This window comes from Zootoca vivipara, chromosome 1, assembly GCF_963506605.1.
Source record: "Zootoca vivipara chromosome 1, rZooViv1.1, whole genome shotgun sequence".
NCBI lineage: Eukaryota > Metazoa > Chordata > Lepidosauria > Squamata > Lacertidae > Zootoca > Zootoca vivipara.
Window position 1 is genome coordinate 19,347,971 of NC_083276.1, and position 121,896 is coordinate 19,469,866.

General features: G+C 46.2%; 1 protein-coding gene across 3 annotated transcripts; it reads left to right on the forward strand.

The window, feature by feature from the left end:
- The first annotated feature begins 32,094 nt into the window (after positions 1-32,094).
- On the forward strand, positions 32,095-120,658 carry SYNE3 (spectrin repeat containing nuclear envelope family member 3). Of its 3 annotated transcripts, none has more exons than XM_035106636.2 (19): positions 32,095-32,508; positions 53,140-53,214; positions 60,713-60,870; positions 63,778-63,950; positions 65,179-65,488; positions 70,205-70,366; positions 71,585-71,929; positions 72,239-72,375; positions 75,777-75,951; positions 78,097-78,279; positions 78,452-78,595; positions 79,825-79,959; positions 82,779-82,940; positions 91,138-91,301; positions 93,626-93,749; positions 97,299-97,451; positions 101,238-101,387; positions 103,256-103,294; positions 107,582-119,299. In XM_035106636.2, exons 3-19 carry the CDS (start codon positions 60,727-60,729, stop codon positions 107,720-107,722), a joined length of 2,841 nt encoding a protein of 946 aa, XP_034962527.2. In that variant the 5' UTR covers positions 32,095-32,508; positions 53,140-53,214; positions 60,713-60,726; the 3' UTR covers positions 107,723-119,299. The 3 variants fall into 3 exon arrangements, with proteins under 3 accessions (XP_034962527.2, XP_034962498.2, XP_034962518.2); XM_035106607.2 differs by lacking the exon at positions 107,582-119,299 and adding an exon at positions 119,320-120,658 and having other exon boundaries at positions 32,096-32,508; XM_035106627.2 differs by lacking the exons at positions 32,095-32,508; positions 107,582-119,299 and adding exons at positions 50,056-50,844; positions 119,320-120,658.
- Positions 120,659-121,896: the final 1,238 nt, after the last annotated feature.

Sequence of the window (121,896 nt, forward strand, 5' to 3'; positions counted from 1 at the left end):
ATAGTTGTGGTTTTTATTTATTTATTTTATTGATGAAAGAGAAAACGAAAGAAAGAAAAGAAAGAGGGGGGGGAGTGCAAAAAGTACTTTAAGAAAGAAAGATACAGTTTGTATAGGTGTTCTGTTGTTTGGACTAAATAATGAGCTTACTCCCTTGAGGGGTTGATGGGATTACCTGCTAAGGGGTTTTTACCATACTTGCCAAGTCTCCCACTGAAAAATGCATGATCAGCAGTGGCGCAGCACCGTAAGTTGCGTAGAAGCAACTTCTGGGGCCGCTCCTCCCATGTGTGGACACCGGAAATTGGGCAGAGTGGCACCGGAAGTCGCTTCTACGCATGCCCGATGGCCATCTTGGTGGTGGCCGCACGGCGGTGGCCATCTTGGTGACGGCCGCCGCCATGCGGCCACCACCAAGATGGCCGCTGGGCATGTGTAGAAGTGACTTCCGGTGCCGCTCTGCCCGATTTCTGGTGCCCACACATGGGAAGAGCGGTACCCAGAATGGAGGCTCCCTGGCAGGTAGGAAATCCGGGGGATTTCCGGGATTTTTCTCAATACGGGAGAACAGCAGCAAACGGATTAAAATCTGGGGGTTTACCGCGAAAAACAAGATACTTGGCAGCTAAGGTTTTGACTCAGGTCAACCTTTTTTCCCCCCGCCTATCCTGTCAATTCCTGTTTTGCTGCAACATACCAGAGTAAGTAAATATGTGGCATAAGGAGTGGTTGTTCCCAGCATACCTCACTAGTTTTCCCAGTTTCCCAGTCCAGTATCCGAAAGCTAAGAACGGGCTGCCATGTTACACTATGGCCACATAAGCCAAGTATGCAGTAGGTTTTTTGTGTGAAGACAATGCCAAACCCTTTGATCCCCTCACAGCTAGTTTTTTTTATTCTTTAGAATAAAGCAAACTTTCCTTCCTCATTAGTTTGAATCACTTTTCATAATTCATGGGCCCATTCCCTCCCTGGCTCATCGCTCTTTCTTCTCCTCAGTCACAGATTTCAACCAACATCAAAGAGCCAAAACCATTTGATCAGACCCATTATTCATCTTGCTTCAGGGCTGTGAGGTCAATACCTGGAATTCTTTGCTGAGCCAAGCTTCTTTTTTTCTTCTTTTTTTATGCTGGGAGCTGATAGGAAGTAGGACACATAGTAGTAATGAGTTCAGGCTATTGTTACACCTTCTTTAAAGGTAAAGGGTAAAGGGACCCCTGACCATTGGGTCCAGTCACGGACGACTCTGGGGTTGCGGCGCTCATCTCGCTTTATTGTCCAAGGGAGCCAGTGTACAGCTTCCGGGCCATGTGGCCAGCATGACTAAGCCGCTTCTGGTGAACCAGAGCAGTGCACGGAAACGCCGCTTACTTTCCTGCCGGAGCAGTACCTATTTATCTACTTGCACTTTGATGTGCTTTCGAACTGCTAGGTTAGCAGGAGCAACCGGAGCTCACCCTGTCACGGGGATTCAAATCGCCAACCTTCTGATCGGCAAGCCCTAGGCTCTGTGGTTTAGACCACAGCACCACCCGTGTCCTTTTTGTTCTTTAGGTATGAACAAAACCCTTTTTAAAAAATCCTTTTTTTCTTTCCACGTTCCAGTCTGAATCTGCATAGGTTCCACACGCATGTCAATTATGTTACTTTATGTAAAGGTGCCAGATTTTTCACACATGCATGTGTGAAACAAGAAGTAAACACATTTCTTTTTGTTCTTATGTGTGTGTGTGTTTCCCTTGCCATCACTCTGCTTCATTGGATTTCTAGTCTTAAAAATGTGTTCTTAGATTTTACACAATTTTCAGTTGTGTAATATACAGCAGTGAAATGTTTTAGCTATACAGTGGTACCTCTGTTTAAGAACTTAATTCGTTCCGGAGGTCCGTTCTTAACCTGAAACTGCTCTTAACCTGAAGCACCACTTTAGCTAATGGGGGCTCCTGGCTGCCGCCGCGCCGCCAGAGCACGATTCCTGTTCTCATCCTGAAGCAAAGTTCTTAACCCGAGGTACTATTTCTGGGTTAGCGGAGTCTGTAACCTGAAGCATTTTATTTGAGGCATCGGTTGTGGGTGTGCCCTGCGGTGTCTTCTTGTAAGTCAGAAATTGTTCGTATTAACTTTGTTGGGGGGGGGGTTGCGGGGGGGTTGCAATGGTTACACACCTCCAAATTACATTCCTGTGATGTGGAGAGTGTCAAGGTTGAGCCGGACGAGGAGGAGTGGTGGCAAGCTCCCCCCCCCCCACGGGGAGGATGCCCCCACGGGAGATTCTGGGGAAATGGAAGACTTCATACCTGGAGAAGACTGGTGGCGGCACTCCTCAGAAGAGAAAGAAGCAGATAGGGAAGAGGGAAGACTAGAGCAGGAGGAGGAAGGAGTTGCGGCAAAATCAGGCCCTTGTGAGGAGAGGAGCCGGCAGGCCCCCTTCCCTCCTCCCTTCTCAGCTGTAGAACGTAGAGCTGAGAAACGGAGGGAACAATTGGAGGCAGCTGCAGCTCGTAAGAGGCGTGGTGATGAGTCGGCTACTTAAGGAAGGCCAACTGCTCTCTTCACCAGCACTTGCAACTGCTGTGCTGAAGCGCGTGGTTGTCCTTGTTCGTCCTGTCCCTGATTCCAGTGTTCCTGACTTCGGCTCCTGACTTTGGCTTCTCCTGACCCGGACTGTGGACCTAAGCTCCCTCTGCATCCAACTGCTACCTTCAGCGTGCCAACCTGTTGGCGCCCTAACAGAGAGCAACAGATGGACAATGAAAGAGGAACATGAGAACCCTTCTAGCAAAGAGACCTATAAGGTAAAAAAAGGTAAAGGACCCCTGGACAGTTAAGTCAAAGGTGACTATGGGATTGTGGCGCTCATCTCACTTTCAGGCCATGTGGCCAGCATGACTAAACCACTTCTGGCACAACGAAACACCATGAGAGACCAGAGCGCATGGAAACACCGTTTACCTTCCTGCCGCAGCAGTACCTATTTATCTACTTGCCCTACCCGTGTCCCTAAAAAGAGTTATAGCTCAAAACTGGAAGCATAAATGCCCATCATCCATTCTCAATGTTCTGAAAACCTTAATACCTTTCTATGTTTGACTATTACAGTTATCAATCCCATTTGGATATGCACTGCATACATATGGAAGCTAAACAGGTTTCAAATTAGATTGTTGAGTTTCCTGCATTGCAGGGAGTTGGTCTAGATGACACTTGGGTACCCTTGCAACTCCACAGTTTCTATGTTTATATTACTGGTGACTTATTCTTATTGTTCTTGTGAACTGATGTTTCTTCCATTGTTCCTGTTACATTTCCCATAAAAACAATTGACTTTTCTTTTTTTTACATGTGAAATTGTTTTGACATGTGGAACTGTTTTTAATTGCAATTTTTTAAAAAAATCAAACAAAACGGTTGGGGTTGTTTATATGCATGCAATTGTTTTTTCTTGCACCGATGTTTTTTATTGTGGGTTTCCTCTCCCCCTCCACGGGAAGTGATTCAGAAATGGGATTAAATAAATAAATGAAATGTGGACCAACCTGGAGGCTCTGCATTCTGAGTGACCCAGTTTGAGTTATCGAACGGAGAGTGCGGCTTCTCTCTGCAGCGCTGTGAAAGGCACCTTAAGGAAGTCAGAAAACAAAATGAAAAGGGCTTCCCTTCTTTAGGTTGCATGCACTGGACAAACAACTTTGTACAAGGCAGGTACAACTTTGTACAAGGCAAGGAGAAAAACAGTGACCTGTCTTGTGCCTAATTCTCACATCCCCTCCGCTGTGCAGTAGCTGCTTGCAAATGTGGCCATCCTTATATGGCAAGCCGTAGGTGTGAATCGATTCCCTGCGGATCTGGCAATTTTCAGGATGAGATTGCTAGGATACAAAGGAGAAGTTTGCAGTGGTGTGAGGGAAACTACCAGACCCTCTGTGGGAGGCCAATTTGCAGAACTGCTACCACCGATGCTTGCTGCTGCAAGATGACTGCCAGGGCCAATGCCCTTCTATAGCGCTGCGTTAATAACAAATATTGAATCAGCTTTGTCATTTTTCATACTGTGGGGACGAGTTATAAGCTGGCTACTTTTTGGGCATGTTTGCTGACATCTAACTCTGGTTCTAAAGCAGAGACATTACCTTGCCAACAAAGGTCCGTATAGTTAAAGCTATGGTTTCCCCAGTAGTGATGTATGGAAGTGAGAGCTGGACCATAAAGAAGGCTGATCGCCGAAGAATTGATGCTTTTGAATTATGGTGCTGGAGGAGACTCTTGAGAGTCCCATGGACTGCAAGAAGATCAAACCTATCCATTCTGAAGGAAATCAGCCCTGAGTGCTCACTGGAAGGACAGATCCTGAAGCTGAGGCTCCAATACTTTGGCCACCTCATGAGAAGAAAAGACTCCCTGGAAAAGACCCTGATGCTGGGAAAGATTGAGGGCACTAGGAGAAGGGGACGACAGAGGATGAGATGGCTGGACAGTGTTCTTGAAGCTACCAACATGAGTCTGAGCAAACTGCGGGAGGCAGTGGAAGACAGGAGTGCCTGCCGTGCTCTGGTCCATGGGGTCACGAAGTCGGACATGACTAAACAATTAAACAACAACAACAACTTTGGTTCCCAGCTCTCACAAGCTGGATGTAAAAGTAGGTGGTCCCGCCACCACCACCTGTTTTGCTCCTAGTATTTAGGATTCAAATACTTTAATGTACAAAGATATTCTGTCACTAATAACTGTAGAACAGCTTTCAGAGTTGCCAACATTTCGAAGCCACTTCATTGTTTCCTGAAGTTTTCAAAACTCTATTGTGTTATGATTTGTGGTGTTTTTATTTTTTTTATTTTTAAGAAAAGCCTTGAGTCAGAGTGCAAAATTCCACAGTGCAGAAATAACTTCTATTTTCAGCTACATCGAACCCTAGAGTTTTTCAGCTGTGTTTTACTGCATGGTCAGGTGGAGCAAATAGATAGCGCTATATTAAGCACAGGCTTATGTATCCCTCCCATTGGCTGACAGAGGGAGACACTTAAAATTTATAGGGGTCCAGCAAGGGCTGTTTAATCTCATGCACCAACCTAAATGTAAGTAAAGTGGCACGCCAGTCTGCTAATAAGGGGAGTAAATCAACTCTGGGAAACCAATCAGGGGCACATAACTGAAGCCACTATAATTATCTGAGCTCCCAGCCAAAAAAAATATCTCCTAGAGGGAAGGAGGATGCTGTGCCTAGCTGAGGACTGTAAACTGGTTTGGGAAAGACCAAATATTGGATGTCAATGAACATAACTACATCATGCTGGGTCAGGCCAGTGGCAGATCTAGTCCAGCATCCTTTTCACACAGGTGCCTGATCTGTGTGCAAAAGCAACTCTCCCTTCCTGAGGTTTCAAGAATTCAAGCAATTGGTACCCAGAAGAATACTTCCTCTGGCAGTGGGGGCATAGAACACGACCATCATGGCTACTTAGACACTGATAGCCTTGCCCTCCACAAACTTGTCTAATTATCTTTTAAAACCATCCAAGTCGAAAGGTTGGTATCCTCTGCAGACCCCCCCACAATCTTTTTTTTTATAAAAAAAATATTCATTATTTTCAATTTTATACATTTCAATAATTTTACAACCATTTAAACATTTCGAAACTCGACTTACTTCCCCCTCTTTCTGCAGTTCCATTAATTTGGAATACAGTATGCAGAATATATTCTGCATATTCCAAATTAACTTAACTTACTCGTTTATTCATCTACTATAAATATATACCCTTATAAAACTGCAGGTTATTGCAATAATCCTGCCCATGTTCTTATCTGGTGAAAATAACATACAAAAAAAACCCACATGTTGGGGGAAATTGCTTTGTAAAATATGTGCACGCCACACAAAAACCACACGCACCAATGGTATATGGGATGAAATTTGCACGAAAACTCTGATGAAACTTTTTTAGAAAATGCAAACTGTTGTGGACACTTAAGTTTGGAACAATGAGAAACTGAGAGAATTGGAAATGTATTATTATTATTTAGATGATACGCTGCCTTTCATCAAATGATCTCAGAGTGAGTCACAAGATAAAAACATAAGATATAAGCACAAATAAATAGTTAAAGCAACAAAGCAACAACACATTTAAATGTGGAATATTCATCAGCCAAAGGCCTGGTTGAAGAGGAATGTTTTTTGCCTGGCGCAAAATATTTACCACAATTATTTCGCCTCATGTTAAAGAACGATCAGGAGAATCATTTATCTATGGAATTACATTACATATCATATGCACCATGGCAGGGGCAGGGATAGAGTATGAAGATTTTCCTCTGGGCAGTTTCATCATTTACCCCTATAGAAGGTATCCATGAATCTTCCCTCCAAAAGATATTCTCCTTTCTGCATGCTTAGATACTCTTTTTCATACACGACAAGGCTCCTGGCTTCAGTATGGTTTGGGCATTGTTTTGGTTGGTCAAGTTATAAACTTTACAAATGCAAGACACACTGTGTGGGGAAAGAAATAAACAAGTGTGCGCTGGTAAGCTTCTCCAGGCGTTTGCATTAATATGTCAGGCATTCTTTTTCAACTTAGTAGCACCATCTTCTGGTTGCTTTCTGTCAGTATTCAACTGCAATAAAAACATCAACATGGCCTGCAAACTTACCCATTCACCTGGGATTAAGCCCCATTGAATGAGACTTGTTTCTGAGTAAACATGGTTGGAACTGCAACCCAGCAATGCACATATCTACTTAGAAGTAAGTGTCATTGAGTTCAGTGGGGCTTACTCCCAGGTAAGTAAGTAGGATTGCAGCTTACATTCCTTTCAGGCTACATCATTATTCAGTATTGTCAAGAAATTGTTTCCATTTTCATCCTAGCCATAGCTGCCAAGTTCTCCCTTTTTTTAAGGGAAATTCCCTTATGCTGAATAGGCTTCCTCGCGAGAAAAGGGAAAACTTGGCAGCTATGATCCTAGCTCTTTTGCTGATTCCACAGTTCTTCATTCTCTCTCTCTCTTTTAAGCAACTAAAACTTCCCTACTTTAGTTACAGGTAGGTAGCCGTGTTGGTCTGCTGTTGAAACAAAATAAAAATAAAATAGAAAAATTCCTTCCAGTAGCACCTTAAAGGTAAAGGTACCCCTGACCGTTAGGTCCAGTCACGGACGACTCTGGGGTTGCGGCGCTCATCTCACTTTACTGGCCAAGGGAGCCGACGTTTGTCTGCAGACAGTTTTTCCCCAGGTCATGTGGCCAGCATGACTAAGCCGCTTCTGGCAAAACCAGAGCAGTGCACAGATACCTTAGATACAACTAAGTTTGTCATTGGTATGAGCTTTCGTGCGCATGCACACTTCTTCAGATACACTGAAATAGAAGTCACCAGACCCTTATATATAGTGGGAGGGTGGGGAGGGATATTACTCGGAAGGGTGGTGGGAATGGGTGATTGGTTGATAGGTGTGGTAAACCTGTTGATGACTGTTAACGACTGTAATTGGTCTTACAGGAAAAAGCAAGGGGTGAGATGGCTAAAAATAGCTTTATCATGTATAATGAGATAAGAATCCAATGTCTCTATCAGACCAGGTCTCTCCATGGTTTTATTTTTATTTTATTTTTTAAAATAATTTTTATTGGTTTTCCATAAGACAAAAACATACAAAAAACACAAAAAAGAAAAAGACAAAAAAAGATAATAAAAAAGAAAAAGAAAAAAAGAAGAAAAACATCTTATTTATATCATTTATCATAACAATAACATTTTGGGCTTCCCCAACTCCCCCCACTCTGGGTCCCTTGTAATAACTATATAAGCAATGTTCGCAATTACTATCTTAAACCTTACTTACACTTACACTTACACTTAATTTTTCTATTTTGCGTCACACATTACAATTTTATCCTTTTTATTACTCCACTATCCAAATCTAATCTTTTCCACTTTCCCATTATTTTATCTTAATATTTTTAACACAAATGTAATTATAATTCAAATCTTAAAATTCTATTCTCCTTTCTTAACTATCGATATTTAAATCCATCCCCCCCCCCTTTTGCCGGAGCCAAATTTCCCAGACATTTCAGCGAATTTCTAATGTCAAACCAGTTTCAGACCGTTTAAGTCCATCCATTATAATATCCCCGTATAAATCACCCCATTCCCACCCTTTCCCACCAAGCCCAGCAAATTTGTTTCCACATCTTCTGCCGTCTCTTCAATACTACGCCTGTTGCCCAACCCACTTCCACTGTCTTTGCATTGTTCTTTAATTCTGTGGATCAAAACCAGTCCTTTGCATTATCAAGTTCCAGACCAACTTCATTTCCCCCCCTTTTTCTATCCAGTTCCTAGTACAGACCCTGTGGCTACAGCCATCTTGGGTATCTCAAATTTCATGTGAGTCCAGTAGATTGTACGGCCGGAAATGGCAGGGATCAAATTCCATCTTCTCTTACGCCATTTTAAAATCCAAACTGGGTACAGTGGAACCTCGGTTTATGAACACCTCGGTTTATGAATTTTCGGTTTATGAACACCGCGGACCCATCTGGAACGGATTAATTCACTTTCCATTACTTTTAATGGGAAAGTTCGCTTCAGTTTATGAACGCTTCAGTTTATGAACAGACTTCCGGAACCAATTACACCCATGTTTCAGTTTATGAACGCTTCAGTTTAAGTCCTTCACGGACCCGTCTGGAACGGATTAATCCACTTTCCATTACTTTCAATGGAAAAGTTCACTTCAGTTTATGAATGGTTACTCCGCGGACCGTCTGGAACGGATTAATCCACGTTCCATTACTTTCAATGGGAATGTTCGCTTCAATTTATGAACGCTTCAGTTTATGAACAGACTTCCGGAACCAATTGAGGTACCACTGTATATTCTTCCTTTAAAAACATTTTCCCCAAATAATTTCTAAAGTCTTAATCAGTACATTCAATACTTTTTAAACAAATTCTTTATTGTTGCCATATTCTGGACACCATTCACTGACCCGTCCGGGAACCTTTTGTAATAAGGCAGCTAAAGATAAAATCTTTTGTAATAAGACAGCTACTTTGAGATCTTGTATAGAATGTCCTGGGAGATTGAAGTGTTCTCCTACTGGTTTCTCTGTCTTGTGATTCCTGATGTCAGATTTATGTCCATTTATCCTTTGGTGTAGGGTTGGCCTGTTTGTCCAATATAGAGAGCTGAAGGGCACTGTTGGCATTTGATGGCATACACAATGTTAGAAGATGAGCAATTAAATAGTCGTGAGATGGTATGTTTGATGTTGTTGGGACCATTTCTTCTACTTCTTCTTCTTTGGCGATCACTTGTAGCCGAGTAAGATTGTCTTCCATAAACACGATTTTAACAATGGGTCCGTAAGTGACTGTGGAGGCCAATTCTGGATCCACACGTCCTTCCACAGTGGGGACATGACACCTTTGGTAAAGCTGGTATGGCTACTCTAGAGTGACGACTCCAGCATGGTCTTTTAAGGCTTTTATTAAGTGCTGATTATTTACAGTGTTCAGAGCAGTAAAAATGCATCCTTAAGGTGAGGTGTCAGAACTCCCGAATGGCGATTGGCGCGTTTTCTTCCAGCACCACAGCTTTGGCAGACCCAACCTCTTCCCCCTACGTTTGCGTCGCAATTCGGGAGTTGGGGGGATTGGCCTCCCCCCCGTGCGTCCAACTTCCTGTCCCACCTGCGGCCTGGGCTCCACAACCTTGCCTGAGCCTCGGACACCACTTCCTGACTCTCCGCTGGAGGCAGAGCTCTCCTTACTCTCTCCAGCGCTTGGGGATGGGCTGGAACTTAAGATGGGAGGGACTTCCCTGTATCCCTTGTCCCTCACATCCACCCCCTCCCAGGCTCCTCTCCCCCCCTTCCTAGTGGCTCTCTGCTTGCTGGGGACGAGTGAAACCCCAAGAAGTCTGTGGCATCCGACCCTGTGGGTGTAAAAATTTCCCCCCAATCCTGCGATCTTTCTCCTTCCCCCTGAGAAGACTGGAATCCCAAGAAGTCAGTGGCGTCAGAGCTGGTGGGAGTAAAAATGTTCTGCCAGTCCTCTCCTGCCTCTGACGTCGTCGACCTCGGTGAAACCCACACCTCTTCTTCCGTGTCCTCAAATTCCGCTTCCCATCTCCATGGAGAGCTGCTGCCTGCTATCCCTTCCTCCTGCCCCTCCCCCTCTCCCTCCCTTTCCATGTGCCAGGGCTTGGGCCTGTGGGGGAACAGGGCGTGGAACTCTTCCACTAAAAATTCCTCAGGTACTTCCGTGGCCGGTATCCACTCATTGTGGGACGGCGGAGTGTCCTCCCATGCTATCAGGTACTCCAGCCCTCTCACCCCTCTCCTTGAGTCTAAAATCTCAGTTGCCTCATTGAGCTGTCGGGCGTCTCCCGTCTCCCCCCCTCCCTCTGGAGGCTGATCGCTGTCCCTGAACCTGGTACTTTCCCTGTACGGCGACAGCAGTGATCTATGAAACACTGGGTGCACTCTCATGTCCTCCGGCAGTGCTAGCCTGAAGGCTACCGGGTTGACCTGTTGCGTGACCGTGAAGGGGCCCAGCCTCCTGGGTGCTAACTTTTTGCATCGCCCCCTGGTGGGAAGACCTTCCGAGGATAACCAAACCTTGTCCCCCACCCTGATGACCTCTCCCGGTCGCCTGTGGCGATCTGCCCCCTTCTTGTACGCTTCCTTGGCCCTCTCCAAGTGTTCTCTGAGCTGCTGGTGCACCGTCTCCAGGTCCTCTGCCCAATCCTCTGCCTGTGGGCCCTCTTCCTCCTCCTCCCCCTCCCTCTCCGGGAAAGATCTGAGGTCGCGCCCGTAGTTGGCCTTAAAGGGCGACACCCCTGTGGAGACGTGCACCGCATTGTTGTAGGCAAATTCTGCCAGTGGCAGGCGATCCACCCAGTCCGTTTGCCTCTGGCTGACGTAACATCTCAGGTACTGCTGCAGAATGGCGTTGACCCGCTCCGCCTGTCCATTGGTCTGCGGGTGCCGAGCCGTAGACAAACTGACCTCCACCTGCAGGAGGTTCATTAGCCGCCGCCAGAAACTGGAAACAAATTGGCGGCCACGATCCGAAATAACTCTTAAAGGCAATCCATGCAGTCTGAATACGTGGTCAACAAACAGTTTGGCCGTCTCTTCTGCCGAGACCGCCCTAGCACACGGTATAAAGTGGCACATTTTGGACATGAGGTCCACCACCACCAACACTGCGGTCTTGCCCCTGGACGACGGCAGGTCTGTGATGAAGTCCATGGACACTACTTCCCACGGCCTGTGCGGTGTGGCTAATGGCTCCAGCAAACCTGCTGGTGGCGCTCTGACCACCTTTGCTCGCTGGCAGGTGTCACATCCCCTTACATAATCCCGAACATCCTCCCGCACCCCTGGCCACCAGAAGTGTCTCATGACTAGGTGAGTGGTTTTGTCCCTTCCGAAATGACCCGCCGTTGGGTTGTCGTGCATCTGCTTGAGGGCCTTACCTCTCAGCTGTTTGGTTGGCAGGTACAGGGCTCCCCTGTAAAAAAGCAAACCCCTCCTTTCCTCAAAGTCTTTGGCCTGCTCCCTCCCCCCTCTCAGTTCTCTGAAGATGCGGGTGGCAAATTCATCAGCTGCTGTCAGTGCTGTGAGTTCTGCCTCGCTCACCACTGCTGCTCCGCAGGACCATGCCGACGGGGGAAACACGTGTCGGGGTGCTGGTGGCAACTCCTCCTCCATGTACTCTGGTTTTCGGGAGAGGGCATCCGCCCTGACATTCTGCTCCCCCGGGATGTAGTGGATGGAGAAGTTGAAGTTCGAGAAGAACTCTGCCCACCGTATCTGCCGCTGGTTGAGCACCCTGGCAGTTCTCCAGAACTCCAGGTTCTTGTGGTCTGTGCACACCTGGATGGGGTGCTTGGCGCCCACCAGGAAGTGTCGCCAGTGCTGGAACGCAGCGTGGATCGCGAGAAGTTCCCTATCAAACACTGTGTAGTTGCGTTCTGGCTGGGTCAGCTTCCTGGAGAAGAAGGCACAGGGTCTCCACTCTCTGTTGGCGTCCAGTTGCAACAGAATCGCTCCCAGAGCCTTGTCCGAAGCATCTGTCTCCAGGCGTAGGGGTGCATCCTGCACCACGTGGAACAGGTGCTGGTCTGAAGCGAATACCCTCTTGAGGCTTTCGAACGCTGCTTGCGCCTCTGGTGTCCACCGGAACTTCTGCTTGCCTCTCAGGCAGTCGGTGATAGGAGCCGTGACACGAGAGAAGTTCTTGATGAACTTTCTGTAGAAATTAGCGAAGCCTAGTAGGCGTTGGGCATCTTTGCGCGTCCTGGGGCTGTGCCAGTCCAGGATGGCCTGCACCTTGTCCTTGTCCATCGCCAGCCCCTTGTCTGACAGCTTGTAGCCCAGGAAGTCCACCTCTTTGGTGTGAAACTTGCACTTCTCCAGCTTCACATACAGGTGGTTGTCCTTCAGGCGCTGCAACACCTCCCTGACATCCTTCACATGCTGCACTGGGTCATTGGAATAGATAAGGGTGTCATCTAGGAAGACCAAGCAGTTCTTGAAGAGGAGGGACCCCAGGACGTGGTGCATGAAGGCCTGGAAGCATGCTGAGCCCCCTTGCAACCCGAAGGGCATCACCAGATATTCAAAAGAGCCCAGAGGCATGAACATCGTGGTTTTCCATTCATCGCCCTCCCGGATCCTGATCAAGTTGTACGCCCCTCTTAGGTCTAGCTTGGTGAAAATCTTGCCCCTGCGTGCCGCTGTCAGGAGATCATCCACTCTGGGCATGGGGAAAGCCACTGGCTCTGTCACTGAATTCAGTCGTCTAAAATCCACCACAAGACGGCGCTGTTGCGTGTCTTTCTTGTCCACCCAGAAGACCGGGCTGCCCCCTGCTGCCTTGCTTTCTCTGATGAACCCCCGCTTGAGGTTCTTGTCGATGAAAGCGCGCAGATCCTCCAGTTCCTGATCTGACATGGCGTACAGCTTGGCTGGGGGTATCGTTGCCCCTGGCACCAGGTTGATCTGGCAGTCAAAAGGCCTGTGTGGGGGTAGGTGTTCGGACTCCGCTTCGTTGAAGACCTCCTGCAGGTCCCAGTACGGCTTGGGTATCGCCTCACCCCCTTTGACATGCATGGTGGCCACCGTGGCTATCGGAGGCCCCTCCCCTGGTTGGTGCTGCATGCAATGTTCCAGACAAAAGTCCGACCCAAACGTGATGCATCTCTGGTGCCAACTTATGGAGGGGTCGTGGCGCGCCAGCCAGCTCATTCCCAAAACGATGGGGGGGGTCTGAGATGGTTGTGACGTTGAAAGCCAGTGTCTCTGAGTGCCTTCCCACCGTCATTCTCATGGGGGGGGGTTTGATGAGTGATGGCCCCTCCCAGCAACTCTCTGCCGTCAATGGTGGCCACGTGCAGGGGAAAATCCAGCTGCAGAAGTTGGATCTGGTGCTCTTCTGCAAAGTTTCTCGAGAAGAAGTTGGCTGAGGCACCACTGTCAATTAAGGCGAGGACTGTCAGGGGATAGCCATTTGGGAGCGTTAGCGTGACTTCTAGAACCACTCCTGCTCTGGGAGGGGTGGGCTGGCTCTGCTCCTCTCTGTGCGGGTGGGCGGGCTGGGGCTGTTGTCTGCTGACTGTGCCTGGCTGCTGCCCCTTGTCTCCTGCAGCCAGGCTGTCTCGTTTCCCTGCTGTGGTGCTGCGTCAGCGGGGGAAGGTACAACCGTTCCCGCCTTTCCTTGCCACTCTCTGCGATGAGGGCAGTCTCTGACGCGATGCCGGGGGGAGTTGCAGAGAAAGCAATTCCCGCCTCTTCCCTCCTTGCGTCTTGGCGCCGCCGGGGTTTGAAAAGCCCGCGCGCGCGCTCCCCCGATCTCCATCGGTTCCGGCTCTGGGCTTGGTCTGGGCGGGTCTGGGGGCGGTCCCTGGGGTGGGGTTTGGTGATGTGGTCTGTCCTGGGAGCGTGGGAACCAAGGTTTTGCTGCGCGCGTCGCTTGTTTGTCATACCATCTGGATTCCTGTCTCACCCCCACCGCAAGCGCCGCTTTGCTTAACTGATCCATAGTCTGCGGTCTAGGACCTCTTGCCAGCTCATCCTTAACGTCTGCGTGCAAACCCAGGTAGAAGGCTGATTTCACTGGCTCACTTTGCAGATCCCACCCCAGTTTGTGCACCAGCATGGTGAATCTCGCCCAGTAGTCCCTAACTGTCGATTTTCCTTGTGTTAAGTTATGAAGCTCCTGTTTAGTGGCCTCCATTTCACTGTCGCTAGCGTACATTATTTTTAAGGCTCCTAGAAATAATTTTGCGTTCTTCATGCAAGGATTTTTTTGCGCGATGAGCGGTCTTACCCATTCCCGGGCGGCCCCCGTCAAATGCTCTATGATAAAGGAGACTCTGTGCGCGTCATCTGGGAATTCTGCTGCATGCAATTCCAGCGCATAATTTATTTCTGTCTCGAATCCTAGGTACTCCCTCGGGTCGCCGCTGAACTTGGTGACTAGGCTCTGTCCCCTTCTCACTTGGACTAGCTGCGGCTGGGGCGCCCCCCCACCTCTAGCGGCTTTCTCCTCTTCCAACTTTTTCTGCAGGTCCAATACCATCACCCTTAGCTGTTTCTCAGTCTCCTCTTTTGTCCTCACCTGGTCCACCAGCTTGTTCAGCTCCTCCTGCGCCCCTCGCGCTTCCTCCTGAGTGGCATGCAATTGCTGCTGTGCGTGCGCTGTGAGGTTCTGCAGCTCCTGCTTCGCTGCTTCGGCCTCCAGCCTCCAATGCTCAGCCTCTTGAGCGCTCATCGCTGCCCTCCAAAGTAGCCAAAAAAAGATTCGGGAATTGCTGTCAGAGGGCCTGGTATGGCTACTCTAGAGTGACGACTCCAGCATGGTCTTTTAAGGCTTTTATTAAGTGCTGATTATTTACAGTGTTCAGAGCAGTAAAAATGCATCCTTAAGGTGAGGTGTCAGAACTCCCGAATGGCGATTGGCGCGTTTTCTTCCAGCACCACAGCTTTGGCAGACCCAACCTCTTCCCCCTACGTTTGCGTCGCAATTCGGGAGTTGGGGGGATTGGCCTCCCCCCCGTGCGTCCAACTTCCTGTCCCACCTGCGGCCTGGGCTCCACAACCTTGCCTGAGCCTCGGACACCACTTCCTGACTCTCCGCTGGAGGCAGAGCTCTCCTTACTCTCTCCAGCGCTTGGGGATGGGCTGGAACTTAAGATGGGAGGGACTTCCCTGTATCCCTTGTCCCTCACAGCTGTTTTCCAACTGGAGCACTCGCAGGCCAGTGTTTCCCACTTGTCAGTGTTTATACTACATTTTTTAAGATTTGCCTTGAGACAGTCTTTAAACCTCTTTTGTTGACCACCAGCATTACGCTTTCCATTTTTAAGTTCAGAATAGAGTAGTTGCTTTGGAAGACGATCATCAGGCATCCGCACAACATGACCAGTCCAATGAAGTTGATGTTGAAGAATCATTGCTTCATGATCAGGTGCAGGAAAAAAACCAAACAATGGAAAACTCTCTGAAAAACCTCTCCAAAGAAAGACGTGAAGGGAAAAAAGACCTAGATAAAATGAAAAAAGACTTGGAAGACCAAAAGGAAGCCTGGGAAGCTACGCAGGATGCTCTTGCTATGCTTCAAATGAAAATGAGAGAAAAGATTTTAAGGTTCCGGAATATTCCGGAGATTCCTAATGAGGACATTGAAAAAAGATTGATAGTGGCGCTGGTGAAATGGCTAGATTTAGAGGAATTAGATATCGAGACCCGACTGGAAGAAGCCTTCAGGATTAATTCCAAAAAGGCAAAAGCAAATAATTGGCCTGGAGATTGCTTAGCAACGTTTACCACAATGTGGCTTAGAAACAAAATTTTAAAAACCAAGGGAAAGAAAAAATTCGTGATGGATGGGACTGAAATAATCATAATGAAAGAAATTCCCCCCAGGCTGATAAACAAAAGGAAAAAGTATCAGTTCTTAGCAAAAGCCTTAAGCGCAAAAAAGGTCTTTTTTAAATGGGAGTACCCTGAAGGTATCGCCTTTGCATTTAAGGGAAGATGGAGAAGGTTTAATACACAAGAAGCGGCTGATAGATTCTTTAGAACTTACTCCCAGGAACTGGGAGGAGACAAAATGAAATTAATTAAAGACCAACATCAAACTAAGACTGATGAAGAAAGGGAGGAAGAAGATAGCAGCAAAGAAGATGAAGGAGGAGAGGAAGCGCCAGAGGAAGAAGAGAAGGAGGAAGGGGAAACAGAAGGATGAATGGAAAGAACAATTCATACAATATATATAACTCCTTCATGTAAACATTAACCCCCTCCTATTCAGTGAATGTACGGTACCAGTTGTCCTAGTTATTCAGTTATTCAATAATTTAAAAATTATGACTGTTTAAGTAATCTTTACATAACTGCACAAATGTAGAAATTAAGATTTGTTTCCTTGGTTCTGCTTAGTATAGAAATTAATTTGATTTCCTTTTAATAATTTTTTTTATTGTGCCCCCCCTTTTCTTTTCTTTTTTCTTTTTCCTTTTTGCTTTTTTTTCTCTTCCCTTTTTTTTTCTTCTTTTCTTCTTTTGTATTTCCTTTCCTACCCCCTACCCCTTCTCTCCCTCCTCCCCTCTTTCCTTTTTTCTTTTTTCTTCTTTTTCCTCCCTCCCTTTTTCTCCCTTTTCACTTATTTCCCCTCCCCCCCTTTTTTTTTCTTCTCCTCTCTTCTTTCGCCCTTTTCTTTGTCTAAAATCTAATAAAAGGAAAATGGATTTAAAAATTATATCATGGAATATAAATGGCTTAAATAACAAAAAAAACGGAATAGGGTGGGACACCTATTAAAAAAACAAAATTTTGATGTCATCTGTCTCCAAGAGACACATATAAATAAAAAACATCTGAGGGTTTTAAAGAATGAAAAATTAGGAATGGAATTTGCGACGGCAGACGCAAAAAAGAAAAGAGGTGTAGTATTCTATGTTAAGAAGAAATGGAAACCAGAAGTTTTATGGACAGACAATGATGGTAGAATAGTAATGATAAAGACAACTATTGAAGGTGAACAGTGGATCTGGGTGGGCCTTTACGCGCCAAACGGGAGTAAAACAGCATTTTTTGAAAAATTAGAATCTCAAATAATGAAATATGATGAACATAAGATTATGATAATGGGGGACCTGAATGGAATAATTGATCCGGAATATGATAAAAGCGGAAGGGGCACGAAGAAATATAAGAAAAAATTACCGAAGCAGTTTATGAATATGATTAGAAATTTAAATTTATTAGACGTTTGGAGACATAAAAACCCCATTAAAAAAGAATTCACACACATTTCGGCTAGACATCAGACCGCAAGTAGAATAGATATGATTTGGACGTCAAAAGAAACAGTGTTAAGAACTCAAAAAGTAGAAATCAATCCCCGAACATTATCAGACCACAATGCAATAAGTTTAGTAATAAAGGCAGGGCAAAAAGAAAGAAATTGGAGACTAAATGTTTTTATGTTGAAAAAAACAAACATAAAACAAGAAGCGATTAAAAAATTAAAGGAATACTTCCAATTAAACAATAATGGTGAGGTAGATCTAAGTATAGTCTGGGATGCTGGGAAAGCTTTCATGCGTGGGCACTTTATAGAACAAGCAGTTAAAATTAAGAAAGCTGAGGAATTAAGGAAAGAAAATTTACTACAAGATATAAGGAATAAAGAAAGATCCCTACATAAAAATTATGATAAAAATATTGAACAAGAATTAAAATTATTGAGGGCAGAATTTGCAAATATAATTGACCAAGAGATGGAATGGAAATTAAAATTCTGGAGATATAAATACTTCGAATGGGCAAATAAACCGAGTAAATTATTGAGTTGGCAGATTAAAAAGAGGGAAAATGAAAAAATAATAAGCAGAATTAAATCAGGGGAGAAAGTCTTTGATAAGACGGAGGAAATTATGAAAGTATTTCATAAATTTTATGAATCCTTATATCAAAAAGAAGAGACGGATAGCCAAGAGATTGATGAATTCTTTAAAAAAATACCAGCTTCCCAAAATTCCGTTAGAAAAAATGACATTTTTAAATAAAGAAATCACATCAATGGAAATAATAGAAGCAATAAAATCTATGAAAAAAGGGAAGACCCCAGGCCCAGATGGGCTACCTATAGAGTACTACAGGGAATTTCAGGAAATAATATTAACTCCACTTAGAGATTTAATGAATAAAATATTGACAAAAGGGACGGTTCCAAAATCCTGGACAGAGGCACAAATCACATTAATACCCAAAGCAGAAGCAGACCCAGATTTACCATCCAACTATAGACCGATTTCCCTCCTAAATTCGGACTATAAGATATTCACAAAAATCTTGGCAGATAGATTGAATAAAATCCTGGAAGAATTAATACACAAGGATCAAGTTGGATTTGTGAAGGGAAGGTCAACAAAAGACAACATTAGAAATATAGTAAATATTTTGGAATGCCTTGAAAATCGAAGAGACAAACGGGCAGCCCTTCTATCTATTGATGCTGAAAAGGCTTTCGATAGAGTCTCCTGGGCATTTATGATAAAAACAATCGAAAATTTAAATCTAGGAGAATATATGGAGAAAGCGATAAAAGCTATTTATAAAGTCCAAGGAGCCCAAATATTAATAAACGGGAGATTAACCAACAGAATAAACATCGAAAGAGGCACAAGGCAAGGCTGCCCTTTGTCGCCCATTCTTTTCATATTGACTTTGGAAATTTTATTAAAAAATTTAAGAGAAGAGGATACCATTAAGGGAATAGTAATTGGCAATAAAAAATTCAAAGTAAAGGCATATGCAGATGATATAATCATAACTACTGAAGATCCAGTTCAAAGTATACCCTCAGCAATAAAGAAAATCAATGAATTCGGCAGATTAGCGGGATTGAAAATAAATTATGAAAAAACTAAAATGTTGGTAAAAAATTTGGAAATCAATGAAAAACAGGAACTCCAGGAAAAAACAGGTTTAAAAATTGATAAAAGATTGAAATACTTGGGCATTCAAACAACAATAAAGGGGATAGATTTGATACAGGAAAATTACAGAGTAATGTGGAAAAAGATAAAGGCAAAGATGGAAGAGTGGAGAAAATTGAAATTATCATTACTGGGTCGAATCTCTTTAATTAAAATGTGTGTTGTCTCCAAAATGAACTATCTATTTCAAAATTTACCGATTCTAGGGAAAGATAAAATTTTCAATGAATGGAAAAAAGATATTACGAAATTCATCTGGGAGGGGAAGAGACCGAGGGTGAAATACACAATTATGATAGATCATAGAGACAGGGGAGGCTTCGGTCTCCCTGACCTCGAGATATACCATGACGCGGCCGCAATCGCATGGATAAAGGAATGGATGGAGCTTAAAAATACAGACCTTCTAGATTTGGAAGGTCAAGGATTGGCTTTCGGCTGGCACCGCTATTTAATGAAAGATAAAATAGAAAAAAAGAACATCTTTATGTTCAACATAATTAGGAAATCCCTGTATTCAGTGTGGCAGAAATATAAAAGGTTTTTTGAGCCAAAGACCCCTTGGTGGCTTTCACCCCTAGAATTAGTTGCTGTTAAAAGAACTAACATGGATGGTAATTGGCCCACTTATAGATCTCTATTAGAAGAAAGCGAGGGAATTCTAAAATTAAAAGAATACGCAGAAATAAAACACTTATTGACCACCTGGCTGCAATATTTTGAAATAAATCAAAGACTGAAAATTGACAAAAAATTGGGGTTCGATGGGGAGATGTCAAAATTAGAGGAAATATTAATAGTGAATAAGAACAAATATATAAAAAATTTATATCAGATAATTTTAAAATGGAGAACTGAAGAAGAAATGACGAAGGATTTTATGATTAAGTGGGGTCAAGACCTGGGAAAAGCTATCCCAATACAGAAATGGGAAAATTTATGGGAAAAAGATTCAAATTTCACGCCCAATTACGATCTTAAGGAAAACATTCTGAAAATGCAAAATAGATGGTACTTGACCCCACTAAAAATGTCTAAAATGTACCCAGGGACCAGCTAACTATGTTCTAGGTGTAGAAAGGAGGTCGGAACATTTATCCACATGTGGTGGAATTGCAGTGTAATCAGAGAATTCTGGGAAATGTTGTACAATGAATTAAAGAAAATGTTAAAGTATTCCTTTAGAAAAAGCCCCGAAATGTTCCTCCTTGGAATGATATCTGAGGACATCCAACCAAGCGATAGATGTACAGTCAGCTATGCGGTAGCAGCCGCCAGGTTATTGATTGCAAAAAATTGGAAAACCACGGAAATTCCAAGTAAAGAAGATTGGCAAATAAAATTATTTAATTATTACAACTTGGCGAAAAATCATGAAGAAATTAGAGGCAAAAATACAGAGGAGACCATAAAAATCTGGATACCATTTATTAATTATATTAAGAATAAATTGGAAAAACCAAACACAATCTTAGATGTCTAACAATTCTGTCATAAACAAATTACCTAGAGAATATACAATTGTGCTAATATAATATGTATATATATTTTTCTTTTGGTGTTATGGAATGAATTAAGGTATGTAATGAATAAGTGGAATACATAAGGATAAGCTAGAAACAGGATGAGAAGTGCAGGGGGTGGGACAGGGGAGGGGTGGGGGGAAAGGGACGAAGTGGGTTCAACAATGAGACGAGACAAATATTTTTATTGATTTTATTGGTTTGTATTGTTTTTTCTTTTTTGATACTAATAAAGTTTCTTTATAAAAAAAGAAAAAAAAAGAATCATTGCTTCAACACTGGTGATCTTTGCTTCTTCCAGTACACTGATATTAGTTCGCCTATCTTCCCAAGTGATGTGTAAAAATTTTCAGAGACACCGTTGATGGAATCTTTCAAGGAGTTGGAGATGCTGTTTATAAGTGGTTTCACAAGCATATAGTAAGGTTGGTAGTACAATAGCTTTGTAAACAAGCATTTTGGTTTCCCTGCGAATGTCCCGGTCCTCAAACACTCTGCACTTCAATGGGGCCAGTAATGGTGTTGTCCGGGTGTATGTGGCAGCAAAGTTGGCAGCAAAGTTTATGATATTTATAGCATGTTTTCCCCCAGGGTATAGATCCACCCTAGGTTTCAGAGGCAAGAAGACTTCACAAAGCTAGCACAGGAGGTCAAGCGGTACTGCTAGGCCACTGTTAAGGGTCGTTCTGAATGCAACTGATGCACTGGACTACTTTAGAATGCAGGGGCTCATAAACACAGAATAGAAACAAACAAACAAACAAAATGACTTGCATTGTATGGTTAAAGTTGTGCTTATCTGAACCTTGGAAGTATTAGTGCTTCAATGGCACTAATTCCAAAGCATTTGTGAGTGAGATTCATGTCACATGTTAAGGGACTCTTAAGACAGTCAGGATCACTAAACAAAGGTTATTCTCCCTGCTTTGTCACTTTTCAGTTCATAGATATAGGTAAAAGTGGAACTGATGGTAAAGACAGGTGCTGAAAGATTTTCTGTTTATTTTCCCAGGTATAGACTCTGCAAATAGCAAAAGGTCTTAAGCTGGGCCACATCACAGCAACTATCATCTTGAGTAAAAGAAAGACATTTTTCTCATCCAACAAGCTGCTTCCATTTCCCACTTGTACCCAGGCTCCACTTCAGCTATCACAGCTACTTCACAGGAGTAACACTCACTCATGTGTGGCGATGGGAGAAGATACTTGATTCGGGTCTCATTTAAAGGCAGATCTGTCAAATTCGTACTTTCCAAGACGAAAGTACAGCTATCCTTTGACATGCGCACTTCTACGGATTTTGTTATTCAATCTGCCAACCAGTGTTTACAAAAAGGCACGTATTAGAGGAGAGTTTGCATAAAAATGAAGATACCAGTGAAAACAACACACACATAATCACTAACATGCAGGCCACTTGACTTGATAAAATAACAAACCACACTTGATTTTATATTCCCTAAGAACATCGTAAAAGGCCTGCTGGATCAGGCCAGGGCCCCTCCAGTCCAGCATCCTGTTCTAACTGTGGCCAACCGGATGCCTAGAGGGAAGACTGAAACCTGCCGAATATGAGCAAAACAGCATTTTTCTCCCTCGCCATTCCTAACAACTGATATTTAGAGCCGTACTACGTGGCCAACATTGGAGACAGAATATAGCTATCACAGCTTGCCACCCATAGCCTCATGCTCTATGAATATGTCCAAAAGCTGTCCTAATATCTATAAGATGTTTTCAATTAAAATAGCTGCTGCTGTTCAAGGCTCAACCAGCAAAGAGAAACTTGGCACGTTTCCCAAAACTGCAAAGGACCTCGTTTTCTGCTAATGAAACGAGATGCAAATTGCAGAGCAAAGTGTATAGGATGCACCTAGAGAAGCAGCAATTGATTAATTTCATTTAGTGGCATTGGCCCAGTTCCCCATTTTGGCAAAGGCATTTTGAATTTTATTCTTATTTTTCCCATGATGTATCAAATCGAATCAAATCAAAGAATAAATAACCATTTGTAGTTGTTACAGGTAGGTAGCCGTGTTGGTCTGACGTAGTCGAAACAAAAAATCCTTCCAGTAGCACCTTAAAGACCAACTAAGTTTGTCATTGGTATGAGCTTTCGTGTGCATGCACACTTCTTCAGATACCTTCAGAATCTCCAGAACAAGATTATTCTTCTTTTGTAGTTGCTTTCTTCATTTGTACCGGTAGTTGCTTTCTGTAGCCGCCAGAGGCTGCTGGAGTGCAGGACATAGTAACTTTTCTGCTCTTCTGGAGAGCAGAAATGCGAAAGCTGGTGACCTGTGCACTGGAAAAATAAGCTAAAGGGGAGCCTGTATAGGGGCTACCTGATCTGTGTTCAATAGGCAATTATAGTACCAAGTAATTGGGCGACAGAAGAATGTACAGGGCCAGATCAATACATTTTGCTGCAAGATGGGGCCTTTCCCCAAGATACATACAGAAGTCAATTGGACTGACAGTTGAATCTTACTCAAATATTGGTGAAAGAAAATATATTGAGGGAACTTGAGGGCACCAGGCTAGCATAGCGGCTACAGGGCAAGCATCATGGCACTGTCCCCTCCCTGCCCGTCAGCATCTGCCACCTGAGGCAGCTGCTTCACTCTGCCTCATCACAGGACCGGCCCTGAGAGTGTACCCAATGGAAAGTGTTTCTTCAGAACTGATGTACTACTTTCTTTATTTTTTGTTTTATATATATATATATATATATATATATATATATATATATATATATATTCCACTTTAGAGTTGTCAGAGCAGCGAGAAGGTAAATGGCGTTTCCGTGCGCTCACAGAGCAGAACACCAATATAAAGTGACAAAACTCAATTCAATTTAAAAGCTGTAAGTTTAATAAAACAAGGTTGCAGCTAATAAGCAACAGATGACCGGCATGAGTAGAAGGCACCGCCGAGAAAATAATGGAAATAATGGAACAGCGGAACAGCAAAACAAGGAAGATTCAGGACAGATAAAAAGCACTTATCCACGCAGTGTATCGTTGAACAATAGAATCTGCAACTGAGGGAGATTTAAGGTAGGTTTGCCTGAGACATGACCTGCAGATGTCAGGAATTTTACTTTTTGAAACATGGCAACCCAAATTAGGGGGTTGGACTGGATGGCCCTTGTGGTCTCTTCCAACTCTATGATTGTATGAAATTTAGGGGAGTACAAACAGTTCAGTGGCACTGGGAGCAGAGCCACGAGGGCACCCCAACTATGATGTAGAATAGAAGGCAAGAAGGGGGATGTGTGCCAAATTTTGGCACCACACAGGGTGCCCCTGAAATTTGAGACCCCCAAGGTCTGCCACTGAGAAGCAGTGATGGCTACCAACCTAGAAAGCTTTACAAGAGGATTTCGACAAATCCATGGAGGACTGGGCATTCAGTAACGACCAAGCGTGAAGGCTGTGTTCCCCCTTCACTCAATGCTGACGAAGAGGGGCCTGATCCAGGACTGCTCTTCTGACATTCCAGCAAATATGCTGAGCCACCATATTAAAAATAGCAGAACTTTCTTAAGCCAATTGGACTTTATTTTGGGGGGCAGCTGTGGTGGCTGCTCAGAAATGCCACAGCAACTGTTTGCTGAAGATTTCAAACACTGGTGCCTACGGTTATAGACTAATATAGACCTGCAGCCATTTATTCGAGCAGAATCCAGTTTAGAGTTAGCTGGAATGTTCCAGCTACTTTGCGAAGTGCCTTAACATGAAACCACGTTTGAATTTATGGCGGAGTCAGCTGGCAAGTCATAAATAGTTCCTCTGTGGGGTATTGCTGTGAAAAGTGGCCTTCCCAGAGCCTGGTCAACAGCCCTCCACTTTTTAGGGGGTCAGTTCTGGGGGTTCCTGACTTTGTGTGATTTTGCCTATGCGAGTAGACCCCCCCCCAAAACTGAGCTCTCACTGTACTACTTTGGCTTTCCCACAAAGCATCCTGGGAAGGGTACATTGTTAAGGGTACCGAGAGTTGTTGACAGACCCCTATTCCCCTCACTGAGCTACAATTCCCAGAGTTCCTGGTGAAGAAGGACTGATTGCTAAGCTGCTCTGTGATTGTACAGTGGTACCTTAGTTCTCTAACTTAATCCGTTCCGGAAGCAGAGGCATAGCAAGCCCAGGTGGTACCCGGTGCGGAATTGTCACACACACACCACGCCGCTTTGCCAGGGCGCTGGCAAAGCTGTATCCTCTTAGGAGCCATGGCTCCCGTCCGTCCCCCTCCCTCCCTCCCTCCCTCCCTGGCACACTGTAAAGCGGCAAAGTAGGAGCCACTTACAGCGAACCAGGGTGGGAGGGAGGCCCCGGCTCACTGTAAGCAGCTCCCGCTTTGCCGCTTTGCAGCAAACCGGGGAGGGAGGGGAGCCATCTCCCCTCCATAGCTGCCAAGTTATCCCTTTTTTAAAGGGATTTTCCCTTATGCTTAATAGGCTTCCTCGCGAGAAAAGGGAAAACTTGGCAGCTATGCTCCCCTCCCTGGCTCGCGGTAAAGCAGCAAAGCAGGAGCCGCTTATAGCGAGCCGGGGAGGGAGGGAGGCTGGGAGAGGCGGATACTCTGCTTGCGGCTGCAGCCACGAATGGAGGATCCTCTACATGTGGCTGCAGCGGCACGATGGCTGCTTGCGCCGCTATGGCGGGGCGCCACCTTGTCACCCCCAGAGATGTGCCACCGGGAGCGCACCGCCCCCCCCCATTGCGATGCCAGTGTCCAGAAGTTCGTTCCAAAACCAAGGCATGCTTTCCCATAGAAAGTAATGCAAAATGGATTAATCCATTCCAGACTTTTAAAAACAACCCCTAAAACAGCAATTTAACATGAATTTTACTATCAGAAAAGACCATTGATCCATAAAATAAAAGCATTAAACAATGTACTGCAGTCACAAAATCAATCAATCAGTAGCTGAACTGCGTTCCACACAGTCACAAAAAAAGAAAGAAACAGAGCCGGAAAAACAGACCAACCTCGGTGTAACACTCAAATTGAAAGGGTAATGCTCAAATTGGAAGCGTAACACTCAAAAGGGGAATGTGGCACTCAAAACGGAGTACGTTTGGCTTCTGAAAAATGTTCGCAAACCGAAACATTTACTTCCGGGTTTGCAGTGTTTGGGTTCCAAGTTGTTTGAGTACCAAAGGCATTTGAGAACCAAGGTACCACTGTAGAGATTACTTACAGATTTCACATAACACTAAATATATACAAGCTGCCGCATGCTAACAAGCATCTGAAGAAAGACGGGAGAGCCTGCTGCATAAATGACATTGCTTGATTTAAAAGTTGCTGCCCTGGTTCCACCTAAAGATTACATTGTGCCAAGAATGCCCTTGCGGTTGCCTGCCAGCTATTGTTTAGTCATTCCTATCCATTCTCTTGGGCACCCTTGTCATGGGAAATGCAGGGAAATGCAACGCCCATCCCAGAGAAGCCTGCCAGCTAGAGAAGAGAAATGCATGCTGCAGAAGGCATGGGTAGCTGGAACAAAAGAAGAAAATGTACACGCACACACACACACACACACACACACACACAATTTTTTATTGAGTTTTAATTTTTCTACATTTCAAAATAAACATTTTACAGACTTTAAAACATCCAATGACTTCCCTTCTCCTCCTTCCGTGGTTCATATTACATACCTTATTTTCCTGCATATTTTACTATAAGCATTCAAATCAATTTTCCACTTTTATATCCATCAAATATTGTTTACTCTGTTGAATTTATCTTACTGCTGCCATCGTTTTCAGCTGTTTACAATTGTTTTCCATATATTCAAATAAATATTTTCCACTCTTCTTTAAATATACATTCTTCTTGCTCTCTCCTTCTGTGTGTTAAGCCTGCAAATTCTGCATATTCTAACTTCTTAAATTATCAATCCTCTTTACAAGGGACCTCGCTCACTTTCCATTTTTGGGCTAACAGAACCTGGGCTGCTGTTGTTGCATACATAAATAACTTTTTCTGGCACCTGGGGATTTCTGTCTGGGTTATTACCAACAAAAAGGACTCTGGGTTTTTTGGGGAAGGAAAAAACATTTTTTTCAACTCATTATAAATCATTTCCCAGTATTCTTTTACCTTTCTACATGTCCACCACATGGGGGGGGAGAGAGATCCTCCCATTTCTTTACATTTCCAACACATATCTGATACTGCTTTATACATCTTAGCCAGCCTACTGGGAGTTAAATACCATCTATGAATCATTTTCAAATAGTTCTCTTTCAGAGAATAATATGCGGTAAATTTCAAATCACTTTTCCAAAGTTTCTCCCAGAGGTTTAGGTCTATGTTGTGTACTGTATCTATTGCCCAGTGTGTTAATGATGCTCATCTTTTGTTTCCCATTCTAATAAGAAAAATATACATTTTAGACAGGAGTTTATCCTTATTTTGTAACAGTTCATTTTCAAATTGTCACCTTTGGTCCAGAAAACGCATTTTGGGGGGGGGTCTACTTTAAACATGTCCTAAATAATAATAATAATAATTAATAATTGTATCCCACCCTCTCCAGCCGAGGCCGGGGAACTTGGCTTCTTAAGTTCCCCATAGATTTCAGTCTGGGTTTGACCCCTGCAAACTCCAGCAATTCCCTGTAAGTTACCCATTGTCTGTCCATATTGACTCTCTTAATTGTAAATGCTTGAGTGGGGGATAACCATTGTTGTAGAAATTTAAGCATCAATCGATCCCATTCCTTAAGGGTGTAAAGGTGTTTTTCTTTCCAACAGATTTTTTTAAATTATTGTTTAGTCATTCCTATCCAGTCTCTTGGGCACTCTTATCACGGAAAATACAAGGAAATGCAACGCCCAACCCAGAGAAGCCTGCCAACTAGAGAAGAGAAATGAATGCTGAAGAAGGCATGGGTAGATAGAACAAAAGAAGAAAATGTACCTATTAATTTAAATTTACCACCCTAAATCATTGCTAGTCCTCCCAGGCTTTCTACAGATACAGCATAAAACTCAGGGATCATCTCTGCATTGTTTAGTTGGCCAGGCAAGTAGATGGTTTAACTACCATCTAGAGCCAGTGTGGTGTAGTGGTTAAGAGCGGTAGACCCGTAATCTGGGGAACCGGGTTCGCGTCTCTGCTCCTCCACATGCAGCTGCTGGGTGACCTTGGGCTAGTCACACTTCTTTAAGTCTCTCAGCCCCACTCACCTCACAGAGTGTTTGTTGTGGGGGAGGAAGGGAAAGGAGAATGTTAGCTGCTTTGAGACTCCTTCAGGTAGTGATAAAGCAGGATATCAAATCCAAACTCTCTTACTGGGCTCATTCATCATCCCAGCTGTAACTTTGTCAGTTAACCTGATGACACTGTTGAATGGAGATAGAGACGTGTAATGTGGTAGACAAGCTCAGAGTTCAATTCCACATTCCAAGTTGCAATGCCAGCTCAACACTGCAAGAATGCCTGTTCATTGGACCTTGAGCTTAGCCCAGGGACAGCGACAATCATCCCAATAAAACTTTTTAGATGGGAAGCCTGCAGTAAGTTGAAAGCAAAAAGGAAATTCATCTGGGAGAGCGAATGGACAACCACTGAGTTCATCTTTTTGAAGGGGGGGGGAGGACAAATAGTAATAATGGGTGAATCAAGAGATGGGAAACCTGTGGCCCTCCAGATGTTGCAAAACACCTGGAGCTATGTGGGTTCCCTATCCCCGGCCAGTAGGAGGGGCAGTGATGCAGTAAAGATCTTGACTAGGGGTCAGCAACCTTTTTCAGCCATGGGCCGGTCTACCATCCCTCAGACCATGCGGTGGGCCGGACTATATTTTGAGGGGGGGAAATGAGCGAATTCCTATGCCCCACAAATAACCCAGAGATGCATTTTAAATAAAAGGACACATTCTACTCATATAAAAACACCCTAATCCCCGGACCGCCCATGGGCCGGATTGAGAAGGCAATTGGGCCGCATCCAGCCCCCGGGCCTTAGGTTGCCTATCCCTGATCTTGGTAAAGAATTAGTAAAGAAATAGGTAGCATGGAAGGAGGTAGCAGGAGCCCGGTGTTCCATGGAGCTGGCTGGTTAGTCTTGGGCCAGTTGCCATCGCTCAGGCAGCGGTGGAGCTTCATGCTCCGCCACCGGGGGCGGAGCGCAGGCATGCTGCCCCCAGGGATGTGGCGTGCGTTCTGGGGGTGTGGCGGGCCACACGTTTTGGGGGCGGGGCATGCATGCGCAGGGCCGGGACATGCGTTTTGGGGCGGGGCACGCATTTTGGGGGCGGGGTGGGCAGCCGCGATGGCGCCCCTGGAATCGCGCCGCTCGGGGCACACCGCCCCTATTTTCCTACGCCCCTGTGCTCAGGGCAACATACGGTACCTCATAGGATAGTTGGAAGAGATGAAAATTTGTGGGGAAGAACCAAGCACACTGTCCCATGCTTCTTGGAAAAAGGGGGCGATAAAACTGTCATCAATTCAGCACAGCTACTGTTTGCTTCTATTAAGGGCAGAGACGAGGGAAATGATGTGCTGGCTGCTAACACAGCATGTTTCCTATGCTCACCATTCCATTTGTGACAATTAGACTATTTAAAGTCCAGACAGCTGCTATATAGGATTAAAATTGGCTGATAGTACAGGCAGAGTAAGGTCCTGTGGAAAGTCAGGTGTTGTGTGTCACTCATTGCCTTAATGTAACATGCTCCTCAAGAATCTGTCTCGCAAGTCTGGCGATTATCCAGCCACACTTAAGAGCCTTTCAGGTCCCTTTGATTTCAACACTGGGAGAGTTTTGCGCCTGGTGGCCTCTCGTTGAAATCAATGGAACATAAAAGTGCCAAGCTTCAGTTGAATATTGCCCTTAAAACAAAATTCCTCGAGGTGGCTTCACGGAGCCTCGTTTATCCCAGAACTGTAATCATAAAATACTTACTATATTTGGCTGCACAGAATGGCGCCAACTTCATCCCATAAAGAGCATTCAGATCACCGTAAACAGAGCAACAGTAAACAGAGGCGAGTTAGTACTTATCATTGCCGGTCCACCCATAGCACTGATCCACTTTGTTTTAAACCATGGCTTCATTGTGAACTTGCCACACCATCACCACCAGCATGGACTGCTTATGGTTTGTTTGAAACGAAGAAAAAACCGCATTCTGAGTTCACAACACAACAAGACGTACTGTGGCTGGCTTGTGCCATGAGCAAGCAGTTGTGAAGGGACAGGAAGCATGTTCACGATTAAGCCGTGGTCTAAAATAAACTGTGTGACATGCAAAAAAGAGCCAGTGTGAATTTTCTCTTGGTCATGAATGAGGAAAAATACTGGGCAGTGAAGCTACCCCTCATAACAGTATCATTCCAAAACCCCGCATTAACACAATGCCCTTATATTAGGCCAGCCAACCAAAATAGTGTACACACTTTAGTAAAGTTGAATGCACTAATATGCAGCTTTGTCTTCTAGATCAACATGACATCCTCTACCTTTTCTGGTGTTATAAAACAACCCTGCAGGGCTAAAGTATCCATTTTTCAGAGGGATCTTCCGAAAGCTCCATTTACATAGCCTGGGATTCATTCAACAGCTGGAGTTAAGCTGGCAGGCAGATGGTGTTTTAGTACTAATACAGTAGTTTGTCTGTATTAATCTGACTGCAACAAGATATTTTGAGCACACATTTTCATTGATTTTCTGAGTCTTTGGAATGGGGCTGTCTAGAAATTATTATTAATTAACTTAATTCAAGTCAGATGGGGACCTCAAGAAATGTTTGTATGTTTTTGTCATTTTCCTCTTCTTTCCTCTTTTATCCCACCATGAATATGAATAAAACAGAATGCTATTGAACACATAAGAGTTCTGTTTGTTTTTAATGTTACAGCTCCGCAAATGTATTCCTGCTGTATCACAAATTGAGGTTGTCCTGTGTACATTTACCTGAGAGCTTACTTCTGACTTGACACACATAGGATTGCACCAGCAAGGCATGCATCTATACTTCAAATGTATGTTACTTTTGCACCACTTTGTCACAGATTGCCCCCAAAATATTGGAAATTGTAGTTTAGTGGAGCTGTGGAATTCTAGCAGCCCCCTCCCAGAGAACCACAATTCCCTTGATTCCACGGAAAGAATGAATTATTTAGATTTAGGCTGTAAATGTTGACAGTAACTTTCCACTATTAAATTTTTAAATTCATCAGAATGACCACTTTCTGCTTGTCAACGGAGAGTTTGAAATGAAGCCCTTATTGGAGTGTCCCTTCAGTCAGAGGTTTTGCTACCTGAAAGAGTTTCTTTTCTTTTCTTGTAGGACCTCACTTGTGGAACTCCCTCAGCAAAGCTGCATTTTAGGGCACCGTTGCTTTTAAGACACCAAAATCAGTTCCATTTACCTAAACCAGTGGTTTTCAACCAGTGTGCTGTGGCACCCTGGGGTGCCTTGAATGATGGTCAGGGGTGTGTGGGCAACACTGACCTCTGTCCCTCTTTCATTCCCTTCCTCCTCTGATGCCCTCTTGAGTCTCTGCCTCCCAAAGGCTTGCACAGCTGTTTGTTGCAGCAGCCCTGGCTACAAATGCCCCAAGGAAATGGTGCCTCTGGGGCTGGCCAGGGGGTGCTTCCCAGGCCCCTGTGGGGCAGTATGAGAAGGCACCTCTCTTTGGGGCAGGGGGGGGGCAGCTAAGAGATCAGGGTAGCACTTGTGGCTGCCCAGAGGACTTCCAAGGAGAGGGGAGAAGAGGCTGAAGGAACACTCCACAAGGGAAGGTGTTTTGAAAAAGGGTGAGAGGCTGCCAGCTCTGCAAGCAAGGGGTGACATAACTGGGCTCCTGAACCCCACAGGGGTGCCGCAGAAAGAACGTAGTTGGTAAAGGGAGCCGGGCACTCAAAAGGTTGAAAACCTCTGACCTAAGCTTTTAATTCTAGTAAAGATCAACTGGCTCTTTTGAGAGGATTTGTGTTGATGTTTATATGCTGCCTATTGTTTTTTCATTCTGTGGGATAGTTTTGCTTTGTTTTACAAGAAACAAAATGACATGCTCCATGTATCAGTGGAACAAAAGCAGACACTGACTTTTTCTAGGGAAATGTTCGCTAGGGAGGGTGATTGTGGTATCTCAGAGATCATTTCAATGTACTTTGATTATTTCTACTTTTAGTTAAGTATTTTCATTTATTTTCTTGATGCGGGGGGCTGCCCCCTGTCTATGCCCTGCGTGTGTAGGGAGGGAAAGGCACCCAGTATAAAGTTACTGCGGTTCAAAGGAGTTGAGAAGCCGAGGCGATTCCAGCAAGGAAAGCCAAACCAAGCTGCAATGGGCAGGCCAACCTAACACTTACCCCTGGTGATTTTGAATGCGGTAACCTTGAACGCGCAAAACGCCATGGCTAAGAGGCCTTTGTGCCCAGAGGGGGCGGCGGCGGCGGCGTGAAGTTCAAAGGCTCCATCGTGCCATTGCAGGCCGTGTGAATTTGCTACTGTATATAAGCTCGTTCCCGCAACTGCAAGCCTCGACCCCTAGGGAGCATCAGGCCATTGCATAAGCCTCCTGAGCAGTCCCTACTGACGCGCTTACATAACACAAGCACCGAGGATGTCTCCCACGCTGCCGCCACCCACCGACCCCGAAAGATAAGCTCCGCAGCAAGCACCCCGCACCTCCGATCCCGGGGCGCGATCAGCCAAAGCGTCCCCGGACACCTGTCCCGCCGCGCCTTTGCGCAGCGCTCGGCAGAGCGGAGCGATGAGCCCAGCCGATCCCAGGCAGGGCAAGCGGCGGCGAAGGCGGAGAGAGCGAGGCCCAGAGGGAGGAGTCTCCGGCAACGCCATCGACGGCCCCGCCGCAGCTCCGGGTCCTGAAGCCCTCCGGCTGCAGGCTGCTTTTATTTTGCTGCAAGAGCCTCCTCTGCACCAGGATCCTCGCGCGCTCCCTCTCTCTCTCCATGCCTTTTAGGTGAGTGGCGCGCTCGGGCTGACTTTGGACGACCCACAGCAGGGCTTTCCCCGGCCGCGCGACCGGAGCTCGCCTTTGCGGTCACTTTGACAGCCGATGGCGCCACCCTCAGCCTCGGTTCGGGGGCACCGGCTGCTGGCAACTGGGTGCCCCCTTCTTCCTTGACTCGGCTCATCTACCCCGCTTCCTCGGAAATGGGCGGGCAAAACTTTTCATGCTCCCCCACCCCCCGGTCTGCCCTCCTCGGGATCTAGCGGTCGCCTTGCGCGCTAAAAGCGCAGACTGGGAAATGCCACCCCGAGCCGGGTGTCGCCCCCCGGTCCCCTCCCATTTCTAAGCCTGAAGCCTGGGAACTTTTCGAAGCGGCGCAGGGCAGCGTCACCACCGACTGTGTTTCCGGACGCTAATAATGTATCGATTGCTATTACTATTGCATTCCCCGCTGCCGCATAGATAGATAGATTGGCGGTGAAAGCGGTTTGCGCGCGGCGCGGATCCTAACTGCCTCTGCATGTTGGAAGGAAGTCTCAGGGTGTCATTTTAGGATTACAGGCGGAGGTGCTGCTATGGAAAGGCAAATGGAGAGGGGGGCTTTCTTGTATCCGATGGCAGCTAGTCTTTGGTTTTACAAAGTGTGTAGCAGATCTTTCTGTAAAACAGAAACTGGAAAATGCGATGAGCAGAGAAGGGGCGGGGGGAGCGAGGGGCGCTGGCAGAAAGGGGCCGGTTGTGCAATTGCCTCCTTGTATCGTACATAATGTAGCGGTTTATTTATAGTTCGTGGAAGGAGGCGCCTCTGGAAAAAGGCGCCCTTTTTTTAGAGAGAGAGAGAGAGAATATATTGTAACAGCTGGGCCGATATTTTCTCAGGGATACATTTCCTGATAGTTTTGTTGTTGTGTGTGCGGGGTTGGGGGTGTTCTCCGAAAAAAGAACTTCTCCGACGGTATTTGGCGAAATCCTCCTCCCTCGTTTTTCCGCCAGTGGAGAATTTCAGGCGTAATTGTGGGTCCAGAAGTAACTGTTTATTTTTGTTTTAATACTACAGTACCGAAAGAAGGGACGGCCTCGGTCTGAGCCCCTCCCAGCCCTCCTCTCTTAGCTCGCTGACCAATAGAAAGTAACAACAGAGTTTCATTCAGAATTAACTGACTCGAATATATTTTTCTATTCATTTTCTTCCGCTTCTTCCTCCTCCAACGCTGGGGATCGGAATGGGGCGGGGAGGGGGCTTCGCCATACAGATCACTTCCTCTACCTTTGAGCTGCGGCCCTTTGTTGCACTGTAATTCCCTATAATCCAGTAGTTCCATCATAGAATTGCAGAGTTGGAAGGGACCACGAGGGTCATCTAGTCCAACCCCTGGCAATGCAGTAATCTTTTGCCCTACGTGGGGCTCAAACCTATGACCCTGAGATTAAGAGTTTCATGTTCTACCCACAATTGTTCTGGAGAATATTTGGCAAATCCCCTCCACCTAAATTTTGCCACCCGTCTGTAGGGGTGGCGAATCTTAAGAACCATTTCCAATTCATGAAACCTTTGACTCTTTCATACCTGTAACACTTAAGGAAAGCTGGGAGGGGAGGTGGCAGAGAGAGAACTTCTGCAGTACTTCTTCATGCACCATATACCAGTAGTTAAACTAAAAAGGTAAAGGACCCCTGGATGGTTAAGTCCAGTCAAAGATGACTATGGGGTTGCAGTGCTCATCTCCTTTCAGGCCGAGGGAGCCGGTGTTTGTCCACAGACAGATTTCCGGGTCATGTAGCCAACATGACTAAACCGCTTCTGGTGCAATGGAACACCGTGACGGAAACCAGAGCACACAGAAATGCCATTTACCTTCCTGCCACAGCGGTACTGATTAATCTACTTGCACTGGTATGCTTTCAAACTGCTAGGTTGGCAGGAGCTGGGACAGAGCAACGGGAGCTCACCCCGTCGCTGGGATTCGAACCGCCGACCTTCTGATCGGCAAGCTATGGAACTCACTATCAGCTGCTACTGTAATGGTTACAAACCTAGATGGCTTTAAAAGAGGATTAGCCACATTTGTAGAGGATAAAGCTCTTCCTCCCCAGTTGGAGGTAGCAGTGTTTCTGAACGGTACTTGCTGGAAGCAACAGCGGCATCTGCTCGGCTACTGTGGGAACAGGATGCTGGACTAGATGGGCCATTGGCCTGATCCTGCAAGTTCTTCTTATGTACAATCATACCTCTTGTTGTGTTAGGTTCATGTTGCGCCTTTTCGGCTTGCGAATGCTGCAAGTGTATACTTCCGGGTTTTGCATGCGCAGATGAGTTCTGTGTGCTTCACACATGCGCAGAAGCACTCTATTGTGCTCCGTGCTTGCGCAGAAGTGCAGACTTTTCAGAGTGCAAATGGCACCCTGGAACAGATTGTGTCCGCAACCAAAGGTACCACTGTACGTATGTTCCAGTGCTGCTGCTCTTTCAGTGGATAGAAGGGTGTGATTTGGCACAGGGGTCAAATCCCTGCTTGGCCAGAGGATGAGCTATGTGCACACCATATACTTAAAGCACATACAAACACCCCAGCCCACTGTAGTCTACTCTTCACAGAGGTACAGTTTCCCACCACCCTTAGCAAATTACAGTTCCTAGGATTCCTTGGCCTGGAGGTCCCCCTACCAGCTGCCTGGGTTTGTGGCTGTCTGACAGACCCACCCAGCGCAGACAGTTGAGCAGGAACTGCAGAGCAGGTGCAGAACTGTCTGCCTAGCAGCATGTGAAGTGACTCGGGAGGAGGGGAGGCACAGGGATACACCTGTTCTGAACTAAGGATGGAGCCTTCAGCTGCTATGTACAGCCTGAGCTGCTTGACCGCTGAAGCACAGCTCTCATTCCAGCTCCATCCTTTCTGGTCTGCAGAAAAGGACAGTGGGATCAACATGCAATTGTCCTATATGTTTCTCGGGTTGCATTTAACTAGTTTTTATTCAGAGAAGACCCACCAAAAAAAAAATGGCCATGACTAATTTAGGCCCATTAATTTCAGTTTGTCTACTCTGAGTAAACGTTAGTTGAATACAACCCTTGATAATTTTTTGCTCTCGTTCTAATTTACAGCGTTCCCAAGAAAACACAATGTTTTAGCTTTATGATCCACCTTACTCTTTGAAAACATGAGGAAAACGGGCAGTTTCTAATAATGTTCTTGTTTCCTTTGTCTCCCTTTCCTAATTTGAATAATATTTGTAAGTTGCAGCATAAGCATAAACTGAAAACAAGATACTTAGGGTGTTCGTGCAAGGTGCAAGTATATAGCTGTGGGAAAACACAGGTAGATGTTGGTGGAGAAACTTCTCCAATCGTACCTGTTTGCCTTCTGTGATTGGACACCAGCATTGCTAATTGTGCCTGAGCCAAGCCAATGGGTATATGGAGCTCTTATACCATCCTTGGGCTTCCAGCCTAAAAAAGCAACAACAACAACAACAACAATTTATTATTTATACCCCACCCATCTGGCTGGATTTCCCCAGCCACCCTGGGTGTCTCCCAACAGAATACTGTATTAAAATATTAAACATGAATATCTCCTCTTAGGGACCCTGCAAAGGTAGTATGCTGCCTGGCTGCTCAGCAAAAAAAAGTGAGCCTGCTCTAGCCTTCCAATGCAATGAACACAAAGGCATTGTTGGTTTGTTTGGATGATTTAAGTACTTAATCAAAAAGCTGTCCAAAGTGAAACACAGCTAAAACCCAGAAAGCAGATTCAAAACAAATGTACAAAACAAACACATGCAAACAAAGATAAAAATCAATACAACTTTAGAATGACTATAGGTTACTAAATTACCTGTCTGGGTAAACATTTTCAGCAGGTGTCTAAAGCAATCGAGTGAGGGCAGCTTCCTAATGTCAGTTGGCAGGGAGTTCCAAAGGATGGCCGCAGTAAGGGACTGACTCGTCACAAATGCAGAACGAACATTATATGGTGGTTGTAAAAGATGCAAGTCCGCAGATTGAAACAGTCGAATAGGCACCTCAACTTAGAGGCGACTGAAGAATGGTAGGAAGTTAGTGGATTAGGCAGACCTACTGCATTCAGTGCTGCAGGTATGGGTGTGCATGGAACTGCTGCTTTAATTTTATTAAAGTGTGTTTTCATTGCAGCATTAAATGCATATGTTTATGTATTGCAGACTACTTATTTTTAGGGTTTTGCTGTTTTGCATCGATTTAATTCCCCCCCCCATTACCTGTTCATTACCTGTTCTAAAGATCATTGAGATGATATACGTACGGTAGAGCACTTTGAAATCCCCTGTTTAAATGAAACCCTGTTTAAATGAAATCCCCTGTTTAAATTCTTCTTAATGCCAAGTAGAAGCAGGCATTAATTAGTTTCAGGAGCCCTCTGCCTTTACATCTTTATTAATGGCTCCAGGTAGGACCTAAAGGGGGGGGAGAGAGAAGAAACATGTTAACATTTTGTCCATCAGATTACTGTAACACTATGGCTTATCCTCCATGTGAAACACATTCATTATTCACCCATTAGCACTGTGGACAAGTCTTGGCTTGTGCCTCTGCAGAGTTAAACCGCCAAAAGAGCTGCTCTCCGGGGTATAATTACAGCCCGGCACGTGATGACCTTTTTGCATCATAGACGTGTATTGTTGGCACACTTTGGTGCCTTCCCACTAGCGGTTGCTTGGTGGGTCTGTCTCTGCAAGGGATAAACAAAATATCTCTTTCCAGAAAGGGAGGCGCTTGCACGAAAGAGGCTGGGCATGGAAGACCCGCTGGATTCTGCAGGGAAACAAGAAGAGGGCCGAATAAATTGCTTGCCATTGGCCAGCTTTAAAGCATTCATGCCAAACCATCCAGCTCTTTCCCCTTCTCTTTGTTCAGAGGGGAAGAAGGCAGCCAGCAGCCTTTTCGATTTGTGGATTTAGAGAGGCTGCTCAGTATGCTCCTTTTATTAGGGCCAGGGTGGGGGGACATGTGTTGCTCGGACTGTTGTTGAACTGCAGCTCCCACCTTAGATAGATCAGTTGGTAGAGCATGAGACTCTTAATCTCAAGGTCTTGGGTTCAAGCACCACGTTGGGAGAACGATTCCTGCATTGCAGAGGGATGGACTAGATCAGGCATCCCCAAACTGCACCCCTCCAGATGTTTTGGTCTACAACTCCCATGATCCCTAGCTAACAGGACCAGTGGTCGGGGAAGATAGGAATTATAGTCCAAAACATCTGGAGGGCCGAAGTTTGGGGATGCCTGGACTAGATGGATGGTCCCTTCCAACTCTACAGATCTATGATCCCTGGCTATTGGCTCTGCTGTCTGCGGCTGAAATCCAGCAACACCCTTTTATTAACACACCTCTTTGTAACACAGTCCTGTTGTGTGTCATTAGCTGGAAAAGGCTACCAACTTTTGTTTAACCTGAGGACTCACCAATGGGCAGTGATCTTCAACAGATGTTTCTAGAGCTTTGCTTGATGGTTTTGGAGAGCCAGAAGAGTTTAGTGGCTGGCGACAGCTCTGTGACACATTTCACAGTAGCCGGCTAGCTATGATGGCTGGACTCTGCCTCTCTTGGGGCATCTTAAACACTAGCAGCCCTTATTATAGCATTAGTGGACAAGACTCTGCTTCATCAGTTGCATGGAGCATAACCTTTAAGTGGATTTACATATACAACAGGGAGGGTGTGTTCTAAGCAGTATGGGTTAGGAGAATGATATGGGTTAAGTGTAGAGCACGTGCTTTGTATGTAGGTCCAATCCCTGGCATTTCCAGGTGAAAAGGGCCCCTATCTGTAGCTGTGGAGCTCCACAGTCATTTAGTGGAACCATTCAGAGCCACCCAGAGTGGCTGGGGAAACCGAGCCAGATGGGTGGGCTATAAAGATGATGGTGGTGGTGATGATGATGATGATGATGATGATGATGATTAGTGCTGGCCAGCCTGTTTGGGACTACAGTTCCCATCAGCCCCGACCAGCTAATGGTTTGGCTGAGGCTGTTGGGAGTTGTGGTCCAAAACATCTGGAGGACGCCAGAGACACCAGTACTGAACTTGATGGGTAGGGACAATTGGCTGGCATACAAGCTGCATATAGGCGTGAGTTTCTCTGGTGCTCCTGCTCTTAAGAGTTTACCCTCCTGCACTAGGAGCTGAAGCACAAGCAAGAACCAGCTTCCTTACAAGCACACCCTTTATCCCTTTACCCACCCATCTTTTTCGCAATTCAATTCCCCAAACTCAAAAGCAGCACTCAGGCTTGTAGTCTCTCTCCGTGTAACACCTTACTCTTTCCTTCGAAGAGTTTTGCCGAGTCCAGTTTCGTCCCCAGCCTTTCTTCCTCTTCTTGCTTCTAAAACTCTCAATTTGAGGGATTTAATTCCCAGGGAATTAGCTGCATCCTTTCCTCTCTGCCACCGTGTGCTGCGTTCCCTTTTAAGCCATCTGCTCTTCTCTTTTATCTGCCGCCAGAGGAGAAGCCAAGCCCCGTGTTTACACAGCAGCGTGTCAGTCAGGCCTTGCCAAAAAGGCTTTCCTCGGGTTTTGGAGGTGCGGCTTGCATTCCCAGCTGAACCCCCCGGCACGTTGGATCCTCGTTTGGCCCCCTCCTTGGCTAGCCGCAGATTCCTCCCGTGATTTGACGAATTTGTGGAGGATAAAGCTATCAGTGGCTATCAACCATAGTACCCATGTTCCACCTCCGCTGCTGGGGCAACAGTGCCTCTGAATACCAGTTTCTGGGCATCGCAAGTGGGGAGAGTTGCGCTCACGTCCTTTTCACAGGCTTCTGGAGAGCCGCACTTAACAGGAGGCCACAGTCTGCTCCCCCTTCTCCCTTGGACCACTCATCATCATCATCCCAATACCAATCCCCTGGTTCTGAGCCTTCTTCCCCTGGGGGTTCCCTGGCTGGTGCCTCCCACCACTCCTTTGCATCCAGCCAGTTCTTGAGCACAAGGTGCTCAAGAACTGGTCCTTATGGTTCCTCTCTAATATAGGCCTGCTTCTAAATAGTTTACCCACATATTCAGAAGGTGTGCCGGCCTGGCCCAGGATTCCACAACAAGCCATTGTTTCTTTTTAAAGACGAAACAGCGTCACCAATTATTTTTAATGGTTTTCAGAGGAGCTTCCAATATGTAGGGAGCTAGAAGGCGCACAACAGGGAGGCAACAGCTTCGCAGCAGCTCCCCGTCATGAAGCGTTCCAGCCAATGGGCTCTTGAAAGAAACCAACTTCTCATTTCCTCCATGACTTGCATCTCGGCAGGAAACCTCAGTGTTTTTTCAGCAAGTCATAGGGAGCCTTTTAACTTGCTCATCAGAATAAACTGGTCACAGGGTGCTCGTTCTCAAAAATTCCACCCACACCCCAAAATCTAATAAAGGTGTTTCCTTTTATTGATTGGTTTGACCAATCTACCGCTGATAGTCACGCAAGAAGCGCCTCCTGCGATCTTTTGCTTTTTGCACTTTCCCCGTCAAAAATCTTTACACCTTCTTTGAGTGCTCAGCCTGAACATGCAATGGAAAGAAGTTTACAGGGTGCTTTGGGACATGTGTGTGCCCCTTCCACCACGCCTGACCTTCACATGTTTAGCACAAACATCTGTAGGGAATTCCATGCTTGGGTGCCGCCTCTTTGCAATCTGGACCCTGAAAACCCTGGAGAGCTGTGCAAAGAAATTTTTCAGATTCAGAGATTTGGGTGAGGGAACAGTAGTTTATTAACCCTAGACTCGGGACAAAGTTACTTGAGAGACTGCCTAACAGGGATCAGCAAACTTTTTCAGCAGGGGGCTGGTCCACTGTCCCTCAGAACATTGTGGGTGGCCGGACTATTTTTTTGGGGGGGGGGGGTTGAATGAATTTCTATGCCCCACAAATAACCCAGAGATGCATTTTAAATAAAAGGACACATTCTACTCATGTAAAAACATGCTGATTCCCGGACCGTCCGCGGGTCGGATTTAGAAGGCGATTGGGCCGGATCTGGCCGCCGGGCCTTAGTTTGCCTACCCATGGCCTAACACCTCATACACCTAGCAAGTCACTGCAACTGTCGGGGAAAATTTCTCCTTCATGTCCCTAAAATATCAGAAGTTCCCTCCACAGTAACTCAGAGAAAACTTTCAGTGTGGCTGCCCCAATTTTGCCAAACAGCATCTCCGTTTAGGTACCCCTGCTGTTTGTAGTTTCCAGAAACATTGGAAGATATTCTTGTTTCACCAACCTGTTCCAGTTGGACGAAAAAAGGCCTCTGCCTTAGTTGTCCATTTTGTATTGTGTTTAAATTTGTACTTATCTGTGTTTTTGTACTATTTTTGAATTTTTAGCTGTACTTAGTAGTGTGTTTGCAAATGGCCTTGAGTCACATGTGAAAGGCGATTCATAAATAGATGCATAAAATGATTTGCTTCAGGGCATGCCCTGAAAGATGGTGGTTGTCAATGTTCCAGTATCCTTGACTACGGCTCCCATCTTCTCTGACCTCTGCCTATGTTGGTTATGGCTCATGGGAGTTGTAGTCCAACAGTATCAGGAGGGCACCATGTTAGCTGGGCTGTCATTGGAAACAGATTCTGTGACTCCAATTCAAGCCCTGTCTTCAGTACTGGACACTTCTCTCTCTGGGTCTGGAATGCGGACCCTGTTGCCTCACTGATGTTGTTGGTCCCCAACTCCCATCAGCCCCAGTCAGCATGGCCAAAGGTCAAGGATGATGGGAACGGTCATCCAACAACATCTAGAGGGCCACACATTGGCCAGCCCTACATATCTGGTTGCCCAGTTCAGACAACAGATGGTTCTTCTGAACAAACCAGTTTTGCAGGGGTAGGCTGCAAGGCTGTTGCGAGGCTGACTTTCAACCCTACAGGAACAAACAGATGTCATTTATTAAGAATACTGTGCTTTGCAGAAATGAATCACCATTTTAGGAGAGTAAATCAAGGCTCTGGAGGCCTGGCCTCTTCGTCACTCACTGAAACCCACCCTGAAACCAACAAATTGAATTGAGTCCCTCCCAGGAAGCCATCAGCCTTGTTGCAAAGACAGTGACTCACAGGAGGTTGAGCTCTTCATATTAGCTATATTAAGCAGCTCGGACCCATTTTAATGATAGGGCGCACTGCTTCTGGCCTAATCTGCATCATGGAAGAATGAGATCCCTTCCCCCACCCTCTAGCCTATTGGGTTTTGCAAGGCAGATTTTTGTTCTTCTGGCTAAGTGGTGTAATTAGGGGGCTGGCTTTGCCCATGTTGTGCAAGGAAAGACTGAAGCATGTCAAATGAAGCAGTAGGCTAGAGCCCTTCATTTCTAATGGGTCAGCTTGCAAGGAATTGCCCCACAACACTGACTCTCCAGTCATTCCCATGTTGAGGTTTGCAACTGTAGACTGCATGTGCTCAGAGGGGTAGCCCAGGCAAGAAAAGGGGAAATGCCAAAAAGCTTACCCCAAAAACAGATTTTGCTGGTGAAGTCACTATCTTGTTTCACCCAGCATGAAAGTTTTCAAATCATCTCTGGAAAACGCCAGGGCGATTGCTTGTGTTATTCTGTAACGTTATGCGAGTGCAGAACTCACATGGGAAAACAATGCTCATTCAGATGACAAGTCCAATGTGAAGAAAAACAATGAAAACTGTCATATGCAAATTGGCCTGGTTTGCATAAAGTTCCCACCCCAACCTCCCTGGAAATGCTCCCAATTCAACATTTTCCCTATAAAACTCACAGCACAACAATACAACCATTTGGCTGGCAAGGGCGATTTGAGCTTTTTCATCTGAAAACCAGCCTTGTTGTTTTTTTAAAAAAAGTTACTACCCTGAAAAATATAAATCCTAGGTTGCTAGAAGATGACAGAAGAAGGGCAGAGAGCTTTGTGTCTAATTCTGCTGCCCACTGCATTCCCATAGCAGGAGGAAGTCTTTTGTGCCAGCCTGCTTACTCACTTCTGTGCGGTGCCTTCTTGCCTATGGCTGCCAAGCTCCTGCTTAAATACAAGGCTGGAATAAGTTAAGCATGGAGGCAGTGAGAGATTTTACTTTCTTGGGTTCCATGATCACTGCAGATGGTGACAGCAGTCACGAAATTATGGAAGTGAGAGCTGGACCATAAAGAAGGCTGATCGCTGAAGAATTGATGCTTTTGAATTATGGTGCTGGAGGAGACTCTTGAGAGTCCCATGGACTGCAAGAAGATCAAACCTATCCATTCTGAAGGAAATCAGCCCTGAGTGCTCACTGGAAGGACAGGTCCTGAAGCTGAGGCTCCAATACTTTGGCCACCTCATGAGAAGAGAAGACTCCCTGGAAAAGACCCTGATGTTGGGAAAGATGGAGGGCACTAGGAGAAGGGGACGACAGAGGACGAGATGTTTGGACAGTGTTTTCGAAGCTACCAACATGCGGGAGGCAGTGGAAGACAGGAGTGCCTGGCGTGCTCTGGTCAATGGGGTAACGAAGAGTCGGACACGACTAAACGACTAAACAACAATAACAACATAAGTTAAGCAGCATTGACCATAGAGGATTTAATGCATATCACCAATGATGTGAGATCAGGGGAGGCACCTAATATCCCCAATTAAGCAGCATATGTCAGTGGATAGATCACCTGCCTTACATGCAGAGAAGGTCTTTGAATCAAATAATTTCAGCTGAAAGGATCAGGGAGCTGGTGAAGTATGTTGGTGGTTGTACCGTGCATCCACATGGTTTGTGCATGGTTACGGTGCATCCTGCTGCCCACCACCGTTTCTCCAGTTTGCAAATCTGCCCCCAAGCCCCAAAGGGATTGGTAACCACTGGGATGCAGAGGTGTTTCAAAATGAAATGAATAAACAGCAGTATAAGTTGCCTTAAACAAGAACCAGATGCTGAAATACAGCCAGATAACTCTGTCCTTAACTCTCAGACCCAGTTGTTGTTTCCCCGAACCCATTAAAATTACCCCTGCTAATTAATCAACTAGCACTTAGTTGATTAATCTACTACCTAAAGCACTTAAAGTCTGCAATGCCAGTAATTACTGGAACGAATGAATGGCAAGGGGACAGTTCCGCTAAACTTTTTTTTCCCAAGTAGGCACCTGTACCTAACCAGTCAAAGGTGACTCTGCTAACCGATCCGACGGAGCTTTAATAAAGAGATTTGAGACCTGGGTGGCTGGTGTCTCTCCAGGTCAGGTCAGCGGTGACTGAGAATCATTACTATCTGATCAGTGTCTGGTGGTTTAAGAGGAGCTGGCCTCCTTCCAACTCTTTAACTGACAGCTTAACTATCTTCCTGGCAACTTCAGCGGAGAACCTGAGGAGCACAGCCCTTAAAAGAAATGAAGCACAACACACCATTCTCTCCAGGTTGAATTAGTGGCAGGTTAATGGGAGTCGCATTGCTTACATCGCACATGTGACCCGACAGGTTTCTCTTGGGCCCCTGGGAAGACACACATTTTTCACTCTCATCCCTGGCGTAATGCAGCAGAGGGTGGCAGATGACAGCCTGTGCTATGTTCTGCTTGACACAAGCTGGCAAAACCCCTGTGAAGCTTGGGAGGAGACAGCTTGGCCCGCCGCTATGTTTATTCAGCACAAAGGGCTTGGCGTGGGAGTTGTGTGTGGACTGTGCCTTCACAGCTTTGGAAATAATTTCCACAAAAGCCATTAGCCTGCACAGAAAATTGCTAGCCCACCGTGTGCTGGCAGAGGAAGAAGGTAGCTGCCAACAGCTTGGTGCATTTCTGGGCAGTGGGCTGGAGAATAAGACTTATCAGCAGCTGCTAGCTATGAGGGCTGTGCGCTGCCTCCACAGTCAAAGAAGAAGGTGATGCTTCTGGATATCAGTTGCTGGGAACTGCAGAAGCTCAGGTTCTCCTTGTGGGTTTCCCAGAAGCATTTGGTTGGCCCTTGTAAGACAGGATGCTGGACTAGATGGGCTGTTGGCCTGATCCAGCAGGCTCTTCTTATGTTCTTATGTTAACCCCAGTTTGCCATTAACATCTGAATCAGAAACTGTAGTTAAAACCTTTAAAGGTTTTATTGGAACGAATCAGGATCATAAACCATGATTTGATCTTGGTGTATTTCAGTAAACTATGGTTTTAACTATCCACGGTTTATCCTTTTCAGACATAGTGAGAAATAAAATATATCCTCTGTGGAAGGGGGGGGGAGAGTAAGGAGCAGTCATTTGGAGATGGTGTTGCTTAAAAATATTGGAACAGCTGCCAGTGCTACACACACACACACACACACACACACACACACACACACACACACACCGATTGTCCAGGGTTGCTGTGCTTTCTTCCACTGTACATTTGGAAAGGTAGTAAATCTCTTCATTGCATTCTTCAAAGCCACTAGATCCTCTTTTAAATAAATCCCTCTTTAAATCTGCCTTTGTTATGGTATATACAGATCTTTCCCATCAGGCACTGGAGTTGCTGACAGGTGGCTACCTGGAGCTAGCAAATTCACTCCAAAGGCACATGAATCGTAAATGTCTTCTGTCCCCAGGCAACATCCCGTGACTGGTACCTCTTTCGAGGGAAGCCTGTTTTCTCATGGAGTGCCAAATCCCAGTTTAAGCAGGGAGATGAGCAGGGATAAACATATGATTCAAAAAGCCTGCTTAGGGAGAATTCTTACAGTCAGGCAGCTGCAAGGTTATCGCCACCCTGAAATTATTCTGCACTGGCAATATTCTTAAGTTGCTTTCTTAATCCTTGAGGATTTAGGCAGTGGCCAAATTCTAACATGAAAAGGGCCAGCGTCACTCAGGCCAGCATTGACCCCTTTTCATGGGCAAGGGAAAATGTGCTCTGTGCATGTTCAGACACACTTCTTTTCATGTGCCAGAGCTGGGCGCTGTCATTCTCAGCAGGTTGAATGCTAGCAATGCATAAAAGCATTCTTAACTATTTATTACCCAGCAGTCTACCAGTGAGCGCCCTTTTGTGATCACACTTAGAGGTTTAAGTCTGCATGGTAAAAGGAAATAATTTAAAACCATGCAGCAAATCCTCTCCCATAGCAAGGCATTAGAGATAACAAATCTCAAAGTTCCCAGTGAAAAGGGATCAATTGTTAAACCACTCTGAGAACTGTAGGTCTGGGAGAGGAACAGGGGTCTCTCACCAACCTTCATCACCCTTAGCAAACTACAGCTCCCAGAATTCTTGGGGGGGGGAGCCATGTCTGTTCAAAGTGATATCACAACGCTTTAAATGTATGGTGTGAACATGGCCTTAATTCACCTTCAGTTGACCCAGCAATGGTGAGAACTACTTTCAGGGATTTTTGAACTAATTCAGTGAACTTTGTTTAACCAAACTATGGTAGTTCATTCTGAGCAATGCAAATGCTGCATCACCTGTCCTTGAACTGTGAGCCTCCAAGGCAAAAAAAAGAAAAAGAGAGATGCAGCAGTAGGAAGGGTTATGGTAGCACCCTGGTAAGGCCTTGTACATACCAGGAGTAATTCTGCAGCTAGATGTGGGCTTAGCTACAGTTGACCATAAACCTATCAGGTCTTTTCTTGGATTTGCTGAATGATGGACAAGGAAACCTTCTCCATTAAACACACAGAAAGTGATGGAGTTACTGAAAGGATTATTTTGGTCCACTAATTAATCTGCAGTACTACTTAACTGGTGCCGCCCTTTGCCGTCTAGTGTCTGTTTTCAGGGTGGCAGCCTGCAACTCTCCTCTGTGCCTGTAAGGCTTTTTAGGCTAAGAAGAGAGCTTTTTTAACTAGCCCAGCACACTTAAATATCTTCATAGGAGCCAACTCCTAGGGGTAGAAGGGTCTTCAGGCCCCCCTAAAATATTTGAGGGTGCCAAGAGGCCCTCAAAGTTTATAGGCATTGTCATTCAAATGATGTGTGTGTGTGTGTGTGTGTGTGTGTGTGTGTGTGTGTGTGTGTACCATGTCATGTGATCAGTTATGTGAAGCAGGGCTTACCTGCCCCCCCCCCAATATTTTATTCAAGTTGACACCCCTGGCTCTCTGAGCTACTTTCTCATTGAGAACATTTGTTTATTTGCTTGCTTGTTGTTGCTTTGTTGTATTTGTATCCTGTCTTTCCACCCAAAGATGCACAAGGCAGCCAATAACACAAATATAATAAAAATAGCAGTACTGGTTCCAAGCCATGCAGAAATCTGTAACAAAAGGGGCACAAGCATTATAATGAGTAGCATTTATTAATTCCATACAGTGGCACCTCAGAAGTCAAACAAAATTCAATCCGGAAGTCCGTTTGACTTCCAACACATTTGGAAACCAAGGCATGGCTTCCGATTGGCTGCAGGAAGCTCTGAGAAGCTGTTGATGGGAGAACTTTGCCTGGCAGCTGAAGGGGCTGCTACCATTCAGCACCACAGACAATTCATGTGATCTGGTATTAGGCAGTCCGCTGGGTTCCTTGTGCGAATGAAAAGGCTAAGCTTTGACAAAACTCCATATGAAACTTTTGAAAGAGGGAAAAATATAATAGGCAGAAACTGGGAGGGGTCCATTTTATATATTAAAGGAAACAGAGTCTTGGAAAATCTCCTTCCCCCATATATGTCTCCTCAATCACTTCGATCTGCAAAACTGGCCACACAATATTTGCTTCTTATATTTGTAAGAAATATAACTTGCAGTGTGACAGCACATGTACTTTGGAACTCCCTGCCTATTGACATAGGGCAGGCACCTTCGCTGAATTCTTTTCAGTGCTTGCCAAAAACACCTTTGTTTAGGCAAGCAGCCTGTCCAGACAAATAGAATGCCGGCACATGTTTTAATCTGGTTTTCAGCTCATCATTGATCTTAATTATTATATTTTTTACTGTTTTAAATCATTGCTTTTAACTGGTCCTCAATGATAATTTTATTCTTTATTTATTTTAATTTTTTTGTAAACTGCTTTGAGGTTTTATTACAATCAAGCGGTATATAAATGCTGTGAAATATGGTAAGCAAGCAAATAAATGATTCCTATTTCTCCTGTTCATCTCCCACATGACTGTAGAGATGACAGGGGAAGAGCAGGCCACTGTCTGGCTCCAGAGCAATCCCTTTATGCAACTGAAGGCCGGCACACAGCAGGGGTGCCTCTGTTGAAAAGGCGAATAAGATTTAAATAGAGATAATCCCTGAGGAAAATCTCTGTGGAGCCCAGGTCACCATCAAATAAACCGGTTAACTTGCCCAGAAGAGTAATGTTTGAAACTTATAAAATCTGACAGACACCTGATGAATGGGAACTAGCTGACAGTATTAAAAGAGGAGGAAGTAAAATATTAGGTTTCAGGTCAAACTAGATGTGACGTTCGCCATCAGGTGCATACCTGATTTTTGTTAAATAAATAGCTGCCATGTGGGATAGGGGAGAGATAGGACCAGGGAAATGTTGTGGCGCCCTTTTTGTTTGATGCTTAGTGCGGGTGGGACAGTCGCATTCTCCTAAGTCTGCCTCTGCATCTGCAATGCACTCTATGAAGTTCACCCGGAAACTACAATTAATCCAGAATGCGGCAGCTAGACTGGTGACTGGGAGCAGCCGCCGAGACCACATAACACCGGTCTTGAAATACAGTACCTGCATTGACTCCCAGTACGTTTCCCAGCACAAGTGTTGGTGCTGACCTTTAAAGCCCTAAACGGCCTCGGTCCAGTATACCTGAAGGAGCGTTTCCACCTCCATCGCTCTGCCCGGACACTGAGGTCCAGCGCTGAGGGCCTTTTGGCGGTTCCCTCACTGCGAGAAGCCAAGTAACAGGGAACCAGGCAGAGGGCCTTCTCGGTAGTAGCACCCGCCCTGTGGAACACCCTCCCACCAGATGTCAAAAAGAAAAACAACTACCAGACTTTTAGAGGACATCTGAAGGCAGCCCTGTTTAGGGAAGCTTTTAATCTTTAAAAAATTAGTGTATTTTAATATTTCTGTTGGGAGCCGCCCAGAGTGGCTGGGGAAACCCAGCCAGGTGGGCGGGGTATAAATAATAAATTATAAAAAATAAAAATAAAATAAAAATAAAATATTATATATACTGCTTAACAAAAATACATAAAGAAAAGGAAAGCTCTCATTGCCTCAATCCCTGGAAAAATAGTCATGGGTGTCATGGTTGACTAGCAATATGAAGTTGCCTTATACAGAGTCAGACCAGTACCTAGCTCAGCATTGTCTACTGCAGGGACACAGAACCTCTGGCAATCCAGATGTAGATGGACTCCAGCTTCCATCAGCTCCAGCCAACATGGCTAGTGGTCAGGGGTGATGGGAGACGTTGTATGCCAACACGTGGAAGGGCACAGTTTCCCCAACCCTGGGATTCCTTAACTTGACAGTAGGTCTCCTGATCTCATGAAGGGTCTTCTCAAGCTCTGCTCCTTTGAAGAGAAGAGACCAGTGATTAAAACTGGGATCTTCTGCATCTGTAGCATAGCTTCTAAGTCTCAGCCCTTTCCTTCATAAAGCATCTTCTTTTAATTCCTGTTCTATACACTGATCTCAGTTGGGCTTCCCCCCTCCTCCCCTCTTACTCACAACTTCCTTTCTGTTTCTTCGTCATTTCTCCCATCCTCTTCCACCTCTATCTACTACTTGCAAAAAAAAATGCACAAAGAAAGTTAAGTTTCACTCTAACTTCAGAGGACAACTTTTTGTTTTGTACAGTATTTGAAACAGAGATGGGTTCTCCAAATCCTAATTGTGAATTCTCCACATCATGTCTGGTGGTGAGTTCTCCAAATCCTATTGAATTTATGACTTGCTACAGTTGTGTCCTGTTCTTCAATATGAAGAAGCTCAGAGCTTCTTTCTGGGACCCAGGTGGCGCTGTGGGTTAAACCACAGAGTCTAGGGCTTGCTGATCAGAAGGTCGGCGGTTCGAATCCCTGCAATGGGGTGAGCTCCCGTTGCTTGGTCCCAGCTCCTGCCCACCTAGCAGTTCGAAAGCACGTCAAAGTGCAAGTAGATAAATAGGGACCGCTCCGGCAGGAAGGTAAACAGTGTTTCCGTGTGCTGCTCTGGTTCGCCAGAAGCAGCTTTGTCATGCTGGCCACATGACCCGGAAGCTGTCTGTGGACAAATGCTGGCTCCCTCGGCCTATAGAGTGATATGAGCCCCCTTAACCTTTACCTTTACCTAGAGCAGCATTTTAGCTGCACAATCCCGCCGAGCAGGTTAAATTGAATGAGCCCAAGCCCACTTAATTGGCTTCGTTGTTTGAGTGGGGATTTGAACTTACGTTTCCATATCTCCTCAGTCAAGGGAGATTTATAAAAACATGTCATAACTATACTATATCAAGGCTCTTAATTTGCACATCACAATGAATCGGTGTTCCTGATTTGTTGTACTGCTGGATCACTCCTGCTTTGCTCCTCCCCTCCAGCATGAGCGAAACGAACCTTGAAATGGAGATGAGGATACTTCCAGTCTCTACAACCCAGCCTTTTAAAACCTTGGGTCCCCAGATGTTGTTACAACTCCCATCCTTAGCTAGCAGCACAGGGATGATGGGAGTTGTAGTCCAACAACTTCTGGGGACCCAAAGGTTGAGAAAGGCTTCTGTAGACTAGACTTGAGTTAGGTGGACCAAGGTCTGACTTGGTGGAAGGCAGATTCCTATGTTCCTATGATACTCCAGCGTCCTTGCGGAAATGAATGTACCAATTGGCTGAGAAGGAAATACTTTCAGGGATTGAAAGCAGATGTTGTCTGTGCCTCTGACCCACGATGCCTGGCATATATGCTCAGCGGGAGGGTGGGTGACTAATTTATGGAAAACTGCAGAAGTCCAGGCAAAAATGAGTCATGCAAGAAAACAGCCTATTTTACTCAATTCCAAAACTGTGTTCTGCGGTTCAAAAACTTATCTGGGGTTTGTAACAGTTGATTTGCTTTCTGAAGGGAGAGCAGCGTGGAGATGGAGTTGTTGGTCGGTCTTCTCAGATTCAGGCAAGCCTTTGCATAACTGGTATTTGCTTTTTGTCCGGGTTGTTTTGCAATATGAAGCACTCAGGGCCGATGCTGTTATGAAAAGGAGCTGAATGGCTGGATCATCTAGGAGCAGTTTTAATTATCCTGGAGCACATGGCTTTGAGATCCTTCCAAAATGTTGGTGCCCGGAGCGATTTTGATCAGATAGTCTTTTCTAATAAGTTTTCTCGCGGTGCAAACAAGAACAGCATTAGCATAGTTGTGCCTTCATCCTGCAATTAATGCTGCTACCACGCCATTACGGATATGATTGTGCTTGTCAACTTCTTTTGGAACGGGGCATCCTGCAGGAGTTGCAATTAATTTCTAACTTCAAAAACAATTACGGTAAGCTTTGCCACAAAGCCCCCTGCTGGTTTGCCAGGTGATCTGTTATTAAGGTTTGCAAAAAGTACACTCAAAAGAGGAGTAGTTTTTAACTTTTTGCACGTAGGCTGGTGAATTCAGCCACAACAGTAGGAAGGCCCAACAGAGATTCCGTTTCCTCAGGGTCTTGCATAAGAACAATGTCAAACAAAAATTGATGATCTCTTTCTACCGGTCAACAATAGAAAGTGTCCTTTCATACTGTATTACAGTGTGGTACTCTGGTTTGACAGCCACGGACAGTAAGTCCCTACAGAGGGTGGTGAATACAGCACATGATATCATGGGCTGTCCCCTGAGTTTTCTAGATGACATCGCAGGAGACCGCTGCCTCAGGAGAGCGAGGAAAATTCTCAGGGACAACTCACACCCCGGCCAGCACCTCTTTAATCTCCTACCTTTGGGCAGGAGGTACAGAAGTATAGTCAGCCGCACCAACAGGTTAAAGAACAGTTTTTATCCATGGCCTGTTGGGCTGCTGAATGGGGGGGGGGGGGAATAGTGGTGCAATTGACTTCTGACAAGCACACAGTGTGAACAATCATAGAATCATAGAGTTGGAAGAGACCACAAGGGCCATCCAGTCCAACCCCCTGCCAAGCAGGAAACACCATCAAAGCATTCCTGACAGAAACTGTCAAGCCTCTGCTTAACGAAGGAGACTCCACCACACTCCTTGGCAGCAAGTTCCACTGTCGAACAGCTCTTACTGTCAGGAAGTTCTTCCTAATGTTTAGGTGGAATCTTCTTTCTTGTAGTTTGGATCCATTGCTCCATGTCCGCTTCTCTGCAGCAGCAGAAAACAACCTTTCTCTCTCCTTTATATGACATCCTTTTATATATTTGAACATGGCTATCATATCACCCCTTAACCTTCTCTTCTCCAGGCTAAACATACCCAGCTCCCTAAGCCTTTCCTCATAAGGCATCGATCGTTTCCAGGCCTTTGACCATTTTGGTTGCCCTCCTCTGGACACATTCCAGCTTGTCAGTATCCTTCTTGAACAGTCTTTCCAAAACTGAGTGTATGTGGGGGGGGGGGGCTCGTTTAATTTCAGGTGGTGTAGTGACAATAAAGGTTTATTATTTATTTATTATAGCATGGAAAAGGATAAACAGAGCTTACACCTATTTGCTTTTATTTGCTTTACCTTAATTTATATGCTGCTCGATTGTAGCAAAACCCTGTAAGCAGTTTACAAGTAAAAAAGTTGTGCATACCAATCCTAGTGACTCCCATGTTGCGCCCTTGAATTGCTGTGCCCTGTTATATTAATGCTGTCGAATCCCAGCATTAGGCGTAGCTTTGAGTAATTGTTACGATGCAACAAGGATCACTCAATTAAAAATGTTGTGGGCGGGATTCAACTAAGGAGCTGCGCCAGCAGAAGCCTGAAATTGGCTGGAGTTGGGTAGGTAGGAAGACCCCCCAGAACAGTGTGCATGGGAGCAGAGGGGGGATATTTCCACCTGGCAAACTGCAGTGTTTTAATTCCACCCCTTGTAACTTAACTGCCATTGTCCAATATTTTTTTCCCTCCATTTTTAGGGGAAAGGGGAATTTGTGTACTAGTAACCTTAACTTTTACGACATCGCTTTGCTGGTCTTATCAAAGCTAACCAGTGCTGCTGAAATGTTAAAACAGGATTTGTGGCTATCATATAGGAAAGAGTAACCGGCGTGCATTGTAAAAGCAATAACAGCAACAGCCATTCTTTTCAATCACTTAATGCGTTGGGGAAATCCCCGAGATGAAAGTAATCTATGAGATTGTCTGGTGTTGCAGTTCCCCGCGGGTTTTCTAAGCAATATTAAAACGAAACTTAATCTGTATTTAGGGTGGTTGGGTGTCCTGCATTTGAGAGGACGAGGCTCTGTTTTAACAGCTGCCAGAAGACAGTCCTCTATTTGAAGACATCCTTTTTTTGAGGAGCTGTCCAGTCAAAGTCTGATTTAAAGATAAAGAACCCTAAGAAGGGAGCATGGGGGCCTTGAAGTGACCTCTCAGCAGGTAGCAGGTAACTTCAGGGTGACAGACTGACTGATCAGGCAGACAGGTCACCAAGTCAACCGTCCTTTGAAATGCAGTTTTTGCCCAGTGTTAGCAGATGCATGCCCCTAGTTTTGAAGTGCTCTGAATCTTGATTGCTGTCTGCAGTAGGAGAGGAGCCAATTCAATCCGGTGATACCAGGTAAACATCAGTGCAAGAGCTCTTCTGTCCTTTGAGATATTGATAATATAACTCTTATTTCAGGGAAGTGAAGCTGGCTTCATAGATTTGGGCTGTTTCACCAGACACCTGCTAAGGATTATTGCCTGAAAGTTGAAGGTAAGTTCCATGTAATATTTTCTGGCAGTTCTGAAAGAACTAGCAAAATGCCCCCCCCCCTTTTTTTTTACGAGCTGGATGTCTGTAAAGGGAGGGTCTGCGCAATACAGATAACCTGTGGCTGTCTTTTTCAGATTACAAAAGGCATGGTTATTCAGAAGGCTTTCTTCTGCTAAGTATCTGCTGTTGTTGTTGTTTTTTAATGCAATGTTTAGCTGCGGTCTGTGCCTTCTCTGTATTTTTTTAACTGTTTGATGGTTGTGTTTTTGTTGCATTTCACGACATTGCCATTTTAAATTGTTGCAAGCTGCTCTGCACTTAAGGAACAGAATATGTGCTTAAAGAACAGAATAGAAATCTCAAGATGAATGTAAATAAATAGCATGCATATGCATAGAGTTTCTGGGCATTTTGCATCGGACATCCGTTTTCGACTCAGCTCCTCTATAAGGCGCTGCTTGGCATTTTTACCCCCGCCGTTTCCTCCAGGCAAGCATTTCAAGGAAGTGTGCAGTAGTGGAGGCAGTGCTGTGTAGTGGTTAGAGTGTTGGGCTAGGTTCCCCCACCTTAAAGGAGCCTCTTCCATATATCAAGCACAATTGGACAGGAATCAGCAAGTTCACTCCGAAATGAAAGGGTGCCTAAAGGAAGGAGCAGCATTCCTATGTCATCCAAGCAGCCTCAAAGTTCTTATTATCTAGATTAGTACTAACAAGTGTGATAATTATCTCAGATCATTTGATCCAGACAATCCTATGGACATCGGCAAGTTCCAAGCTGTCACCTGTGTATAACATTTATCGCACTCCAGCATATTTTGAGTAGCTTTCTCCAAAGGAAACTCAGAACGCTGATCATTTCCAAATGGAAAACGCTCTGAAAACGTTGTAATGCTGGAAAATGCCAGGATATCTCCAGCTAAGGTTTACTCAGTGTAGACCTATTTAAAGTCATTAGGCCCAGGTTAGCCATGTCCATTGATTTCAGTGGGTAAAATTTGGTTGGCAGCGACCCATTATCTCAAACGGGGACCAATGTCAATTTCCTGCAGCATTTCTTATCTCCATGTTTTTTATATTTGGATAAGAATTGGGTTTTGGATGGCAGTCAGGTGAGGAATGTGGGGTAATCTGAGACATGCCGGAGCTATTTAGGAGCCTTGTACAGTATAGATGTTTGGCTTAAATGTGTATTTAAAAAAGGAGTGCCAGGTATTTTCAGAAGCCCGTTTTTGTTTTGCTTTTCATCTGAACAGCTTTGGTAACAAAGAGTGGATTAGGAAACACATTCTGAAGCATTGCCATTCTTTCTCAGACTGAGCACTTCTCTAGATTTTGAAATGCAATTTCAGATCACAGAAGTGCAACTGTAAATATGTGACGTTTTAAAAAGCATACAAAATGTGTATTTCGGGGGGAAAGGGCAGAAATGTGTACAATGTGCACAGTTTCGTGCATTCTTTCTGAAAGTCAGCAAAAAGCAGGATTAACATGACTGAGCACCAGCAAAACTGACATGTGACAGGCTTTGGTTGGGCCATCCCATCTTTATTTGGTAAAGCCATGTTGATAGATCGAAATGTAGGTATTTTGTTTGCATCAGTTTCACTGGCCTTTGGAAATGCAAATATGTACAGTACATACAACTTGTGGGAATGTTCAGGGAGGCAGGAGAAGTCCTTCCTGAGTTGCGCTAGCAAGTTCTATAACTTAGCAGAGTTTTAACATTCCCCTTTTAAATACAAAGTGGTTAGCTTGTTCCAAGCTCGTTTAAGCTTCTGAATACAGGATTCCATTTGAAATGATTAAAACACCCAACCGCCCCTTCATGTCTACTTTCTCCTGCGTTAATGAGCAGCCCAAAACAAATCCACCTCTACGCTTAGGTAATAAGACAATATAGACACAAAAATAACTCCCCCAAATACACAGAACACCAGCAGTGACGTTTTGCAAGGTTCTCAGGATTGCATGACAAATATTGACAATGAAGGTGTCAGCGCACCTTCTCAAGAATCACTTGTTCCAGTGTCAATATAATTAAATGGTATACTTAAAACAGAAGAAAACACTGCTCTGGATTTTGCAGTGCCTTGGATAACAAAGATTTCTGAGTACAGTCATACCTTTGGAAGTCGAATGGAATCCATTCCGGAACTCCATTCGACTTCCAAAATGTTCAGAAACCAAAGTGCGGCTTCTCATTGGCTGCAGGAAGCTCCTGCAGCCAATCAGAAGCCGCAGAAGCCCCATCAGACGTTCGGCTTCCAAAAATAGTTCGCAAACCGGAACAATCACTTCCGGGTTTGCAGCATTCAGGAACCAAAATGTCCGAGTACCAAGGCGTTCGGGATCCAAGGTATGACTGTATAATGCATATTTGGACTGGGTTTCCTCCCTACTTCTGCATAAACAATTTTAAATACCTTTCTGTGGTTGTTATTTGAATTTATATCCTGCTCTTTCATCCAAATGAGTCAGCAAACAATAAGCAATAAAATGATTTAAAAAAAAACCTTTAAAACAATTCCAGTTCAGATGCAGACAGGGAAAGATATTAGTTTCTTTTCTTTTTTTTAAATTCAATTTTTTATTTAAATATGAACAACATTACAAATCAAAACATCAACAATAACATGAACAGAAAGAGGGGGAAAAAACACAAAGGAAAGAAAAGTAAAAGGGAAAAAAGAAAAAAAGGAAAAAATTGATAATAATAAATCATATATAAAATTATAATCATTTAGGATTCAACATGATCTACACATTATATGTACAAACAAAGAAAATAGAATTGAACAAAACAGACATTGATAAATAACAAAATATGAAAGATATTAAATATGAAAAATATGAAAGATATGAAAGAAAATATGAAAGATATTAGTTTCAAAGGTATTCCATAAGCACTGAAAAGGCAACAGAGACAGCACTATTGAATCATAGAATGGTAGCATTTTAAGGACCTATATATTCCCTCTTTGTGCAGAATGGATCTCCTGATATCCTGGCCTCTTGAGATCTTTTGCCGTTATGTGAACAAGCGTCAAAGAATCACACACCCTCGTACAACCTCTACCCTCCCCTGGCCGCATGCCATAATTCTTGATTTCCTAACCTTATTTGTGACAAACCATAGTTTTCTAGTTTGTCTGAACAGTAAACCATGGTTAGAGCTTGCCTGCAAGCTAGGATCACAAATCAGGATCATAGGCTGGATTGCAAATAAGGCTTCTGTTTGTTTGGGTAGCTGTTTCGGTAGCTGTGCAGTCGTTGCTCGTAGCTACTTCCTGGAGTTCACTTTGCTAAGATTAGTCATTTAAATTAAGTCACCATTAACTGGAAATGTAAGCCTCTGAGCTGGGCTTGTGCTTCTCCAATAATTTTTGTAGCATCTAGTGCTTGAGATGATGAAAGCATTGGGGTAGCCCATGGTGCTTTGTGATGGGGGAAGGGGGAAACGTCTCTGATAAGATCTCTGTTTTTCTCAGAAAGGAAAAGGCAACTGGGGGTGGAACATGCTTAAAACTGTGTGTCTGTCTGAGCAGTATATTCACAGAGCTAAAAATAGGACACTTTGAGACAGGGGGAAGAAGAAAAAAACTCAAACATGAAGTAGAAAGCCAAACAGATAAATAGTTATTCTCCTTTTTTTTTTTTACAGTTGTATATAGAGTAACTGGGAAGTGAAACAAGCACAAATAATTCCATTAAGCTCCTGTGTGCCCTGCTGACATTTGCATCTGGGATGCTTTCACATCTGCCAAGGCCTGCTGCTGATGCATTCTGGGAATTTCTAGCCCCAGCTCTGCGGTGCTGCTGGGCACTCTGCCCCCACCGCCAGATAAGCCGGACAGGGCCCACTGACAGGCAAAGGGACAGAGGAACCTTTGCCCAGCGGACCCTCAAATGTGAATCTAGACCTGGTCCCACAGAATATATCATGAAGTCTTTATGGCCTTATACAGATCCTATGGACAGCTGTACTTACAACTGTCCAGAGTCTTTTTGGTTATGGCTCCTAGATTTTGAACTCCCTCCTTAGGAAAGCTAGACTGGCTCACTTCTTGCTGTCTTTCCACCAGCAGGCAAAAACCTGCTGGCTTTGGGGAACTGACCACTTTTAATGAAAGGGCTGGTGTTGTGTTGTTTTCATTGTAATTATTGGTATTGTGTTAATATATTCATGTATGTAGCTTTGATTCTATCAGTGTCTTTTTTTTAATAGTTGCTTTTTCTATGTTTATAGTGGTCCTTATTCTTATCTGTATACCACCTTGAGTCCCGTAAGGACTGTGAATAGCTCAGTTGGTAGAGCATGATACTCAGAATCTCTGGGCCATGGGTTCAAGCCCCACACAGGGCAAGAGATTCCTGCATTACAGGGGGTTGGACTAGATGACCCCCATGGTCCCTTCCAACTCTACAATTCTTGGGATTCCAGGATTGCGGTGTGAAAAGGCAAGGTATAAATAGATAAAGAAAAGCAAGCAAACAAACAAACATGCTTGAATAGTGGGGCTTAGATTGAAGGTCATGGGATCAGGCCTCAGACTTGAGCCTTCCTCCCCAGATGTCTTTACTGTCAGGAGAAACTGCTGAATTAACAAAGAGATTCTGCAATCGTTTAAAGACATCACAAAATGAAGTGATGCTGGTAGTTCTAAATTTGATGGAATTTCGCTTCTCTGTTGATCAGGACAATGTTCACTTTTTCCAAAGCATTTTCTGATACATTTCTTGTTACCTTCCCAAACCATCCTATAGCAGACACAGAACATCCAGCCAAGTGGCCTTTACTAGGCCCAACAGAAGCCAAACCTTGCCTGCAAGGCTATTTCCCCCAAAGTCACCTGCCCCGTACCCAACATCATGTGTGGTGTCAGGTGAGGAGCAATGAGGAACGGGGCTCCAAAGGGACGTTTGGGAGCTGAAAGTGAGCTCCCAGTCATTCTTCTGCAAGCTGGGTTTGCAAACAGTGCCAAGTTCATGGGGTGGGGGTGGGGGGCTCACTGTCACCGCCAATTAGGTGATTAGCTATTAGCCACCCCCGCTTGTCTGTGTGCAAGATTAAAATGCTTAAGAATCCCTTGCTCTAGCAGTCAAAGGTATTGCGGAAGCTGCTGGCTTTCCATCATTAGGGAAATTCCTTCCAGTAGCACCTTAAAGGTAAAGGGACCCCTGACCATTAGGTCCAGTCATGACCGACTCTGGGGTTGCGGCGTCCATCTTGCGTTATTGGCCGAGGGAGCCGGCGTACAGCTTCCAGGTCATGTGGCCAGCATGACAAAGCCACTTCTGGAGAACCAGAGCAGCACACGGAAACGCCGTTTACCTTCCCGCTGTTTATTTATCTACTTGCACTTTGCCGTGCTTTCGAACTGCTAGGTTGGCAGGAGCTGGGACCGAGCAACAGGAGCTCACCCCGTCGTGGGGATTCGAACCACTGACCTTCTGATCGGCAAGCCCTAGGCTCTGTGGTTTAACCCACAGCGCCACCCACTAAGTTTGTCATTGGTATGAGCTTTCGTGTGCATGCACACTTATTTGGTCTCTCAGGTGCTACTGGAAGGAATTTTTTTATTTTGTTTCGACTACAGCAGACCAACACCTGTAACCATTGGAGATTACTGATTAATAGTCCTTAACAGACAGTCAATATCTCTGGAAGGAAGCTAATGCTTAGAATTAGTGCCAGAGAGATATATTGCCCTCCATAGAAGGAGGGACACAAAGTTATTTGAAAATTCAGGGTGGGGATTTGGATAGAAATAGTGGTGGCCCTAGCCGTTTTTTGTTTTCTCTTTCTTTCCGGTTTTGAACTTCATTTTAGCTCAGCTCTGTAGGGCTCTTCTTAGACATAATGCAGTTGTGCTCACTCTCACTGGCAAATAGAGAGCCAAATCTGATGGGGGGAGGAGCAACCAAAGCAGTCTCTGTGCCAAAACTGGGCCTAAACCCCGATTGAAATGGATCCAGAAAATCAGTTTCTTCCAAAAGCGCCTGGATCTGGTCTGCGACCACTCGCTCCAGAACCTTGCTCAGCAAAGGGATATTAGTAACTGGCCAGTAATTAAAAAATAAAAAAATTCCTTCCAGTAGCAGCTTAGAGACCAACTAAGTTTGCCGTTTGTATGAGCTTTCGTGCGCATGCACACAATGTATCTACAGATGTATCTGAAGAAGTGTGCATGCACACAAAAGCTCATACCAATGGCAAACTTAGTTGGTCTCTAAGGTGCTACTGGAAGGAATTTTAAAATTTTGTTTCGACTACGTCAGAACAACACGGCTACCTACCTGTGGCCAGTAGTTAGTTAGGTTTTCTGAATCCAGGGAAGGTTTCTTAAGGAGTGGTTTTACCACTGCCTCCTTCAAACAGGCAGGATCCACCCCCTCTCGTAAAGAGGCATTGATCACCTCCCTGGCCCAGTACAATTCTTCAGCTGACACAGCGAAGCTTGGGCAATTGCAGATTCCCATCAGTGTGGAGGCTTCTTGGAGGCAGGTTAGATATTCACCACTCAAAACTATTTTCCTTTGTTCTTTGCTATGAGGAAATATACCCTGTCCCTAGATGAACCCTGCCCACTTGAAGGCAAGTTTCACCTTGTGTGACAGGTTTGAAAGACTTACGTGCCCAGAGGACATTAGTTGTAACAAAGCCTTGCAACTGAAAGTTTGGGGCATGCCAGCCGAGCAGAGAGAAGGCATAAGAGCATGAGGCAAGCCCTGCTGGATCAGGCCAATAGCCCCAAAAGTCCAGCATCCTGATCTCACAGTGGCTGGCCAGAAGCCCATGGATAGCCTGCAAGCTGGACATGAGCAAAACAGCACTCTCACCTGCCTGCAGTTTGCAACGGGTATTCAGAGGTGCAATGTCAATTTGCATGTGAACTTGGTTCAGACATGGCCCTGGTTCAAAACGGCATACCATATTACAGTAGGCATGAGCAGAAAGCATTCCCCCCTGGTATGGAGGTGCACAAATGGTGCAGATAATTGGCACATTTGCAAATTTTAGGAGAAGCTACAGAAATCCTGTTTTGGAATCAGCAAAGAGCAAGGAACTGGAAGTATGTAGTGCTTATTGGTTTTTATTTCCCACCATCCACATACCACAGTGTCCCAAGCAGAGATGGAACAATCAGCCTATTTCATGTCCCCTTCTCACTGGTAAATCGGTCCCATCCTGTTTCTATATCCAACTGCGAGTTTATTTTACAAAAAGTGCATTTTTTTAGCATATGCCCCCCCATGCACATTTTGTATGCAATTTGTTTTCCCAAATATGCCTTTTTAAAGGAGGCGGCCACATCACAGAATGCAGAGAACTGAACTGCGTTCCAATTTGCATATCAGTCCAGGAAGCGTGTAGCAGGTTGCTTGGCTTTTAAAAAAGGACTGAAATCCATTGAGTATCCTTAGTGCAAAGTGGTTCTGCACTAGAGTAATGCCTCAGGAAAGTAAGCTTGTTCGAACTCCTCTCTCTCCTGTAGTTTCATCTAATGCAATGACCCAGCAGCCACAGGATGAATTTGACAGCAGCGTGGAGAAGGCAGTAGATTGGATGAAGACCATTCAGGAGAGACTGCGGATCAATGATAACACCAAGGGACCTAGGTCTGCCCTGGAGGCCAGGCTAAGAGACACAGAGGTACAGACACACACACAGAACTGCTTTCTTTCAGACATTTTTCCAGATGTAATAGTGTTACTGCTGTGATTACCATCTGAACCTGCCCTGACATTGAGATCTTCCTGCTCTAGATGTGCTCCCCAGTGGTATTTTTCTAGAAAAAGGTGCCAGAACTCACCCTTGCTCTCTTATAATATCAATGGCACGCCCCTGAGAGGTGCCAGAACTAATTTTTGGTGAATTCCAGCTCATAAAAAAGCCCTGGCTGTAGGCATCTGAAAGCAAAAGCTATGGCACATCCTTCTGATTTAATCACAATCCAATCCTCTGTGCCCTGTCTTTTTCTCCTATTAAATGATTAAATTAGCTAATGGTTAATTCATATCTGCAGTCATCGTTACATACAGAAATTAGTCTTGCTAATGTCTCAATCTCGTTGGCTGTTGGCTTTTTAAATAACTTGGCTCCAAAGTTGCTGTTTCTGAGCTGGGCAGTTTATAGTCATACTTGATTTATATGATTTATGTTCCATTAATCTGTTAATGAAATCTTCAGCCAACGAAAGCAGAGATTAGTATTTTTTGGGTGTGTGTGGTTTTTTTTTTTTAAAGCATGAAAAACGAGAATGTCATATTTGCAACAGATTTTCTCCAGAACACTTATGCACCTTCCCATTACTGCGAGCACTAATGAGTTCTGAAACCTGGCTTCAGATTTATTTATAGATCTTCCTTTTGTTACCTAGTGCAGTTTATATTCTGGGATTGGCTCCTGGGAATTTTAATTAGTTCTATAGAAACACACCCTGGTTTACGGGGAGATGCAACCTAAGGTTTAATTTAGACATCATGGCCATGTGGCTATCAGATAAGTGCGGCAATTATCACATTCTATCCTCATATGCTCTGATTCTCTCCTGAGCTACAATTCCCAATGAAGTGGGATTCATTGTTAAGTAGCTCTGGGACTTGCAGCTCTGTGATGGGAATGGGGATCTAATGACAATCAGCACCTGTTATGTACTGAGCTGAATCCTAGAACAATAGGATTCAGAATCAGCAGTCTGATTGGTCTGCAGGAGCTATCCAATCCAACTCCAGGTGGAAGTGAATCCGCAACCTGATTGGCCTGCAGAAGCAGCCAATCAGGCGGCTGGTAGAAGTGAATCTGCAACCTGATTGGCCCGTAGGAGCAGCCAATCAGGCTGCAGGCAGAAGTCAATCCACAACCTGATTGGCCCACAGGTGTAGCCCTGAAGTAGCCAATCACGCAAGGCCCATTGTGTAAATAATGTATATAAGCAGATGGCTGTTTAAAGTGACTTTAAAAGCATGGTGCAGATGGGGCCTTAGGTTGCATGCACACCATACATTTAAAGGACATCAACTCCCCACAAAGAATGCCGGGAATTGTAGTTTATCCCTCACAATGCTACAATTCCTGGTGCCCTTAACATAGCACAGTTCCCATGATGCTTTGGGGGGGCAAGTAATGCATATTAAATGTGCTTTAAATGTACAGTGCGTACCCAGCCATCACCTCACAAGTTCTGCTACCCTACAGGCATTAAAAAAAAATGGGGGGAGGATGTCCCCCCACATCATTTGGCTTCCTTGTGCCCTTGTATTTGTGGATCAGCCTGTGGAAGCCTGATTCATGCATAGCAATAATTGGATCAAGACAATTAACAGCCAGCTCCCTGGAAGCCTGCCACAGGGTTGTGTTGCAGCTTCGGGCCTGCTTGGATATTGATTTATTTTTTAATATTATTTTCATTTGGTAGGTTGATTGCGTTTATATATACCAACTTCCTGCCAAGGCGCACACATGGTGGTTTACAATTTTCAAAACAAATAGTACAAAATAGCCTCAGGCGTCCTTCAGGGGCTGATGGCACTAGCACCACGAAGTCACCTCTTCTGCCTTCCCTGAGGGCACACAGGCCTGAGGGGCAAGTATCTCAGCAGTTCTTTAGGGTTACCAGATAAGGTTACCAGATTTTTTTTTCAAAGAATCCGGGGGCACTAAAGAAGTAATATATTCTCTTCTGTGGTCTCCTCTGTCACATGGCCTTCCTCTAGACCCCGGCCTGCTCTCTTAGAGCGCTAGCCGCCTTGGAGTAGGCTCGGGTTGGGCATGGGCTCGGCCATGTGTCCCTGCCCTCCCAGTACTCTCCTACCTCTCCTCTTCAGCGGCAGCAAAGCAGAAAGGTCGGGGCTCCCCTCTTTATTCTCCTTCCTCTTTCTCTCTCTCCCTTCTCCTTCTCCTCTCCCTCTTCTCCCTACGTCAGCTCCGGGGTTTTCCTAGCCCCAGAGCGCTGCTGGGCAGTCAGCTGGGTGGCCGGGCACTCTTGGTCCCGGCTCAGTTTGGGTCATGGGGGGGGTCAGCGGTTCCCCCAGTTGATGCGCCAGGCGTCCCCAGTTCCCCCTTGGCAGAGGCGGCAGCAGCGGCAGTCTCAGCAGCCCGGAGCCAGCCTGGTAGCGCAGTTGGATCTGGCTGGCTTCAGGAGCTGCTCGCTGCCGTGGCACCTGCCATTTTGCCTCGCCAGAAGTCCCCATATGATGTGTCTTGTGCCATTGAAACAATCACGCAACATTCATTCCCTACTAATAAATCTGCAACACTTAAAATATAAATCCAGGGAAATTAAATGAAATCCGGGGACATTCCGGGGATGGATTTTTGTCCCGGGACAGATTTGTAAATCTGGGAAACGGGGACGTTTGGTAACCATATGCTGAGCGATGCTTCCCGAAGCTGATAGTTTTGCGACCTAGCCTGGATCTCCTGGCTTCTGCTTTCTCTAAGGGCCCTCTGGTCCCAAGTCTCCCTATGAAAGGTAGAATGGGGTTTGCAATGCTCCTAAGTCCCCTTTAAAAAAAACCTATTTGTGGTTTAATTTTAATGTATGATTCTTCCTAACAGAAAATATGTGCGTTGGAACCTGAGGGCCGGCTGAAGATGGACTTGGTTCTCATGAAGGCTGACGCTCTTCTTCAGTGCACCAACGAGGAAAAGAAACACGAGATATTATCCAAACTAAAGGACATTAAAGCCATGTGGGAAGAGACAGCCATATACATTACACATTGTCACAGGTAAGATTCCAGCCATAGGAATGTGCCATTTGCCAAGTCAGGCTGTTGGTCCATATAGCTCATTCATTGCCTGACAGTGGTTCCATAAGGTTTCATTCATAGGGAGATTCTCAGACCTACCTGAAAATGCCAGGGGTTGAACACAGAACCTTCTCTGTGGAAAGCCCTCCCACTGAACTGGAAATGATGGGCTTGATCCACCACCTCTGTCATTTTTTCCAGTGCACGCCACACTCTGCTTATTCTCCAAGGTTGGCTGTGGGGAATATATAGCCCCTTTAAGCCAGGGGAAGACCCTACCTTGAACACTCTGTTGTCCCCCATGTCCAGCAAATCTATTTATTACAACACAACAATATTTAGTTCTCCCTCATAGCACCTTCACAGCAAACATACAGACCATTTTATCTGTGGTAAGAATCATAGAGCTGGAAGGGATCCCTTGGGTCATCTAGTCCAACCCCCTGCAACACAGGCATCTCAGCTAAAGCAGATGGCCATCCAACCTCTGCTTAAAAACCTCCAAGGAAGGAGAGCCCACAACCTCCCGAGGGAGACTGTTCCACTGTCAAACAGCTCTTCCTGTCAGAAAGTTTTTCCTGCTATTGAGTTGGAATCTCCTTTCTTGTAACTTGAAGCCATTGGTTCCAGTTCTACCCTCCAGAGCAGGAGAAAACAAGCTTGCTCCATCTTCCATGATGCACTAGCAGAGGTGGACCTGGCTAGTGGGACCTACCTTTTGTTTTAATAGAACCCTGAGATCCACGAAACAGAGCCTGGTGCTGAAGACTTCACAAGCTGGAGGTTCCCCACTGGGGCTGAAGGACTAATAATAATAATAATTTATTTATACCTCGCCCATCTGGCTGGGTTTCCCCAGCCACTCTGGGCGGCTCCCAACAGAATATTAAAAACACGATTAAAACATCAAACATTAAAAACTTCCCTAAACAGACGTCTTCTAAAAGTGAGATAGTTGTTTATTTCCTTGACATCTGATGGGAGGGTGTTCCACAGGGCGGGCGCCACTACCGAGAAGGCCCTCTGCCTGGTTCCCTGTAACCTCACTTCTCGCAGTGAGGGAACCAGTGAGACCTCAGTGTCCGGGCTGAACAATGGGGGTGGAGACCAACCATAGTGACAACAGCAGTATGGGAAGGAAACACGGCCAACTGCTCCGTAAGAGGTCCTTCGCCCCCATAACCCAACTTTATGTATCCTTTTGTAGCCGTATTGAGTGGGTGTGGCTGCACTGGAGCGAATACCTGAAAGCCCAAGACGAATTTTACGTATGGATTCACAACATGAAGGTGACTTTGGAGCCTGACATAGAGCTGCAGCTTGGCCTGAAGGAGAAAGAGTGGCAGCTCAGCCATGCCCAGGTCCTGCTGAACGATGTTCTAAACCAGTCAGCCCTGTTGGAACGGCTGCTGGAAGAAGCCTCTTCCCTCTACAACAGGATTGGGGACCCAAGTGTTGATGAGGACATCCAGAAGAAGATGAAAGAGGAATACGCAGACGTCAAGGACGAAGCACAGGTAAGGAGGGAACTAAGGGTGGGAAAAGGCAAGAATATTAAAGCACAAGTGATAGTAACAGTAATAATTTATTACTTATAATCTCTCCGTCTGACTGGGTTGCCGCAGCCACTCTGGGCGGCTTCCTACATAAAAAGGTAATAAAAACACAGCAAAACATCCCACATTAAAAACTTTCTGATATAATCATCATCTCCAGTTCAGTAGGCACAACAGGAAGTCTAATGTTGGTTCCTCCAAGGGGTTGCATGCTCAATGAAGTTATAGTGACACTTCTGGTTCCCAATTGAACTCCCAGTCCCTCTCTCTCTTAAACTGAGCATTTCAGTTCTTACACAGAATTGGTTTAGCCAGAGTTTCACTTGCTCACCACTGGGAGCAAACTAATGTTCCCATTTTGTGCCAAAAAAGTATTCTCACTCTTCCTGGCTGCATTCTCCTTAATTTTTTTTAAACAAAAAAGAACTATAACTACTGAAACACAACTTTACGAGTTTCCTGCCAGTTTCCTTTCCATTTAGTTGAGCCAGAAACGGCCTAAAAGGTTTATTGGCAATTTGCTCTTGAAATAATGTAAATAACCACTCAGGGGACATCCTGTCTTAGCTGAAAAGTGATATTTCACTACTTTACTGCAGTGTAGGTTAGTGGGAGGCATCATTGGTGTTTTCTCTGTGTAACTTGAACCCGGTCTCATAGCAGTTAGTTGGTACATTCCTGACTGAGGCCAACAGAATGACCAATGAGGGCGGTAACTGGAAATGGGCGGAAAGCCTGGATGATTTGCAGGAGATCAGTAGGGATTTCTGACTACCAATTGCTTAACAATAGCAGCAAGGAAATGACTCCTCCTGCATCCTAAATTATTCTATCGAAATTAAGGAACCAGGGGTGGATTTTTGTGCAAAAGGGTTGTGAGTTCTGTTCAGTTCTGGTGCTCAGATCAAATCCCCCGGTCCATGATTTTTTAAATTCTAAGTGCATGCCTTCTGCATCTAGCTCTGGTTGGCTGGCCCGGGACTCATCCCAGGAGTGGAACAAATGGGAGATTGATACCCCATCTGCACTATACATTTAAAGCAGTATCATATCACTTTAAACAGGCATGCCTTCTTCCAAAGAATCCTGGGAACTGTAGGGTGCTGAGGGTTGTTAGAAGACTCCCATTCCCCTCACAGAGCTACAGTTCCCAGAGTGGTTTAACAGGTGCTTTTTCGGGGGTGGGGGAGCAGGGGAACGCATACCCCTAAACATTTTGTGACTCTAAGTTTGGCTTCATTGAGGGGCAGTATTTCAATATGAGTAGGAAAATGAGAGTACCCGTAAGCATTTTTTTATATAGAAAAAAAGCATTGGGTTTAACTATCAATCCCTCTTTCCAATGAGTTACGGGAATTGTAGTTCTGTGCAGGAAACAGGGCTGTCCTAATGACTCTCAGCACCCATAACAAACTACACTTCTCAGGATTCTTCATGAAGGAGACTGTGGCTGTTTCAAGTGGTATGATGATGCTTGAAATGTGGAGTGCAGTTGTGAGTGAAAACAGTTTTATTTGCTACAGCAATATTCAGGGTTGTATAGGCATGGGCAGGAATAATGACTGGCTTCCCGATGATCCACCCCAGCTGATTTGCTGGGGTCCCCTCCTGGACGTTCCCAGTGTAACATTCCCACTGTGGCGCAGGCCAAGTATGTGAGTTTCACTGGCCAGCTTGGCTGAGCCGTACAAAGCCATCCCCGCTGTACATTCAAGCTACGGCTGTCTAATGCACTGCCCGCAAGACCCCACGCACTGCCTGGTGCCTTTCCCTGCTCCACAGTTATGACAAGAAACAGATTTTTTCCCATCAAATGTCCCAACAGAGCTCCTGCTGAGGGGGAAAGTGAAAAACTCACAACTGCATGCCAGTTTGGCATGAGCAAAATCCTTTCCAGCCCTGTCAACCAGTGTACCAACCAAGTTCCCAGCAAGGGATCTGACTCGGGGGGGGGGGGACAGGTCTCATGGCAGGAACCCCCTTATATTGGGGAAGTCCCCACTTCCCAAGAAGCCTCATGATAGTGCAAAGGCTTCTGGGCAATCCCACAAGACCCAGCCTGGTTCAGAAGATGGCTCCCACTTCCCTAGGCTCGGCACAGAGGGTGGCCCCACCTTGAGAGGGTTGGCGGACCATAGGTAGAAATAGAAAACAGAGTCAATCATACAAGTCTGTGTAGCCCCTTGCTATGTACACTGGTTTAGAATCACGCCCACGAAATGCTTATTTCATGCAGGATACTGCAAATAAACACGTGCCCCACTGCAATCCAACTGGTAAGTTTGGGTTTGTCTTGGTTCAGGTGAGGAAAGCAGCACAAACAACCTAGAATTTCATTTGGCATCACTTTGCATTGATTACTTTTTACCATTTTAGCCTTGGTTATTTCGGATCTCTTTTTGTACACAATGTTCCAGACAAAAGATTGCGTCCGTGAAACACCAAACACAAATAACACAGTCATAACATTTTAACTCTCAACTTGTGTGCCTGACAATGACCTTTGGGTTGGTTCCACAAGAAATGCCATAGTCTGGATCCTCTTGATAGATGTGCAGAAGACAAGTAGCTAAGCTTTCAAAAGCCTTGAGAAATTGCAATCGTTATAAATTATAGCAGAGCCAAACCAAAAAGGCCAACTGACTAAAGAGATAGTGTCTCATTAAACCCTGAAACATGCAAACTTCATTTGCTTTCTTCTTCTAAGTAACCTGTTCTCATGGTTACAGAAATGCACCTGAAAATCTAATCACGAAAAATGAGATGAGGAGCAGGTCAGGACTCAGAAACAACCTTGATCTGTTGTTTTTCAACATCCATGTATCACAACATTTCAAAAGCCTGCCTATTTATATGTTTGATTTCTTACCCAACCTTTACCATAAGGCTACAACAATAAAATAGAAGACATCTTTTAGAGGACATCTGAAGGCAGCCCTGTTTAGGGAAGTGTTTAAACGTTCGATGTTTTACTGTGTTTTTGTATTTTGTTGGAAGCCGCCCAGAGTGGCTGGGGCAAGGCAGTCAGAAGGGCAGGGTACAAATAATAAAATTGCTAATAAAATTGCTGTTGTTGTTTGAAATAATTTTTAATAAAGATTTTCTTGGATTGCAAAAGAATGTGCATTGTATAATGTTGGAGGGGAAGAGAGGTGAGTTGTGGGAAGAGGGTGGGTGGCAAACGTACAATATGTTGTTGCTGCTGTTGTTATAAAATATGAAACAATTATAAAACAGGAAAAGTGGAAAAACATGTAAAACCAGTTCTGTATATATATATATTTTTAAAAATTCCATTATGTAAAGCAATACAAATGTTTGAAAACAATTCCATGTTGTTGTTGTTTAGTTGTTTAGTTGTGTCTGACTCTTCGTGACCCCATGGACCAGAGCACACCAGGCACTCCTGTCTTCCACTGCCTCCCGCAGTTTGGTCAAACTCATGTTGGTAGCTTCGAGAACACTGTCCAACCATCTCGTCCTCTGTCGTCCCCTTCTCCTAGTGCCCTCAATCTTTCCCAACATAAGGGTCTTTTCCAGGGAGTCTTCTCTTCTCATGAGGTGGCCAAAGTATTGGAGCCTCAGCTTCACGATCTGTCCTTCCAGGGAGCACTCAGGGCTGATTTCCTTCAGAATGGATAGGTTTGATCTTCTTGCAGTCCATGGGACTCTCAAGAGTCTCCTCCAGCACCATAATTCAAAAGCATCAATTCTTCGGCGATCAGCCTTCTTTATGGTCCAGCTCTTTTCCCCTTGCTCCACTCCTTTCCAATAGAAAAACCCGATCTTTAGCGATAGGTAGGAACAAATGGCAATCCGAGCAAATCCCAAATAGCCATTTGCTCCGATTTTGTGCTACAGAGCCGTTTTCCCTAAGTGGGAAAGGAGCATGGCAAGAGAAAATGTTGCTAAGCCCTAGGTCTCATTGACGGGCAAGCGGAACCCTCGGACTGAAATAAAGGTGCAAGGTGCAAGCCTGTTTACAGGTTTACTCGGAAGAAATTCTTGTCGGGCACAAGGTTGCAGCTGCAGCCAGTTAGACGGTTAACACCGAAACTGCACAAGTGCCAGTGTGCAATCCCAGTCAACCACAGCGCTTGAGTAGAGAAAGTATTGCAGAATGATTTCCTTGTATTTTCATAAGCAAAAAAACGGTAGAAAATGGGAAGGCCCACACAGGCCCCCTGGTGGCTGTGGCCTTCATCCACATAATAAATTGTGCAAAAGCTAAGTAAGCAGCATTAAAGTGCATTCTTTTTCCATGGATGAAGTGTTTTGAAATTGTGGGTATAAAATGTGGAAATCCAGCATGGATATTTTGCAGATAGATTTTGGCGTGCTAAGCCTTTCTTTTGTTATCTCGCCTTTTCTTTTCTAGAGAATGAAAGACTGTGACCTCACAAGGCCCTTGAAAACCTTGCATTCATTTAATTAAGTGCTTGGTAATGACAGCATCCTCAGGCCTGGGACACACTGTTTTGTTCTTGAGCTGAAGACAGCAAACTGTTTCAAAATTCCCAAAAGCAGCCAAGTGACAAGGGTGTGTGCGTGTGCGCGCACGAGAAGGGGCAAAGGGAGAAGAACAGGCTCTTTGTGTTCTGGGTTTCACAAAAATGCAAAGTATGAGGACAAAGATAACTTTCGCTTTCCCCATTTCTTATGTTTCTCTTTTTACAGAGGAGAGTGCAGCTGCTCGAAAAGATAACAAAGGAACACGAGCGATATAAGAGCAACGTGGACCAGTTTCAGCTGTGGCTGACCCAGGTGACAGAGAGATTAAACTCCTGCCTTAGTCAAGAAGCAAAATCGCCAGCAGAGAACAGAATTAAGTCATTGCAGGTACTTGAACAGTGTCGGGGGCTTTTTGTTGCGAGCGGAAAGCTTTACTCCTATTTCCTCGTCCATCCATGAACAGGTGTATTAAATGCATGCTCTGAAAGAGTTCATATGTTCCACCCAAATAGAAGCATGCATTTCAAAGATCCCGCCCCTCTGCAGCTTTGAAGCTCACAAGGCAGCCTAGGGGAAGTTGCTTGGCCTACCTCACATGTTTGTTGTGAGGATTTTTATTTTTTTTAAAAAAAGAAGAAATATTGTACCAGTGTTGGAGCCCTCAACGCTTGAATGTGCCAGAAATTGACTAGGCAGGACAGGCATTTTCATGTGGCATCCTTGAGTTCCTGCAATGTCCTGGAGCCGCGCTACACTGGGGGCATTCGGGGGGGGGGGGTTGACTTGGTCATATGTTACTGCTCAGAGCACAATTCCTTGCCTCTAAGTAAGCCCACCCAAGCCCATCAGACAGAAACACAGCAGGCCCTGCCTGTGGCCACTTAAATCCCATGTTGGCTCCACCTACTGACCTGTCCCTTGCTCTGACCACTGACTTGGTGTTCTACCACATGACCTGCTCATTGGGCATTCATCCTGATTTGCTTGCAGGGAGATAAGACGAAGCTGACTAAGTAACATTCTGGTTTGTTTGCGGGCAGGTTAGATGGTGTTGCGTCAAAGCAAGTGTTATCCCACACTTTCCTCAGAGCAAAGCGTCCAGTCTTTTGGGGAAGCGGGTTTGTTGCGCAAGACTTCCCGGTCAACTGTACTCGTGCAACCTGAATTTGCTGGTATGCAATTGAATTGCAGCCAAAAAATAGCTACAACCTGGAAGCACTCTAGGTATTTTTTTAAAAATGGAAATTGACAACTCCGGGAGGAAGAGCATTTAAAACGAAGTATTTATTAGCATTATTTGGGGAAGGGCCATAGCTCAGTGGGTAGAGCCTTGCATGCAGAACCGAGGTCCCGGGTTCAATCCTGGCTTCTTCAGGTAGGGAATTCCGCCTGAAACCCTGGAGATCCACATCCAGACAGTTCTGAGCTGGATGGGCCAATGGGTCTGACTCAGAACAATGCAGTTTCCTATGTACCTAGTAGTAGTAGTAGAATTGTAGAGTTGGAAGGGACCCCCGAGGGTCATCTAGTCCAACTAGTCCTGTGATGTCCTAGTAGCAACCTTGTCCCTCTCTGCAACTCATTCTGAACCCCTTTCTCCTGTAGGACATTGCCAAAGATGTGAAGAGTGGGGAAAAGAAATGGCGACATCTTGAAGCTCAGTCTACAGGTGTGATGCAGAACACCTCCCCGCTGGGAGCCGAGAAGTTGAAAGAGGAGCTTGAGGACCTGAAGAAAGCCCTGCAGAAGCTGAAGGTGGTCAGCACCGAGGAAGAAGAGAGGCTGCTGAAGAGCCTTAAATCTGAAAACGCCTATCATTCGCAAGCCAGGTTCTTGGAAGGCGAGGTCCAGGAGTGCCGTAAAAGCCTGAAGAGATTAGGAAGCACCTTTGAACCAGATGACAGAGTGAGAGGTGACGAAGACTTAATCACTCTGTGGAGAAAATTCATGGTGAGTGATTATTTGTCAGGGGCAGACAGGGAACAAGGAAATTGTTAAGTCCGTATTATCTGGCAGGGCTTTCTTATCTACACTTATGCATGCCCATCTGATTGAAGTTTGCAAACTTGTTTTGCTCAGGGAATTTTAAGACCAATAGGGAAGCAATTTGGAACAAGAAAATTGTCTTTTTCTAGATACTGCAAGTGCAGAATAAAAATATATGCAAATGAACCCAGTAGGATAAATTGATTTGGGGTGTGTGTGTGTGTGTGTGTGTGTGTGTGTGCATTTTAAATCATAATACCTTTGTGTTTTAAGGCAGCAAAGGCAACTCTCGCAGCAGAGGAATCAAAGGTTGAGAGACTGAAGGCTCAACTGAAGGATTTGTTCAGGTTTTCGCAAGACACGCAAGCACTTTCCGAAAGCATGATAGGCCTAATACGGGAATATCAAAGGTATTTCGAGGGGGGGTGAGGAGGACAGGGATGAGTAGCCATGGAAAATAATCTATACCTGGGAAGAGTTGATTCAAATGGGATGGTGGAGGGGGGAGGTGAACCATTTGGCTTCTATCCAGGCAGCAAAATGTCATGGATCACTATTTCGCACCTGACTCTGTTTGGTGGGATATTCGTGCAAAGCTACGGTACACCAAGTCAGTCCACTGGGTCATCTAGCACAATATATTCACTGTGCTCCATCTCCACTGCCTTGGGTGTTATGCCTCTGAATACCACTTGCTGAGAATCACAGGTGGGCAGAGTGTTGTTGTGTTCATGTCTAGCTTGCAGGCTTCCCAGAGGCATCTGCTCAGCCACTGTGAGAACAGGGTGCTATAGTAGATGGACCGTTGTCCTTGCGTCCATCTCTGTAGCAGAAAGAGGTCAAGTGGGAGATCCCATTATTGGACACATGGGGAAAGTGTTGATGGCAAGAGTCTTCCTTTTGCTGCTGACCCTTAACCGCATGTCCTTACTTAGGAAGAAATGTTTATTGGATAAAATAAGTCTTATGGCAGCACCTCACAAGGATTTTGGAAAGGGTGCTTCTCAGCCCTGTGTGGAGAGGCAAGGGATGAAATCTAGGGCCTACAAAGCAAATTGCTCTCTCACCAAACTCTGGTCCTTCCTTGAAGTACTGGATGGTCCTGCCACATACCTGGGATGTGACCTAAATAGCCTTTTGGTCTTTTCCAACCTTACTCTGGTGCTGGAGCACATCATTAGCATTTAGTTGGGAGAAAGACTCACAAAGGTTGATGCTCAGAAACATCCCTGTCTAAAATCCAGCACAGCCAATGGCAGTAAATATAGACGATGCGAAGCTGGAAAGACCAGTGGTCTGACTTAGGGTATAGTAGCTTCCCATCTTCTGCTGCTTAACCCAGCTCGCCTGCCTTTAGAGCCAAAACAGACTGTAATTTCATTTTAAAATATCAAAGCGGTTAAACTATAATAGGAATCGCACAAATATTAAAGCAGATCACCAGCTGACTATTGTGGGAAATGTCCCCACCCCCCTCTTACATCTCTGTATAAGCCTGGCAGCAAGGAATTTCCCCCCACAAACCTTATAAAGTTCATGCAGAAAGTACCTGCTTTCCACAGGAATAGGCAGTGACACCGAAGGCTCAGTTTCATGTTGGTGTCAATTGAGGGTTTTTCCACCCTACAATCAAGCGGTATATCAATTTTACGTAGTAATAATAATAATATAAATAAATAAAAACTTGGGAGGCAAACACTGAAACTCCTACAGATGATCTCAGCGATGGTGCTAAGATATTCTTTAGAAAGTCCATACAATAACCTGGACCCAAGTTGTTCAGGGCTTTTCCAATTAAAACAAAGGCCTTGAACCTAGCTCAGTAGTCAGTGGGCAGCCAGTTTTAAATCACATAATTTGTTCCAGTGGCGAGGGTGGGAAGAAGGATGCTTCTCCTCTAGCTACCTTGCATGGCATCCTGCCCTCCTTCCTGTCTATTCTCAATGCCAGGTGTTGGCAGTTTGCTTTGAAAGTTGAGCAAAACCACTTCTCCTGCTTGCCTGGGTGACATCTGCCCTAAGAGCCAGCTTGTTCTGTAGGTCACTGTTAGTGCTGTTAGTCTCTAGGTTAGGGCTGCCCATTTATACTTTGAATCCTTGTCTTGAAATGTTCTGTGCCTTGTTTGTCATCCTTGAAGACAGACAGTACAGAGGTAGCAGTAAGAGTAGTGAATTGCTAGACAGGGCCCTTCTCTCCAGTTTTGCTGGGCTAATTTCTTTCCTGTCATAGATTTTTGGGTACACCTTTCCTGCCAGCTTCTAATAGCCAACCTCCTGTTTCCTACTTACATTCAGCCGGGATAGGCAGGAAATCCAGCCTCTCTCTCTCTCTCTCCCTCTCCCTCTCCCTCTCCCTCTCCCCCTGAGCTTTGGCAAAAGACTTGTACTTCCAGGCTAACTGGAATCAGGAAGTGACGAGCATATAGCCTACACCTTTCCAGACTTGGAGGAAAGATTATCCGTCTTGCAAAGGCGCGGTTAATTTTGTTTGCGTCTGAAAAGCTGTCTTCCTTATGTCAAGTGCAGAGCACGCTGGCAAGCTGAAAGAGGTTTGTCTTTATTAAATGGGTCGTTTCAGGAAGGCGAAGCAGCAGTTCAGATTTTAGGAAGCAAGTCTGGGATGCTTTCCAATGAGGAGTAGCAAGGAAAAAGAAAACTCCAACGTTTGCCAACGCAGAAATAACAGATTGTTGCCAGCTCGCTGCTTTGCAGGAACTGGCAAATCCTTAAGGGGCAGGAGCGGAAGAAAGAACAGCAAAGGTAGTTGTCGCAGGGCCTCCCGCCCTCCAAAACTAGTTTGAGGGCAACCTCCTCTTATTGTATAAAAAGGGAAATGAGAATGTTGCTGTGCGGTGTCAAGCGAGATGAAAACCCCTCACTGTCTCTAGTGTTTAGCTAAAACTTACAAAAGGTTTCTCCCAGGGAAAATTAACATCAGGGAGATTTTTTTTCTGCAAAGATGTTTCTCCATTAAGATTGGCAGCTGCATCTGGCCAGGTTCCATCCAGCTAGAGAACGGGGAGGAAAGAGAAAAGTGTTTTGCCAGTGTTTGTAAAGCAGCAAGTTTTGGGGAAGTCGTTGCTGGTTTCTGCCTGTCTAGGTCGGAGTGGAAGGGGCATAGCTCAGTGCTGGAGCATCTGCCAGGCATGCAGAAGATCCCGGGTTCAATCCCCAGCATCTCCGGACAGGACTGGGAGAGACCTCTTGAGTGCCACTGCCAGACAGTACTAGCCATGATGGCTGTGCTCTGCCTCCACTGCCAGAGGCTTTGTGCCTCTGAATTCCTGTTGCTGGGAATCGTAGGTGGGCAGAGCGCTGTTGCACTCATGTTCTGCTTACAGGCTTCCCACAGGCATCTAGTTGGCCACTGTGAGAACAGGACGATGGGACTGATGCAGCTGATCTCAATGTAGACAATGCTGAGCTAGGCGAACCAGTGGTCTGACTCGAGCCATCTTTGTTCCAGTTGCACAGGCCTGCTTATGGTAATTCCACAAGGCAGGTGCACCAGGAAGGAATGTGCATCTTGGTATCTTAAAAAAAAAGGGGGGGGTTGTTGATCCTCTGACTGGCAGAGGCAGCTGCCCAGAAGCAAGAAAACAGGTTTATTATGAAGCAGAGACTCAACTGCTTTGTGTCAAAAGAGCAAAACACAGAGGGCATTGACCATTTGGCTTCCAATTAAAAGGAGAAGCCATGCCTTCTCTCTCTCTCTCTCTCTCTCTCTCTCTCTCTCTCTCTCTCTCTCTCTCTCTCTCTCTCTCTCTCTCTCTCTTCAGCTTTGTAGCATAGTTCTCTGTCTGTTTTTGCAGCCTGAAGCAGAAGACGTTTAAAATGAGCACCGAGACTGAGACAGAACTGAGGCAGCGCTTTCAAAACCCCGTGAGAGAGTTCCAGCTGTGGAAGCCATCGGCTCAGAGGCTCCTGGACACGGCAGCGAATGTCTCTGACTCGGCCTTGACAGACGCTTTTCTGCATCAGATAGAGGTGACAAGACCCTAAAACTTGGTCAAGCACAGGACCTAAAAGCCTAAAACTTGGTCAAGCACAGGACCTGTTTGTTCACACACATACAAAACAAGGAGACGTGACATTGATGTTTCTGCAACCCGCTGGGCAGCCCCCGTTAAAGGAACGCTTCTCTGCTACTATAGGAGACAACATTTATTATTAAATAATTACATGCTGCTTAATTCCCGGGTGACTCCCGAGCCATTTCACGAAACATAAAAACCAATTGCCCGATGCTGTTAAAATACAGAACAATTAAAAGCACACACCATAATTAAAACGCACAATGAAACAGTCCCATTAAAACATAAAAATATAAATGGCCATGATTAAAATGTGCAGCAAAACAACCCTGTTTGTTTTCAACCTGCAGTAATGGCTGTCATTATGATAAGAGCCATAAGTTCTGTGCATGGAAACACACCTCCCTTTCTCCACAAGTCAGCAGAATGTATCTGTGAGGAATAATAATAAGTATTTATTTATTTATTTATTCATTCATTCATTCCCCACCCATCCGGCTGGGTTTCCCCAGCCACTCTGGGCAGCTCCCAACAGAATATTAAAACACAATAAAACATCAAACATTAAAAACTTCCCTAAAGAGGGCTGCCTTCAGATGTCTTCTAAAAGTCCGATAGTTGCTTATTTCCTTGACATCTGATGGGAGGGCGTTCCACAGGGCGGGCGCCACTACCGAGAGGGCCCTCTGCCTGGTTCTCTGTAGCATTGCTTCTTGCAGTGAGGGAACCGCCAGAAGGCCCTTAGCGCTGGACCTCAGCGTCCAGGCAGAACGATGGGGGTGGAAACACTCCTTCAGGTATACAGGACCGAGACCGTTTAGGGCTTTAAAGGTCAGCACCAACACTTTGAATTGTGCTCAGAAACGTACTGGGAGCCAATGTAGGTCTTTCAGGACCGGTGGTATATGGTCTCAGTGGCCACTCCTAGTAATAATAATAATAATAATAATAATAATAATAATAATAATAATAATAAAAAATTTATACCCCACCCATCTGGCTGGGTTTCCCCAGCCACTCTGGGCAGCTTCCAACAAAACATTAAAACACAATAATCTATTAAACATTAAAAGCTTCCCTAAACACCCTAGTCACCAGTCTAGCTTCCGCATTCTAGATTAGTTGTAGTTTCCGGGTTACCATGAAGGTGGTTAGAGGTGGACAAGTTGTCTTTTAGGGAAGAATTCCCATCGCTACGATCTTCTCACCAAGCAATCTCTCATAAACGACTCAAGAATCCCAGGCCACAGTTTGAAAGCTATAGAAGATTTAAAGCCTTAAACAGCCTGGGGCCAGGTTACTGGTGTGTGCACTTAAGAGCAGAAGTTCCCTACCAGATCAGGCCAAAGGACCATCGATTCCCAACATCCTATTCTCGCCGTGGCCAACCAAAGCTGCTAGCAGAATCTGTATGCAGCAGTGCATTCCCTACTTGCGATTCCCAGAAATTGGTATTCTGCTTCATCCAACGGTTGGAGACAGAACATAGATTCCATAGCTAGTAGCATTTTTTTCGCCCCAACTAGTACAAATCTACCCGGTCCCTGATATTGAGATCTGAGAGCTCTGTTTTCTGACCAGTCATCATTGAGAACATTTATACCATAGCCTTTTCTCAGTGAGCTCACGGTGGCAACCAATGTAAGTTAAAGCAATAACTTAGGAGTTTTAAAAACAAGCTAAGAACAGCAACAGTTATAAAATACCAAACCCAAAGGTCATACCTTGGGTTAAGTACGCTTCAGGTTAAGTACGGACTTCCAGAACCAATTAAGTACTTAACCTGAGGTACCACTGTATCCACTATCACATTCCATTGGACTTGGAAGCAAGGATTTTATTGGTGGACACAGGGCCTTTTTGGTGTTGGCACCACAGCTGGGGAATTTTCTCTTCAGAGAGATCTGCCCAGCCTGTTCCTGTTTTCAGATGGGCTTTGAAAATGTTTCATTTCCTGGAGGCTTTTATATGCTGGGCTCTCATATTTTCATGCGTATTGCTGCATTTTTTACATGCGCTGGACTTTAATTGTGGGGTTGGTGTTATTTTGGAAAACAGTGTACAAATTATTCATGTAAAAATGTGTTCTCCCCTGTAGGCATTTCTGGCCGAAAGCTCCCGCTTTAAGGAGCAGCTCATGATGTTGCAGATGAAGAAAGATTTCCTGGGCAGCATTTTCGAGGCAGAGAGAGCAAAGTCACTCCTGGCTGAAGCAGTTGATGCTGCAAAGGAAACGGAACGCCTGCACAAAAGTCTGCTTCAGAGCAAAATCAGGTTGCAGGTGAGACTTTGCTCTTAGGCCACGGGATGAATTCTGTGTTTTGGGACCATGAGTCCTCTTGTTATTTGAAACACTTGAATGCCTGTGTGTGAGTCTGGCAGAGGAGCAGCGGAAGGGAATCATGCCAAAGTGTGTGGAATAAAAAAGCAATCTTCTCTCTCTCTTCGGTTAGGCTTTGGTGTCTCAGCATAAAGACTTTGATGTGGTCTTCGAGCCTTTGCAGAAGAAATTGTCTGCTATCAGAGCCAAGTTGGAGGCAGAGAAGGAACCGTTGCCTGACCTGGCGGGCAAAGAAGCCCGGCTGCAGAGGCTACAGGTAATTGGACGGTTCATGTTCAGAAGAATTCTGTTCTGGTGTATGTCATTACTAAGGCAAAAGAGCACCATCAATGCACAAGGTGTTTTTGTGGAGTCACGGGAGCGAGAGATCCCATGTAGTGTAGTGGTCAGTGCATTGGACCTGGAGTTGTGAGACTTGGGTTCAAATCCCTACTCAGCCACAGAGCTTACCGGATAGCCATAGGCCAGTCACTCTTCCCTTGTGTCTATTCTACTTTGCAAAGTTGCTCTGAAGATAAAAGGAGAGAGAGCATGTCCACCAGCCTGTCTGTTCATAGGAAAGGTAGGATAATTAATTGCAATCCCTTCATTTGGAAAGCTGAGACTCTGAGGAGTTTTCCTTACCTCTGTACCATTTCTGTATGTGCACCTCTGCACATCTTGTCTGATGTCTTTGCAAGGCTCTCATTCTCTTCTACACATATATAGTAATGTACAGAAGAGACTTCTATGTGACAGTGTGCAGGGCAGTTGCTTTGACTGCAGAAGGCTGTTGGTTTAATCCTTGGCATTGCCACTTAAAGGATCTCAGGTAGCAGCTAGACTGGTGACCGCTGAGACCATATAACATATATTGGCTCCCAGTACGTTACTGAGCACAATTCAAAGTGTTAAGCCCTAAACGGCCTCGGTCCTGTATACCTGAAGGAACATCTCCACCCCCATCGTTCTGCCCGGACACTGAGGTCCAGCGCCGAGGGCCTTCTGGCGGTTCCCTCACTGCAAGAAGCAAAGCTACGGAGAACCAGGCAGAGGGCCTTCTCGGTAGTGGTGCCCGCCCTGTGGAATGCCCTCCCATCAGATGTCAAGGAAATAAACAACTGTCTGACTTTTAGAAGACATCAGAAGGCAGCCCTCTTTAGGGAAGTTTTTAATGTTTGCTGTTTTATCGTGTTTTTAATATTTTGTTGGGAGCTGCCCAGAGTGGCTGGGGAGGTTCAGCCAGATGGGCAGGGTATAAGTAATATATGATGATGATGATGATGATGACAATCCTCACCAGGCATTATTCATGAGCGGGTGGGACCAGAGCCGGTTGAGAATCCTGACCCCCAATGGCAGCTAGTCCCTCCCCCTCATGCCGCCATATATTAGCCCTGCCCCCTGACTAGCTCTGCCCCCCTGATGTCAATGCTTTCAGTGCAAATGTCTCCAGGAAGGGAGACTTCCCATGCGTCAACTTGTGCAATGTGACATCTTCTCCAGGTCATCCAAGGAGACATGACAGAGTGTGCTGTTCAAATCGAAGATCTGGAAAAACTCGCACAGTCCGACCCAGCGCAGATTAATAAAACCAAGCAGCTTTCCTCCAGCTATCAAATACTGAAGAGGTCTTTGGAGGTAAATCGGGTTCTGCTCAATGTTTTGCTTTGTGGCATAGTTTGCATCGCTGCAGCTGTTTCTCTACATGTTCCAGCCAGGCAAAAAACGCTGGCGTGGCTGTGGGAGACTTTCAAGGGCTAGATGGAGGAGACTGAACGGCCTCATTTGGTCCCTTGGCCTAAGGCTGTCCACCACTGCTTTACCTCCCCCACCACCCCACAGTTGCTATTTTCATTTGTGCTAATGCAAATAGTAGTGCCGGGGGGGGGGCACAGATTTTCATTACAATGGCTGCCTCCAGCCAAGTCCTGTCTGGGCCTCCACACTTTCCGCTGTGGTTTCAGGACAAATGCAAAGCCACAATTAACAGTAAGTGTCATTTGCCCCTTAAAGATCACATATTTCGCTTCTGGGGAGCCTGATCCTCTATGCATATTTGCTGGCGCTGTGGTTTAACCACAGAGCCTAGGGCTTGCTGATCAGAAGGTCGGCGGTTCGAATCCCTGTGACGGGGTGAGCTCCCGTTGCTTGGTCCCAGCTCCTGCCAACCTAGCAGTTCGAAAGCACGTCAAAATGCAAGTAGATAAATAGGAACCGCTACAGCGGGAAGGTAAACGGCGTTTCCGTGTGCTGCTCTGGTTCGCCAGAAGCGGCTTTGTCATGCTGGCCACATGACCTGGAAGCTGTACGCCGGCTCCTTCGGCCAATAATGCGAGATGAGCGCGCAACCCCAGAGTCGGTCACGACTGGACCTAATGGTCAGGGGTCCCTTTACCTTTACCTTTAAGTCTAGCTGAATTCAGTGGAAGTTATTTCCACAGCAATCCAGGATGCACTCTCAATAAGATGCAGGTGAAAGACGCCTTTAAAAAACGCAACTTTTTGTTGCTGCTCCTATGAACCTGGAAGTTTCTGTTCAGTGCTGTAAGGCTGCTGATGCGTGGGACATAAAAATCCATCTTTGTGTTTTTCCAAAGCTTTCTTGTCCCCACCACTTCAGGCATCGATCTGGCCTTTATATATTGTTGTGCAGAGAATCTTAGTACAGTACTAGATCATCCACACAGTTATTGCAGGAGGATTATAACCGCTGGAAACAAATAGCGCCGCTACCAGTGAAGTTACATAACGTATCAATTTAGCCTCTTGTGATTTGTTGGTGGGGGAATAAGGTCTACACTCGTTCTCAAAAGAAAAAACAAGCTTGCTGCAATATTTTAGTTTGATGGGCAGCCAAAATCTAAAGGTGGCGATAAAAAATGTAATGCAGAAATTTGGGCTGGGTTTTCAAGAGGGATAAAGTTGCTTGTAAATGTCAAACTCCTCTTTTAGGAAGACTTTTTTTTAAAGCACCACCATGAATGGGAACTCCTGTTTTTGTTTTTGATTTTGCCCTGCATGATGGTTTGGCTGTTTAGGTCTGTGGTTCTGAAGGGGGGGAAAGTGTGCCTTACAGCACAAAAACATATATATTTCTGTGTGCATGGGTGTGTTTATTTATTTAAAATATGTATTATTATTTAATATACAGTATATATTTTCTGGGCTTCATCCTACTTCATCAGAAAAATAAATAAATGTAGGGATGGGCTGAGCAGCAACCAATTTCATTCCATTCTGGTCTCGCTGTCACTTAGCCATAGGCTTGTTCAAACCCATTGTATGCATTTTGTACACATCTTATGCACACTTCTAGCATGAAATACAAACTTTCCAGTGCTTTCACCAGTAAAATGTGCACTTTCTATACACCTTCCACATCTTTTAAGTTCATATTCACCCCCAAAATGCACTGCAGTATCCTGAGACGGGCATAATCCTTCCGGGAGTTGCGTTCTAATCCACAAATACATTTGAGAGCATCAGGCCAGGTTAGGTCCACTGTGAAAAGCGGACCAAGCAGGTTCTCCCTCATCCCTAGGGATACAGTTGCATTGTGTATTTTTATTCCTAGAACACCACCGTGTGGCCAGTTTTAAATATGCAAGGGTTCTTTTAAACATTTGCATACTGGTTAAAAAAGATCTCATTTTACTGCTGATACAGATGTTACTTTGGTCTACCCACATTTTTCATTTATGGAAATGGTTTGCTCACATCGCCAACTTGCAGCGCAATTGTACTCATGTCTAATCTGAAGAAAGTTGAGTTCAATGTGACTTATTGCAATGTGAATGTGTACAGACTGCAAGTAAGGCTCCACCTGTACTATACATTTAAAGTAGTATCACACCACTTTAAGCAGGCATTTTAGCGCAAATTTACCCCAATAAACAAACCTGTGTGCACAAGCATTTTCTCCTAATGCAATGCATTTTTGTATGTTACCTTTTTTTAAATTATAGTTTATTTAAAAATCAATACATCAAACAATGCAAACTGACATCACATATAAAAGCTTTTATACATACACAAAGAAAAACCCCATTCTCCCCCTACACCCTACACCACCCATGTTGACTTCCTGCCATTTCTACTTTCAATAACATCTTCATTTTAATGCACCTTTTCTCCTAAAACCTGCTTTTCCATAAACACTGTTTTGCTGGCAAATTGCGTCGCAACATTTGGATAAGTGTGTATTGTTTTTTAAGGATGGCTCAGCTGTGGTTTTGGTTCTCATATCATTTTAGAAAGTGTTGATTTGATACATGTGGTTTTAAAATCATCAAACCAAATTTCTCCCCCATCTCAAGGAGTGACAATGAAACCTGGAGCTGCGTTCCAGCCCAGGACTGTGCAATATGCAGGGAGGCCTAGGAGATAACTAAAAGGGCCACCAAGACATCTCTGTTGTGACTGATTATTGATGTGGTTCTCCCTGGTGTTCTTTGTAGAACATGACAGCCCAGAGCAAGCACCACGTCCAAGCCCACTGGACATTTAATGACAAATCATCAGATCTCCTGCAGTGGCTGACGGCGACCAAACAGAAGCTGGAGTCCTATCAGGATGGCAATGGAGGGTGGAAAACGAACGACAGGGCTTTGGACTTGGAGGTGAGCAACATTTATTTCTGTGAGGGACAAGGGATATCGCGAAGTCCCTCCCCTCCTGAGTTCAAGCCCGTCCCCGAGCAAAGGGGAAAGCAGGGAGAGCTCCGATTCCAGTGGGGAAGCAGGAAGTCGTGTCCGAGGCTCAGGCAAGGTAAAGGAGCCAGGGTCCCAGGTGGGACAGGAAGGGGCAAGTAAGGGGGGAAGACCCATCCCCCCAACTCCAGAATTACGCAGGAAGAGGAGGGGCAAGAGGATGGGTCTGCCAAAGCTTTTGTGTTGGAGAAAGACGCGCCAAAAGCCATTAGGAGGTTCTGAAACCGACTGACAACATCGCTCCGTGTAAATAGCAATGACTTGAGCACTGTAAATACGCAGCACCAATAAAAGAATAAAATGCAGAGCTGCGTAGCGTCGTTACTCTGAAGTAGTCCACTCCGGCCACTGTGACAGCAACCTCTTAATCATTTTTGGGCTACTTTGGAGTTGCCGGGATGAGCGTGTCCGAGGCGGAGAAGTGGCGGCAGATCGCTGAGCAAGCCCAGCTAGAACTGCAACAGCTGTCGCTGCAGGCGCAGGGAGAATTGAAGGCAGCTAAAGAGGAGACTAAGAAGGTCCAGGACGACCGGCTACAACTTGCGGAACAGGTGAGAGAGCTCCAGGAAAAAGAGCAGCATTTAAGGGCGGTGGCGGTAGACCTCCAAAACAAGCTGGATGCAGAGAAAAACAAGGCGGGAGGGGCTCCCCAAGTCCAAGTGCTGCCAGGAAGGAGAGCAGGGACCCTTGTAAGCAAGTTCAATGGAGACCCGAAGGAGTTTCAGGGCTTTGAGACTGAGATCGTGTATGCTCTTGAGCTGCACCAGAATGAGTTCCCCGATGATGAGCACAGAGTAGCGTTTATTGTGGAACATCTCACCGGAGCAGCCAGGGAGTGGCTAAGACCGTTAATCGCAACCAAGAATCCTTGCATGAAAAATGTCCAACAATTTCTAGAAGGTTTGAGGACGATGTATTCGTCCGATAGTCATTTGGACCAGACTAAGGAGGAACTGCATAATTTACGCCAAGGAAATATGACAGTTCGCGCATATTGGGCGAAATTCACCATGCTGGTGCACAGACTGGGGTGGGTTTTGGATTCGCCTCCCATGCAAGCTGCGTTTTACTTGGGTTTGAGCGAGGAGGTGAAGGATGAACTCTCGAGAGGTCCAAAGCCCAGTACTATGGATCAGCTGAGCAAAGCAGCTCTGGCGGTGGGGGTGAGGCAGGAATCCCGGTGGAACGACAAGCAAGCGACGCGCGCAAAGCGGGCTTGGTTCCCACGGTCGCAGGAGAAGCCACTCCCTCAACAACCCTTTCAAGCCACGCCTGGAGCCAGCCAGGACCAGGAGCCCATGCAGATTGATAGCGCGCGCGCGCGGGCTTTTCAAACCCCAGCGGCGCCAAGACGCAAGGAGGGAAGGGGCGGGAATTGCTTTCTCTGCAACTCACCCCAGCATCTCGTCAGGGACTGCCCACATCGCAGGGAGTGGCAAGGAAAGGCGGGAACGGTGGTACCCTCCCCCACTGACGCAGCACCACAGCAGGGAAACGGGAAAGCCTGGCTGCAGAAGACAAGGGGCAGCAGCCAGGCACGGTCAGCAGACAACAGCCCCAGCCCGCCCACCCGCACAGAGAGGTGCAGAGCCAGCCCACCCCTCCCAGAGCAGGAGTGGTTCTAGAAGTGACGCTCACGCTCCCAAATGGCTATCCCCTGACGGTCCTCGCCTTAATTGACAGTGGGGCGTCCGCCAACTTCTTCTCGAGAAGCTTTGCAGAAGAGCACCAAATCCAGCTTTTGCAGTTGGATTTTCCTCTGCACGTGGCAACCATTGACGGCAGGGAGCTGCTGGGAGGGGCCATCACACATCAAACCCCCCCCATGAGAATGACGGTGGGAAGGCACTCTGAGACACTGGCGTTCAACGTCACCACCATCTCAGACCCCCCCATCGTCTTGGGCATGAGCTGGCTGGCGCGCCACGACCCCTCCATCAGTTGGCACCAGAGGTGCATCACGTTTGGGTCAGACTTTTGTCTGGAACATTGCATGCAGCACCAACCAGGGGAGGGGCCTCCGATAGCCACGGTGGCCACCATGCATATCAAAGGGGGTGAGGCAATACCCAAGCAGTACTGGGACCTGCAGGAGGTCTTCAGCGAAGCTGAGTCCGACCACCTACCCCCGCACAGGCCTTTTGACTGCCAGATCAACCTGGTGCCAGGGGCGACGATACCCCCAGCCAAGCTGTACGCCATGTCAGACCAGGAGCTGGAGGATCTGCGCGCTTTCATCGACAAGAACCTCAAGCGGGGGTTCATCAGAGAAAGCAAGGCAGCAGGGGGCAGCCCGGTCTTCTGGGTGGACAAGAAAGACACGCAACAGCGCCGTCTTGTGGTGGACTTTAGACGGCTGAATTCGGTGACAGAGCCGGTGGCTTTCCCCATGCCCAGAGTGGATGATCTCCTGACAGCGGCACGCAGGGGCAAGATTTTCACCAAGCTGGACCTAAGGGGGGCGTACAACTTGATCAGGATCCGGGAAGGAGATGAATGGAAAACCACGATGTTCACGCCTCTGGGCTCTTTTGAATATCTGGTGATGCCCTTCGGTTTGCAAGGGGGCTCAGCATGCTTCCAGGCCTTCATGCACCACGTCCTGGGGTCCCTCCTCTTCAGGAAATGCTTGGTCTTCCTAGATGACATCCTTATCTACTCGAATGACCCAGTGCAGCATGTGAAAGATGTCAGAGAGGTGTTGCAACGCCTGAAGGAGAACCACCTGTATGTGAAGCTGGAGAAGTGCAAGTTTCACACCAAAGAGGTGGACTTCCTGGGCTACAAGCTGTCAGACAAGGGGCTGGCGATGGACAAGGACAAGGTGCAGGCCATCCTGGACTGGCACAGCCCCAGGACGCGCAAAGATGCCCAACGCCTACTAGGCTTCGCTAACTTCTACAGGAAGTTCATCAAGAACTTCTCTCGCGTTACGGCTCCCATCACGGACTGCCTGAGAGGCAAGCAGAAGTTCAAGTGGACACCAGAGGCGCAAGCAGCGTTCGAAAGCCTCAAGAGAGTGTTCGCCTCAGACCAAAACCTGTTCCATGTGGTGCAGGACGCGCCCCTACGCATTGAGACAGATGCTTCGGAAAAAGCTGTGGGCGCGATTTTGTTGCAACTGGACGCCAACAGGGAGTGGAGACCCTGTGCCTTCTTCTCCAGGAAGCTGACACAGCCTGAACGCAACTACACAGTGTTTGATAGGGAACTTCTCGCGATCTACGCTGCGTTCCAGCACTGGCGACACTTCCTGGTGGGCGCCAAGCACCCCATCCAGGTGTGCACAGACCACAAGAACCTGGAGTTCTGGAGAACTGCCAGGGTACTCAACCAGCGGCAGATACGGTGGGCAGAGTTCTTCTCGAACTTCAACTTCTCCATCCACTACATCCCGGGGGAGCAGAATGTCAGGGCGGATGCCCTCTCCCGCAAGCCAGAGTACATGGAGGAGGAGGCGCCACCAGCCCCAAGGCACATTTTCCCCCCGTCGGCATGGTCCTGCGGAGCAGCAGTGGTGAGCGAGGCAGAACTCACAGCACTGACGGCAGCGGATGAATTTGCCAACCGCATCTTCAGAGAACTGAGAGGGGGGAGGGAGCAGGCAAAAGACTTTGCAGAACGCAGAGGGCTGCTTTTCTACAAGGGTGCGCTGTACCTACCCACCACCCAGCTTCGACGTACGGTCCTCAAGCAGATGCACGACAACCCTACAGCGGGGCATTTTGGAAGGGACAAGACCACTCACCTAGTCATGAGACACTTCTGGTGGCCAGGGGTGCGGGAAGATGTTAGAGACTATGTAAGGGGCTGTACCACCTGCCAGCGGGCGAAGGTGGTCAGAGCAGCGCCACCAGGGTTGCTGGAGCCCTTAGCCACACCACACAGGCCGTGGGAAGTGGTGTCCATGGACTTCATCACAGATCTGCCTTCGTCCAGGGGTAAGACTGCAGTGTTGGTGGTGGTGGACCTCATGTCCAAAATGTGTCACTTTATACCGTGTGCCAGGGCAGTCTCGGCAGAAGAGACAGCCAAACTGTTTGTTGATCACATTTTCAGACTGCATGGATTACCTTTAAGGGTTATTTCGGATCGTGGCCGCCAATTTGTTTCCAGGTTCTGGCGGCGGCTCATGAACCTCCTGCAGGTGGAGGTCAGCTTGTCGACGGCTAGACACCCGCAGACCAACGGACAAGCGGAGAGGGTCAACGCCATTCTGCAGCAGTACCTGAGATGCTACGTCAGCCAGCGGCAAACGGACTGGGTGGATCGCTTGCCACTAGCAGAATTTGCCTACAACAATGCAGTGCACGTCTCCACAGGGGTGTCGCCTTTTAAGGCCAATTACGGGCGCGACCTCAGATCTTTCCCAGAGAGGGAGAGGGAGGAGGAGGAGGAGGAGGGCCCACAGGCTGAGGATTGGGCAGAGGAACTGGAGACGGTGCACCAGCAGCTCAGAGAACACTTGGAGAGGGCCAAGGAAGCGTACAAAAAGGGGGCAGATCGCCACAGGCGACAAGGGGAGGTCATCAGGGTGGGGGACAAGGTGTGGTTGTCCTCGGAGGGCCTTCCCACCAGAGGGAGGTGCAAAAAGCTGGCACCCAAAAGGCTGGGCCCCTTCACGGTCACGCAACAGGTAAACCCGGTGGCATACAGGCTGGCACTGCCAGAGGACATGAGGGTGCATCCAGTGTTTCATAGATCGCTGCTGTCGCCGTACAGGGAAAGCAGCAGGCTCCGAGACAGCGAACTAACCCCCGAGGGAGGGGGGGAGAGGGAAGGCAGGGAGCAACTCAATGAGGCCACGGCCATCCTGGATTCAAGGTGGGGGGTGGGGGGACTGGAGTACCTCATGGCGTGGGAGGATGCTCCACCGTCCCAGAATGAATGGGTCCCAGCCACTCAGATACAGGAGGAATTCTTGGTGGAAGAATTTCACGCCCTCTTTCCCCACAGACCCAAGCCCTGGCACATGGAAAGGGAGGGGGAGGAGGAGGAGGCACGGGAGAGCAGCTCACCATGGCGCTGGGAAGCGGAGTTTGAGGAACCAGAGGATGAGGTATGGGTGTCACCGAGATCCACCCAGTCAGAGGAAGGAGCAGATTGGCAGAACGTTTTTACCCCCACCAGCTCAGACGCCACGGACTTTTTGGGATTCCCGTCCTCCCAGGCGGAAGGGGGGGGCTCGCAGGACTGGGGGGAGGTGTTCACACCAACGGGCTCGGAGAGCACCGAGTTTTTGGGCTTCCAGTCGTCACCGACACATGGGGGGGGCCTGGGGAGGGGTGAAGGAGAGCTTGGGAGGGGGGTGGATGTGAGGGACAAGGGATATCGCGAAGTCCCTCCCCTCCTGAGTTCAAGCCCGTCCCCGAGCAAAGGGGAAAGCAGGGAGAGCTCCGATTCCAGTGGGGAAGCAGGAAGTCGTGTCCGAGGCTCAGGCAAGGTAAAGGAGCCAGGGTCCCAGGTGGGACAGGAAGGGGCAAGTAAGGGGGGAAGACCCATCCCCCCAACTCCAGAATTACGCAGGAAGAGGAGGGGCAAGAGGATGGGTCTGCCAAAGCTTTTGTGTTGGAGAAAGACGCGCCAAAAGCCATTAGGAGGTTCTGAAACCGACTGACAACATCGCTCCGTGTAAATAGCAATGACTTGAGCACTGTAAATACGCAGCACCAATAAAAGAATAAAATGCAGAGCTGCGTAGCGTCGTTACTCTGAAGTAGTCCACTCCGGCCACTGTGACAATTTCCTTGTGATGTCATGACCAAGCTGTGCAGGTGACAAATCCACCTGCACCCACCTGGTGTCCTCCAGGTGTTTCTGACTACAATTCCCAACAGCCCTAGCCAGTATGGCAAATGGTCAGGGGTGGAGAAAATTGTAGTCGATCGACATCTGGAGGGCCACAGGTTCCCTATACCTATCCTTGGCTTAGAACAGGGGTTTCCAAACTAAGGCCCGGGGGCCGGATGTGGCCCAATCGCCTTCTAAATCTGGCCCGCCGATGGTCTGGGAATCAGCATGTTTTTACATGAGTAGAATGTGTCCTTTTATTTAAAATGCATCTCTGGGTTATTTGTGGGGCATAGGAACTTGTTCATTTATTTTTTCAAAATATAGTCTGGCCCCCCACAAGGTCTGAGGGACAGAAGACCGGCCCCCTGCTGACCCCTGGCTTAGAATGAAGGTGAGGAACCTCGGGCACAGGGCCTAATGTGTTCCTCCAAGCTTCTCTGTCTGGCCCTTGGGACTGCCTCCAGATCACATCCCTTCCTCGGTCACACGCTTGCCAAGCCACACTTCTCACCAGCCCTTGTTCTGTGCCCTTCTCAAGTGATAAAGGCTCTTGCTTGCCTGGAGCAGCGTTTCTCAACCACTGTTCCGCGGCACACTACTGTGCCGCGAGACGGTGGCTGCTGTGCCGCAACGTGAGGCAACGAGAAGGGCGATTTGCGGCCGCCAATAGGCAGCGCTGACCCGCCGGAAAGGAAGCCGGCCGGGTCAGTCTGGAGGGCGCGAGGGCGCGAAGGGTGTTCCTCCGTCATCTCCTCGCGCTCGCTCCCTGAGCGAGGCAGCGCTTCATGGCCGAGGCCGCCTCCTCGCGCTCTCCCCGCGCACTCAATGGAGAAGGCAGCGGCGCAGGGCGGCGGGGACTCTGGAGCAGCAGCAGCCCCATCCAGCGGCGGCAGTAACAGTAGCAGCCGCAGCAGCAGCCACCCCACCTCGGCGGGCTCCTCGCCGTCCTCCTCCGCCAGCTGGGGAGGGCTCTTGGGCCGCCAAGGAGCAGCGGCGGCTACACCAGCGGGGAGGCCGGAGGGAGGCGGCGGTGGCGGCAGCAGCAGCAGCCCCAGCTCAGCCGCGGCCAGCCCAGGAGGGAGCGGGGGGCTGGCGGCAGGCAGGACGACGGAGGCGGTGCTCGAGGGCTCTCTCAGCAAGTACACCAACCTCATCCTCCCTATTCCTCAGTCCCCCACCCATTCCCAACCCCCAGGATTTGCCCCGTCTTTTAATGGTGGTGTGCCGTGTGATTTTTTTGACGGAACAAGTGTGCCGTGGCCCAAAAAAGGTTGAGAAACACTGGCCTGGAGGAAAGGGTGGAGAAATGTGAATGTGTGTGCATTCACTTTTGCATGACTTTTGCTGTACAAAACAAAGAATTACATCCATTGACCCACCCCCACCTTTGCCTCTGGCTGGCTTTTCCAACCAACCTTGCACCCCTAAAATGTTGCCCTCAAGGAAACGCAGCTGAAAGGGGTTCCCCATCCCAGGTGCAGATGGATGTGTGGCTGATCTAGCAGGGGGTCCTCTTCTGTTTCCATTTACAAAAGCATCACCTGTGCATAGACTGTTAGCATCCGTCTGTTGGAGAGTTACAGCGTCTGCTGTACCTGTAGAGACTGATTCTGGAGAGCCATGTTTTGTTGCAGCTGGGGCAGATGAAGGCGTCCAGTAATGCTGCTGCAGATGCACCGTGGCATTTCTTCCCTCTGCGCTTCTCTCAGTGGCAATTCCTCCTCTGTTCACTGCTATGGATGCACAGCCTATCTGTCTTTCATGGCACTGCGGTTGTCTGCAAGGATTCCCATATGGTGGGGTTAATGCTGCCAGCCTTCATGCCACATTTGCAGATACCTTTGTAACACAGAGTTGGTCTACCACCAGGCCTAGTGCTGGAAGCCAGCTCCCCATAGAGCACATCCTTGGGAATCCTGCCACCTTTCATTCTGTGGACATGACCAAGCCAGCATAGATGTTGCTGAGACATGCTGGGAATGTGGGCTTGGGAGACCACACCTTTGTTTGAGACTCTTTCCTGCTATGTGATGCCCCAAATCTTCCTGACACATTGCATATGGAAGGCGTGGAGGCATCGCTCCTGGCGGGTGTAAGTCGCCCACGACTCACATAAAGCAGCATGCTCAAGACGCAAGCCTGGTAGACCTTCATCTTGGTGTTGGACATTAGCATCACATACTCCCATACCCTTTTGGAGAGGCAAGCCATTGCCGCAGCTGCCTTGCCAATATGCTTGTCCGGTTCAGCGTTGATGGAGAGATACTTTGGTGGCGTCTACATGATTCTGCGTGTTGTTCCCTGTGCCTTTCAGAGGCTGCAAAGTGAGTTTCCAGACAGAGAGATTCAGTTGCACCTCACTGAAGCCCATGGGCAGCTGGTCGGAGAAAACTCTTCGTTGGAAGGTGCTGAGAACATCCAAGCCAAAGTGAAGAGGCTAAAGGAATCTTTCGAGTCTCTCGAAGGCATGGTGTCAAGGTAGGCGGATAGGCAGCTCTGATGTTTTGCACTCCAAGTTGGCTGGCACAGAGGACGGATGGAGAAAAAGGGCAGGTGAAGCCGTGGTTGCATTGTTAGCTCCCATTTTCTCAACAGTTTGAAAGGTCTGTGTAGCTCGTGGGCTTCCAAGAGGCAGCTGCTTTGGTTATCATGAGAACAGAATGCTGGACCGAATAGGCCTTTTGACTGATCCAGCAAAGCCAGGGCCGGCTCTAGGTATAGTCCCGGTGGCGCGGGGCGGCAGGGCACCGGGTCGGCAGGCGGGAACCATGCTGCGCACTGCGAGGGTGAGGGCGCTGGAGCGATCTCCGCGCCTCAGCGCCAGGGTGCCCGACCTGCTTGAGACTGCCCTGAGCAAGGCTCTTTTTATGCCCTTAGGTAGCATTTCCAGTTTGGGGACTGCCGATCCTCATTTGACAATGTCGCTCAGCCTTGCAAAAAAGCCCACTAAAGTTACTAGCCTGCAAAAGTTGCTGGCTGTGGCAGAGGCTTCCCTCCCCTGCCGGTCAGCTCAGTTTCTTTTCTAGTTGCAGAGGAGCGATGGAGGACTCTGTTCCTCCTCCACCAGCCTGTTCATTCGCCTGCTGGCAGTTCCATGTTGCCCATGGCTCCTCAGCAAGTGCTTAAGTAACAGTTCTGATATAGACATGGCACAGGAAGCAGCAGGCAGAGGGGCTTCCTTTCTGAGGAACTGCTGCATGAAAGCTCCAAAATCCTGCAGCAGTGGTTCTAGTGTGGTCAAACTGTTTATCTAAATGCATCCCACAGTTTATAAAGCTGTATCCTGGTAACAAAGGAACCCAGCAGCGTTTGTGCTCTATGGAAGCCTACAATCAGGAACCAATTCTCCTCCAAAATAGGCCCTTTTTATTTTCCTAAGTAGAAAGTAGAAAGACGTTTCTGTTTTCATAAGGTGCATTTAAAGTACATTTCCCCACCCTCCCACGAATCCTAGGAACTGTAGTTTTCCCCTTACAATTCCCAGGGTTTTTTGGCTCAGGGGAAAGTATGCTTTAAATATATTATGCTTTTACACATGTTGGAAGCCACCCAAAGTGTCTGGGACAGGGCACAGATTTATTATTATTATTATTATTATTATTATTATTAACAGTGCTTTTTTCTGGGGGTACGCAGGGGTACCCCTAAACATACCCCTAATCATTTTGTGAATCTAAGTTTGACCTCCAGTAATTCGATGAGTAGGAAAATGAGAGTACCCCTAAACATTTTTTTATAAAAAAGTAGATTAATAATAATAATAATAATAATACATAGCCATAAACTTAAATGATCTTCCCACACTTAATCCTTTTCTGTGTGTGTGCATGTGTTTCTGCTCCAATATTTAATCACTTAAGCTCCAATAATTAAGCATTAATTTATAGATCTTTCCCAATGCAGCTGAATAATAGCATCTAAGTCTTTATGAATCATTGTGGGGTTCTGGGAATCTGAGCTTTTCCCCCCTTTCCTTTATCCATAACTTTCCTGGCAAGTTGTATGCTTTTCTCTTGTGCCCAGACTTTCCCCCGCACACACACACACACACACACACACACACACACACACTTTCCAATCTAAGTAGCTCTTTCTTTCCCCACCTGAGCCTGTCAGGTTTCCTCATCAGTTCAGAAACCATCCGTGGATTGTAACCGTTTCCTAATCACAGCTACGAGCGCTCTGCTAGAACAATCCCCCAGAAAGTAACAATCCATTTAAAAAGTGGCCTTAAAATGGCAAGACCATGTCCAGGTAGAATGAATAAAATCCGCTGGCAGGAACTTGTCACGGTATCTTTTACATCTCTGCTTCGTCCCGTGATGCCGCTGTGCTTGTGCTGTTTGGGAGCTGGTGAGAAAGCTTATCCAAGCAAGGTCATCCATGAATCAAGATGAAGGCAGGGATTTAATGCCACAGTCTTCTGGTCGTTCCCAGCGCAAACATTTCTGTGTGCCAGACAGAACGGTTCCCCCCCTCCTCCCCCCGTGCACTCATCTCGGGGTTCTCCTGTCATTCCGGAGTAGATTGGGGGGGGGGTTCTAACTACCCCATGCTCCTTCCATCCCTCCTCCTGATCTGACCGCTCCCTCGAGGACACCAGCTCAGGGCTCATGACAATACCGGCCACAGCTCAACACGCTATGAAGTGGACTGCTGCCCATGGAAATCTTTAGTAAGCTTAGCCTTAACGGTTTAGTTTGTGGTCCCAGGATGAATAAGGGAGGCAGTGTGTTTTATAAATGTTACAAGCCTTAGCTTAACTATCTCTTCCTTCCCACCCTTCTTCGGTTTGACCATAGTCTCCTCCAGAAAATCCACGCAAACAGGACAACTGTAGATGCCGGCAAGAAAACAAGCTTTTCAGCCAACATGTCATCCCATGGTTTTGCCATTCGCTCTACAGAAGATCTCAACCACTCCTTGGTAAGAAAAGCATTTTAGTCACCTTTTTGCTATGACTTAAGTTTTGTGCAACAGGGCTAGCAAAGGAACGAGCCTCTGTAGCAATTTCCCAGCTGGGGTCATAAAGGTGAGAACCTGTTTCAGCCAGAGTGTCGTGTTCCCTTGTGTTACCTTGCTTCTCCAGACACTAGGTCAGGGTTTCTCAAACTTGGGTCTCCAGCTGCTGTTGGACTACAATTCCCATCATCCCTGACTGCTAGTCCTGCTAGCTAGGGATGATAGTCCATAATCTGCTGGAGACCCAAGATTGGGAAACCCTGCTATAGTTCTCACCAACTTCTGAGGATGGAAATCAGACTGGCTCAGACTTGCCTTTGTCAGGAAGCGCATTGTAGATTTGTACCTGTGTAAGATGAGGGACGCGGGTGGCGCTGTGGGTTAAACCACAGAGCCTAGGGCTTGCCGATCAGAAGGTCAGCGGTTCGAATCCCCACGACGGGATGAGCTCCCATTGCTCGGACCCAGCTCCTGCCAACCTAGCAGTTTGAAAGCACTTCAAAGTGCGAGTAGATAAATAGGTACCGCTCCGACGGGAAGGTAAACAGTGTTTCTGTGTGCTGCTCTGGTTCTCCAGAAGCAGCTTTGTCATGCTGGCCACATGACCTGGAAACCGTACGCCGGCTCCCTCAGCCAATAATGCAAGATGAGCGCCACAACCCCAGAGTCGGTCATGACTGGACCTAATGGTCAGGGGTCCCTTTACCTTTAGGATGCTAAATCTTTGTTCAGTGTAGGCAATATGAACTGGGCTCTTCTGTCTGTTATTTTTGCTTCGCCCAATTGGTGCTTGGTAGGGAGAACGGTGTGTGTGTGTGTGTGTGTGTGTGTGTGTGTGTGTGTTTCACAAACTCAGATCTACCAATAGGCCAAGTGAGCTGGCCACCTCAGAGGACAGATGCTGAGGGATTTGTGAGGGCAGCAGCACCCCAACCCCTACCAAGAAAACCCTCCTGAGCACCTCAGTCATTCACTTGTCTTAAGTGACAATGCTGAGTGTGCCACAAAAGCTGCTCTGCTGCACCCCCTAAGCTGGCCTGTGTGCTCTCAGTTACAGAGGCAGATGCTGTCCGTTTGCCAGTGTGGAATTGATATTTAGCTGCCAGCGCAAAGCTCGTCTCTTTTGCATTGTACTGCAAACATAGGAAGCTGCCTTAAATTGAGTCAGTCCATTGGTCCACCGAGCTCAGTAATGTCCACACTGACCGACAGCAGCTTTCCAGGTTTCAGGTTGAAGTCTTTCCCAACAATACCTGGAGATGCCTGGGATTGAACTTTCTGCAAACAAAGCCGCTGCTCTACCACTGAGCTTTGGCCCTTTCGCCAAGGAGGGAATACGAAGAGGTGGCTTTTCCTGTATGCAGGGGCTTAGCTCCAACACGATGGGTGCTGGAGCTCAAATCTAGTCTCATAAACTCCCACCTTCTGCCTTTTATTCCCAGTCCTAACTGGGACAGGCAGCGGTTACTCAATAGGGGAGGAAATGTACTCTGCAGATGGCAATTGGCACGCTCTTTTTTTATTGCCATTGCTTTACATGTTCCAGGACTGACCCCTGACATTGAAAATAGGTGGCAGGACAGAGTGTGCAGGTGCTGGGTCTGAATGTTGGAGAGAGCCCTGGTTCAAATTAAGTCCTGATTTTGCAGCAGTCCCTTTTTCTTCTTCTTTTTTTTGAAAAAGAGGCCCATGCTGCTTTTTGTTTTAATTCCGAGTGTGTTTTCTGCAGTTTACAACTCTTCGTTCAGCCATCAAACTTTTTAATAGGGAACCTGGGGCCATATTCACAGCGGGTGTAGCTTGTAACACTGACATTCAACCAAACGGCAAACACCTTGGGAACGGAGCCTGTTCTCGGCTCTGAAATCTTTTGAATGTGAAAAGCGCCGCCTTTTCCAGTACTGTAAAAGTCCTTCTTAGCGTCCTCCCTAAACTGGGGATCTGCGTTCATTTCGGAGCGAATGAAGAATGGAATCAAATGGGACCCACACTGTGTTCAGGGAAACATCATTGCAGATCAGAGAACTCCTTCTTGAGCTTTGCGTTCTGCTCCTTGGTGGCAGCTGGTGGGAAATCTTTCTGCCCACCAACAAGCATACGAAGGACAACCTTTTGGCATCTTCCTGCCCCCCTCAGAACCAAATTTCAATCTAACCTAGCAGCAACTTTGGGGCACATTTATAACGGCAGCATTGGGTTACATTGTGGGTTGAGCAGAGAGGTTTAAGATCTTTCTGCCCAGTCCTGTGTCACAATAGGACTAATCCTCAAGAATCAACTGTGGGGGTTTCTCTGTGCATGTGCCCCCCAGAAGGCAATGTGACCCTTGGGCTGAAAAAGGGTTAGTCACTCCTGCTTTAAACTTTTTTTTCCACTCCACCAATCCAGTTTAAAAAATCAAATAGTGCCCCAGCCTAATTATTATTATTTATTATACAGTGGTACCTTGGTTGTCGAATGGCTTGACTCCGGAACAAATCGGCTCCCAAATGCCACAAACCCGAAAGTAGGTGTTCTGGTTTGTGAACATTTTTCGGAAGCTGAACATCCGACACGGCTTCCGCTTGAGTGCAGGAAGCTCCTGCAGCCAATCGGAAGCCGCGCCTTGGTTTTCGAACAGTTTCGGGAGTTCAACGGAGCAGATTAAGTTCGAGAACCAAGGTACCACTGTATTTGTATGCCATCCTTCATCCATATATCTCTGGATGATTTGTGTCATTAAAATACAAGTTTAAAAACACAAAGTCTACCATATATAAATAAAAATGTAAAATACCAAGTTGTGTATGCTCAGCTTGCTCCGAAACTGCTTGACTGAATTAGTTGAAATTTTGACACAATGTTGCAGTCCAATACGGGAGTGTTTGTATAAACTTAGATTGTACAGATGTCACACCTATCACAGGTAAAAACATGCTTTTTTGGATTATTATTTTTTGGAAAAAAACAGAGAAACAGGGACAGGAGAGGTTGCAAAACATTGCCCTCTAGCGGTGACACCACTGGTACTGCAGCTAGAAAACCTTCCCTCTCCAAAGCAGCTCAGCTCAGGTTTGCAGCCTGGGCTGAATGGAGGTGCAGGCTCGCCTCGGTGGGGGGAGGACGGGATCAGGATAGTTCATGGGTCGGGAAGGGGTGGGGGGAGTCACAGGGATAAGCCACAGCAACGCGTGGCTGGGTACTGCTAGTACATAATAAAAGCAAACCAAAACAATAATCTCACACCACCTCCCACAAACACATTTTAAAGGATACAGGATGTTAGTCAGCCAAAGGCCTGGTTGAAGGGAAACATTTTCGCCTGGCACCTAAAGGCGTCTAATGAAGGCACCAGGAGAAACTCCCTGGGAAGAGCATTCCACAAATGGGATGACAGAAGACAAGATAAATGAATGATTTGTTTCATAGCTGACTCTGCTGGGCATGGGATACAACTAATCAATAACTCATGGGCAAAAGTGCATGCTCTTGACTTCTACATTTGTGTCTTTTGCAATTGTTTCTGCAACCCAGGAGAACATGGCCAAAGAGGAAGATACTGATGATCTCCAACTCATTAAGAACTTTGAGCAGTGGCTGCAAGAAGAAAATGCCAAGCTGTCCGAAATTCTCGCCCGGAAACCATCCGGTGGCGAAGAACTTAAAGCAAGACACAGCAAGTTAAAGGTTTGTTCCGCTCCACAATGCTGCATTAATTTTGCATTACTGTATGGTGTGCTTGCATGTGTGCTTGAGAAGACATCCCAATCTGGTCTGTTGCAATGGGACAGGGACATAAGGGATAAGCTGCCTTATGACAAGTCACAGCGTTGGTCCGCCAAGCTCAGCATTGACTGCACTGACCAGATTGTAATCTGCACTCCAGGTTTGCAGGCAAAAGCATCTCCCAGCCCCCACTTGAGATGCCAATAATTGGGCCAGGGACCTCCTTGCATGCACAGCATGTGCTCTACCACTGAGCTGCAATCCTGTCCCCAATTTCCCCAGAGAAGTCTTTCCACATCTTTCAGACTAGCATAATTTTAAAAGTAGTTCAAAGTAGGGTTGTAGAGTTGGAAGGGAACCCAAAGGACATCTAGCCCAATGCTAAAGAATCCCTGACAGAAGACCACCTGGCCTGACTTCCGGTCTGTCGCGGCGGAGAGAAGGACGCAGGGACCTCGCGCGCCGATGTCCCTGGCTTCGCGGAGGGGGGGGAGGTCCGCAGAGCGAGCGGATTCCCCGTAAAAACACCGGGTAGAGAGTCCCGGTGACTCACGCGCCCAGCGGTTGCTCCATTTTTTGCGGATCCCCCGCTGCCCGAGAGCTCAATAGAGCGATCGAGAGCCGGCGGGGTGGAACCGCGGGAGCCATTTTGGGCTATATCTTACCTCCGAGAAGTGAAGCTCCGAGTCCTGACCCGGCAAGCGGCAGATTCTTCCGAACAAATTTAAACTTCCAAAAAGTAAGTGGAATTGCGATCACGGACTTCAAATTCGTTAATTGGAAAAACAGGAGAGACTTTAAAGAAACGGAAGTCGGTCTCTTCCTAATGGAAAATTGGGAGGCGCTTTAAATAATCTTAAGCTGAACGACAAAAGGCATCTGGGACTGTGGACCCGAGAGAAAGAAAGACCTTTTTGAACCCTCTCAACTCCCGAGTCCGGCACCCCTTGAGGTACAGCATTATTAAGGGGGAGAGCGCTTTGACAGCTGTCAAAAGCTGTCAAGCTGTCAAAAGACCGGGTGGATTTATTGCACTGTTATAATCAGTAAAAATTGACTGAAAATGTGGTAGAACTATTTAATATTGGAATTAAGAATGGAGTTGTGATTGAGTTAAAAGACAAAGGAAAAGAACAGCCAAAATGGAGTCGACCGTCTGAGAAAGGAATTTTCCAGCACCTCTTTGTTCTCCACCTCCTGTTTGTCTGCGGTCAGGAGAAATATGAAAACAAAGTACTCTCGAGCCTTCCAGGAGGCTGTGCTAAACTATCTACAAATATGGGAGGATATCTACAAGGAACGGCAGCATCCCAATTTACCAGCAGACGAGGATGAAGTCCAAGTCCAGGATTTAGAGGAAAATTTGATTTTGGAGACTGTGGAGACTGAATCTGGATGTCAGGAGAAACAATTAGATGAAAATCTTAAAGAGGACTTGGACTTTAAAAAATACGTTTGGGATGAAGCAAAGCATGGACCTCAAAAGGAAGAAAATCAAGCAGAGCAAGAAAATGAGAAGCAAAGGAATTTGAGGATTGATGGACTTGAAGATCCTGGAGGGGTTGAAATGTGGGGTGATGTTAGGGAGGAATGGGAAAGACAGGGGCAGGGGGGGCAAGGGCCTGGAGATGGATATGGGAAAGAATGGGTGTGGGGTGAATATTCTAGTTAAAAGACCTTGTTTTTAATTTCTGAGAGACGGTTTTTGAAATTTTGGCCTGTTAACGGAAATGCTGATCCAATTGGGGGAAAAGACTTAGGGAGAGGAGATGGAGTGTAAAAATGAATGGAAAAAGTTGTGCTTTCTGGAGGGAATTATAAGAACGGCTTAGGAAAGAATTTAAGTTAATATAAATTTTTGTAAGTTAAGTTAGGTTTAGGCAGAAAGCTGTCTACTCTCCTTTCCTTACTCTGAGATACTCAGTGGCAGGGGGTGCTCAGTGGGGTGAGGAGGGGATATAATGGAACCTTGGAAATGCTGTGCCCCACAGGTTCCTCTTGTGGCAGGAGGGGGTCTGTGGGAGGGCAGCATGGAAAAGGAGGAGGGTTGAGTTAATATTATAAGAAAAGGATTTTAAACTGAAATAGAAAACCCGCCATAATTTTTAGATTTTGCTTAAGGAAAACCAGGAGGAAGACTATCGAGGAAGTCACAAGTATAAGGTTAAGGTAATAAGAATTGGGGAGTCAAAATTCTCCCCTATTATGTTTGTATTTGTCAATGTATACTTATGAATGAGCTGGGGGAAACCAATCCTCAGAGCTCCTCCACTCCTGTCCTTTCAGTGGCAGGGGGGGGAAGAGGGGGGAGGAGGGAGGGGGGAGGTTAAACCCAACTTACAATGGACCCCTTTGATTCTCAAAGCACACGGGTTTCACTGGTGGCAGAGGTGAACCAGTGGGTGGAGGGAAAACGAAGGGACAGTGTTATATTGTATGTTATATTGTATGTTTGTGTAGTTTGTTTAGTTTTGTTTGTAAAATTAATAAAAATTATTTTAAAAAAAAAGAAGACCACCTGGCCTGTGTTTAAAAACGTCCAATGAAGGTGAGGCCACCATTTTCTGAGGGAGTCCATTCTACTGTCAAGCAGCTCTTACCTTCAGAAAGTTCTTCCTGGCTGCTTCGTCGAAATCTCCTTTCTTATAAGTTGAAGCCATTGGTTCAAGTACTCCACTCTGGAGCAGGAGCAAACAAGCTTGCTCCTTCTTCCATGTTTGAAGATGGCTGTCATATATTCTCTCAGTCTTCCAGGCTAAACATGCCAAACTCCTGCAACCGTTCCTCATAAGGCTTGGTTTCCAGGCCATAGATCACCTCGGTCACCCTCCTCTGCACACATCCCAGCTTGTCAATACAGTCGTACCTCGGAAGTCAAACAGAATCCGTTCCGAAAGTCCATTTGACTTCCAAAACATTCGACTTCCAAAGCGCAGCTTCTGATTGGCTGCAGGAAGCCGTGGAAGCCCCGTCGAATGTTCGACTTCCAAAAGAACGTTCGAAAACAGGAAACTCACTTCCGGTTTTCGATCATTCGGGAGCCGAAACGTTCAACTCCCAAGGTGTTCAGGAGCCGAGGTACGACTGTATCCTTGTCTTAACTGGTGTTTTCTTCCTTTCCTTCTGCCTTGTGACAGCCCTTAAGATTTTTGATACAGTGGAACCTTGGGTTACAAACACCTCGGGTTACAAACACTTCGGGTTACAGACTCTGCTAACCCAGAAGTAGTACCTCGGGTGAAGAACTTTGCCCCAGGATGAGAACAGAAATCGTGCGGCAGCGGCACAGCGGCAGTGGGAGGCCCCATTAGCTAAAGTGGTACCTCAGGTTAAGAAAGGTTTCAGGTTAAGAACGAATTAAGTTCGTAACCAGATGTACCACAGTATCTAAGATATCTCCTCTTAGCCTCCCCCGTATCCAGGCTACACATATCCAACTTTGTCAACCTTTCCTTCTAAAGCTTGCTTTCCAGACCCTTGGAAGAAATATATAAATATAGTTAATATATATTTACGAAATATAAAAGCATGTAAAATAAAACCAGGCAGCTACACAGGAATAAAAAAGGGAAGCGTCACCACTTTGTGACCCGCTTTCCCCTTTGGAAATATTTGTGAAATGCCCCCAAATTCCTGTATGTGTACAGTAATGGTAAAAGGCAGTGTGTTCTCTCATCACCGCTACCACCTCCATCGTTTGCACAACAAAACGGTGCTTTATCTTTCCCCCCCCCCTTTCCCTTCCAGGAGCTTCAGTCTCACGTTCCGGAGGGTCAGCAACATTTTGAAGATCTCCTGCGCCTTCAGCCGATTGTTAAGAACTCCGATGATCTGGAGGAGCTGCGCTACCGATGGATGCTCTACAAGTCAAAACTGAACGATTCCCGCAACTCTTTGGTAGGCCTCTGAGGATAGGTGGATCAGAGATCTTTTTCCATTATCCCATTTAGAATAAGGGTGTTAGGCTTGCGCTGTTCCCCTTCTACCCAGAGGAGCCGTATTGTGCATGGTCATAAACAAAGAAAAGATGTGCAGTTATACTTGGATAGGAAATGGGTATATCAAAGTCTGAAAGTCATATTCACATGTTTTGCGGATTTTTATTATTTGGAGCATTTGTACTCTGCAGCCGAAAAGGCTTCCAATCTTAAAAAAAAGACACCAAAAAACCAGGACAAAGAGGGGAAAGGAAACAGGAAGAGGGAAGAGTGGAAAACAAAACTCAGGCACCAATTCTGAGACAGTTGTTCTTCTAATGACCAGCTGGCACAGTTCAGGGATAGCAAGTGCCTGGTACAGCTGGTCTATTGAGAACGCTAATGGGTTGGGCCCTGCTTCCCATCTCAGATGGAATGACTGCCCCCAAGTGACGGTGGAAGGAGAGGAGGCTCGATGAAACTGATCTGAAATGTGGAATAGCACAGGGTACTAAAGGGAGTCTATGATTATCCTGGGTCCCATGCTGTTGGTGCCCATCAGTTCGATGCATTAGGCAAGGAAAAGTGTACTTGGGTTTGCTTGTTTGTTTGTTTGTTTGTTTGTTTGTAGCTGAGCCATGGCAAATTCAAAGTACTTGAAACTGACACTATGAATCTGAGTCTTTAAAGGTGGGTGTGTTACTAGCTGCCATCAAAAGCAGGACCATCTTCATTTTCTTCCACTGCAGGGGTGGGGATACTCAGCCCCGGGGGCCAAATGCAGCGTTCTATGCCCCTCTCCCTGGCCCTCAAAACTGTCCCCAGCCCAGGCCACACCCACTCCCTGGGTCAACATTCCTTGCCGGGCCTGTTTTACACCCTTGAAAGTTTTTACCTGGTTGGAATAGATGCTTGCCTCTATGGAGGATAGAAAGTGGGGGTGGGCTGGGGAGTGCATGTTAAAAACCTAGCCTGCCGTACAAAGGGAATATTGACATTCATTGCTCCTCCCACTTTGCCGCTGGCTCTGCCCACCACTGGCATGTGGCCCCTGGAAGGTTGCAGAGAATGGAATGCGGCCCTCTGGCTGGAAAAGGTCCCCACCCCACCCCGTCTCTGTTGTAATGGAGGGAGGAAATGTGTGCTTCCATTGCCCTGCACATTTCCCTACCCTGCTGTACTTCATTGGCCGACGCTTGCGATGTTTGGGGAAATGTTGCAACATGCCTTTAGCTATTCTGCATGTCGTTCGGGAAAAGATGGGGCAGGCAGGCCATGCAGCTTCAATCTTTGCTGTTTTGTATGAAGAAAGTGCTCCAAATTTTAAAGGAATTTGCTCTTCTTCATTTCCCCAGTTCTAAATGCAATGATTTTTTTTTTAAAAAAAAAGTGGGGTGAATATGGAGTAATAAGAAAGCTAGGTGGGGGGAAATACATAACAATCAAAAGTTGGCTAAAGGGCAAGAAGTTAGTGTCCAGTGTCCTTACTCTGTGGTAAATGTGTGTAGGAATCCAGCCTCAGTGGTGCGATTTTACTGTGCCATCTCCTGCAAAACTACAATTAGTCAGAAGGTGTCAGTGAAATCATAGTTATTTCTCCTGTAAGCCTAAACCAGACTTTAACTTGCTAGGGAACAAAATCCATTTGGAATTTAAACTGGCCGTGTGCTATGAAGCTCATTAAATAGAAAATCACCTGCTGCTTTAGCTTGTCCAGACGATGAGAAATTTAAAGCAACATTCCCCTCGTGAAATAAACATTGGCTTATAGGTTCCTAGGGGATACCATGGTTTCTTTTCTTAAAACAAAAAACAAAAACCCCAATGCTTTTGTCTTTTTTTAAACAGGCAACAAGCTCTTTGGAGGAGACAGACACATTTAGAAAGGTAAGAGTGTGTTTTTGTTTGTTCACAGAAAAGGAGAGGGAAGGGCATATGTGTGTTTGTGTGTTTTAAAAACATAAAGGTAAAGGGACCCCTGACCATTAGGTCCAGTCGCGAATGATTCTTGGGTTGCAGCACTCATCTCGCTTTATTGGCCGAGGGAGCTGGCGTACAGCTTCTGGGTCATGTGGCCAGCATGTGGCGAACCAGAGCAGCACACGGAAACGCCGTTTATCTTCTACTTGCATTTGATGTGCTTTCGAATTGCTAGGTTGGCAGGAGCTGGGACCGAGCAATGGGAGCTCACCCCGTCACGGGGATTCGAACCGCCGACCTTCCGACTGGCAAGCCCTAGTTGTCCAATAATGAAATACAATATATTTTGTTATGGAGGGCACGGCTGCAGGATTAGAGTCCCCAACATAGAATTATACGACATTGCCAACCAAGTCTGCCACATAATCCTATGCATTCTAGAAGACGAAACAAAACAATGGGTACACCTGGAGAGAGACATAATCAAAAACACCCCCACCATAGCATACCCATTCCTCCCAAACAAACTAAGGAAAATACCCACAACACTAAACAGGTTCACACAGACCATACTTAAAGCATGGAAGGAAGAAGGAGGCAAACTGTCCCCAACCTCAACCCCACTGGCTCACCACCCACTATTCCATCACGCAGCACAAAACTTCCAGGTAAACACCTGGCAAGCCAAAGGCTTATATCGTCTAGCAGACTTCTACAAAACTAACAAAGCCATATTGACAGAAGAAATACAAGACAAATTAAGGGACACCGAAATGCCCTGGCTAACACCACCAGCTAAATGCCTTCCTAAACAACCCAGTAGTAAAATCAGCAGCAACTAGACCCTTGACAACCTTCAAAAACCTCCTCCTAAGAACAAAGGGACACGGCAAGGGGATGGTATGCACAATATACAAAATACTGCTCCAAAATCCCACAAACCCCCTTGACATAATAAACAAAAAAGGGAGGACATAGGCTATGAAATTAACCCTACTTAATGGACTAGAATGTGGTCCAACCCTCCCTTTTAAATCCATCTCAGCTACAAGAAAAGAACTCACCCTGAAACTCACTTACAGATGGTAACTAACACCATGGAAACTAGCACTGATATGCCCAGGAGCCGCACCAAAATACCTCCACAAGCGCATACCTCCACATGTGGTGAGACTGTCCCAAAATCCAACTCTTCTGGACATCAGTTATACAAGACAACTGAACAAGTATTAGAAGTTACCCCAGAACTGGCCCTACTGAACATCTTCCAAGATAATAATGCCCACTCACATTTTAAAGAGCTCATAACCCACCCAGTCTCATCAGCTAGAAGCATCATAGCCAGACATTGGAGAGACCTGTCAAGAGTAAACATGGACCAATGGTATCAAATAGTATGGGAAAACTTACTAGAAAAACTAACCAATAAACTGAAACAGACACAGAGACAAATAGAAGACACCTTCACCCCGCTTTGGTTCCCTTTATCACATACGTAGCCCAACAAGACACCAACAAGAATCCACCAACAGCATGTAAATCAATCTGGCTCATAGCTGCCAAGTTTTCCCTTTTCTCGCGAGGAAGCCTATTCAGCATAAGGGAAAATCCCTTTAAAAAAGGGGATAACTTGGCAGCTATGATCTGGCTAACCTGATCCCAAAACCCACCCTCTCACGCACATAAGCAAATCTCACTGCAGCCAACCAAAGATAGCCAGCCACACCCTAGGCCACCCCCCCAACCTCTTCCCCCCTCTTTTCTTCCCAACCTAATACTGCAGGCAACACTAATGTCTCACTATATATATATATATATATATATATATATATATATATATATATATATATATATATATATATACACACACACACACACACACACACACACACACACACACACACATATATATATATATACACATATATATACATACAGAACAGCCACTCTCTTTTAGCTCTCCTTGCTTATCTCATTGACCATTAATAAAATTGTAGAGGAAAATATATATAGAGAGAGGAGTGCTTCAAGAACACAGAGAAAGAGTTGCCCTTGGTGAAGTCAAAATAAAAATTAGAGGAAAGTACACTAAAATGTGAAAGTAATTTTTTTAAATGCCAAGCACTTTAAAGCAGTTTTCACTAACCTGGTGCCCTCCAGTTACTTTGGACTATTGTTCAGCCATGATGGCTTTGCTTTGAACCACTCTTGGCTCCTTATGTTGAGGAGCCCTAAATATCTTTTTTCCTAACATGGTTCACCCTTTCCTGGAGGTGTGCATATATGTCCCAGCAGCCCACCCATGAGGTAGATTACACATTCCTGTTTTCCTCGGCCTCCAGTGTGCTCCCACCGCTGACCTGCGAGGTGAAATACACACACTGTTAGCCACAATTGTTGTTGGTGTTGTCATTTAAATTTGTATACCGCCCTTCATCCGTAGATCTCAGGGTGGTTCACAACACGAAATTACGATATAAAAAAACACAAAATACATAATCAAAACAAGAACAAAAACAAACCAAAACTACCCCCCCTCCCACAACACATTTAAAAGGGCATCACATGTCAATCAGCCAAATGCCTGGATGAGGAGGATATATTAAATTGGCAGGGGGTTGGACTGGATGGCCCTTGTGGTCTCTTCCAACTCTATGATTCTAAGCCAGTGGTTTTCAGACCATTTGCCTTCAGGAGAGATCTTCCCCTAGTGGTTTGTCTACTAAGGAGCCACCAAGAATCTGCTACAATGCCCCTACGGTCCATCAGGGAATGTTCTTCCTCTTGCATGGAGCTTGATGGAGCTTCATCCAAGGAATTGACATGATCTATATTACCTGCTTAGCTTCAGCAGTGCTGCAACCTCAGATGCAACCACATCATTCCATGTGGCTGCACACAATCTTTTGGATTCTGGCTATTAGTTGGATGGGGGACTCAAATGTTGGATATTGCCAGCGCCCAGCTAAAGTCGATCGATTCCCATCTCCCTCCCTCAGTAGGAACAGCTCAAGCGGCGGGAATGTTTCTCTTAGCATCCATTATACCCCAGGGGGAAAACATGCTGTATTTAATTCTTGATGGGAACATTGCCAGACGCTGAGACAAAAATACCATTTTCCTCTGTAAGGGATGGTTCGAAAGACCAATCAAGGCCACCACCACCCATTTTAATATTTGCTTATTTTGCTTGTATTTTTAGCTAACCCTATCCCTACTGGCTTATATATGAACATCTATATAGAGCTAGTTAGATGTCATGTGCAGTGCAATCCTGTGCATGTTTTGCTAGAAATAAGTTCCACTGATTCAATTATACTTAGGCAGCATTCACATTTAATGCACTTGTTAGTTTGTTAAATTTCTATACTATCCTTCATCCAAGGATCATAGGGCAGTTTACAATATAAAAACACAAAAAAATGCATAACTCGTATATGTGTTTGCATACATATGTACTACGTAGGGATGCTCAGAAAATTCTCCCCACCCCAATGTACAAGGAGTATGGAATTGCTTTGGTGTTTCTCCAGCTGTCTGCCCTTCTTCCATTTTCAAATATTTTTGGACTGCTGCTCCTCAGGCCCATCTCTCTGCTCACCAACCCCCATTTTAGAAGCTACCAATGCAATGTACTCCATATGCACATTGACAAAATCAGAGTGCAAGGAGGGATTTCACTTAACTGTCATGGCTTCTTCCAAAGAATTCTGGGGCTACCGTTTGTTAGGGGTGCAGAGAGTTGTTAAAAGGCTCCCGTACCTCTGACAGAGCTACAATTCACAGAGTTCCCTGGGAAGAGGAATTGGCTGCTAAACCACTCTGGGAATTGCAGCTCTGGGTGGGGAACAGTGGCCTCTTACAAGCTCTCAGGACCCTTAACAAACCACAGCCCCAAGTGCTTTAAATGTATGTTGTGAATGTGGCCTTACTCACTAGTAAGTGTATGCATGGGCTGCAATAATAAAAGAACCATTTCTTGATCATCCCCGAGCATAAAAACCTCGCTTGAATAAGTAGTGTGCACAGAGAAAAAGATGTCAGATAGAAAACAAACGGTGAATATGCACTAGCATAATTTTATCCATAAACAGAAGACTGGAAGATTAAATTGAGAAAGCTAATGCATTGCGGCCTGTGGTTTCTCCCCCGTAGGCTGACAGTGATGGAATAGCTTATTGCCTCTTCCCATACGATGGAGCATTGTAAAAACAAATATTTAAAAAAATAATGATGATAAATGTTTCTTCAAAGGTTGGCTTCCAAGTTGCTGAAAGTATTGCAGGAGCATATTTAGCGTCAATTGGAAATCAAAGCAGGTTATTTATGGGGTTCAGCAGTTCTTGTCTGGTTTATTTTCTGCAGTGCTCAACCCTAATTAAAGCTCCTTGCTGAGCAAATGATTTGGGTCTCATTGTTTGTACAAACAAAATAATTAGGATTTATTAGATTCATGACTGCCTAATTGGTTCCCTTTGAGATACTGTGGGATGTAATCTCCTGGAGCAGATGGAGAGTCAGGATCTGCAATTGCGTCTCATTTAGAAAGTCACCACTGATCGTCAGACCAAATAAGTTCAGCCAGCCACGAGCGATACTAGTTTACTCACTCCTTCTCTGGAAGGCTCCTGGTTCAGGTCCTCATGTTAAAAACATTGAGTAAAATTCTTCCACTGTTGTAAAACAGAATTTTAGAGTTGGAAGTGACTTTTGAGGTCCTACAGCCTAGTTATTCAATGCTCATTGAAGGAATCTGAACATGAAATCTTGCTGGATGAGACCAAAGCTCGTCAACTCCAACATCCTGTTCTCACAATGGCCAATCAGATCCCGATGGGAAGCCCAATGGATATACTAGGACACCATGCTTCTGATATCAACCGGACATCATTAGAGCTTCCTGGATGAGGCCGTTAGCCCATCTAGTCCAGCATCCTGTTCTCATAGTGGCCAACCAGGTGCTTATGGGAAACCTACAAGCCGGACACTGAGGCTCTTGGTCTCAATTCATGTGGTCCTCAACTTTTGATGAGTGTGGGAAGGAATTCAAAACTGATGGAATCTGGGAAGGAGAAGGAATGGGAATCCTCTGCAATCAAGGAACTCAGGCTTCTGGAAAGAGTGATCTGTCCCTTCCCCATCAGTCTGCTTCATGGAGAGGAAGCACAAGAGCACTCTCCCTTGTGGTTTTCAGCAACTGGTACCCAGAAGCATACTGCCTCCTGCCTCCTACAATAGCCATCAGAGTTTGTAGCCACATGCCATATGCTCCAGGAATTGGTCTAATTCCCGTCTCAAACCATTCAAGTTAGTGGCTATCTATGCCTCTTTGAGAGAGCAAATTCCACAGTTAAGCTATGTAAGGACTTTCTTTTGCCTGCCCTGAATCTTCCAAAGTTCAATTTCACTGGATGTCCATGTGTTCTGAGAGGGGGAAGATTTTCTCTGTTCACCTCCTCCATGCGTAATTTTATACGCCTCTATCACATTTCCCCATCCTTGCCTTTTCTTTGGTATTCAGAATTACAGCACCGCTGATAGATAATGGCACAACCTCTGCTTAAGCATCTCCAGTGAAGGTGTATTTAGGACATCTCCAAACAAAGGCGGTGGATAGGGATATGCTCATTGGCAGAAAAACGGCATTGGGTTCAATCCTTGGCATCACCAGCTTAAAGGAGCTCAGGGAGCAGGGCCCAGACAAACATCTCCTCCAGTCTGAGTTGACAATGAACTCAGGCACACCAAGACTGCATCAACAGGCAGCAGCTGCGAATCATTTAGTTGCATTTCTGTCCTACTGTTTCTCCAAGTAGCTTATTGTGGTGTGCAAGCATCTCCCAGTCCATCATTTTATCCTCCCAGCAACCTGTATGTAAGGCAGGCTATGTTTAGCAACAGCAACAGGCATTTGTTCATCACCGCTCAGGAAGTCAAAATGGATGGAATCTGGGAAGGAGAAGGAATGGGAATCCTCTGCAAACAAGGAACTCGGGTCTCTGGAAAGAGTGACCTGTCACCTGTTTCGTGGGGAGGAAAAGTGTGCGAGAGAAAGAGTGGCAGAAAGAGAGAAATAAAAGAAGGTGGCCACACACTGCCAGCTCTGGCCCAAATATCACCAGCTTAAATTTTACCCTTGGGGGGGGATGCAGCCCTTGGCAGAAGAAATAATTACCTCTTCACAAATGCTTGGATTGCTTGCACAGTTTGGGCATCTCCATTCAAGGTGACGTTCAATATTCCTGGCAGAAATAGTGGGAAAGCAGCGACTGCTGAGAAATACATTGCCAATTTTCACAGGCACTCTCTATCCAGCCCTGGAGGCTTGGGGGGGGGGTTGTTTTTGTTTTTGCTTCTCCTGCCTGTTACCAGAACCATTTTTCATGATATATTTGGAACGGAGTTATATTAATGAACGCTCTACATAATGTGCTAAAGAGCCCACAGCTCCCCAATAACAATCTCGGCAGGAGTCAAAATGCCTCAGGAGGATGAGTCAAGAGCAAATGTGACTGAGGACAGCTAGGCCGCCTGTGCAGCTTGAGTTCAGTCATAGTGACACTTTAAAACATTTTAAATATAATATCCTACACACTGCCTTCGACGCTCGGTGGAATGTTTATCTAAGTTTACTATTCTTTCTTGCCTTGATTTTTACAGAAGTCATACGGTTGCCAACTTTTTTTTTTTTACTAGCTGTGCTCTTGTGAATGGCCTGGCCTGCAGAAATGTAGCAGGCGAAGCTTTACGCCTGGCATGGAGAGGCACCTGCGAGGTTGTGCTAGCCTAGTCACCAGTGAGTGACATTCTGCTGCTCTTCTCCAAGCGTGGAAGAGAGTGGAGAAATCTCCCTCTCTGGCTGATGGCCTCTGAGAGCCTAGCAAGTAGGGCTGCCAATCCAGGACTATAAGACTATTGGTCCATCCAGCCAGAGTATTGGCAAATTCCATTGGTCGTGGCTACCCATGTACACACACATACCCATGCTGGCTGGGAATGGTGGAGGGTAGAGTCCAACAACATATGGCTTCCCAACCCTGGTGTGGACAATAGTGAGCCAGGTGGACCATTGGTCTGCTGTGTTTAACTCAGTAATGTCTGCATTGACTGGCAGCAGCTGTCAAGAGTTTCCAGCTGGGAATATTCCCAGCCCTACCTGGGGATGCCAGGGGTTGATCATCTGCATGGAAGGAGATGCTCTTCCACTGAGCTACGGCCCTAGATAAGGCAAATTAATGGAGGATATGCCTGCCAATGACTACCAGCCACGGTTGCTATGCTCTACCTCCAGTCAGAAGAAGGAGAGCTTCTGAATTTCAGTTTCTGGAAACCACAGGAGGAGAGAGTGTTCTTGTGCTCAGATCCTCCTTGAGGATTTCCCGCAAGAATCTGGTTGGCCGCTGTGGTCATTGGCATGGTCCAAGGGGCTCTTCTTGCACTCTTAAGGCACCTTGGTATAAGGCAGAGGTAGGGAGCCTTTTTTCAGACAGGGGCCACATTCCCTTCTGACAGTGGCAGACTTTTGGCTCTAATATTTCAGCGGGACCCTGTGCGACGCTAAAATCCGGCCTCTCCCCACCTCTCGCACTCCATTCTATAGCATTGTTGTGGTGCCCCCAGTGCATCTGAACCAGTCACCCTACTCTTAAAAAGGTGGCGCTGTGGTCTAAACCAATGAGCATCTTGGGCTTGCCAATCAGAAGGTTGGCAATTTGAATCCCCGCAACGAGGTGAGCTCCCGTTGCTCTGTCCCAGCTCCTGCCAACCTAGCAGATCGGAAGCATACCAGTGTGAGTAGATAAATAGGTACCACTGCAGTTCGAAGGTAAACAGCTTTTCTATGCGCTCTGGCTTCTATCACGGTGTTCCGTTGCGCCAGAAGCGGTTTAGTCATGCTGGCCAAATGACCCAGAAAGCTGGGTCCCTCAGCCTGAAAGCGAGATGAGCGCTGCAACCCCATTTTTACCTTTTTTTAAAACCCTATCTCTGCCTCTGCTTCTGAGCAGCCTTCCAAAGGCCACAGGCCCATGGTGCGGCAAATGAGAGGCAAAAGTGGATGAGGAAACAAAATGTGAGCTTCACCTCCTTATAGGAAATTCATTGCTACGCACACTCATTTTCCCTGCCTTGTCTCCTCCAACCAGACAAGCAAGAGGCATTCTCAGAGTTCCTAGTTCCCATTCCAGCCAGGAAAAAGCACTCAGTGTTGAAGCATGGCCAGTGGTGGGTATGGCTTGGGCAGAGTTTCCAGGGCCAGACAGAGAGGCATTTATACCCTGGGCCTGAGGTTTCCCTCACTGTCCTCGGCAGTGTTATTGGCAAGACCCGGCGTTGCTCCAGCGATTGAATTTTTGTGCTCTGCAGAGTTAAGATGCATGGCATTTTGATCATGCCTCAAGTCAACAAGCCCATGGTGCCTTCCCACTCTTTGATCCTGCAGCAGCATCACAGTGCTGAAGTTGTGACAGCCCGGGCATTTCCATGGCGACCAGCTGAGTCATTAAGCACGATAGCATCTATCGGCTGCCGGATAAAGCAAAGCCAAGCCAAGAGCAGGTGGGAGGGAAAGCAGAGGCAGGAATGCTGGATTTATATGACCTCTCCTGCAGGTGTTTGCCTTAGGGCAGTAGGGATAAAGTTGAAGGGAAGAATCAGAACCACAGTATTTAGCTTGCTTGCAAAACAGCATTGCAGTTTATCAACTGCTTCACATTCCTCAGGTCTCACAACACCCCCCATGAGCTAGGTCACCATTCTCCCATTTTACAGGTTGGGAACTGAGGCTGAAAGACAGCCAGTTTCTCAAGAGCTCACCTCAAGTCCGTGACAAAGTTGGGACCTCGAACACAGACCCAAACACCAAGTGAATCAGCAGAAGTCAGTGTGGGGGAGTGCTGCTCACCTGACCTCCTGTGCTGCCACCACCCAAGCTTCTGAGGGCAGTGGAACTGCCAAAAGTGGAACTGCCCCCTCTGCCTATCACAACACCCTTGGGCAGTGGTTCTCTCTCTCTCTCTCTCTCTCTCTCTCTCTCTCTCTCTCTCTCTCTCTCTCTCTCTCTCTCTCTCTCCACTGGGCTACAATTTCAGGTTAATAAATTTCCTCGCAGCACACCAATTTTTTTATTGATAAGAAATACATTGGAAAACACAACTAGGATTGTCCTTGTCGGCATCCAGGGGTCAAAAGGCCAGCTGGCTAGCCCCCAGCTGGATCGTCTCCCTCTCAGCCTTCACCCTGCAAAGATTCATCAACCTCTGGCTACGAGGTAAATCAGCGACTCAAGCTTGCTGCCTTGAGCACACTATACGTAGCAGGGTAGACTGCACAACAGAAGAGGCTGGAGGCTGTGGATACATACTAAAACTACGGATTTATTTTACATAAATCAGAACAAAGAAACATGTCGTCTCTCCTTGCCGTCTTCTCGGAGAGAGTGTCAAAAACAAAAGCAATACACTGAGCGGAAGTTCCGCTCACGGGACACAGCAGTCTGTGCTGGAATGTAAACAGACATGTGACACGCAACAATCCCATGTCTGCAACAAAAGGTGGAATGGAATCTCTCAACAGTCCTCAGTATCACTAGATGCCCTTGCACTCATTTTAAAAAGAGATCATGTTCTGCAAATAATAATAAAAATATTTCAATACTATACTACTCTGAAATGTTTAAACGTTTCTATGATTGCCCTTGAACCTTCCAGACACAGTTGTCATCCTCCTGCCACGCGGGGGCCGGCCCTACAGCCAGGCTGGGTGGCGCAGGGCGCCATGGCGCCAGCCCGCTAGGGGGCGCATCGCAGCTGCGCCCGGCCGCTCTTCCGCGCAGCAGCACCCTCGGCAGTAGCGCTGCGCGCTGAGCCTGCCCACCCGTCGCGCAGCAACGCCCTCGGCAGCCGCGCTGCGCTTGCCTGGCCGCCCATCGCACTGAGAAACGGGGCGGGGGGCGCCGAAGGGATCCATCGCACCACGGCGCCAGGGCACCAGAGTTGCTTAAGACAGCCCTGCTGCCATGTCACACCGCTTGAGAACCACACTGCCCTAGGGGGGTCTGTAGGGAAGGAGGTGGTCTCTCTGCTATTTGGGACGTGCCTCATTTAAGGCTTTAAACACTAACATGAGCATCTTCAATTGGACCCAGAAATGAGCTGGCAACCTTGTGCTGAAATTAAACACACAGGATTGAGACCAGTGAAGAAATTGGCACAGAAGTATAATTTTATTTTTATTTTTTATTATTTTATATACTGCTTAATAATCAGATCATTTAGGTAGATTAATATCCATTTGCCTGGGATATGAAGGCAAAACAACTCATTTAAGGGTTTTGAGGAAAATAACATTTGAGATGTTGCAACCCTTCGTGCCATGAGGGGGAGAACTAGGAAAATGAAGCTTGTTACCACTCACCCATAAGCAATTCTGATCCCCCACACTGGGATTAGAATGCCCCTTGTGCTGCAATTGTTTGTTTATGCTGCCAGGATTATGGCAGCTTTGAGCCACTTACTCACATGCTAGGCATGCATGTCAAAGCATCCCAAGGGATGGATTAATTTAGGCACCCACTCTTCAAAATCTCATTCAGCTTCCAAGAAACATAGAAAGGAAGCAATGCCAAAAATAGTTATGGGAATGTTTCAGCTCACTGGAGAGCAAGGGTTGTAATCAACTGGATTTAGGCTGGATTTTTCTTGCGGCCATTACATCCATCATCTAAGAAAAGATTGTCCAACCCCAAACTCTTAGGCATTTCAGTTCCTGCACCCTGATGGATTTGTAGTCTTTGGGGGAATAATCCAACCCATGAACCTCAAAGAGCTAGAAACCTACTTTTCCTCATTGCAATTTCTGTACGCACCCCTGATTTCCCTTCTGTTATGCAATAATGTCAAAAAACAAGTTGCTGTGCTGTTTCACGGTGAATTTGGCAGGAGTTACTTAAGGCTACATTGAGGCTGCATGCACCCCAAACGTTTAGAGTGCCTACACGCCCCATAAATAATAATATTGGGGGCTGTGGTTCATTAAGAGTGCTGGGAATTGTAGGTCTGGCCCTACCATTAAGTAGAGTGAGTCAGTCGCCCCAGGTGGCACCCATGTTTTGAGGAAGATTGAATTTCCAGTCCACTTAACGTCTGTACACGGAATGGTGGGCACCATCTTGTCTGTTTTGGGCAGCAAAATGTCTCGGGCCATCCCTGTCAAAGTTCTAGCTGAACAACGACGAGGACGAGATGGTTGGACAGTGTTCTCGAAGCTACCAACATGAGTTTGACCAAACTGCGGGATACAGTGGAAGATAGGAGTGCCTGGCGTGCTCTGGTCCATGGGGTCACGAAGAGTTGGACACGACTAGACGACTAAACAACAACAAACCTGAACTCTGGCAGCCCTGAATCTAGAATTTCCCTGCTGGGTGCATAAGGACATTGGACGAAGCAACTGGGTGAGAAGCTGAACAATGGAAATCTTTCTCGGTACCTCAGCACAGTTAAGAGTCGCAGATGGGGCTCTCTTGGTAGTTCTGCCACCCTCAAAAGTGTGGCCCAGAAGGGAGACAGTTTCTCTAAGTTTTGGAACTCCCTTCTCGCAGAGGTGCATCTTGCTGTCTTTGCTGTACAGCTTCCAGTCATACACTGAAGACACACCTCTTTACCTTTCACAGTTAAATGCAGTGTGTGGTAAAACTGTGGCACTCACTCCTACAGGAGGCAGTAAAAGAGCATTGGGCAAATCCATGGGAGAGAAAACTATCAATGGCTACTTGCCATGATGGCTATCCTCTGATTGGAGACGGTAATACGTCTGAATACCAGTTGCTGGAAACCACCAGAGGGGAGAGTGCTCTTGTGCTTCAATCTTGTTTGCAGTTTCCCCACAAGCATCTGCTTGGCCACTATGAGAACAGGATGCTGGGCTGGATGGGCTATTGGCCTGATCCAATAGGCTCTTAAAATGATTTTGTTTCATGATGCCTACCTCTTTCATATTATTGAAGCCTAACTACTCTATTCCAAACTTAAAAGTAGAAAGCGTAATGCTGGTTGTCAACAAAAGAGGTTTAAAGACTGTCTTAAGGGAAGTTTTAAAAAATGTAGTATAAACACCAACAATTGGGAAACACCTGCCTGCGAGCGCTCCAATAGGAGAACAGCCTTTACCAAAGGTGTCATGGGCTTTGAAGATACTCAAACTCAGGACGCAAGGGAGAAATGTGCTAAGAGGAAGCCACACTTGGCAAATCCACACCGTGATCAACTCCCGCCCGGAAACCAATGTCCCCACTGTAGAAGGACGTGTGGATCCAGAATTAGCCTCCACAGTCACTTACGGACTCATTGTTAAAACCGTGTTAATGGAAGACAGTCTTCCTCGGCTATGAGTGATCTCCAAAGAAGAAGATTATCTAAGCCATACTGTTCTGCCTTTGCTTGATTGTTTGCTTTTGTAATTGTATGAAACCTATTTGACTTGTTTTTAATTGTTTCTGTTCCGTTGTTGCAACCTGCCCTGGGACATTTCAGTGAAGGGGTGGGGGTAAGAAATCTCATAAATAAATGAAAAAATCACTCTCCCGGGTGAGACCTGGCAAACATGGGACGTGGTTATTTTTAATGTAGACACCCAGGCTGTTATTCCCCCATAATGCATTGTGCCGCTCTGGTGTTCTCTGCCGCTCTGGTGTTCTCGGAGGGAAACCAAACCTTTTTGTAAGGCCAGAATTGGATTCCTGGCCCACTTTGCTCCCTTGCCCTTCTTATAATGAGCCATTTCGGAGCAGCAGGCCCAGTTGTAAAGGCTACTGCTATACGTTGAACTCAAATTTCACCATCTGTTCCACTTCCCTTTTTATTCTCTGGCATCTTGTAAAATATGAGGCTTGTACAGGGAGCAATGAAAATAAGTCAGCCAGATTGTAAAGTGAGGTGCAAGGGGTGGGGACCCAGGGCTTTCTGCTGCCGTCCAGAGATTAAACAGAGAAGGCCCATGGCTAGATTCAGATGCAGTATATCCCAAAATGGCGGGTGCCCCTGAACTTGGCAAACCTATACAAAAATGAAGCAGAGCTTTGGCCATGAGGGAAAGTGTGTGAAACTCGCACTTCATTGTAACTGAATACCCAACCAAAAGCGGCCATTTCTCTCCAGCAGCCACCAAGTTCCTGTCTGGCACGCAAGACAGGTTGGAAAATTTGTAACTGGTGCATGGAAATCTCAAAATTCATACTAAAAGCAACTGCGCTCTCCCTCGAGGAAACCGAGGCTGAGAAATTGTCTGGAAAAAAATCGTTTGCAACACTAAGCATTTTCTTAGAGATTTTAGCGTCTGGCAGATTGTCACACATAGGTCAACCCCAAACGTTGGCTCACGGAAGCCCTTTTTATGGTACCCAGAAACCTCCAGCCCTTTTGCTCAGCATCTCGTGTCTCTTGGGGATGTGGTCCGTTCCTGCATAGAAGCATTGCTAGCGCTTGTCGAGGGCACACTGCCTAACATAATGGCTTCATGGTCTGAAAATTATCAGAGGGTGTGCCAAGAATCAAATCACCTCATGCTAATGGCTCAGGGACAGAGCCAAGTTTGATGTTAAATGCAGTTGTGGCCTATTGGGACTTGTGAGACAGAAAGCCAGGAGCCTGACATGATGTGGGGCAAGATCCAGTGACAGAATCCTCCTCTCCGTTGAGTTCCAGAAAGGCAACATGGATAATGAGGAAGGTGAAGGTGGAAGTAAGAAGACAGGCAAATGGGGGCTAGCTGAAGGCAGAGGGAGGCTGGTAGCCCCATATGACCTAATGGAAGAGTCTTCGCTGGTTAAATGCCTCTTCACGTGTAAGAACCACCTCTTTCCATATGAGCCTATCCAGACCCTGAGATCATCTTCTGAGGCCCTTCTTCATGTGCCTCCTCCATGAGAGCTCTACAGGGTAGCAACACAAGAACAGGCCTTTTTCTACAGTGGCTCCCCATTTGTGGGATGCTCTCCCCAGGGAGGTTCAGCTGGTGCCTTCATTATATATACACCTTTAGGCACCAGGCAAAAGCGTTTCTCTTTAACTGATTGACTGATTGGCATCCAGTGCCCTTTTAGTGTGTGTGTGTGTGTGTGTGTTATGCATTTTGCATTTCTATGTTGCGGTTTTATGTTTTAATCGCCCTGAGACCTGCAGGTATAATTAAATACAAATTTAATAAACAAATAAATAATGAACTTGCAGATTAGATTATAAAATGCAAATTGTATTAGCTGGGAAGAGCAAATAATTATTGGGAACCCAGAAGGTAGGGATGAGGAAATGGGTAATTTCTTTCCCTGCTGTGGTCATAATGTAAATCCCTTCTCTGAAATGTCACTTCAGGTGCAAAGACGCATTTAACATTCTGTGTAGTTTCACCTGCAGTACTAGTTTTTGATGCATTTAAAAATTGTGGGGGGGGGAGAGTGGACAGGATGTGTGATTAACATGCACTTCCTGTTCTCCACACACTAGAATAGAATAGAATAGAATAGAATAGAATAGAATAGATCTTTATTGTCATTGTCCCCTTGCGGAAACAATGAAATTTCTCGGTTGCTGAACCCCCCTGCTGCTGTGGGGAAGAAATTTTATTTAGTTCATATTGAAAGTGTGCTTTTCTGATTTTCACTTTCCTAAACTAGATGAGGATGAAAATGTGGCTATCCTTTGAAATTTGCACTTCTCTGATTTTGGAATGCAGCTCTCTAGCCAAGCTGAATGTACAAAAATGCATATGCTAGGGTGAAGTGTGGGTATAAATGCAGGTGTTAATGAAAAGAACACATGCAATCTGTTAGGGAAGCTTGCTTTACAAAACATACCAGCGGCAAGGAGTTGCCTATGGGCAGAATGCTCCTGCTTCCAGGTTTCCTGTAGGCATCTGGTTGGCCCCTGTGAGAACAAGATGCTGGACAAGATGGGCCAATGGCCTGATCCAGCAATGTCTTTTTATGTCCTCAGGTGTGCCCCTCCAGATAGGAATAATGTCACAACACTGGGCACAGCAGAACAACTAAAAAAGCAGAATTATGTGTGGACTGTCTAGTATAAATCCACCACAAATACACTACTACTGCATCAGTGACATGTTGCGGCATATACTTGCCCCCCCTCCCAAAAAAGTCCAAGCCAGGATCGTTGCTTACCCCATGGGGAAACTACCCCAAGGCAAGGCAACCAAGCACCTTTCAGAATCTAACGTCCCTACCTGATGTCAGGGACAGGACTGAGGAGGAATGGTGGGGGCCACCCCCCATTCTCCTGAACCTTCCCAAGAAGAGGAGGACAGTATAGATTTAGAACATTGGTTTGCAGAAGGACATAGTTCAGAGGCTGCAGAGGGCAGAAGCTAGGAAATATTGGGAGAGGAGCATCAGGAAGAAGAAGCACCAGGGGAGAGACAGCTGACAAATTCAGTGTCTTTGGAAAGCATTCCAGACCCCACCTCCCAGGACCCGGCAGGCATGGAGAGTAGGAGAACAGAAATCTCAGAGGCAGAAAGCACAGATCAGCCAGCACAAGGATGACATAGAATAGGAGAGACAGAGCGAGTGGGACTTTACTCGGAGCAATGCCATTATCTAAGAGAGACGGCATCATGCATCTCTCTCTCTCTCTCTCTCTCTCTCTCTCTCTCTCTCTCTCTCTCTCTCTCTCTCTCTCTGTGAATATTGAATAAAATACCATGGTAAGAATGTCTTGTTTTTCCATTTCTGGCTGCCAGCCGTGAGGGAGGAGGATCAGATTCCCTGAAGCCTGACACCTGGCTCCTCATCTCCCATTACTTCCCAACTTCTTCCCTCTTCTTCTTCCTCTGCGGTTTGCCCTGTGTAGGACCAGTCCTGTAGATCAATACCATCTGCCCCTTCCTCCTCTCTGGAAGGCCCCTGGGGAGGTGGTCTCCACTTCTCCTCTTCACCTGTCCAGCCCCTGACATTAACGCTCCATTTGGTTTGTGTCTTTCAGGGACGACCAGCCGGGGCGTGTTCCTTCTTGCGCCGTGTCTGCTGCGCCGCTTTGCCTCTCCAGCTGCTCCTCCTCCTCCTTCTGCTCCTCGCCTTCCTGCTGCCTCTCGTAGAGGAGACGCACAGCTGCAAGCTCGCCAACAATTACGCCCGCTCCTTCAACCTGGTGCTGAGATACAACGGCCCACCGCCAACTTAAAGCCCTCTATGCATGAAGGTGCATAGAGTTATCCAAGTGGCTTTTCCCTGGGGTGTCTCAGCTCCTGCAGGTCCCCCAGAATCCAGGGCAACTCGCTAAGGGACCCGTGTAAACTGGAAACTTGGTCAAATGACCTGCATTGTCCATATAGGCTCAGTCCATAGAAATGAATTATTCATACTTAGAGCTAAAATTATATTTTTAAAAATATATGGCTATATTTATACTGTATATATGATTTTTATACATGTGTCTCAATGAAAGATATCTTGAAATTACCATTTCCATTTTTAACCCTGCCAATTTTATTGCTATTCTTATTTTATGCCTTGTCTTTGTTGAGTAACAGTAGATGTTTCAACTAAACCCTTGTCTAAGCATAGAAACCAAAAGCTAAGGCATAACCAGATAGGGTGACAAATATGAGGTTGTCGTGGGGGGGGGGGAGGTAGCCACACAAGTCAAGTTCCATCTCCTCGACCCGTGAATGTTATGAAAACTACAGCTGCCACCTGCTTGAAAAGATCCTGGTTGATTAATTGTTGATTAAATACTTAAATCTATTCAGTTTGCATGCATTTGAAAATGAGTAAGAACTAAAGCTAAACGGCAAACACATATTGCCTTTATCTTTAGAGGGTGGACACCTGCTTTTGCAGCAGGCACCAGCAACATGCAGTCAGTGGACTAAGGGGACTAGGCTAGTCCCTTAAAGGCTCCAAAAGCCCTCCTGCCACCCTCTCAAAGCCTGCCCAGCCTTGGGAAGGAGGCAGCTGGGATCCAGCATCCTGTCAGAGGCTTGGTGCCTCCTCCCGAAGCCCGGGAAGCTTCTGCCCAGCTTAGGGAGGGAGGCACGATGCGAGGAAGCAAACTCCACATGGAGCTGCCTTTTTTTAGTGGCAACCATTGAGCTTCTCACCACCAGTTCTACCCAAAGTGTAAGAAGGTCAGAAATTATCCTGGGAATTCTGTGGCACCGGGAAACTCAATGTGCCCCCCCCCCCAGTGAATGCCAGCTTCTGGGAATCGCAAGCGCAGAGAGTGTTGTTGCAGTCAGGTCCTGCTATGGGCTTCCCATAGGTACCTGGTTGGCCACTGTGAGAACTGGATGGGTCTTTGGCCTGATCCTGCACAGACTTCCTATGTTTTATATGCAAGATGAGGCCCCTGAACCTTGCTGTGCCGTCTCGTCTCTCTTCCCCATTACTGCTACTCTCCGGTTATCAACACTTTCTCTCTCGCACCCTTAACATATGTAATTTGAAATGTTGGAGTCCGATTGACCCCGCTCTATCGTTTCACTTCTTACCAACTGGCAAAAGATCCTGCCAACCTCGTCAGGAGAGATGTTTCTGGAGGAGGAGGAGGCAGAAGGTTAGGATGATTGTAGGCAACATAGCAGACATTCTTTCCATGTGCAAAGGTCAGAGCAAAATAGTGGCAACGTCACTTCAACATTTCAAATGTTATGATATTCCCCCCCCCAAAAAAAAAGTTGGAGAAGGGGAAACTAAATTGGAAACACATTTTGGCAGCCTGGTTCTCCCCACCCCACCAACCTCCTCTCAGCATGGAATTAATTTTCTGCTGAATATGACAGCACATCCAGGGTCTCTAAAACTTTGCCCTGTAAGACTTCCTCTTCCAGGATGCTAACTTTGGTTTCCCTTCTATCCAGTTTTTCACTCACTCTCTACCCCACAATATTCAGCATTACATAGCCACTCTCCAGTGGGCTGTTGTGAGGGTTCCTTCCTGGCCCCTGCATTGCAGGGCATTGGCCCTGATGACCCATCCGTGGAGAAATCATCACTGGACTTCACAGAGACTAGTCACCACCCTCCACTCCTCAGCCTCTCATATTGCCCAATCCAGCCCTTTTCTCTTTGCAAGTTAGGCCCCATTTGCACTATACAATTTTAAAAAACGGTCGTACCACTTTAACAGTCATTGTTTCCCCCAAAGAATCCTATACTATAGTTCGTTACGGCTGCTGACAGTTGTTGTTGTTATTTTGTTATTTAGTCATTTAGTTGTGTCCGAATCTTCGTGACCCCATGGACCAGAGCACGCCAGGCACTCCTGTCTTCCACAGCCTCCCGCAGTTTGGTCAGACTCATGTTGGTAGCTTCGAGAACACTGTCCAACCATCTCGTCCTCTGTCGTCCCCTTCTCCTTGTGCCCTCCATCTTTCCTAACATCAGGGTCTTTTCCAGGGAGTCTTCTCTTCTCATGAGGTGGCCAAAGTATTGGAGCCTCAGCTTCAGGATCTGTCCTTCCAGTGAGCTCTCAGGGCTGATTTCCTTCAGAATGGATAGGTTTGATCTTCTTGCAGCCCATGGGACTCTCAAGAGTCTCCTCCAGCACCATAATTCAAAA

What these genes read in the sequence shown, in the direction of transcription:
- SYNE3 (XM_035106607.2), top strand. Translation starts at nt 60,727, where the DNA reads ATGACCCAGCAGCCACAGGATGAATTTGACAGCAGCGTGGAGAAGGCA. An exon ending in TACATTACACATTGTCACAG is followed by an intron (nt 63,951 to 65,178) that starts GTAAGATTCCAG and finishes ATCCTTTTGTAG; the next exon opens with CCGTATTGAGTGGGTGTGGC. An exon ending in CTCGAAGGCATGGTGTCAAG is followed by an intron (nt 91,302 to 93,625) that starts GTAGGCGGATAG and finishes GTTTGACCATAG; the next exon opens with TCTCCTCCAGAAAATCCACG.